This window comes from Castor canadensis, chromosome 10, assembly GCF_047511655.1.
Source record: "Castor canadensis chromosome 10, mCasCan1.hap1v2, whole genome shotgun sequence".
NCBI classification, from domain to species: domain Eukaryota; kingdom Metazoa; phylum Chordata; class Mammalia; order Rodentia; family Castoridae; genus Castor; species Castor canadensis.
The window spans coordinates 143,128,494-143,243,054 of NC_133395.1; the positions used below are offsets into that span (position 1 = coordinate 143,128,494).

Genomic DNA, 114,561 nt, shown 5'->3' on the forward strand with positions numbered 1-114,561 from the left:
AGTCTTGCTATGCAGTTCGAGGCCGGCCTCGAACTCATGATCTTCCTGGCTCCAATTCCCCAGTGCTGGGATTACAGCTTGTGCACCATCACGCCCAGCTTCGTGTTTTTTAATGTCAAAAAAATAAACTTCAAAAACGCTTTAGCACACGAGTCACATGACGTACGTTTTAAAAATAGATTTTGTATGGGAGGACTCAGGCGGGCGGAGTGATGGTGGCTTGGCTGGAACCGCGACGGCCGAAGGGGGCGGGGGACATGTGCGGGGTACCGGGGCACAGGGAGGTGGCGGGGTGACTTTTGGGGTTCCCGTCTTAGGAACTGGCAGACCAACTGCTGCGAAGTGCCAGGGAAGAACAGAGAACGAGGGCTGAACCCTGGCGGGAAGGAGCTGTGCGGAGGACGACGTCCCGAAGCGGCGGCGAGGACGGCGTAGCAGTGCCGGGAGCGCACGTCCGGTGGATGGCGGCGCTGCAGCCGCAGGCGCTCAGGGAGGTGGGGAGATGTAGCGGGAGGACGCAAGAGGTCGCCAAGGAGGAGCCTGGCAGGTCCGAGACGCCAAGCAGGCTCCGCCCAGAGGACCGGAAGCGCGGGACCTGGAGCGCCGGGATGCGGGTTCCGTCCAGCCCCACCCCCCGGTGCGGAACCAATTGTGACGGCGGCGAAGTTTCCGGCCGGCGCTACAAAGGTGCAGCACGTGAGGGGTGGTGTGACGCGGCTACGTGGGTGGGGCCGGCTCTAGCAGAGGCGACGGCGGCGGCGGCGGCGGCGGCGGCGTGGGGACGACGGCCTCCAGCCCGGCCGCCATGAGCACCAAGCAGGTCACTTGCAGGTCAGTGCGCGTCGCCGCGGGTCCGGGAGCGCGGGACCTGCGGACTGGGGGGACCTGGGGCGGGACTCGTGGAAAGTTCCTCAGCTGTTGGCCGGAGGCTTGTGGCGGCTCCGCGGGGCCCGGGGTCGGGAGGCCGGATGCCGGGGGCCGGCGGGGGCGGGGAGGCCCCGGTCGTGCGACTGATGGAGCTTGTTAGTGGGTCCCGATCCTCGCGGAAACTGGCCTCCGAGAGCCGCCGCGGTGGACGGACGGACGCGCGGACGCGGCTGCAACCCCAGCTTGCAGTTCGCAGGGAGCAGAGTGGGGAGGATGCAGGGCGGGACCGATGGGCGCTGGCCGTGGAGCGGAGCTGCTCCCCCCGCAGGCGGGACTCCCAGACCCAGGGAGGTCAAGCCATTCCTTTTTCCTCACGAGCAGAAATACAGAAAATAGGATATCAGAAAGCTGTGGTGTCACTGCTGCTTTGAAATAGAAATAGTTCGGTCGTGCAACACCCTTTCTTGGACTTGTGGCTTACTGGCATTGGAATCTAGGCTTTTGAATTGTATGCTTGGCAAGTACAGGTTGAGCATCCTTAGCTAATCTGGAAATCCAACGTTTGAAATGCTCCAGAACCTTTTGAGCGCCGACATGATGTGTACAAAGTTACTGAAAATACTGTATATAATAACTTATAGAAGCAGGCCATGATGGTGCTAGCCTGTAATCCCAGCATTTGGGAGGTTGTGGCAGGAGAATCTCCACTTGGAGATCAGCCTGGCCTGCATAGCAAGACCCTGTCATCGTAAAGACAACAAAACAAAACCATTACTTTAAGGCTATGGTATATAAGCAGGAGTGTGTGTGAGGGGGGATAGGGTTGGTGCTTACAGTGCGACTGGAAAATGAGATTTGGGGAGAGTAAAGGGACACAAAGAGGCTGTTGACAGGTGCAGACCCCATGCACCTGTAGTAGTAGTGCTTAGGGTGTACATGAAACAATTTCATGATTAGACTTGGGTTCCATCCTCCAGATGTCTCATTATATATGCACAGATATTCCAGAATCCCAAAACATCTGAAATTCAAGACACTTCTGGTCCCAGGTATTTTGAATAAAGGATACCCACCATCCTGTACAAATTTTATTTTAATTGGTTTTGGTAAAACCTGTGTGGGAAAGATTTCTAAAGTTTGGTTTTGTAATAAACACTTTGTTACTTCATTAGTGTGAATGTGTGAGAAGTGAATATATAAAGAGTTCTGTTAGCATTAGATACTAAGAGTTGAGCCAGTTTACCCAGTGCTGGTTTTTGTTAAGCACTTGTCAGAAAGTTGCATTTAGTGTCTATAAAAATACTTATATTAGGTTACTTGTACTAGGATGTCTTTTGTGAAGATGTGTGTATATATGTATAAGTTTACTTATTTTTCTTTGTATACTTTCCCCTGTTGGAGAAAGTGTTACTATATCGCTATGCACTGCAAAGTAGATTCTAGCTACCTAGAAAAACCTCTATTTCCCCACTCACTCTATGGTTTAATTCTACCATTCCCATGCTGCTAGCATGTGTCCACAAAACAGTGCACACTTATGTAGTGCTTGGTAATTGAACCTGAACACAGTGCAGTATATAATTGTACAGATAAGGAAATTTTATGCTGAGAAAGATTTGAAACTTGGCTAGAATTACACTTTTTTTTTTTTTGTGGTACTAGGGCTTGAACTCAAGGCCTATACCTCAAGCCACTCCACCAGCCCTGTTTTATGGTGGGTTTTTTCGAGATAGGGTGTCATGAACTGTTTGCCCAGGCTGGCTTTGAACCTCGATCCTCCTGATCTCTTCCTCCTGAATAGCTAGGATTACAGGTGTGAGCCACCAGCTCCTGGCGAATTTCACATCTTCATGCAGGAACAAGAAGTTAAATCAGACTCATCTTGATTTTTTCTTTTTTGCACCTGAAAATAGCCTGAACCCAAAACTTTTTTTCCCCGTTTCTCAAACGAGGAAGTCCTGCAGGATGTTGCTATGTGTAAAGTAACAGTGAGTTAGGATGTTGGGAAGGCATCACATCTGTTTAAGTACTAACTCATGTTTGATGGGCTTACTATAGGCTGGGGCTCTACTGGGTGCTCTAGCAAGTCTCATGGGTATAGTTTGTACACTGTCAACCAGCTAGCTCAGTCATCCAACTGAGCCTCAGAGTGGACCCAAGGCCATTCAGCCTCCAAGCGGCAGAGGCTGTGCATCAGAGCTCATGTTCTCATAGATTGTATGGTCTCCACATAGGTTTGGAAATGCTAAGTGAGAGTTTCTTTACTGCAGGACTTTTCAGAACTTTTAATATGCTCCTGTGAATGGACAACTCATCCAAAAATATGTAGAAAGGAAAAGAAATGTACTTGTAACCGGGTGTTAAGGAGTCAGGGCAGACAGTTGTATGCAAAAACTTGTGTATTGCAGTTACTGAGAGTGCTAAATTTACATTTATGTACTGTTGATGGTGGAAAAGCTTTTCTCGCTTTATCTTACTCAGAAAAGCTTTATCTCCAGACATTGATAACTTACAGAAAATATTCAAGGTACAGTTTATTTGTGGGTCTAGACAGGAGCTGGATGCTTGGCTGTTCTCTTGTTTTTTTTCAGGTTACCGTATCTTCACAAGGTTTGTTTTCTGGAGTGTAGGGTGTGATGTACTTGCTTGTTCTGTTTGTTTGTTTGTTTGTTTGTTTGTTTGTTTTGCGGTACTGGGGTTTGAACTTAGGGCCTACACCTTCAGCCACTCCACCAGCCCTTTCTTTGTGATGGGTTTTTTTTGAGAAAGGATCTCACAAGTTATTTGCCCAGGCTGGCTTCAAACTGCAATCCTCCTGATCACTACCTCCTGAGTAGCTAGGATTTACAGGCCCGAGCCACTGGCACCTTACCTACTTGGTTGTTCTGAAAGGCTGCAGAAGCGAGTATCATTTTGCTTTCATTCTAATATAATTAAGTATCCCCAAGGATGGCCGTCCAATACTGGATGCCAGATCTAGCGATGACGGACACTGTGACACTGTATGGACACTGCTCCAGTGGCAGGAATAGCTGGCTGTGCCTATGGGTATGCTGCCAGTCAGTTCTCCCATTCTTCCACGTGCCCTACAGCTGCCACTTTAACCAGAATCTCAGATGCCAGTTATTTTTGCTACTGTTTGTCTACTGGTCATCTCCCTGTGTCTTCTAGTCTGTTCTCGAAGCCCTGGTGCAAGTTGTTACTGTAGCTTGGCAACCAATTTCTTTTCCCCTCCTCATGTGACAGAGGTTCCCATCATCTCATAATCGCTATTTGAAGACCTAGAATTTCAGCTTCTTTTCATAGTCAAGCTAGAGCTTTTGATTCTTCGAAGTCACAAAATGGGGAGGCTCTTGTCGGGGCAAGAGCTTGAGCTCCAGAAGCCTAGCATTTGCAGATTCTGACACTTACTAGCACCTGTGCCATGATTTCCTCATCCATAAGGTGAGGATGGGAATGGCTAAACGTCAGGGTTGGTTAAAAAAGGAAATGGTAGCAAGAAACCATCTTAGAGCATTTCATTTGGGGGAGGAGGGAACGGGTCTGGGGATGGAGCTCAGGGCCCCATGCACTCCACCCCATGCCACTCCTTAGAGCATTTACTATGTGTTAGGTTAAGCACATTCATGCATTTGTGTCAGTTAAACATAGCAATAGTCTGCCCCAGCCAGTTAGAATTATTATGGATGGAGAAATTGAGGCCTGGAAATTAAAGTAGTTTGTTCAAGGTCATATAGCAAGCAGTGTAACTTTAGCGTCTTCACTTTACCTCCGCACTGTACAGTACTTTGTTCATCTCTCCCTCTGCTCAGTATGTTCACTGAAGCCTACCGTAGTAGGTCTTCTTCAGTGCATCTGAAGCCATTATCAGTACAGGCACAGCATTTTAGCCTGTGAAAGTATGTCGGAAAATGTAATGGGAGCACAGTGAGCAAACACATCACCCACATACATGGAAGTGCATTGCAAAAAGCACCATTGAAGGGCCTGCAAGAAACCATGTTGATTTTGTTTAGCTCAGCCCTCATCTGCAGCTATGGTTGCTGGCAGTTTGTGGCCTATAGCAAATCTGATATCTTTTGCAATGTATAATACCTATTTTGTCTGAAATTCTTTTTGGGGCACCCAGGGTAAAAGGTCCTTTTGAAGTGTCCCCTAGAAAGAACCTCCCTATTCTGCATTTCCAGCTGTGTACTTGACCCTTCAAGTCACTGTCTCGTCCTACCTTCACAGTGTCTGTCTCTGTCCTCTCTCTTGGGTGATAGTAGGGATGATCTGTCCCATCAGGAAGGATGAACAGTTGGAAAGTCATCACAAAGGGCAACATGAAAGAGACCTAGGTGAGGTTTAGTATCAGAAGAGGAGGAATGATTATAAGCAGAGGACAAGGATGCCCCAAAGGACGTGTGTCATGTGCTCAAGGTTTTGTTGTTACTGGGGTGTGAAAATAGTGACATACAGTACAAAAATAGGACTGGGCTGGCTTTGCCTCTTACATAAGATTCGTTTCACCCTTACCTTTCTTGAAGGCAGTGATGGTTTTGTTTTGCTTGACAGTACTGGGGTTTGAACTCAGGACCTCCTGCTTGCTGGGCAGGCACTCCTCACACTTGAGCCAGATCCTCAGCTCTTTTTGCTTTAGTTATTTTTCACATTTTTGTCTTGGCTGGTCTGTGCCTCCGACACAGCTGGGATTACGGGCTCACCTTCATATCAGCTTGTTGACTGTAATGGGGACTTGCTAACCTTTTGTCCGTGCTGCCCTCAAATCACTGTTTTCCTGATCTCTGCTTCTCAAGTAGCTGTGAGCCACCGCGCCCAGCCTGAACTTATTTTTCTGAACCCATTTAAATTCAGCTCAACCTCTTAGAAAAGTGAAATGGCTTGTATGAAGTTACCAGCTTTTAAGTGGCAAAAATAATTAGAAACTCTGGTTGGTTTTAATGGAAAAAATAACTGGTGCATTTAAAGGCTGGTTTTCTGAACAAGAGTTAGGGAAAGTAGTGGTGAAATCATAAAAGGGTCATTGTAGGGCGCTGTACCCAGAGCAGTTGTTCCTTTTGCCTGCCTAGTTAACAGGTAGAATCTGGCAGAGGACCTCTGCTAGTCTTTTGCTCTGGTTCTTTCAGGAGATCACCTGGTCTTTTTTCCAGAAGAATCTGAAGTATTTGTTAGGTCTCATTTTTGTGGAGCTGTTTATGTAGCAGTTGTTCTTTCTCAGTGTTGATGAGCTTACTGTTCCTGAAACCTCTTTGTTGTGCACACTTGGCTTTTTTTTTTTTTTTTAAACCTTCAAAGATCAGTTTACCTTTTTCAGGACGATAGAAATAATGTTAGTCTTTTGTCCAAGTTGGCTGGAGCACTCACTCTCCTGCCTCAGTGCTTGGGAGAGTGCTGGATAAGTGCCACTGCAACCACAACCTCTGTTGCAGTCTTCAGTAGCATTTCTCAGAAGAGAATTGCCAAGTCAGTGTCATGGCACAGCTGTAGTCCCAGCCACTCAGGAGACTGAGGCGAGAGGATCACTTGAGCCCAGGAGTATAAGACCATCATCCTTGGCTGCATAACAAGATCCTATCTCAAAAATCATAACAAAAATAAGTGTCAGGCTGTTTAGTTGCATAATACTGTTCTGTGCCGGGGATTCCCAAGGCTACTCCTACATCCAGAGATTGGCTAGAAAAATTCATGGAATTTAGCAATTTAGCATAGAGTCGTGCTCAAGGCCAAGGTTATTACAGTGGTTAGCAAGGAGATGCAATAGATTCTGGAAGGCTGGGGACAGGCTTCCTGTCTTCTCTCCTTCTGGAAGAGGGGCATACCATGTCCTCCTGTTCCTCCTACAGTGCAGATGCTACATGTGCCCAAGGAAGCCCATCAGAGATGCAGGGCCCAGGCTGGTCAGCAGACATCCTCTGCCAAGTTTGTAACAAAGTTCCAGACTCCCAAGAGGCCTCCTCACACCCCTGACAGCTCACAGACCACTGCTGCCACCTCCACATGCTGCAAAGCTGTCAAGTCAACATACCACACCCCAGAGAGCTAGTGCTGGCCAGTATACTGTGGGACCATTGCATCTCTAACGAAAAAAGCCTGGGGTGAAATTCCTAAAGGTACACACGTGGGTCATGAGCAAATGTGTCCTAGAAAAGAGGTGTTCAGCATGAACCACATTGCTTTATAGTTTAGGCACATGCGCCATTCTCATGATTTAGAGAAATGTTCACTTGAGTTCCTGGAAGCCAAGCTACCCTTAGGCCAGCCCAAGGAGAGCAGTCTTAGAACTGTTATGGTAACCCCTGTGCACTTTTCTTTTCTCCTCCATGTGAGGATGGAATGCAGAGCCTCAAGCATGCTAGGCAGGTGCTCTGCTACTTGAGCCACTCTACCAGCTCTTTTTTTGTGTTGGGTATTTTTGAGATAGGGTCTCTTGAACTATTTGCCCAGAGCTGGCTTCTAACTGCCATCCTCCTGATCTCTCTAGATTAGCTAGGATTACAGGTGTCTGGCCCCAGGCCCCAGGCTTTCTTCATTAGAGACCTGGTGGTCCCACGGTTATTCACCAACTGTGGGATGTGGGGCCTTGACTTGACAGCTCTGTAGCACATAGCAGAGGCTTCTTTGATCAACTGGGCCTCATGCAGGTACACAAAGGCAGGTGGGTTACAATTTGTGGCATGAAATGGGGTGCAGAACCACAGTGTGGACAGGGGAGGATGATAGGGAAAGGCAAGAGCATTAAGTCCCCTCGCCTCTCTAAGCCTCTGCTTTCTGCTTTGCATCCGGGGATGCATGTTGGCACTGGTAAGTTTAAGAGGGTAAAGGAGTGAAAGGGCTGAGCAGGACTGATAGCTGTGTTCATCTTGGATTGGTTCTCATCTCACAGTCCTCACAATGTCCTTGCTGGGGAAGACAGGGGCTTTGCTCAAAAGTCTCCCTTCACAGAGTGAGTGAGTTACCCATCCTTACCAAAATGGGACTAGGTGAACCTAGGCAAGCTGGGTGCTGGTAGTGCAGAGTCTGCTATCTGCTTCTGTAGGCATTTGAAATTTTCTGTGATGGGTTTTCTGAAATAAGTTAAAACCGGGGCGCTTAGGTAAAACTCCTCGCAGAAAGGCATTTCTTGGTCAGCTTTCCTTGGTTTTTAGTGAAGGGACTGTTTTACTGCATCTCCTAAGACTTTCCAGTGTAGACACAGTAGCAACCCGCTCCTGTTGTCCTCCCAGAAGTCCCCGCCCCTGTCTGCCACCTACAGTTTAGGAGGGTTCTGGTCACATGTGTCTGCTTGGAGCCTGCAGAACTCTCAAAACCTTCCCTCTGCTCTGCTGTGGATCTCTGAGACAGCCTGGACAGGGAGGCCCCTTGGCTTCCTGGTGCCTTGTTGGGAGGCCTGCACAGCTGTGAGGCAGGTGATGCCAACGTACCCAGGGCCAGCCCAGGTGTCTGAACCACCCCTCACCACAGTTCCCTTCCCAGTCCTTTCTGACACATACTCCTCCCAACACACTCCTCCTCTTCCTTCTAGACTCTCTCGCTGCCTCCCTCACTGTGGCCTGTCTCCCCTCTCACTCCCCAGCACTCAGCCTGCACCCATCCCTCCATCTTTACTAGATTTTAATAAGAGCTGCACGTCTTAGGGGGAGCTACTGTGGGATAAAGTGCTGTAGTTTTACATGCTTTAAAAAACTCTACCCTTACCAGTACTGGAGTCTTCTTTTTTTTGTTTTTTGGTGGTGGTGCTGGAGTTTGAACTCCAGGTTCCCAGTTGAGCCACACCCTCACCCCAGCTCTTTTGTTGTAGTTATTTTTCAGATGAAGGTCTTTAGCTTTTTGCCCAGCCAGCCTAGGACCAGTATCAAGCTGCAGTTCTCCTACCTGTGCCTCTTATGTAACTGGGATTACTGATATGAATAACTATGCTTGGCTTATTTGTTGAGATTAGGGTCTTTTTGCCCTGACTGACCTCGAACCACAATCCTCCCAATCTCTGCCTCTTGAGTAGCTGGGATTATAGGCATGCACCATCATGCTTGGCAAAAGAATTTTTTATTGTGGTCAAATATATAATAGCATAAACCTTGTAATCTTAGCCATTTTTAAATTGATAGTTCTGTGGTGTTGAGTACATTCACATTGGTATGTAGCCAAGTCTTCAGACCCCTTTACTTTCAAAACTGAAATTCTGTACCCATTAAAAAAACTACCATTATTCCCTACCCTCAGCTCTTGGCAGCCAATAGTCTCCTTTCAGTCTAGGTACTTCATATAACATATACAACATTTGTCTTTTTGTGGCTGGGTTTTTTCACATAGTATAAGATCCTTAAGTTTAGTCCACATGGTAACTGTGTCAGAATTGCCTTCCTTTTTAAGGATGAAGAATGTCCATTATGGTACATGATACTTCTTTATCCATCCAGCTGTCAGTGGATACTTGGGTTGCTTCCCTCTTCGCTGCTGCTATGGATATGTGTATGAAGTGCTCATTTGAGGCCCAGCTTTCAATTCTTTTGTTTGTACGTAGAAGTGGGTTCCCGCGTCATACAGTAAATCTGTTTTTAATTTTCCGAGGAACTACCATGCTGGTTTCCTAGTGGCTGCGTATTGTATTGCACATGCTGTTCATAACCTTCTTCCAGATAACAGCCTTCAGCTTTCCATGTGAATAAGTTTTCACCTAGTCCTTACTCAGATTTTCCCAGTTGTCTCGAGAAGGTCTTTTACATCTGGTTCATTTAAACCAGAGTATAATCCATGATTAAATATCGCATCTGGACACTATGTCTCTTTCTCCTGTGTTCTGATCACTTAGCTGTCGTAGCCACCTTTTTTCCATTGGCAAGCAGACCATGAGAGTTTTATTGAGATAGAAAATGTAAAGTGAGAGAGCAGAGTTCCCAGAATTGTGGTGGGAAGGGAATTGGGGTCATGAGAGGTTGCCCCTTTTCTTCTTTCTAACAGCTTGATTAAAGTATAATTTACATAAAAATTTGCCTATTGGAAGTGTGCATTTCAGAGATTTTTAGTACTTTCATCAAAGTTAAATTTGAGTATAGTTCTGTCACTCCCAAGAGATCCCTGGGTCCTTAGCATCACTTCCCACCTACTCCTCTCAGGGGGCCTAAGCAGCCATTCAGTCTACTTACTGACCCTGTGCCTTTTCCCAGCTTTGCATATGAATGTAGCAGTCGCTCTTTTGTGTCAGGCTCCTTTCACTTAGCAGAATGCTTTCAAGGTTCATTGGTGTTGTACTGTGTATCCGTCAGTACTCCATTGTTTTTTATGGCCAGATGATAGCCTTAGGAATGTTTTACATCTTTTTTTGTTAGTGCATTCATTACATTTTGGCTTTTATGAATAATGGTGTTGTGAACATCACATATAAGTACTTATGTGGTCATGGTTTGGTTCTGGGTAAACACCTAGGAGTGGAATTGTTAGGTCATATGGTAGATTTATGTTTTATGGTTTTTTGTTTTTGTTTCTGTTTTGCAGTACTGGGGTTTGAACTTAGGCTTGTCAGAAAAGCACTCTTTCACTTAAGCCACTCTGCCAGTCTTTTTTATGTTGGATTTTTTTTTGAGATAGGACCTCGCTTTATGCCCAGACTGGGCCTGGACTAAGATCTTCCTATTTTGTGTTTTCCCATGTCAGTGAGATGACAGGTGTGTGCCACTGTGTCCAGCCATTGGTTGAGATGGTGTCGCTTGAATTTTTTGCCCAGGCTGGCCTTGAACCAGAATCCCCCTGATTGCAGGCTCGAGCTACCACACCAGCCTTATGTTTATGGTGTTAAGAAACTGTCAAACTGTGTACTCCTGATTCACCCCTCTTGTTTATAGCTTTTAATTGTTACAGACCTGTAACAAGCCAGGCCTGGGTTTTGGCTGTCTTCTCATGATGTCTTTTAAGTTGTGTACAGGACTTCAATGTCCTGTAGACTGAGAGTTAAATCTGGAGTTTTGTTAAGTGTTTCTGGCTAACATACATCACAGGTTGGTTGTGTGCTTCATATGGAGTCAAGTTTTCAAATACACAATATTTTAGTTAAAAATTTTCAAGTAGATACTGAGTTCATCATGATGTGTCGAAGACTGTTCTTTCTCCCATTGAATTACCTTGACACCATTTATCAAGAGTCAGTTATCATGCAGGCATGGTTCTACTTACAAGAGCTGCCCTCAGCTTCTCTAAACCCTGATCTAGAATTTATTGTTTTTCCAAGCCTAGAAGACTGCTGTGCGTGACCTGGGCCCCCCTTCTGCACCAAGGCCCAGAACATGCCTGCAGGTGGAAAGTCAGGCTGGACTCACACTTACCTCCTATGTGTCCCTTCCCCCAAGGCCAGCCTTGTGTTGCCTTTGTCCGTGTCTGAAAGCAGTTGTTCCACATGTTTTGTTCTTTGTTGTGGGAGGGCAGTTCCCCACTTCTTCACAGCCAGAAGCAACAATCTGCCTCCCTGTCCTCTGCATGTCATTTGCATCCTTTGTATTGCTACATCGTCAGGTTTTCTGGTCTTCATGTAGTGTCATCTGTTGAGCTCAGCTACTGTCATTTTCACCTCAGTCATGTGTTGCTTCTAAAGTTGCATTTGGCTCTTCACATCGTGTGATTCCCTTTAATCCCTCAGCATACTGACCATGATTGTGGTGGCTTTCCACAGCCTCGAATGCTGACTCCAGCATCCCCTGCCATTCCTGTCACTAGCTCTTCTCCTGCACTCTTGCATTTGAGCATCCCTAGTAATTTCTTACTGGGTCCTAAACGTTTTATTTCTGAGTATTTGGATTTTATTGTCTTCCATTAAAGAGTGTAAAGTGTTTTGGCCATCAGTAATTTGCTTGCTGTCAGCTTGATCCTTGTAAAGCTTATTTTTAAGCTTAATTAGGATTAGTCTAAAATATTTTACTCCAAGACTAGTTTAGCCATGTCTATCTGGGGTCTCTCTACTATCTGCTCCAAGTCTTCAGCCAAGTCTCTCTACTCCAGGTGGACAGACTTAGAACATATCCCAATTATTCCTTCAAGGCCAGGATTTAACATCAAAGTGGAATATTTTCATATATATCTTTTATTTTGGAGGGGGGTTTTGAGGCAGGGTCTTACTATGTAGCTCAAGGTTGGCCTCAAAGCAAGTGCTTCCCAAGTTCTGGGATTACAGACGTGTACCACCACTCCTGGCTCATATATATATATGGTGCCACACTGTCTTACTTGATCCTCACACAACAACCTAACTAAGTAAGAGGCAGAGTCGTCTTAACCTCATAGGTGAAGGTAGCAAGGACTTGGCTTGGCCCAGGTCTGACTCCATTCCAGGCATATCCTTTAAGAACTCCATGAGAATGGAGAGAGCAGTTTTTCCTGAAGTGTTTTCTCAGTTATGAGGCTCACATTTTAAATGTGAGCTTGTCTTCACATGGAACTTTCTGCGGTCATTTCTTTTTCTTCCATGAAAGCTGTCATTGAGTCACTGTACTGCATCTAAAATCTCTTTATTTTAGGAGTATTCTTGTATTTATTTTTAAGCAGTACTGGGATTGAACTTACACTTGCTTGGCAAGTATTCTACCACTTGAGCCATGCCTCCAGTGCTCAGAATCGCTTGTTTTACAATCGAGGAGAACACACATATCCCCAGAGCCTACCAGGGCCTTGGTAGACATGTGGTGTGTGCTCGGTGAAGATTTGTATGCTAACTACAAAGCAAGGCGTGCTTCTGAAAGTTGTGTGCTGTGCTTGTTTCTTCAGGTATTTTATGCATGGTGTGTGTCGGGAAGGCAGCCAGTGCCTGTTCTCACATGACCTGGCGAACAGCAAGCCGTCCACCATCTGCAAATACTATCAGAAGGGCTACTGCGCCTATGGAGCACGGTGCAGGCAAGGAGTCTGCAGCTATAGGCTGCACTGCATGTGGAGAGTGGGTCTTGATGAGGGGCAAATTTAAGTTTAAAGTAATGTGACAGTATTACAAAAGAATGTAAACTAAGCTGGTCATCCATGGCTCTTGCATGTAATCCTAGCTACTCAGGAGGCAGAGATCAGGAGGATCAGGGTTTGAAGCCAACCTAGGCAAATAGTTCATGACACACTTTCTTGAAAATACTCAACACAAAACAGGGCTGGTGGAGTGGCTCAAGTGGTAGAGTGCCTGCCTAGCAAGCATGAGGCCCTGAGTTCAAACCCCAGTAGGGCCAAAAAAAAAAAAAGGCAACTAATTTTAAAACCTCAGTCTCAGTATCCTAAAACTACTTTAATTTTTCAAAACCATTTTTCAGGCCTTATCTCTATGAACACAGCTATAAAATTGTTCTCACAGTATAAGTAAGATTTTTACATTGTGCTTCACTCTGTTTAATATATCCTAAACTTTTCCTTTGCTGCCACTTTAGCTTCTCACTGTAAAGCCTGTGTGCCATCTTTTTAAAAGCTATCCCTTTATTACATGAGTGGCTTCTGGTTTTGTACAAGCACCCCTGCACAGAGCATGTATGAATAGTCTTCCTTTGCAAGTCTTATAACTTCTAGACAGAAAAGCATTGGAAAACCTGTATATGTTTTTGTCAAGAAGAGGCAGTCTGTGCTTCCTGGACAGCCAGGTGCCTGCCTGCTCCTTCCTGTGCCTTGCTGTTAAGTCAGCTACTTTCACAATGGCTGCCAGACCACAGTCCAGGAGACTCAAGAAGACTGACCAAGTGAGCATTGAGAGCTGTCCACTCAGCACTTAGTGGAACTTCCAGGCTCTCTGGTTGTCTGGGCATTGTGTCAGTTCTACTCAGTCCCCCAGGGACAGTCAGGTGTGGGTGATAAGGTAGCAAGTTGCTGCTCTTTCTCTAGCCAAGCAGCTCTTACTGACTGGTAAGTCTTTTCCAGTTTAAAGTGTTGCGCAAGATGTCATTGTCTACCTCAGAGAGTGGAGCAGAGGTAGCTGCAGTTGGCTGGGAGTTCAGGCAGCACGTGCAAGCGATATGGCTGTGACATCTGTGTGTGTTTTCAGATATGACCACACGAGGCCTTTGGTTGCGGCAGGTGGGGCTGTGGGCCCTGCACCCCAGGCCACGCCCTCCTCAGGCTTTCACAGTCCTCACCCTCCTCCTGACCTTGCTGCATCCATGAGGACGTTCACGCCCGAGCCAGGAAAGCGGGAGAAGAGGACACTGGTGCTTAGAGACCGCAGTGAGTGAGCAGCAGCCTTCTTGCTCCAGGCGCTCCTTTCTGATCTCTGCTTGTCAGGAGGCTACTGACTGTCATCCGCAGGTCATGCATGTGAGAGCCCAGGGCTTTTCTGAGATGGGCTCCCCAGGGCTGCATGGCAGCCACGCTCAGGTATTGGGTTTGGCCCAGAAAGAATCAAAAGTGATCTTTTTGTCACTGTGTAATTTCCATCCTCACAGGGAGTTGTCCACTTGGTGAGAAGTGTCAGGCTACTCATTTCAAACCTTTTAGAAGTTCAGATTCCACCTTTGGAAGCAGTAGTGTGTTAGGTCTGTGATGAGATGGGACTTGGGAGGAAGAAGGCTCCAAATCCTCAGACCAGTTCCCATCACGTGAGAGATATCTAGCTGTTGATGTTGCACACCATGAGATAGGCAGATTCCACCCTCAGCACACAAGCAGTCTAACCAAGGTGGTCCTCCCTTTGGAGAGTCTCATAGCACGCGTCTGGGGAGGCCTGCAGCGGGAGGGGCTACACAGGGCAACTTCCCACCGGCTTCAGGATCAGAGGATCGCCCTCCGCTTCTCTGCAGGTGTTACTGTGTAAAGGAGCCACTGTACTCTAGTGACCTCACCCAAAATCCCTTTCATTTATGTGTGGGGGTGGGTGGTTCACGTGGACATCTCCATGCTGTTTTCAAACAGTAACGTCAGTGTTCTTTTATGTAAATATTACTGTTCTTTTGCTCTTTTCCCTGTCTCACCATTTGTGGTTATTGCTTTTTTTAAATTATTATTACAAGTATTGTATTCCTTTTGTTTTCTCCTTTTGGCCAGCATTTTTGCTACTTGTTTCCAAGAGTGGACTCCTGAGGTCAGAGTCAGTGAATCTGCTAGGTTTTGGCTAGTGGCTCACCTGAAAGGTGGGGCCAGTTCTCATTGTGTGTGTACTGTGTGTTCCATGTCAAGATCTCTCTGGCCTGGCTGAAGAAAAGTCTCTCCCAAGCATGGCGAGTAATCCAGGTAGCTGCAGCAACCCCCATACTAGCCCAGAGATGAAGCCCCATTCCTACCTAGACGCCATCAGGAGTGGCCTGGATGATGTGGAGGCCAGCAGCTCCTGCAGCAGCGAGCAACAGCTGTGTCCCTATGCTGCTGCTGGGGAGTGCCGGTTTGGGGATGCCTGTGTCTACCTGCACGGGGAGGTGTGTGAGATCTGTAGGCTACGAGTCCTGCATCCCTTCGACCCAGAGCAAAGGAAAGCTCATGAGAAGGTAATGTTGCAACCCTTGGCATGATCTCATTTAAAGGAGTACAGTACACTGTGTGGCAGAACCATTGTTATTTCTGTCTATAACTCTAGTGTTAGGTGCCTGGTATATGTAACATCCTGTTTTCTAGTTCTTTTTCCTATAGTCATGTTTTCAATTTTTGATAATTTAGAATAAAGAGAGGAAGAAGTGGCATCAGAAATGCAAAGCAATGCAAAGTTCAGAGACCAGATCTCACTCAGGAGCAGTATGTATGTGGGTGTGTGTGCAGACGCTCACACACATGTGTGCACATAGTCCAACACAGTGTCCTCCTCCCTTGGTTTGCATTTCACTGTGGCTGGGGTCCAGGTGGATTGCTGTGGGAGCTTGGAGGAGATTTTATCACAGACTCTTGAAGCCAGGTATTGGAAGGGACCTTTTAGGTCATGGACAGACCTGGTATCTGGAATCTGGAAGCTCCACCTCATGCCAGGCTATGTGCCCAGTGCAGAGGGAGTGAAGATGTACTAGACAGGGGAGAGCCTATACTGTTAGGGGACCAAGTGAGGACTCAGTACTGATGAGGAAGGGACCCAGAGACACACATCAGAGAAGACCTCCATCTCTGGAAGGGTGCTGAGGGCATATGTCAGTGGACAGTGTGTTTCTGGCAGGGTAGCCGGGACTGGGGATGGGGCTGTAGTGTGAGGACATTGACTCTGGAGGGAGCATTCAGGTGAGCTCAGAGTCAGCTTGCCTGTCCATCTAAGTGTGAGAAGTCTTTATGCCATGCACCCTGAGCTCCGAGGGCAGGTCCTGGGTCATTGCTCTCTTTACAATCATTCAAACGCTAGCACAGAGGAGGAGCTTGGGGCACCTGAGTAAATGAATGAATTCCTGGCTTCATTCTCAGGGACGATGGATGCTGCTTATCTTAGACTCCAGGCTGCCAGCCTCACAGCTCAAGTTCATGGTTATTCAGCTGATACTGGTGTGGCTTGGAGTATGTGGGATCCGGAGGACTTAGGAGTCCAGGCGCTCTGTGCCCCACAGTGTTCTATCACTTGGCTCTTAGTTGGAGGCAACCATATGGTGCAGGGGCAGCAGCAAGGTGGCTTGAGGTCCACTTTGTGCTTTGAGCAGGGTCTTTGTATCATGTGTTCAAGGGCTGTGGGCACTGCTTACAGTAGCCAATGTGGTGTCCTTCCTGACCTTGCTATGGCTGGGTGGGTGTGCAACTCCCTGGGATCTCACTCCTCTCCGATGGCTCATAACCTAGGTTTGTGTCTCCTTGTCTGCTCCAGGTGTGCATGTTGACATTTGAACATGAGATGGAGAAAGCCTTCGCCTTCCAGGCAAGTCAGGACAAAGTATGTAGCATCTGCATGGAAGTGATCCTTGAGAAGGCATCCGCTTCTGAGAGAAGGTTCGGCATTCTCTCCAGCTGTAACCACACCTACTGCCTGTCCTGTATCCGCCAATGGCGGTGTGCCAAGCAGTTTGAGAACCCCATCATCAAGTGAGTGTGGGGTCTTGGGACTCAGAGCTGGGTCAGGGTTGTATCTGAAACTTCTCCCATCCTCTAAATCCTGCCCCTGGCTGTGTGAATTTGAGCAAGTCACTTACTGTTCCTGAGCCCAAGTGTCTTGTCCTATAAAAGCTAGGTAACAGTTCCACCTGAGCTTTCTGCAGAGATCATCTGTGTGAGAAGGCATCAGGTGTCACTGGCTCCTTTCCACCTGGCAGACCTTGGTTTGGATATGATGCTAACCATCACTAGTGTTTGTCCTGACACCAGTTGCCTGGTAACCTTTTTGAGCTTCATGGTTTTCGGTTTTTGGTGGTTTTTTTCACCTTAAAAAAATAAATAAATAAATAACGTATTTGAGGATTATGTGGAATATTGCATGTGAGCATTTCCCATGCTGCTTGTGGCCAGCAGGTGCTGCAGAGGGGCAGGGCAGGGTGCACTCATGCTGCGTGTACTTTCTGCAGGCTTTCGCTGGTAAAAGTACTTCCCATCCCTTGGCTCTGGTAATTTTCTCAGTGACCCCACAGCATCACCCTCATAGAGAAGGAACTGAGGGCACAGTAAGGTCAAATAACTTCCCTGAAGTTCATGTTTGTGTGGCTAAACAACAGTTCTGTTGGAGGAAAGGGTACAATTTGTTAGTGGTCAGTAGTTTTCACAGTTACACAGCAGTCATTCAACCTAACTTAAGTATATTTCATATGTCATATCCCCAGAAGACCTCCATTTGTAGTCACTGCCCATTCCCTTCACCTTCTGGTCTTAGCCAGCCACTGACCTATGTTCTGTCTCACACATTTGCTCACACTGGGCATCGCATGTAAACACTCATGACGTGTGGCCTGTTGTCACTGCTCTCTTTCACTTAGTGTAGTGTTTTCAAGGCCCAGCCCTTTTGTAGCATGAATTCGTACCTGGTTCCTTCTTACAGGTGAGTAACATTGCTTGTTAAGACTGACACTCCTGTGAGAACTTGTGGGCAGGTCTGTGGCCTGTTTCCCTTGCTCTTGGGCATTTTCCAGAGGTGGGATTTAACTGAGGAACCAGATTGTTTTCCAAAGAGTCTGCACACCCCACAATCCTACGTTACAAGAACTCTGATTTCCTCACATCCTCTCCAAGGCTTGTCTATTCTGATAGGAGCCATCCTAGTGGGAACAAGCTGATGTCTTATTGCACTCCTCATTTTCATTTCCTGTATAGCCAGTGATAATGAGCATCTTTTTGTATGCTGATTGGCTATTTTGGGAAATACTCAAATCCTTTGCTCATTTTTAAACTGGGTTATCTGTGGTCTTGTTGAGAATAACCTGCTTTTAATAGTTGAGGACGTGACTCTCAGCTGAATGTGATTACATCTTCAGGGATTTCAGGTGAAAGTGACACCTGTCGAGCTCCTGTGTTTGAGCAAGGTGTTTCATAGTGGAGTGTGCACAGGATCAGAAACCTATTTCCTCCCTTAATAACCTGATTCGTATTTCAGGTCTTGTCCAGAGTGCCGTGTGATATCAGAGTTTGTAATTCCAAGTGTGTATTGGGTAGAAGATCAGAATAAAAAGAATGAGTTGATTGAAGCTTTCAAACAGGGAATGGGGTAAGTGCTTTGAGTTCAGCCATGATCCTGGTGCCTACCTGGCTGTGGTCAGCTTCTGTTCTCATCTTCAAGCCTGATGCCACTGGTCCTGGGGCCTGATGCCACTCAGAGAGTCTGCCTTCTCTCAGGCACCACCTGGGCTCTGGGACACACTGATGATCGAGGCTGTGATGAAGCGGGTGGGTTTCTAAGCTGAGCGTTGTCCACTGGAACCTGGTTTCTGGTGCTTAGGCCACCTTGGCATTGTGATTGCTCAGTTGCTCAACAAGTCTATCACAGGCCTTTTCTAGTGCTGGGAACACAGCACCAAAGAGAGCCAACAAAAATCCCAGCATCTTCCAGCTGATACTCTAGTGGGAGAAAGTAAGAAGAGTAATAAGAAGCAGAGTAATAGAGCAAGGGTACAGTAAACAGGTCAGAGCTGAGTTGAGAGATGGGGCTGAGGAATCAGGAGTGAGAGGGAGGACTGTTTCAGGGCAGGAGACCCCAGAGTAGCCTCAGTGAGGGGCTCTGAGCAAAGAGGAGGTGAGGCAGCAAGCCTTATTGAAGTGAGAGGAACATTCTAGATGGAGGGAATGCTAAGACCTTGAGGCAGGTACATGTTGGTTTGTTTGAAAAATATCAGGAGTGGCTGGTAAGAGGGGCAGACTATGTGGGACTTTGCAGGTCACTGGGCAGATAATTTGTTGTGAGTGAGGCAGGAAGCCACCATGGCCTTTAATAGGGGTAATGTGACTGGGTAACATTGGAACAACCTCCGGCTAATGTGTCTAGAATATACTGTCAGGGACTGGAGGTGTGGCTCAAGTGGTAGAGCGCCTGCTTTGGGAGTGTGAAGCCCTGAGTTCAACCCCCCATTCCACCAAAAAAGGAAAAAAAAAAAAAAAAAAATATATATATATATATATATATATATATATATATATATATATATATAAAAATATATATATTTTTTATATATAAAAATATATATATATATATTTATATATATATATATGTACTGACAGAGGAGGCAAAGGGTTAAAGTAGAAGCGCTGAGAAGTGGCCAGTCCTGGGTCTGTTTGAAGCATCACTGATAGACTGCAGATGGTGCCATGTGTGGAGAAGAGGGCTGACTCCCATGTCACTTGGCACTATCACTTTTCTTTTATGCTGCACTTTCATCTTTATTGGCCAGTTTACTCTTGAGCTTATTGGTTTTGTAAAGCATCTTATTGGCCTTCACTGAGAAACAAGGAACCGGCGTGGCAACCAGCGTGCAGTGACTCAAGAAGAAAATGATGATGGGTCACTGGTGGACCTGCAGGTGTGTGTGGGTGAGGCTCTGGACTAGGTCGTTACTCACAGTTAGTGCATTGTGGGAACAAGAACTATCTGGAGGAGGGTGAGTTTTATTTAAATCACAGACATTGGTTTCCTTAGAGCCGCTATTAGAAATTCTCACAAGTCAGGGTCTCAAAACCTCAGAAGGCTAGAATTAGAAATCAAGGTGGTCCTTATGGAGGCTCTGAGAGAGCCTCTGTCCTGCTCCTCCCTTATGGCCCCTTCTCCTCTCCCTGTTACAAGGTCAGGTTGCCATTTGTAGGCCATAGTTTTCCAGGAGGAGCTCCTTTGGAATCTTTACTTATATCTGCCAAGGCCATTTTCTAAATGAGGTCAGTCACAGGCGCCAGAGCTTAGGCTTCGGACTTGTCTTTTGGGGGTCACTGCAGGTGAAGTTCGTGTACCTCAGAACTGTGGACAGTGAGTGCTACCCCTTCTTCTATTGATGGACACTGCACTGCTTCCAAAGTTTGGCTATTCTGAGTATGTTCTAGAATTCCATGGTAACATCCAGCTTTTTAGCTTAACTTTCTTTTTTAAGACAGGATCTCACTGTGAAGCCCAGGCTGGCCTCAGCCTCCTCCCGCAGTCTGAGTGTTTGAGTGCAAATGCAAACTACTCCTGGCATCCTTTTTTTTTTTTTTTTTTTTTTTTTTTTGTGGTGGCTCTACCACTTGAGCCACTCCAGCAACATCCTAGCATCCTGTATTTATTAATTTATTCTTTTTTTGTGGCACTGGGGTTTGAATTCAGGGCTTCATGCTTGCTAGGCAGGTGCTTTACCACTTGAGCCATTCTGCCAGCCCATGGCATCTTCTTTTTAAAAAACAGTTTTTCAGGCCAGGCACAGTGTCTCCCATCTATAATCCCAGCTACTTAGGAAGTGGAGATTGGGAGAGCAGGAGGATCATGGTTCAAGGCCAGCCTGGGCAAAAGATAGTGAGACCTCCCTCCCCCCACAATCTCAACCAATAAAACTGGAAATGGTGGCAGACTCCCATCATTCCAGCTACATGGGAGGTGTAACTGTGTGGATTGTAGTCCATGCTGGCCTGGGCAAAAACGTGAGACCCCATCTGAAAAATAACTAAAAGAGCTGAGAGTGTGGCTCAAGTAGTAGACTGCTTGCTAGAGCAAAAATAATAATAATATAATTTAATATGCTCCTAATTTTTAGTCAGAATTAGTCTCTCCTGCCTGATGTGCATCCTTGTTACTGGCCTGTCCACTGTAAATATAATGTACATTCATACTGGCTTTTTTTTTTTTTTTTTTTTGGAGGCACTGGGGTTTGAACTTGTGACCTCATGCTTGCTAGGCAGTCAATCTACCACTTGAGCCACTCCACCAGCCTCATATTGACATCTTTTATGTACCCCACAGGTACATAAAGATACCGGTACTTTTTGCTTTAAAAAAAAAATTATGTTTTTTAAAGAGGAAAAAGTTTTTTATTTACCCAGATAGCTACTATTTCTTCTGCTCTTGCATTTGATATATATATTCAGCCCTTGGTATCTGTGGGCTCTGAGCCTACAGATTGAACCAACTGGACTGAGAAATATTTGGGAAAAATTGTGTATATGGCATCTGTACTGACCACATAGCAGTGTTTTTTTTGTTTAGGTAACAGTGTGACAGCTGTTCACATGGCATGCCATTGTGTTAAGGACCATGTGGTTGCAGTGTACAGTATGTGAGGGTTTACATGAGTCCTGTGCCGCAGGTAGGACACCGTTTTAGAGAAGGGACGGGGGCATGCCACATAGGGAATCCTGGAGCCAGTTCCCCTGCAGTACCAAGACAATCCAAGCTCCTTCAGCCTCAGGAGCTACCTTTACCATTTTGTTGGTCTGTTGGCAATGAACTCTTAATTTTCTTTTCTTCTCTGCTCTTGAAAGACATGCTCATTGAACTGGCGGTTTGATTCGTCCCCGTTCCCCCTCATCTCCGTCAGGATTGAGTCCCGCTCTATCCTGCAGGTGTAATACGGCCTCTGGCTTCTCAGAAGTCAGGGCTGATGCAGCAAGCGCTAATGTGTCGATTTTCTCTTTAGCCTTTGGACATTATACCTAGGAATGGTTTTCTTCATACGGTACATAGTTATTCTCTTAAGTCTATACATTTGTGTCAGTAACTGAAATCTTGGCCAGTTTAATCCAGTTTTTTTTCTTCTTTCTACCCTATTTTTTCTTTTCCTGGGACTCTTATTATACATGTGGTGGACTTTTTGATACTGTGCCATAGGTCTCTGGGGGATTCTTCCATTTTTTTATTCAGTCTTTTTCTCCCTCTTTTCATCTCCTTGAACATGCTATTGTGGCAACTAGGGGACCCTGTTCCTCTCATTTCCACTCATTATCTCTCAGTCTCCCTCTGACAGAGCTGTCCTGGGTGCTGGGATTACAGGCATATCCCACCGTGTCTAGCGTGTCGATCATCTTCTAAGAAAGGCCACATCTTCCTGGTTCTTCCTCTGTGTCGTCATTGTAAGATTTTTACCCTCAGCATTGTAGATGCTCCATTGTATGCATGTGGGTTCTCTTCAGTTCCTCGGCAAGGTGGTTGATTTTTTCACGTGGATTGGTAAATCATGTGAGCTCACACTCCAGCCATTCCAGTCTCTGCTAGGCTTTGCACCCTTAGCTGAGTTGCTCTGAGCCTGCTGGGTTCTGTGTGGCTCAGCCTGTCAGGGCTTTGGGCCTTTCACACTCAGCCTTTGGGCTCTCCTCCTCAAGCCCTGCCCTGGGGATTTCTTCCTCACTGCCAGTGCCTGCGACTGCCTCCACCCTTTGTAGATCTTGACACCATAAAGACTGACTGCTTCGCTCAGATTTTCAACCACTGGCATGGTGTTGAGTGTGGCCTGCACCAGGCTCAAAGCCTCAGAATGCTACTGTGTTCTTGTAGGTGTCGCTCACCCAGGAGATCTTCCTGCTTTTGTTTGTCTCCAGCAACTTCAAGTCTTTTTCAAGTACTTAGATAGCTTAACCAGCGAGAGGATCCTGTCTGGTAGAAGTGTACTTGACCATCTTAGTGGAATTAGGCATTACCTTTTAAAATGGTCCCTTTAAAGCAGGGCGAAGTGATGCACACTTGTAATCTCAACACTCAGAAGGCTGAGGCAGGAGAATTGTGAGTTCAAGGCCAGTCTGGGCTATATTAGTGAGACCCTGTCTCAAAAACACAAACCAGATCAAAAGTTTCCTTTACATTGTGTACCAGTTACTGAGGTCCTCTTTTCCCATTTTTGTCCTCGTGTCACCTGATTGTCCACAAGAGGGCAGCGCAGCCAGGCAGAGCGGGCTGGGCTGCAGGAAGGCACTCTGCTGCTGTAGTGGGGGTGTTGGTGGTGTGGTTCATGGCTGTCAGGATCTTTCCTGGCCAGCTGCATTCCCCATTCACAGAGCATCTGCGCCTTCAAGTTGAGCCATGGGACATAGAGCTTAGTAAGAGAATTGCCCTGTCAAAGGGCAGTTAGGTTTTCTGGTGAGAGTCTTAACAAGTGGCCCGAGCTGGGACAGAGAAATCCCTTGGGTCTACCTGGCATGTCTGAGGAAGGAAGCCATGTTGGAGACCCTGAGCACAAACACCCTGTCCACGACAGGGTGCAGGTGAAATAGCCAGGTGTCTGACGGTGTACAGCAGTACAAATGGTCCCTGAAATTTAAGCAGGTGTGTGGAAGGATGGAGGGCCTGAGCCCAGCTTGATTGTGGTCTGAGGAGACGTGGTTTTGGGTCGCTCTTCTGTGATCCTGTGAGGAGGGAGGAAGATGTGACTGGCAGGCAGGCAGCAGAGGGGTGCCCCCGCCCCAGCAGTTGTGGGCACTGGAGACCAGATGGGTTTGGAAGCTACTTTGTGACTTGAGGTGACAAAGCTCGGTGTGTGACCGAAAACAGAGGGAGATGGGGGTGAAGTGAAGCTTTTGGCCTTGGTAATTAGGGTAGGGGAGAAAAGAGTAACATGGAAGGTAGAGCAGGTGTGACTAGAGGCAGTGGTTTTGAAGCCAGAGTTTACCAGAGCTGGTCCCCTGAGAGCCTCCAGAGCTCACTGTCCACCAGACTCTGCCTTTGAGGGCTCTCAGCAGCTCGGGTGGGGTGGGAAGAGGCCTGGCTAGCATCTGCTCTCTAGGAGCTGCTCTTGTGCTACCTGAGTCTGAGGAGGAGGCAGGGAGGCCCCTGCTGTTTCTCCACCTTCCCCTCCATACTCTGATGACACCCCACCCCCGAGTTTCTTGGGCCTCTCTTCTGCAGTTTGGGTTATTTTATGATTTGATGTGCCAAATTCCATTCTAATAAGAGGTGGGAATTATCTGTGAGCTTCCTCAGGAGCAGGGTTCTTAACATAGGGGTCTGTGCTGTGTGACCTTTGGTAATCTTTTGCAGACCTGTGTCTCGTGCACTTATAAACACTGGAGTAGGCCCCAAGCACATGCAGGGTTAAGTCCTGCTCTAGAGAGTAGAGACAAAGGGAAACTGGGATGTGACCTGTAGCTTTGGGCAGCTGCTGCAGTTCACTACTTTCCAAGTGTGACTCTCCTGTGGACACCGTGACAGAACTGGTGGCCAGGAGAGAAATCTTTGTGCTTTGGGGACTTATGCAGGGCAGGTGGCCCAGCTCCAGACAGTGGTGCCCAGTCCTTGCTTTGGGTACGGGCTGCTGTCAGGTGACCCAGAGGTGTTCAGAGTATCGCAGGCTCCACAGTGACTCCAGCACCTTTGGCTTCTGTGAGAACGCTCATCGTAGTAGGAAATCAGAACCACAGTGGATGTGACTTAAACAAGTTGCTTAACCTCAGCCCTTCCTCAGTTTCCACACTTTTAACAGGAGGCTGACTGAGCTCTGACATCTTAAGTGGAGCTGGAGGAAAGCTGTACCCCACATTGTCCCACCAGCCTCTGGATTCCATTTTTTTTTCCTGCTTTTCAGAAAAAAAGCTTGTAAATACTTTGAGCAAGGCAAGGGGACCTGCCCCTTCGGAAGCAAGTGCCTGTATCGCCACGCATACCCTGACGGGCGGCTGGCAGAGCCCGAGAAACCTCGCAAGCAGCTCAGTTCAGAAGGCACCGTGAGGGTAAGGACCTGGGTGTTTCTGGGCACTGTCCCTGGTCCCGCCCTAATGGCTTTGGCAGTGGAGTAGGGTCAGCAAAAGCTCATTAAGAGACTCACAGCCTCCGTGCTGCCTTCCCTGACCCAGGCGTGGTGTTGGTTGTTTTTTTGCAGTTCTTTAATTCAGTGCGGCTGTGGGATTTCATTGAAAACCGAGAAACCCGGCAGGTCCCCAACACTGAAGATGTCGACGTGACAGAGCTTGGGGATCTCTTCATGCACCTTTCCGGAGTGGAATCATCGGAACCCTAGAGACAATGATGGCCCCAACTTTGCCAAGCAGAGTGTCTCTTACTGAGCCCACGATGGCGTGGTGCTTCCCCTGGTCTCATCCACTCTCCACCATTCCAGCCCTGGGAAGAGTGAAGGGTACAAAGTGACCTGCTAAATTCATGGAGTCACTATTTATAGTTGATCTTAGCTGTACCTCCAGCCCCACGGGGGACCAGCTAACCGTTCCAACTATTTTGACTGATTGCTTTTAAAAGAAACCTGGCTTTTGTCCTTTGTGACTTTTTTTCCCCTCAGAAATAGTAGACTTGCAGCTGTTCATAAAGCAGCAGATACATTTTCTTACCAAAGGATTCCTCAACAGTGAATGTGCTGATGCATTTAAATAGAGTGTAGTCAGCCCTGATACCTTGATCCATGTGGTAGTCTAGTGGGCACTGCACATGGTGACCTAGAACTCTTCAGGGCACGCTGCTATAAGGAGGCCCAGGCTTCTGAGTTCCTGCTAGTGACAGAAGTAGTCCTGGACAGCCCAGTGCCAGGACCTGGAGGTGAGGCGCCCCTTGCACTGTGACTCCAGCCAGGAGACACCATGAGCTCACCCTCCCCTTTGGGCTCATGTGCTCTGGGTCATACTCAAGCCATTCATTCTTACTGTAAAGCCTGGCATCACTCCAGCTTTGTAAAACTCACAGCACCCAAGACGGTTTCTGGTCCTGAGGGGAACTGAGGCCATTTGATTTTAACTGAAGAGTATGAATAACCTTGCAAGTCAGAACTTATTCTAAACCTGAATTTATCTATTTTTGTAAAAAGCTGTAGAAACCAAATATTTTATAAAGGCATTACTTTTAGCAGATGTCTTACCTGAGTTTCGAGTGTTTTTACTTTATTGCCCCAGTTAACTCCAGTAAAGGCTCACAAGGGGCACAGACAGACTGAGCTAAACTGAGTCCAGGCCTTGTCCTCCATCAGGGAAGGGGCATCATCACACTGTGAACTCAGTATTACTTTTGAAGGAGTTAGCAGCCATTAAACCTAAATTTAATTTATTTTATTAAAATAACATAATTGAGGAAACATCAGGTAACTGTATCTTATCAGGCGCAATAAAAACAAAATTAAAACCAAATCATTTAGAAAACCTGTATTCCTGGCTTTCTTGTAGACACAAATGATGTGACTAGAGACAGGGCTGGCCCTGCCCCATAGGGGCAGCTCCTGGAAGACAAATTCAGCATGATGGGAGGCTGCTCCCAGGAGGGCAGAGCGCCTTGCCTGGAAAACAATCCCCTCCCTGCACTGGACGACTCGAGGCTGGGAAAGGAGGATGAGTCCCCAAAGTCAAGTTCCATAGTACCAAAGCGGCTCCTCCAGGCGACCGAAGTCTCGGCAGTCCTGGGCTGTCTGTCTGTCTGTCTGTCTGGGGCATCCTGTGCAAAACTGTTTGGCGCTGCACCATTGTCTGAAGAGAAGTCCTTCCTGTGATTGATAGGTATTCCTCAAAGAAGCCACCTTCCAAAATCCCACGTGCCCCCACGTCAGGGTGGGACCGCCTACTACTTTAGTTCCCCTCCGTGAACTTTTTTCTTGCCCTGAAGATATCATTTAGCTGACAGCTAGGGCCCTTTTTTGTGCCTCTGGAGAAAGCTGGACTCCTGAGCAAGGGGTGGGAACAGGGTGGGCCAGCATGGGGAATGGCTTCCTTCAGTCTCCAGAGCAGAAGGGGTAGAAAAGAAAGCAACATGAAGTTAAGGCCTGTGAGTAGTCTAGAAGGTCCTTAGCAGCAGCTTCTCTGAAAACATGCATTCTGTTCCCGAAGAAAGGGAACAGAAAAGTGGTGCCTGCTGATTCCCCTTCCTCCCCAGGTGGCCTGAGAGCAGGTGCAAAGTCAGCTAGAAGACAGGCAGCCTTGGGGATGTGGTTAGCGTGCAAGCATTAATGTCCTCAGTGTGGGCCGCCCGGTGGAGGGATGGCTCAGAAGCACTCCGGTTGATTTTCGGTAGAGAGTGTTGGAGCAGCTCAATGGAAGACAGGATCTGAAACAAAGCCACAGTAGGTACATTAGCTGGGGATCCCCCCTTCCCTCCACTGGAACCCCCTGGAAGCTTAAGTCCTACCTGGGGAAAGAGAGGCCTCTCTTCCTTTACTTTCTTCACGCAGTCCGCCACCAGCCTCTTCATCGCCTTAGGACAGTTCTTGTACAGCCTGCTGAGATCCGGTGAGGCATACCCACGGCCCACCATGAAGATGATCTGAGGGAGGAAACACGTTGAGCAAGTGATAGGCGACCCACACAAAGCCACCTTGCTGCGCTCATGGCAGGAGGCCCAGGGGCCCCACAAACACCAGCAGGTCACCTGATCCCGGTTGTTGATGTGGGAGTAGGGAAGCTCCCCCGTCATCAGCTCATACAGCACGATGCCATAGGAGTACACGTCCGACTGGAAGCTGAATGGGTTGTTGTCCTGCATTCGGATCACCTCTGGGGCCTACAGGGACAGAGTAGGTTAATCCCAAAGTCATGAGACCACAGACATCCGGGGCCAGGCTGGCCCTTTAAAGTCCAATTCTCAGCTCTACATAAGACTTCCCCAAAGGACTCAACTCTAAAGCCAGTAGAGTCCTGGTCTCTGCCCCAGAGCCTGAACTTAGTCTCCCCAGCTGGCTGACTCTCACCCCTGCTGACCTTCCACCTTTGCCCCAGGGTGTCTGACACTAAAGGGATCATCGGACGCTGGGGTAATGCACGGAAACGCTGTAGCTCTGCACGGTTTCAGGGCTGTGCTTCCACCCTTTACAGGAAGACTTCAGTGGGAGCCCAGAGTCCTCACCATCCACAGCACAGAGCCTGTGGGCTGTTCAACCTGCTGAGAACCACTCCAGCGCGACTTCACTGTCGCCAAACCAAAGTCTCCAATTTTCACCGTGAGGCCTTCGTGGAGAAAGATATCTCAATGCTTGTTAAGGACTGGTTGCAAAGGAATGGCCAAGTTAATTTGATAAGCTTCCTAAAGTTATCTTAACACAGTGACCTATCTCCTGCTGGCCCAGCCTTCTCTGTGTTGAATTTTAGGCTTCCTAAGTTTTAAAAAGTGCTTTGAAATTGCCCTTCTTGTAGGAAACAGGCTGGGATTGCTCTGTGTGCCCGATGATTTGGCCCCAGACAAAACAAGCCAAACTTTCCCACCACTTCCACATGTAGTGCTGGGTCACTGGCCTTCCCACGGAGTGCAGGCACACTAAGACCCACAGCAGAGGCTGCCTTCTGGAGCTCTTGAACTCATGATCCTCCTGCCTCTCCCAAGGGCTAGGATTACAGGTGTGTACCGCCACACCCACTGTAATTTTAGAGATCTTGCAACATTTGGCTTGTATACATGAAACAAATGTATAAGATAAGTGTGACCCCACACAGTTACATTTAGTAATATATAATGGGCCTATTTCAAGTTTCACCCAAACATGTATCCCGACTCTTTTGGAAAATCTTTCCAAATGACTTCTGAGAAAAGCTAGGATCCTTCTATTGACTCCACACCGCAGCACAGGCAAGGCAGATGCTACTGACAGCATTCAGTCCTTGGGGTGACTTTGAATTTTGTTTCTCAAAGAACCAACTTCCTGGCTTTGTTTCTGTGTTCCACCTCTCCCTAAAAAGCTGTCCCCTGGCACCAAGAGCCACTTGTGATGAAAAGGGTCCCTTCTGGCTCCTGAAACCAAAACCTGAGCAGCCCAGCGGAACCCAGCGAAGGATACTGTTGGATTTCATGTCTCTGTGGATGATATTCTTTGCATGCAAATAGCTGTGAAGAGAAACAGATTAAAACCAGTTTTAAACTACAGCTAAGCAAAGGGCCTAATTCCAGTGAGGCACTGACTGGCGGTGACCAGCCCCACGCCTGTCCATCCTGTCCACTCCCCACCTACAGGGAGACCACAGCACGAATGACACTGTCATTTTAAGCTTAAGCATCAATTTTACTCAAATAATGCTGACAACCTCAGTGTCCATCAGCTAGTGAACAAATATGGTAGCATATCCACAGAAACGAAGAAAGTGCTGGCATATAGCACAACAGATTCACCTCGGAAACATTAAGCCAAGTGAAAGAAGCCAGGCACAAAAGGCCACATCTTATATTTTGCATCATCATTGATACGGAACAGATAAAATCCAGAGACTGGAAGTGACTGCCAGTGAGCATGGCTTTCTTTCTGGGGTGGTAAAAATGGCCACCCCCAGAAAGATGGTTGCTCTGCTCTGAACACACCAGAAACTCAGGGCCTCATGGATTGGTAGGCAGGTGCTTTGGTACCTGAACCATGTCCCCCAGCCCGTAAGATGGGCTGAGGTTTGGACTCAGGGCTTTGTGCTTGCAAAGCAGGCACCCTACCACTTGAGCCACACCTCCAGTCCAGTTTGCTCTGGTTATTTTGGAGATGGGGTCTTGTAAACTGTTTTCCCAGGTTGGCCTCAAACCTCAGCCCTCCTGATCTCAGCCTCCCAAGTAGCTAGGATTACAGGCCGGCCACTGGCACCTGGTTCATAAGATACACTTTTAAAGGAGTGAATTTTATGGCATGTGAGTTTCACCTCAAATTTTTCTAAAGAGTAATTCTACTTCTTAAAATTCAGACTTCTACATGAATGCAACCTCCATGTGAATTTTGAGACGAAACACAAGAATGTGTGCAGCCCTTGCATGTGGACTGCAGACCGACCCTAGGAGTCTGAGGCATTCCCACTCCTTAGCCTGTGTACCATCCACAGCACAGAGATGCAGAGGGCAGTATTTAATGGAGGAGCTGGGGATGACCATTGAAAATAAGTAGTATCGAGTCTAACAGCCACGCTGTTAAGAGCAGAAGGCTCCCACCCCACTCTGTTCCTGGGTCTCTGGATGAAGACAGTAGCAGCTGAAGTGTGAAGCTGAGGCCCATGAGGACAGCCTGGCTTGGTGAGGACTGTGAACCCATTCCTGGTGACTGACCCCTCCAGGCTAGGGGCTTGTTTTCTGCTGTGCAAAGATATCACACAATCATACAATGCACTAAGCTAAGGCGGCTTGTTCTGATCCTGGTTCCCACTCAGGGCCTGGGCCACCAAGGAGTCACCAGGCTGACTACTCACTCCATTCCCTGAGCTGTCTGCCGGGCAATGTCAATTAACTGGAACATCTGGAATTTGGTCTCCTGGACATGCAGGTGTTTGTAGAGACTGCTCCCCTCGCACCACTGGGTCACAATTGCCAGGTTGTCCTTCGTCATGTATCCCATGAAGAGCAGGATGTTCACATGCCGTGTTTTGCTGGGGGAGGGGAAGGAGAGAATGCTCAGAAATGTCTACTGTTTTCCCACAGACCGTGGATCCTCAGTGTTCTCAACCTCTGCCCCCAGCTTTGGAAGGGGCTGGTCAAGCAAAGCCATAAGACCCTGCCAGTAAGCAGCTGGCAAACAAAGGAGTCTACCCTTCGTTCTCTGTGCTGGCCTTGTTCATGCAAGGCAGATTCCATGGTCAACACAGGCACGGCTCTCCCCGGGGTCACCTCACCAGTGGAATCCACCACTGCTCAACTGACTCCTACAAGCCTGAAGAGTGACTCAAAGACTAGAATGCTGAAGGTTGAAATACAGACTAAAGCAAAAAGATTCTTGGAAATAAAGGTAAAAAATAGAACCTATTTCTCCCTACCTCAAACCAAAACCTACAGAGAGCTGGCTACTAAGTGTTCTGTGCCCAGAAGTGGTGTCCGCTGGGCAAAGGGTGTGGGCTCAAGTGGTAAAGCGCTTGCCCACCCATGTTCAAACCCCAGTACCAAACCACAGAGAAGGGCCCTGGAGAGGTCTGGAGGTCAGACACTCTGGAGGGAATAGCCCTGCATGCCTCACCCAACTCCACAGCTCTCTGCCTCCCACCTGGGGACTGGCCATGCTGCCCAGGAGCTGGACTCACCGCAGGACAGCAACCTCATTCCTGAAGGCCTGGAACTGCTCTGGAGTTGGGTCAACAACCTTTAGGATCTTCACAGCAACGTCTCCTGAAAATTAGTTTGTAGTTAGTACATTCCATTAAGTGATTTTTATTTTTTCAAATACCCTAGTTTTTTTTTTTTTCTTCCTTCTCTTTTTGGCTGTTCCTGGGATTTGAACTCAGGGCCTCACGCTTCCCACACAGGCACTCTACCACTTGAGTACCTACCTCTGCCAGCCCTGTTTTATGTTGGTTATTTTTGAAATAGGGTCTTGAGAACTATTTGCCTGGGCTGGCTTTGAACTGCAATCTTCCTGGTCTCTAAGTCACTAGGATTACAGACGTGAGCCACCAGCACCCAGCCAAATACCCTAATTTTGAGGAAAATACAGTGGGTCACTTTTTTAAGGAACCACATATCTGCTCAGATGGAACAAATTTGCCAACGTCTGAATCAAATGACTGAAACGTTAATAAGTGGTTTCACTGCTACCCGTCTCCACTCTAGGCCTTCAAACCGTCCACACCAGGGCTCCACACCTGGGAGCCCAGAGTCAGGTCTGTGGGATTCATCATCGACCTTTGCCTGTGGAGATGGAGTTGGCACCTGGCTATGAGTAACCAGCAAGTACACATTGTGAAGAAGGCTGGGGTGAGCAAGCAGACCCGTCCGCCAACTGTGGGCCTTAAGACTGCTCTTGGAGGAAATCAAAGACATATGTTGAATTCAGCTTCTTGGCCTTCGATACCATTAGAAAGTAATCTTAATACTGAATGCTTGCTGTACCCTGGACTGTAGGTAGGTTTATCTTCTCTAGCCCTCCTGCTACTCTATTATGTAAAGGAATACTGCTATCTTCATTGTGCAGATAACAAGCAGAAGCTAGTCACTTGCCCAAGGTCATACAGACAAAAACAAACATGCTGGAAGCCAGGACAAGGAGCCCAACCAGACTCCCACTGCTGTTCTTCCACAGGTGGCCATCGAGCAGTGACTAAAGCCAGCCTCTTCACACACCTTCAGAAACACTTAAGGATCTACTTTAAATGTGCAGAGTTAGAAGTCACTTTCAGAAGTTTTTTACAAAGATACATTTTCACAATAAATTAATTTACTAAAACAAGGTTTTGTACTTGGGAAGCTGAAGCAGGAGGATCGCAAGTTCCAGGGCATCTTGGGCTACACAGTGAAACCTTAGCTCAAACAAAACCCAAGCCCTTCCAATGATCAAAGCAGGAGTTAGCTGTCTCTTTGTAGGTGACAGTCCCTCCACACAGGGTGCAGCCCCTGCAGTGGCCTCTCTGTTGGCCCACTCCTCATTCCACTTCCAGGGAGTACCAACTGGTATACACAGTTCTCATATCATGTGTGATCTCTGGCTTGATCACCTAAGGCCATCTAAAGCCACAAGTCCTTGCAACTGGCTCTCATCCAATGCCCGTGCATGTGGTCTACCAAGGTGCGGGCTTTCCATGAAGGCACTGCTGACTGGATGGGGGGAAACATATGCCATGTTCGGAGCTGCCATCTATCTAGGAAAATGAATTCAGTAAACCATGGGGGACATGTGTCCAAAAGCCCTAACCTGGCATCACTGCTTACGCTGGTGCAGTCTGAGCCAAGACAGCAGTGCTAGGTTCCGGGATTCACCAAAAGGGGGAAACAGATCGCTTTGCAGAGAGCATGCAAAGTTTTCTGAAGGCAATAGTATGTAAGCCAAAGGAAGGATTTTAGTAAGTGGAGACAGGATGTTCCTGATTGGGCATATCAGAAAGAAAGGTGACAGAGAGAGGGGCACGACCTATGTTTTGAGAAGCTCTGACATGTGACTGGGCACCTACAGGACAGAAGGGGGCAGAGAGAAGTTTGCCACAATAGCCCAGGCAAGGTCTGGCATGGGGTAAACAGTAGGAACAGAAAGAGACTCTCTGAAGGTAAACAGGTCAAGTGAGTGGCAGGGCCAACCCAGGTTTATACAAAGCGAAGGCCCTTTAAAGCTCCAGGACAAGGTTGAGTGTGCAGGAAGGAGCTGGAAGTGATGCTGGACAGGCCCTCGGAAGGACCCGTTTCTGGGGGCCTTCCCATTGTGCAGTTCTGACAGTACTCTGGCAGGCAGGCCAGTACGACATCACACACAATCCTCAAAGAAAAAAGAACCATCCCACATGTCACTCGCCAATGGGCAGCCCTGTGCCCTAAGGAACTGTAAAACGTCTCAGATGACCAGTCACAGGAGGTAAACATAAATATATTAATGACCACGAGGCCCTCAGAGAAGTGGAGAAGTCTCACTTGACGCCATGTGTTGCTCTGTTCACATGGTACTGACTTCTCATTGATCTACAAAGGTGACTAGCATCACGTCCAAAGTCGACATGCAGGCTGTATTAGATGCAGTATTAATGCAGGGTTTTGCTGTTTTATAATCTGAATTTGGGGACATGCAGCACTTTAAAGAAAATACTGCCCACATTAGCTAATGTCCTAAAGCCAAAGGCATTAAAAATCCTGACCCAGAATGATACGTGTATTGCCAAAATATGCAAACTAGCTACAGAAGTTAAAATTGTACCTTTTTTCCAAGTGACAAAGTGTTTTCATTACAGTAAGAACACTCACACTCCACACACATTCAAGAATTGAACCTATGCATTCCTATTTAAAAGGGGCACCTACAATTAACCCTTAGGCATTGCAGAGAAGCTATTCAGGAGGTTCCTGGCTTTCCTATGCCCAGCCAGGGGCAAATGAACTGCCTGCCTGGACCTCAGTTTTCTTGCATGCAAAATCTGCAAGGCTCACCACAGCTGAAGTTTCTAGAATCCACACCCTGGCCCTCACAGCAGCAGGTGCTTCAAAGCATGTCCCATGAGCATACTATGCTTAGAAGCATCCCTGACATTTGACTACAGAACTCAAACCTCATTCACTGATGTCTGATTATCCTAAGAACCTTATCCCACCAACCGAAACGCCCAAGGTCTAAAAAGAATGCTGTGAAATTTCAGAGATACCATTGAATTGGATCTTCAGATGTAATCAAGAATCCACAGAGGGTGCCACTGTGAGCCAGGGAGCACACAGTGTCCCTGGTCCCTGGTGCTGAGACCTGACCTCGCCAGTGCCATGCAGTGGAAGGAGCCCCAACTCACCATGCCACTTGCCCTTGTAAACAGTTCCAAAAGAGCCAGACCCGATCCGAGTGGAGAGCATCACCTCACTGGCTTCTATTTCCCAGTAATAGCTTGAATCTCTCTGTCCACGAGGCCTCTGGAACAAGGAGACCATTCATAAACCCCATGGGATGGCAGTAGCCTGCTGGCAACCCACCCCTACCTGTCCCCATCTTCTAAAGACAAAAATAGTAACTTATTCCAATTGTTTGTCTGAAAAAATTCCAGCTTGTACTAAATTTGACAAGTTGTCAGATATAAGCACACCAAAAATGGCACTGACATAACCTCTTTGATTTATTGTATTTTATTACAGTCCCATCCCCAAATAAACTAAATGCATTCTAATTCCCACAAGTCAGTTCTCACTGGCCCTATGCAGCAGTAGGTACTGCTAGCCATACTCACGATTTTATTTTTCTCCTGGGTCCCAGTTCCTGGTGCCCGCTCCCTTTGTGCTGGCACAGGGGTTTTGGGCTGTGACCAGCCTGTTGGACTCAGGTTGTTGGGACTGCTGGACAGGGCTGAAGGTGAGGCTTAATAGACAAGACAAACAGAATCCACACGTGGATAAGCCAACAGAAGATACACAGCATAAAGAGAAAAAGCCCATTACTGTTTGCTAAATGACAGGGTGAGTACCTGATTCGCTGTGACTTCGAATTGCGTCCTGAAATAGAAAAGGAAAGCTGGTCAAACCCTACAATGGAGAAGTGATTCTCTGGGGGAAGGGAGCAAGGAGGACTTGCAGGAACAAGTGAAATATGAAACCCTCAAACACAGAATGCTCAATTCCATACTCTAGTCAATTCCCCTTGTTAAATCACCAAGCCTCTCCAAGACTGGTTCAATCAAACATTAGATAGACTGATACTAATTTTTCATAAAAACATTCTTTTTCTCAGAAGAGAACAATGTACACAAACTGTACTCTTTCAAGAAAGGCTGCTCAAGTAGTATAGAACACCTTCCTAGAGCACTCAGGGTCCCAAGTTCAAACCCCAGGACTAACAAAAGAAAAAAGGCTAGCAAAGTCACTATTAGCTGAGTCTTTCCAAAGAGAAGGAAAGGAAGAAAAATGTTGGGATTCAGTGGTGAGCTCACTCTTACTCCAGTAGGAGTTAGGGCAAACAGACCAGAAGCTGGGTTTGACACTGCTAAACAGCTACATACTTCATCCAAGCCTAAAATCACAGAGAGCTGCAGAAGCCATTAATCAGTCCCCTGTACCAAACCTGCATTCTACATGTAAAACATGTGAGCAGGTAAAGAGACTTGGCCAGGATCACACAGCAGGAGGGAGATGCTTTTACTCAGCACAAGATGCTGCTTGCTACTTGGGGAGGTGCTGAGGTTAGTTGCATTCTACTTAGGAGACAAGTCAAAGATTATGTTCAAGTTTATTAGAAACTGGAGAATAGTTTAAATCACAGGAGCCTCCAAGAGGCCTGAATCCTAATTTACAACTATTCACTGGGATTGGAATTTCTAGGGAATAGTAATATTAAGCCACTTGGCCCCCATGTCCCCATGTTCTCAGAAGGTGTGATTTTCTGGGAAGTCCTCTGCTCTTTGTGTTTTTTTTGGTACAGCCACTATATGGACAAGATTCTTGTTCCACACAACTACTGTTAGAAGGCTCCCAATCAATGACTTTTGTTTTGGTTTGGCTTTTTAGACAGACACTCACTACGTAACTCAGGCAGTCCTGGAAATCCTCAGCCTCCCGAGTGCTGGGATTATGGGTGTGAGCCACTTGGCTTCTGGTTACATCTTTATAGGAGATAAGGATTCATAAACCAAACTGCTTCTCCATAACCCCATAACCCGAACCCAGTTTTAGCAGCCCTACCCAAGCATCTCAGAGTTTCCAGTACAGCCTAGCTTGGTTCCCAAACCTGGCCGGTCCTCACAAATCACCAGCAGAAGTGCTTTGTGAAGTAAGTCCTCCTCCCCATGCACATGGCTGTGAGGGGAAGGTGGGAACCTGGGGATCCAGGCAGGATGACTGTGAGGGAGGAAAACGCTGGCCAAAAGTAACTGGATTTCAGTAGAACAGGCAATGGCTGTAGCCTCATCATGCAACTAACCTGATTTGTGTCTGTAGTCAAAGCAAAGTTCTGTGTACTTTTTCTTAGCCAGAACTGTATTTCCACGTATACAAGTCTACCATTAGACTTAGTTGACTCTTTAAAAACTCACTTTCAGTGCCCTTGGCTTAGGAAAATCTAACTTGAGAAATTCACCTATCAGCAAGGCCACATAGAGTATTTTTTACTCACATATAATCTGTTGACAAAAAATGCAAACACAGAAACCAGTCTGGCTAGAATATAAAATTTAACTTAGCAATTGTTTCACTTTGACAGCCTACTGTCTGACAGTCTTAGCAATCCTAATTACAAGAAAGCAAAGGCATGAAGAAAATACCTACTCTTCCCCTCACACAAAATCGTCTGGACCACGCCCTGGGAGAAGCATTCAGGATGTTATTCTAGTCCAAAGCAACGAGAATAAAGAAGAATAAAGAACACAGGAAGTATTTAAGTGTATTCAGTTGTGATTAAGGATGAACTAGAAAGCAAACCCAACAAACAGATCACACCAAGCCAGGGAAAGAAACAGTGGCAGAACACTAGCCTTGGGCCCTTTTCCGTCTGCCTAGGTGTCTGCGTACTGAACTTGTGACTCCACCCTTTCATTTCTCAATACAGCCACTTAAAGTCAAGGGTCTTCTGGGCATTTGTAACTGTCCATCAAAGTGGCCTTCGTTCCCACACCAAAATGGAATTACTCCCATCTTCTGTACTGGCTTGCTGACACAGATGGGATGAGTTCAGTTTTTAGCATTTCTTCAGAAGGTTGAATGGCCTATCAATCTGATCATTCAGCTACTCTACAGATGTTACAAATAGGATAATTTTTAATTCCAGGGGCCTGAGAAAAACAATGCAACATTCCTGATCATGTATGAAACCCAAAACTCTCTGTCGTAACAACCAACCAGTCCCAATTAACTGACTGACACTTGTCACCACCCCCAAGGGGCCCTATTACCTCAATCATTCTGCTGTCCACAGGCAGGGTGGTGCTGACCATGTGGACATTAGGTGTGGACGTCGACCTCTGCCTCTGGGAGAGGGAGCCTTCAGAGGAGGGGCTGGAGGTGTTGAAAGTGAAGGCGTGGGGTGTGGAGTATCTGTGCTGGGAACTGGGCAAGGAGGAGAAGGAAAATCTTGTAACTGGCACGCAGACCTCCACACCAGTAAATCTTTCAACTACCTACTTCATTAAGACACGCAGCAGCAACGGGCATTTCTGCATGCAAAGTTTGTGCTTGTAGTTCACACAAAACTACAATACATTTTAAGCTTTCCCCTTTTTAAGAAGTTGCCTCTTACAGAAAACTTTAAATTTTTATAGCATCTTAGGGGGAAAAAAACCACATTAACATTTGCCAAACACTACCACCTACTAAGCCAGCTGGAACTTGCCCAGTTTAATTTAAAGGCTAACTTAGAGAAGTTTAAAGAGGATTTTAAACACCTGCTGAGCACACATACAAGGCCAGGATCTGACCACTGTACATTGCTCCCTACACCAGCACACAAAGGAAATGAAGGTGAATTCAGTCTTCATATTTGCAATACCTAGCTGTGGAATTAATTGCTGTCTTCTTTCAGCCAACACCATTCTCCCACCAACCACACTGGGGACATGCATTAAATATAACCTTTTGGGCTGGGGATGTAGCTCAGTGGTAGTGTCTGCCCACTTTCTGTCAGGTCAGGGGTCCAATCCCCACATGTCAAAACAAAACCAACACAAGTACTGAGGTTGGGTTATGGCTCCGAACCTATGCAAGGCCCTGGGTTCCAGCTCTAGAACCAAGGGAAAAAAGTGTAACATGTACCATTTCATGACTTGCTCTAAAGATGAGCTGGAGTTTTGCTCAGACTCAGATAACGTCAGGTGTGAAGTCAGGGGATCAAGGCTGGTTTTCACAGGGACATTTGTCTACTGCCTTAAACCCCCACCTCCCCATAGCTCTGCCTTTATTCCTTCACAAGCCCAGTTTCTTCCAACCTTCAAAGGCAAGTACTGCTTTTTGGTCAAATGTGATTTTAAAATTATCAGAAATAGTTCAAGTCATACACAAATCTGTTATCATTTCAATAGAAATTCCTTGTTCTAACATGCCACCTTTAACTACGTCCGTGGTGGTTTTCCAAGGGCCATTAAATACTGTCTGATCTCACACACATTATGGTCAGGTATTTTAGACACAGATTTTATTTTAGGATTTAATTCTTATGTTAACACTGAACAAGATATGACCTCAACTAAGCTCTTGTTTTTAAAGGTGGAAACAGTAAAGACAAACTATATGCAAACTCACAGACATTAGAAAGAATAGTTATATCATAAGGAAATTCATTCTTTTGTGCAATAAATGCTAATAAAAAAATTAAAATGAAGAAGGATATTTATACTGAAAATCTAATTAGATTCTTTTTAAGATAGCAGACTATAAATACCATGGCTTTAGCAATCCAGGCCATACAAGCATCTCAGAGTTGAGAGTTTTGTTTTTATTAAATTACCACATTCAGTTGGGGACCCTTTGAGGAAGGCAAACTTAGGCTTCTGAAAACGTCCTAAGAAAATAAGGCACGTGTACAACAACAGAGCTCTCTGCAGGAGGACCAAAGGAGACACCACCAAAAACCCGCAAGGGTCTGCACAGTGGAGGCGGTAAAAGGAACTAACTCTTGCCTTCCATATTTGGGTTTCCCACCCCACCCACCCACCCAATATAATTTTCCAAAAGAAAAACTACAGATAAAAAGTTACCTGACAGGCATCCGGGAAACAGACTCTCGCATCCGACGCATCGTCAAGGAGGGCAGTGCTGGGGCCCCACTCTCACCCATTGTGGAGTTTGGAAACAGCCTATGAGACCAGGGAAGACTGCTCTTAGACCACCCAACGTTCCCCAGGCTCATTTCCCACAGTGCTTCAGGAGCCTGGCCTAAAGGACTACAATCCACATGGCTGCGTTTGACTACATTTCTAGGACGTACTGGTCTGATGGCCAGTTGTATCAAAATAATGTTTTTAAAGACAAAAATAAATAAATAAATACATAAAGTTATAGTATGGTATTTTACAATCCATATCACTGAGCTTTTCTGGAAACACTGTCTTAGAAACACTTTCATGAAAATAGTAAAATACGAAGAATAAACCATATTTAAAATCAGTGCTGTCAGGTGTGGTAGTGGTAATCCCAGTACTCAGGCTACAGAGACAGGATTGTGACTCAAGGCCAACTCAGGCAAGAAGGTTAGTGAGACCACGTCTCAACCAGTAAGAGTAGTGCACAACTGTAATCCAGCTAGTCAGGAGATGTTAAGTGGGTGAATGGTGGTCTGAGGCTAGTCCTGGGCAAAAATGAGAGGCTTTATCTAAAAAAATAGCAAAAAAGAAAAGGGTTGGGGGCATAGCTTAAGTGGTAGAGCCTAGTAAGTGTGAGATCCTTAGTTCAAACTCTAGTACTGCAAAAATAAATAAATAAGCATGAAATTGCTAAGTACAAGTGCCCAGCTCGTGAGGTGAAGGTGCTCAATCAATGATATGATCCTCTAGAACAGCAGGTTGGACCTATTGTCTATCAAGTAGATACTGACCCTGTGATTCAATGAGGAAAAAAACAAATGCATGTGAAAGCTGAAGCCGTTTTCGGCTTTTCTCTCTTACAGTAACCTCAGCTAGGTTGCTCAGACACTGCTATATATTTTTGTTGAGTATGTTAAACAGAGGCTTTTTTTTTTTTTGGTGGTAGGGAGTAACTGGGGTTTGAACAAAGGGCTTTGCTCTTGCAAAGCAGGCCCTCTACTGCTTGAGCCACACCTTTAGTCTTTATTTGCTCTGGTTATTTTGGAGATGGGGGTCTTGCTTTCTGTCCGGTACAGTTTTGTCCAGTCCTATTTTAAGCTTTCCGCCACAGCTGGGATGACAGGCACATGCCACCACATCCAGCTTTTTCCACTGAGATAGGATCCCGCAAACTGTTTTGCCCTGGTTGGCATGGACCGCTATCCTCCCCATCTCAGCTTCCTGCACAGCTTGGAATGACAGGTGCATGCTTCTGCGTCCAACTAGTGGTTGAGATGGGGTCTCAGGAACTTTTTGCCTGAACTGGTCTTGAACTACTGTCTCAGCCTGTAAGTCCCTAGGATTATAGGTGTAAGCCATCACTCCTGCCTCTGAACAGGCCTTTGACACTGTGAAAGGAGTACTGTTTCCTTTACCTCACACTGGAGAAAAAAGGGTTTGGGCTTAAAATAGAGCATAAAGTTCTAAAGACTCTTATTTCTATCAGGAGACAAACCAGTTACCAGCTACGGTCCTGGGGTTTGAGCTTGGGGCTTCATGCTTGCCAGCCACGTGGTCTACCAGTTGAACCACTCCACCAGCTATGTGTGTGTGTGTGTGTGTGTGTGTGTGTACACGTGTTGGGTAATTTTGAGGTTAGGGTCTTGCTTTTTGTCCAGGCCGGCCTCAACAGTGATCCTCCTGACTCTGCTTCCTAAGTAGCTAGGATTACAGGCCTGAGCTACTGGTAGCCAGCCTCATAAACAAAGTAGTTTACTATTTTATTAATTTTATTAAGTAATCAAAGTTTAATTTAAAAGTACGGTTTCTACAGTGCCTTTTAAAAGCCTACTGTAAACAAGCATATGAAAAGTAAAGTTTTATATAGTTTTGTGAGTGTAGAAAAACTCAGGAAAGCATTATCATTAAACCGTAGTGGGAACAGCTTTTTAGCTTTCTCAGCAGTCATATGTTGATTTGCAGAGAGCTTGAGTAAAATAAATGGCACACATTTGTAGTCCATCACACACATGTCAAAATCAGTGCCACCAAAAGAACAATCATGTTTGTGAGACAGATGGTTTCTGGATCACAGTGACCATCATTTAACAAGTCTAGAACCCAGACTACTGGTCAAAATGTACAATAAGCACCCTCAAAAATGTCCACACATTTTGTAAATGGGGGGTGGGGGAGAGATTGTTTTAAAGAACAACAATAACAATGCCTTACAAGAGTTGTCTGATATTACTCCAGTCCACACACATAGTAGGTACTTTGGTACTACAGTGCTCGTGAAATTTGTAGCCGCAAGTCTGACATCGAAATCCATTTAGCAGGAACTTCTGGCAGATGTCACAAAATGCAAGCTTCAGGAACGTCTTCCGAGCCTATATTGAGAACACAGATGCGAAATTATGTTTAGAAATGAAAGACAATCAAAGATGAAGTAATTTCCTGCCTGGCCCTCAAAAGAGATTTTTACAAATGAAGGAATCACACTTCCAACATTTGTAAACTTCATAAACCGAAATTAAAATACACCTCTGGTTACTGAGCTCTAACTTGCCTACTGAAAAACCATGGCATAACTAGAACTTTCCACGGTCCAACAATACACACATGCTGGTGGCTCTGAGAACACAGAAGAGGTCTGCACTTACAAAGTTGTGTGTGGTAAGGGGAACATGGTCCAGGAAATCCACTTGAAGTTCTTCTCCAATCAAAGAGGCGGCATCAGTATTCCAGTCTAAACGTGCTTTTTTACTAAAGAGTGTTCAAAACAGCATGAAAGGAAAACGTTGAGACAAGGTTCAATTCTAGTAACAGTAGCCACCATAGTGCGTGCCATTGCAGCACAGCTTATTTAACCCATACAATAAACCCGTGAAGTAGGCATTACTGCTCCCACTGAAAAATGAGAAAACTGGGACTCTATGGAGATAACTTGCATAGAAGTGAATGTAAGGCCCTGTGTTAAGAATCCAGGTCTGAAGCCAGGTGTGATGGTGCACACCTGTAATCGCACCACTCAGGAGGCTGAGTCAGGAGGATCTCGCATTTTCAGCCAGCCTGGACGACAAAGTGAGGTGAGACCCTGTCTCAAAACCAACAAAGTGGCCAGGCACCAGAGACTCACACATGTTATCCTAGCTACTCAGGAGGCAGGGATCATGGTTCAAAGCTAGCCCAAACAAACAGTTCGAGAGACCCTATCTTGAAAAAAACCCATCACAAAAAAAGGGCTGTCAGAGTGGCTCAAGCGGTAGAACACCTGCCTAGTGAACGTGAGGCCCTGAGTTCAAACCCCACTATCACTAAATAAATGAAATGAAACAGAATTCAGGTCTGCTGAACTCCAAAGCTTGTGCTCTGAGAATAAAGTTTTCTTTAAATAATGAAATATAAGAATAAAGTGAACTTTGTGTCATTAAAGCCCTATAAAATGGGTTATAAACATTACTACAATGTTCAGATTTAGAATGTTCAATGGCCTATTTCAATCTAGAATATGTATAAACAGGAACTACAAATGCACTTTTGCATTAACAACAGACTCAAATCTGTACAACTGTTCACAGGGTCCATAAAAATAAGTCCATGACACTTAATTGCCTTAAAACTTACTCTGAAACCACTCTTTCCATGCCCAGAATAAACAAGACAGGAAACTGCATCGCAAAAATTAACTCTGATGCCCTGGTCCATTTCCTGAAGGATGAATGTTCTTGGGTAAGGAGGGCACATATAACCTAGCGCCACTCAACCCTCTCCATCGCCTACCGGAAGCTTAGTCAAGCCCTTCTGGTTATCCCCACCCCACCCCACCCCTGCCATATTAAGTCTAGGAAACTCCTTATCACTCTATAGTTCTGTTTTATTCTAGAAGCAGGGAGGAAGCCCCACTTTCTGATGAGCCTGCAGGAGCTACCTGTCCTAAAGAGAACCCAGATCAGGTCCAAATCAACCAAGCTCTGAAGAAGAGTAGACAGAGCCCTTCCCCATCTCAGGCTCTCTCTAGTCCTTAAGGATTGGCTTGGACCCAAACCTGGGACTAATGGTGCTAAAGCTGACATCTGCTTCAAAGATCTGCCCTTCAGCAAACTGCCTCCTTAACTGAGAAGAACAGACCCACTGATGTAGACCCATGCCCTGGGCCATTCCCTCAAACTGGGAATCTCCCTGAGTCATGAAGCTGAAACCTGAAGATCAGTAACAGAAGCGCTGCTGTCCAAAAATAGGGCAAGGTTAAAAGAACCTTCTGACAGGTTTCCCCATATTTGGCGGGAAACAGTGGGCGGTTCTGTTGCTATGGGGTATTGCTCTTATCCTTTGAGGAGATGCCTCCAGCTTGTTACCACCATTACAAATAGGATGAGCTTTCCCAAAGGCACAAACTCTTCTGCATCTTTTAGCCCCTGGCTGTTAGCCAGAATTCACTGCAGATTCAGATTCACAATTGGAACAAAGATGAATGAGAGGAGCAGAGAATGGAATTTGGGAGTAGACGGTGCTTAGCCTGACCAGGCCCCAGGTTCACTCAATCTCTAGTACCACCACAAAAAAAACCAAAACGGAAATGCATGAATGACACAACTGATCTCTTGAGGACAGCATTCTTTTTTATTGTTATTATTTAACTATAAACACATTTTTGGAGCACCTACTCTGGAAATGCAATTATAGCAAATACAAAGAAAAATCTTTGCTCTTAAAAGCATACCTTCTGGGCTGGACACGGTGGCTCACACCTATAATCCCAACTACTTAGGAGGCAGAGGCTGGGAGAACCACATTTGGAATAGCCAGTCTGGGCAAAAAGTTAGCAATACCCTATTTCAACAGGAAAAAAAGCTGAGTGTGGTGGCACACACCTATCATCGCAGCTACATGGAAAGTTTAAGTAGGAGAATCCTATCCAAGGCCAGCCCAGCAAAAACTGAGAGACCCTTTCTCAAAAATTCAAGTAGTAGAGCACCTACCTAGCAAGCTTGAGGCCAAGTTTTAGTACCATAAAAAAAAAAAAAAAATCCGTGCCTATAATATAATTGTTTCCATTCCTGGAAACAAGATGCACACCTATCATGTATTTTATTTTTCAAGAGAATATCCAGGCAATAGTTTCAAGTTCTTAGTACCACATTTTTCTAACTTCTCTCTTTAAAAACAAAGACATAAAACACACTACTCCACAGGAAGCAGGATAACTACTCTGGATGGAGGCAGGCTACAAGAGCCTCGCTATTCCTAAGGAGGAGCAAACTGACTGTGGCGCTCTTACCCCTTGTGTTCCTGGAGAAGTCTGAACACCGCGCAGCACTCCGGCTGGAGCCCCCTCACCTTCAGAGCTTTCATAAGGCAATCATGCAAGCTCATTCCATTCCGCACATTGACCTGCAAACAAAAAACCACCTTTAGGACCAACACGGGCGGGAGCACCCCTTGCAAAGATAGGCATAGAAATAAACATGCCAAGTTATAGGGACTTGTAGAAGATTTATGACAGCCCTGTTTGCAATGGCAAGCACTACACACACACACACACACACACACACACACACACCCCAACCTGCATGTCCAGCAGTAACAGTGCTTGAACTACAGCGCGTCCACACTCACATGATGCATTTGCTGTATATTACTTATAATTACCTAAAGGGAGAGGAGTCTAGGAAATGTTAATTAGTAACAGTATTTAAAATATGCTTATGCATGCTGTATGAATGTGGAAAGATAAACCTAACTGGGTGGGAAGGGTACAACAACACTTCCCTGTATAGTCTCCCATTCTCTTAACTCACAGTGTATACAGAAGCATGAACACCCACCAGAAAGGAAAATATGTCAATACGATCTATACATAAACGTAAGATGAGTTTTTATGATAATAATTTCTCTAGTTCCAAAACGGCTGGCTGGTCTTCCTACCAAAAATTCTACCTCACACCATGTACTTACTTTGCACTAGTACGGCCAAATATGAACTGGCCAAAACAGAGCTTCTGCCCTTCTCTAGGTAGGGACAAACACCAGTGTTAGTTTAATTGCATGTACACTTGTACCAAACAGCCTTCACAGCACACACCCTGCACATTCCCTTGAATCCAATCCTCAAAGGCTAGGTGGGAGCTCGAAGGCGTAGTGGGAAGTGTGTGTGCCTACAGTACTATCAATGGCAGCTGTATGAAAATCTCAGCCAGGCTGGCGAGTGGCTCAGGTGGTAGCACAACTGCCTAGCCGAGTCCAACACCCAGTAACGCCAAAAAAAAAATTTAACTGAAATCTTAAGAGTTTGGAGAAAAGCCCTCCACATTTTGCTTTCAAAGCTGAGAAAGTTAATAACAATAAGACAAACGTAGTCAGTCAAGTCAGCAAGGGTGGTAGAAGGCAGGTGGCAGGGCCTGTGAAAGGCCTCTGGTGGAGCTCCTCCTTGGCTAGAAGCCAGCTCTGCCAGAGGCCATCCTAGCCAAGCTGTCTCTGGATGGCTTACGAAGAGACAGAAATCTTAAACAGATCAGAGATATGAGGGACTACCCAATCACTAGGGTGGGAACAGGCCACAGGATCTGGGTCAAAGGAAAGGAAAAGAAACCACCTGGTGGGAAAGGGGGAAGCATAAGGAATCTGAAAACATCAAGGAGGGGCATACAAAAACTTTCTTCACAAAGTGTGTCATTTTGCTATTACTGGCCACTGACGGGGATGCATTTGTCCACTCATCAATCTTTGAAGCGTAAACATGGCTTCATGTTGGGAGGAAAAAAAAAAAGCACAGTACAAAAAAATCTGAATCTATAGAACAAATAAGTACAGGAGGTGATAGGAATGGAGGAGGAAAGTCTCCTGAAGGATCAGTTATCTGGGAGGAAAGAAAAGGGCTTTTCCAAATTATAAAAGCTCATGAGGAGACTGTGACAGACTCCTGGGTATTGAGAGTGTGTCCATCTGATTCTTCCAAATAGATTCCAGTCTGCTTAGCACAGGAATCCTGAAGGAAGAGCTGGGCAACTGGGCAGGAGCAAGGGTCGCCTAATATCTTTCACCCATGTGAATACATTACCTACACAAAAATAAATAAATAAAATTGACATTCTTTCAAAGTCTCTTGTACATACCAAACTAGTTCAGACAAATGGTATCTGGGATTTGTGTCAAAATAATTAGTAAGGAATGGGTGGGAACACAGATTAAACAGAGTAAGTGTAAAATAGGTGGTGCATATATTAGAATAATTATTCTAATCTGTCTACTTTCGAAGGTATTTTTAAATGCTGCATGAGTCTATCTTAAAGGTTTCTTCGAACAGTGATAGCCTTAGAACACCCCCTTAACTTCCCGAAAAACAAGCCAAGTCAGATGTATTTCCACTGATCTGCACTACAAAGATAAGACACATGCAGAATCACGGCCTGCGTCACACAGGGCAGCAGTGCCTGAAAAGCTGTACAATGGTGTCCGGATTTATCACTAATCTTCACTCAGAGTCAGACTCTGAGAGCTGGAGAGTTCTTCAAACACCCCCTACACCACTGAGGTCCCAATGTAGGTGGCATTAGAATCAGCCACAGAGCTTGTGAAAACAGATACTGAGCCTCCCTGCCTCAGTAGTCAGGATTTGGATTAAGTTAATTTGGAGTGAAGTCCAGGAACCTGCATTTTAACTTGCTTATCAGGTGGTTCTGAAGGTAGTGGTTCTCAGCGGCAATCACTCTCACTCATCCAGTAACAATGAGTGTGTGCTGAGGGAACAAAAACAAGCTGTGAACGGTTGATACGTCTGGAACCCCAGCTACTCTGGAGGTGGAAGCAGAGCAGGCTTAGCAAGACCCTATCCCAAAAACAAAATAAAAACGCAAAAGGGCTAGGGTGTGGCTCAAATAGTAGAGCACTTTCAAGGTCCTGGGTTCAATTCCCAGTACCAAAAAAGAAAAAACAAAACGACAAAAAATATGTTCAAAAAATAATTTTTAGGTCCTCTTTTTTGGTTCCTAAGAATGATGACTGGGTGTTCACACCATTTCTTGACATGTGCCTCCCTCAAACCTTGTTTTGACGTCGGGCACATTACCTGTCTCATGGGGAAAACAAGAAAATGATTTTATCAGCTACACATCCTTCCAACTCTCCTCTTGCCTACCCCCCACGCATATAGCTGGATAGTCTCTGCAGACAAGTGAGTGATTAGGAGAGTCATTCTGGGTTCCCAAAGCAAAGCCTCCTGGGAATTGCAGAAAATGCTGTTGGCTGAGGGTGCTACCTGACAAGTGACTCCTCCTCCACCACTGCTCCTCCAAAAAGACACTGATTTTCCCAGACAGATGGCCCATCTCTGGCCAAATAAATAGGAGAAACTAACCTTCTCTGCGAAAACCTTCTCAGAAGCTACAGGAGGTGTCAAGTTTCTAACTTACTGGTCCCCATTACCTGCTGGGCTTGAAGGAAGGCTATCAAGGACTACATTAAAAAGTTCAGAAATAACTGTAGTTGCCACTGCACTAATGAATCAGCCACCATACTAAGTAAGCATGAGCCCCCATGACAAAGGTCAGGAAAAAGAGGCCCAAGCTATCACATAACTTGTCTAGATGACACTGCTAATAAAATAAACAGGAAATTTAAGTTTGGGCCTGGCTGTCATAGATCCATACAACGAGCCACGAAGTCAAATGAAGTCTCCTAGCCATCTAGGCAAACTGGCAGAGATGGCAATGGAGAAGAGAGTGTTTAGTAAGATCAGAAGAAGGGCCAATGGTCTTCAGACTCCCTAACATTCACAATTACCACTGTGAGGTCAGTAAGAAACTTAATGAAAAACAGGAAAAAAAAAATCACCTTACAAATCAAAGACCACTGTTCAAATATAGAAGACTGCTACTAATCTCCTATATTGACATAAATTGACAGCCTTTATTTTTAAAAAGGGGAACAAAACCAGATTTACTCACACTTTATCTAGTAGGCCTTGTGAGTTTTGTCCTCAGCTCACAATGCACCTAAGAATCCAACACTACAATTCAGAGGCTCCGTAGGTTCACAAAAGGAGTATAAAGGAATTTATTAGCACACTAGGGAGAAGGGAGGTGTCAGAAGTAAAGTGAGAAAACTCTGGACTGACTTCCCAGCCTTCTTGCATTGCTTCCACCTGCATATGTGCAAAATGAACACAAGGCATTGAGTTTACACAAAGAGTGGAAGACTGGAAAAGAAAAAGTGTGGAAGTTTTAAATGAAGGTTTTCTCCAATGTCTCAGCAGGGCCTGAGGCACAATTCAAGTGATAAGAGCACCTGTCTGATAAGCATGGGGGCCTGAGGTCAAGTCCCAATAACATTAATAAAAAAAAAAAAAAAAAAAAAAAAAAAGGCCTCACCAAACAAAACCAATGCCATTTCACTTTTGTTTCAACCAAGTGTGTTTTTTGTTTATCATTTTTGTTTTTAATCCAGAACAGTAGAAAACTTTATTGAGCAGTAAGTTCTTAGAAAAACTGAGGTTTGGTATCAGAAATCCAGTGACAGTATTGCCATGGTGCCAACATGAACCTGTCACTGGTACTAGAAAACTACTGTACAGAAAGAACTGGTGCCCAGGGGAAGACCAAGCCACTGTGAATTCTTAAGCTACCTCTAGATTTGTTTGTCCTGAGCCTATGAAATATACCAAAATAATTTTTAAGTTATTTTCCTTTCTTCATATTTAACTGTAATATCCAAAAAATTTGAGGTGAATATTATGCTCTAAGAGAAAAAATAAGTGTCTTTGTAGGAGGTGTGGCTCAAATGGTAGAATGCCTTCTTTGCAAGAGTGAGGCCCTGAATTCAGACCCTAATCCTACCCAAAAAAATAAAAAATGTCTTTGCAGTTGGAAAGAAGCAAAGAAAATTTCAAACAAAAGTCATAGGAATAGCTCCCATAAAAACATACTAGTCTGGATGAAAAGGCAGAACGGAAACCATTCGGGGCAACTAACAACCAGAAAGTACGAGGCGAGTCACAGCAGGGAGTGTGGAGGGACAGTGGTAAGAGGAAATAGAACCTGCACTTGGGAGTCTGCCTCAGCAACAGTATGATTTGCTGGTCTATAAGCTGGGCAACGCAATTCATAATCACTAAATTTCCCGAACGGAATGTTCACATACCACTGTTCTTTGCTTATTCGGCAAGAAAACGCGGATAGTGTTGCTTGTCTTAGAAGAATCTGTAAGTTTGCCATCATCTGAGGCCCGGCGCTGATAGCCAAACTGCTGGACTATTGTAGGGGAGATGCAGCTGGAGCCATCAAACACCGCATCTTTGAGCCCAAAACCATTGCTGATCGTCTTCCAGGCTCCCTGGATGTGCTCCATTGATGCGGCTTAAACAAGCCTTAAACCTGGGAAGAAAGACCAAGAGTTCTAATAGTGAAACAAATGCACGTAACTCAGGAACACAGCATGAAGAGTAGCTGTGAACAGAGTGGTGCTTTGGGTTTTTATAATTCATAAACAAATTAATCAGGAAAGAAAAGCCTCTATAATAGTATATTTGCATAAAATATTCTGTAGGTACATCAAAAACAAGGAAATGGAGACAGAAGTTGAAAGAGCTATGGATGGCTACATTGCCAGTTAAGTGAAACTAGAACAAGAGCTCAGGCCTCCTGAGTTCTCATCTGACACTTTCTTAGTTACATAGTTTTCTTCCTTGGGTACTGCACATTAAATGTGAGTGACTACCCCAGCTGTGAGGAACATATATTGGTGCCATGAGAATTACCGGGGGAAGGGGAGGGTTGTTGGTTCTGCCTGCAAGGAAGAAAAAGGAAACTTATTCCTAGGATGTATGTTAGACGCTATATACATACTCAAATGCATATATATGTCAGTTGATGCATACATAAACTACCTCACAATCTGCATTAAAAACGGAAGATTTAAAAGCCTTTCCTACATCCACTCTTTCTCTTTTAAACCACAGAAATGCACCCCCTTGCCCAAGAGCCTCAGGGACTAGGGATAGTAACTAGATCTGTTAAGAGCCCATGAATTTTCCAATGTGACTTTCAGAATTCAGTTTTGGTGCAGGGACAAAGGTTATAAGCAGAAGCGAGGAGAGAGTCTCATAACCCAACATAAACAAATGCTTTAGACAACAAAACCACACAGTAAGTCGCTCAGATACGCCCTCAGATGTGAGGCACCGGCACTGGCTTACAAGTTAACAACCACACAGAAGCCAATGGCTGGCTTCCTTCTTTAGAAAACTGAAAGGGTGAGAGGGAATTCCGTCCTTTTCAAGCTTTCTTTCAGAAATTTGTTTTGTCTTACTAACAATAGCTATGACTTACTAGAAGCCTACTATCATGAGGCAGTGTATACCATATGCATCCGTCCCACTTCTAGGACCCACCTAATCCTTACAGGGGTACTTTAGGTAGGAAATGCACCCCCACGGGAAGCTGAGAGAACTCTCACACACAGCTTTTAAGTGTTAGAGCTGGGCTTCAGAACTTAGCTACTCTGACTCTGTATCCCTTACCCTCCCATCCACAACTCTGACACACAAAGCCATCCAGTTAAAGCAGAAACAGCCTAGAATTAAAGACCATATAATCCAAACCTGCTGTTTTCAACCAAAACTTTCTATCTGAACCCCCATTATTTGCTAAACTCTCTGAAATCAAGAAAGGTGGCTAGATATTAACTATAGTTGGCCATATCCCATGTCAGTGGAATCAACCAATCACCAATCAAGAATATTTGAAAAAAAAAAGTGCCATTAAAAAATAATTCTTGTCATTACTGCCTGAACAAAACAGTGTACAACTATTTCAGTGGCGTTTATAGTATATTATGGGTTGGGAGTGAGGCTCAAGTGGTAGAGCACCTGCCTAGCACCAAGTGTTAAGGCTTTGAGTTCAAAACTAACACTGTCAATAGGAAAAAAAAAAAAACACAAGCCTCAGACCACAAGAAATGCAATACATATATCTGGAAAATGACTCGTGTCCAGAACACGTGGTATTATTACATATCATAAGTAATCTAGAGGACAAAGCACACTGGCATGTGTAGGTTCTACACAAGAACTGTACCATTCCACAGAGGGACGTAAGCAAACAGCTTTGGAATTGGGGAGGGGAGAGGTCCTGAAACAAATCCCTGGCAGATACTGTGGGACAACTATACCTTTAACTGACAGAGAAAGCAGAAAAAATTTTTAAAAATTTTCCACTGCCATCACAAGATCACTTACAGTGAGGCATGCTACATCAGTGCTTCTAACATTCACTGTAGTCAAAGGAGATATGAATCAGATTTGCAAGACATGCTGATGTAAGCAGACAGTGCTACTCCAGCTTTGGGGTGACAAGCCCAGGATTCAGGGCCAAGAGTTCTTTCAGTTGCCCCAGGGCAGACAGACACACTTCCAGCCTCAACAAAGATAACTCTGTAAGTATTCCGTAATCAATTTACTAAAGGACAAACGTGGGAAAACAAGAAAGACGCATCTTCTTAAAAAACAATCAGCAGGCTAGAGGGCGTAGTTCTACAGGGAGGCAGAGCGCTTGTAAGAGCAAGGCCCAGGGTTTAGTGGGGAAGGAGAGGGGCGGGGAGGGGAAGGGGAGGGCCAGAGACCAGGCTGAGACTAGGTAGAGCTAGCCCTCTGTTCCATGCAGTTAATGTTCTGTTAAAACGTGTACTTACACTCATACACATAAACACACCTAGACATATACTAAAACTAGATAAGTCAAAGTAAAAACCAGCCCTTCACATAGGAGAGGTCATTCACAGATTCACATTAAAGTTCTGAAAACAAATGCATCCTCCTAGGGATGGAAAAGTTATCATGATCAATCATTTAAAGAAACATATAGACCTTGCTATGAAGAATTATTATTACCAATATACAAAGAACTCTTGAAAATTGATAAGAATACACAGAATTTTTTGGATGCAGTACTGGGGTTTGATCCCTGGGACTTCGCCTTAAGCCACTCTACCGGCTTTTTTTTTTTTTTTTTTTTTTTGTGATGGATGTTTTTGAGATAGGGTCTCTCAAACTATTTGCGAGGGCTGACTTCAAACCTTGATCCTCCTGATCTTTGCTTCCTGAGTAGTTAGGATTACAGGTGTGAGCTGCTGGAGCCAGGATGAAAACATGGAATTAAATTAACAGAAAAACAAACAACAGCCAATGAACACATATGTTTATATATAAAGAAGGAAACTACAAATAAAGAAAAACTGAAATAAAATACTGAAAACATCCATCACAGGCATGAGGAAATCTACCTTCTCATTATACTGCTGGTAAAAGTGTAAACCACAACAAGGGAAAGCAAGAAAGACTTCCCAGGAAAGAATGCTGCCGACATGCTGGCTAACAGTCTGATTTATAGAATATTTACCCAAGGGCTGGGGCTGCAGCTAGTTCTTGCTTATCATACAGGAAGCCCTGTATTCCATCACCAACACCACCAAAAAGAAAAAAAAGAAAAACATCTTTAGTTTTATCCATGAAAAAAATATCATTTGATGCTATGAAAAATCCTACTTTGTTTTTCCTGAGCAATTTTTTAAAACAGAAAACTTTTAGGTTCTAAAAAGAGCATATTTTATACATTTATTTCAGCTAGAAAACCATTAACTGTGTGGCTTAACTTCTACCGTGCACTTCTCATGTGCAAGAACAAGGCCAATGGTATCTGTCCCCAATACGGATTAAAACACTTCAAAGGACTAAACCTGTAGTAGTATCAAAAAGAAACCATTAGCCAGGCACCAGTGGCTGGCTCACGCCTATAATTCTAGCTACTCAGGAGGCAGAGGTCAGGAGGATTGTGGTTCAAAGCCAACCTGGGCAAATAGTTCAGGAGACCTATCTAAAAAAAAAATCCTCACGAAAAAGGGCTGGTGGAGTGGCTCAAGGTATAGACCCTGAGTTCAAAGCCCAGTGCTGCACAAAAAAAAAAAAAAAACCTTTCTTTCTTTTTCTTGGTGGGACGGAGTTTGGTAGCAGGCACTCTACCACTTAAACCACTCCTCTGATCTATTCTGCTCTGGTTACTTTGGAGACAGTCTCTTGAACTATTTAATGGACTTGCCTCAAACTGCGATTCTCCTGATCTCAGCCTCCCAAGTAGCTAGGATCACAGGCAGGAGCCCCCACCACCCAGCTCCAATAGTTTTTTAAAAGATAAATTTTAAATGCTAATAGTATTTATCCAACTTTTCAAAACACTTACCACATAAAAGTCTATTTAAAAGTACATTTGTACCATTTGAAGATAACTTTGGTAACAAAGTTTATATAGAAACTAACTATAAAATTTCATTTCTAGCCAATGATAAAAATACTTTCAGACTGGTGGAGTGGCTCAAGTAGTAGAGTGCCTGTCTAGCAAGCATAAGGCCCTGAGTTCAAATCCCAGTATAACCAAAAAAAGGCTTTTTTAGATAGGTCTCTCCACATATACAAAATAGTAGCTTTTTATTATCACAAAAGTTACCAGACCATAAACACTTACTGGTGAGGTAGTCTGAGAGCTTGTATTTTACAGAATAAACATTTACCTTTTTTTTGCCTGCCAAAAAAGACAAGACATATTTGGAATTTCATTTACTGTGACAGCTAAGTTCTATAAGTACTTCAGAAGCCTACAGTTTACTTAATTATGAATTCTTCTCATCTATCCTAGAATTCAGATTTGTCAGGTTCTAAGCTGCTTCCTTCTGCATTTCAGAGCCCCTTACTCTCCCTGGTAGGCACAGATAGGCTCTGAAAGACATCAGGGTGTTTGACAGAAAAAGGGAGCAAGTTGGGTGCCAATGGCTCACTCATTATCCTACCTACTCGGGAGGCTGAGATCAAGAGGATCTTGGCTCAAGGCCAGCCTGGGCAAATAATTTGCAAGACCCCCATCTCTAAAAAAAAACAGAGCAAAATGGACTGGGGATGTGGCTAAAATGGTAAAGCGCCTGCATTGCAAGCACAAAGCCCTGAGTTCAATCCCCAGAAAGAATGAGCCAGGTGCCAATGGCTCACACCTGTAATCCTAGCTACTCAGGAGGACCAGGGTTCAAAGCCAGCCCTAGGCAAACAGTTCAAGAGATCTTGTCTTGAAAAAAAACATCACAAAAAAGGGGGGAGGGCTGGAGGAGTGACTCAAAGGATAAGAGCACCTGCCTATCAAGTGTGAGGCCGAGTTCAAACCCTAGGTGCTAGGGGCGAATAGCTTTCCATAGACACCCACTTGGCAGCTGTCAATCATGAGCTTGTATACATTTCTCTGAATCCATGTTTTCTCAAGTCTCAAGGTGGTATGTCCCACAGATCCACCAAAACAAAAAGTTTTGCCTTTAATAAAAGGCTTCATGCTTCATTCTGCCATGGAGTTTTGAGGACATGTTTGCTTTAATCATGTAATTCATGGTTTTTATAGTATAAACTCTTTCAAAACTATATCTTTTTACTTGGGAGGTGGAGGTAGGAGAATCGAGAGTTCAAGGCCAAACTGGGCAAAGTTATCGAGAACCATTTAACTCAAAAAAAGAGGGTAGGGGTGGGCTGGCGTAAGGGCTGAAGTAGTGGAGCGCCTGCCTAGAAATGCCAAGGTCCTAGGCTCAATGCTCAGTACTGGAGGAAAAAGAAGAAGAAAAAACCTGTATCTTTTTAAACCAAAATGTACATTTTTATTAACATAGTTTACTTGTCACAATCTCTCAACCTCATTGATTCCTCTTTAGACGGTGAAATCTTTCCTATATTCAACTTAAAAATAAAAATAAAAAAACCAAGTTCAAAGATGTAGTAAACACTGCTGAGTTTAAGTGCTGAGTTATGCAGCCAGGGAACTCACAAGTGAGCCAAAGCCAAGTCCCTCAACAACCTGACAGCTGGCTATCTTGCAATTCGTTTCTACTTTGCATTCTTCACACTGTGCTGCAGTGTAAGCTAGCACCCACTGTGATGCCTTCTCCTATACCTAGCTTCTTCTGGGAAAGTCTTCAAAAACTCAAGTCTCTTCCCAAAAATGTAACTCACTATTTTTTTTAAGCTGAGACATGACTCATTAGTATTCAGGAAATCATTTTGCCAAATCATGACCTGACCTTTTTTTTTTTTTGAGACAGGGTCCCATTATGTTCCTAGCTGGACTTGACCTCAAGATCCTCCTGCCTCAGCCTCCCATTCAGGATTACAGGTGTGCCCAATCAAATCATGTTGAGCAATGACTAGCTTTCTTAAAAAACAGAACAGAATGTATCATACATATTAGACCTTCTTAATCATTCTAATTTCTACTTTAAAACAGAAAATACTTACCAATCATGATAATTATAATTCCTACAGGTCATTTTTATCAACTGACCCTTGGGGTCAACCAAAATTCCAAAACCAATGGAACAGTGGTGGCTACTGAGCCAAAATTTATTAAATATTAAAATGTATGTAAATTAAGAAACAATGGCTATTTTATAAGTTATAATATAAAATCATAATCACAAGCAAAGTCTACTAGACTGTATTCTTTGCTTTGTACTGACACCTGCTAAAACTCAACTGACAACAAACTATATCCAACAAAAAATTTCTTAAAATTCTCTACCAACTAAGGTTCAGAACAACATCATCAGCTAATAGCTACTGTGTTTATAATGTCAGCCTTACATACAATCTCACTTAATCCTCCCAACAGCCCCATACAAGAGGAACTATCATCCCGATTCTGGGAATGAAGACTGGAGGACGGCCATGTGTAAATCAAATTACTCACGATTACACTATAAGACAGGATGACAGGCAGAAAGGCCAGACACATTGAGAAGTTTTACCAGGGCTTTAGCACACCATCTCTCTCTACTCTTAAGGCGATAAGATCAGTGAATTTGCGAGACAGGCTGTTCCTCAGATGAGGTGCCACATTTCAACCTTGTGGCTGCCTATACTAGCTTCCTGATATCTGGTTCTTTTCTTCTACTCTGGTAATTTGCTTTTAATTAGACTTTTATTTGTAATAAAATAAGAATTAAATTTGGAAGGATAAAGAAGAAAGTTACCCATGCCATTTGTGGTGGCTTATGCCTGTAATCCTAGCTACCCAGGAGGCAAAGATCTGGAGGAACAAAGTTTGAGGCCAACCAAAAGGGGAAAAAGTTATCAAGATCCCCATCTCAACAAAATAAGCCAGGCACAATGGTGCGCGCTGTAATACCAGCTACAAGGAAAGCATAGGTGGGAGGATCGAGGTTCAAGGTTGGCCCCCAAGCTAAAAAACAGCTAAAACAAAAAAGGGCTAAGGGGTGTGGCTCACAAAGTAGAGCATCTGCCCAGCAAGTACAAGGCCCTGAGTTCAAATTCCAGACCACAAAAAAGTTACCCAAAACTTACTCATCCTAACACAAGGTTTTGGATATGGCGCAAAATTAGATCTGAATACATGGAGAGCAGTTCACTCTTTTACTAACTGCATGGCCTTTCACCAGCTTTCTCAACTTCTCCACACACCAGTTTTCTCACTTACTCAGGCAGGTAACAAACATTAATTAATTACTGAGTGCCTACTGTGTGCCAGGAACTGTTCTAGATGCTTGGGTGCCCTCAGTGAACAAGAGGCGGCAGAAGAGCTCTGGTCTTACCAGGTCAAGAGCCCAGCAGAGTCAAGTAAATGAGAAGCCAGGAGGGAGGGTGGTGCCCACTGCGGTTCATGTAAGGAGATGAGAGCAGGACTCCATGGAGAGGCTACAGTTGAACCAAGGCTGGAAGCCAGTGCTTTGTCAGACTTGCAGACAGCTGGGGGAAGAGCGTTCCGTGAAGAGCCTATCCACAGGCCTAAGGAGAGGTCAGAGGTAATGCCGTAAGAGTGCATTTGGGAACGAGGGCACTGCAGATAACATACGGCCTTGGAGATTACGTAAGGACTCTGCCCTTTACTAGAGTGACTGAAATGGGAAGCCACTGAAGTTGTGAGCAGAGACATAGTTTGGCTTAGATTTTAAAAGAGATTATTCTAGCTTCTGTATTGAAAATAAACTAAGTAGACAATTAGTCAATTATGGTGTCCAGAAAATGTCTGGTCTGAAAAGTTAACAGTAAAATAAAGAGTAACAATATTTGTCCACTGAGTTGTCATGAAAATCGTTCGGAAGTGTACGTAAAGCGCTTAGCAGTGCCATACCTATCCAAAGGGGACCTTCATCACAAAACATTCTCCTTCTGAGATGATTTTAAATTTGTGATAATTTGTCTAATAATTTCTACTGTGCTAGGGGTTTTTGTTGTTGTTGTTGTTATTGTAGGGTTTTTGTTTGTTTGGTTTGTTTTTTCTTGCAGGGGGAGGGAAGCGATTTTTTGTAGTACTAGAGTTTGAACTGCTATGCAGGCACTCTACCACTTGAGCCACACCACCAGCCCCTTTTGCTCTGGTTATTTTGGAGACAGGGTCTCACTTTTTGCTCAGGCCCACCCTGGACTGCAATCCCATTTTATGCTTCCACTGTCACCAGGATGTCAGGCATACACCACCACACCCAGGTTCTTTTTACTGTTGAGATGGGGTTCTGCAAAATTTTCTCCTAGGGAATGGCTAGGAACCATGGTCCTCCCATGATCTCAGCTTCCCAAGTAGGTATGATTACAGGCATGCATCACCAGCGCCCAGCATTTTTGTAGTACTGGAACCTGAACTCAGGGTCTGATGCTTACTAGGCAAGCGCTGAACCAACTGAGCCATGGCCCCAGTCTTTTTGCTTTTAGTCTATTCAGATAGGTTTTGCCTGAGCAGGGTTCAGACCACAACCCTTCCTTCACCTCTCAAGTAACTGGGATTACAGACATGAACCACCACGCCCAGCCCTATTTAAATATTTTAAGACTGGGCTTGAGTGACCTTTTAATTTTAAGATAAACTTATTTCCTCAAATAACTGGTCACTAGATATCTATTTTTTGTGATGGGGGGATTGCCCGGATATGGTGGGTTGTGATACTTCATCTTTCTTAGAAGTGACAAAGGCTTGTACAAGTTTAGAGTGGGCAGATACAGATTGATAAAGGTAACCAACAGCAGTGCAAGTAAGTTTTTTTTTTTTTTTTTGGTGATGCTGGGAACTCAGGGCCCCATGTATGCTAGACAAGCGCTCTACTACTGAGCCACACCCCAGCCCTATAACCTTTCTAAGAATTTCATATCAGGTCAGCTTTCCATCAGCAAGTTAAGTTTGCTGAAGACCACTTTGTGTTTACATATGCCTTTGAAAAAAGTTAGAACTCAATAGTCCAATTCCCAGAGGTCCTGAAACTCATAATAAGAAGACCCACGCTTTAGCTGGAGGCAGAGCTGCAAGGTTCAAGACCAGCCTAGACTACACTGTGAGACTCTTTCTGTAATAAACCAAAAGGGTCCAGGCACAGTCAAAAGCATTGGTGAAATTCTGAAAACTACACTAATGGCAGAAACCAGCAGCCTCTTCCCTAGCTGACGCAAGATTCAAAAAAGCTAACTTCCTGAACTCCCCACTACCTTATAAAGAAGCCCAATAGAACTCACACATGTACTCAATGACCCCGACCAGTTTTTAATCTTATCCTTTTAAAAAGAAACAGACTGCCAAGGATTATCAGACATTTTAGGAGAATCTCTAATATAAATGATAAAGACCAAAACACATGGGGTGGAGGATCCCCAACCAAGGACCCCAAATATCAGATTAGGACTTTAACTATCAGATTAAAAAAGCCTATCAAACCAGGTTTGGCCTTGCTCACTTCTAATCCCAGCACAAGGGAGTCAAAGGCCAGACACAGTGTGATTCACACCTATAATCCCAGCTACTCAGAAAACCATAAATAGAAGGATTGCTGATCCAGGCTGGCCCCAAGTCAAAACACACCTTATTCAAAAAATAACTAAAGCAAAAAAGGGTTGGAGGCGTGGCTCAAGCAGGGGAGTACCTACCTAGCAAGCACAAGGCCCTGTGTTCAAGCCCCTAGTACCACCCAAAAGGGGAAGGGGTGGGCATCAAACACCTAGCACATTAAATTTTACAATAATGAGGGAACCACTCTAGAGTAAAACCCATACAAAGAATCAAGAATCAGAATGGCCTCACATTTTTCAACAACTCTGGAGGCTACAAGACATAATAGAGCAAATTCATATAAATTTTGAAAGAAAATTACCTCCAATTTAGAATAACTGGCAAAAGTATCGATGAGGGTAAGAGGTTTTCCACTTCATCCTTCATGGCCCCTTTCTCAAGGGCCATATTATGTGAATAAGTCAGGGGAGAAGGTGACTTGGGACCAGGAAACAGGATAACCGATATAGGAGAGAAGCAAAAGAAACCCCCAGAAAGCCAGTGTGTAGGGTCTGGAGGGACCCCTGGAAGACAAGCCTGTAGGAGACACAGGGATCTGTAACTTTATGAGACTTCCTATCAACAGGACACTAGTGCCAACCATGCTCAAATACACTATGTTTTTTTCTTCTCTTCTGAAGAGACAGGTAGAGAAGCAAACAACCCATCTTTAGAAAGTTTTTTGGTTTTTTGGCGGTACTAGGGTTTGAACTCAGGCCTTCATGCTTGCTAGGCAGGTACTTACTCTACAACTTGAGCCATACCCTCCAAGCCAAGCTTTGATTATTTTCCTCAAAGTGCACTTTCAATTATCCATCAAATCCTGTGAGTCCTTAAAAATCCAAGTACTCTAAACTATTTCCAACCAATCTAACCTAAACCACCATCATCGCCTCCCTAGATTATTCTGAGTTTGCAAACCTACTACCTCTAAATCTACTCTCTACAGAACAGTATGACCATAAAACACAAATCCAGTCATATTATTCCTCTGCTAAAAGCCTTATCTGTTCCCTCAAAATAAAGCTCAAGTTGTTTATAACCTATAAAACCTTACAGGTTGGCTGATCTCTGTCTTCTCCTGCCTTCCCTCCTGCCCCTCTTTCTTGCCTTATTTCTATTGTTCTGGCCTTCTTGCACTAGCTTCCTTCTTGTCAATCATGTCTACTCAGTGTTGCTTCTCCTGACCCCCTGTTCCAGAGTATCTTGCCAAGCAGTTTTCTCTCTTGACTCAACTTTATGGTTTTCACAATTTATGATCATTTGAAATTAGCTATTTGCCTGCTTCATTATTATCACTTGCCTAACCGTACTCTCCAGCACATAGCAGGTCCTTAAGATAAATTTTCTGAATAAAGGCAATCTGGGAAATTCTAACAAAACCCAAAAGGGCACTCGGCTTCTTCACTATGCTAAGAAACCACACTCTGACCTAGACCAGCAGCATTTGTAGAAAATTGTTCACTGATAATCAGCTACAGTTGTAACAGTTCATCAAATAAGTTCCAAACAGAAACCAGCTGATAACACCACTCAAAGACAAAATTAAAACAAATTTAGTTTAAGAATCTTTTTTGGCTTTTTATTGTTACTTTTCTGTTAGCACATATTAATTGTACAAAATAATGGCTTTCATTGGGACATTTTTTTTTACTTTTTTGCTTATTTATTTATTGGCCATACTGAGGTTTGAACTCACAGCCTCACACTTGCTAGGTAGGCAGCACTACAGCACTTGAGCCACACCTCCAAAACCTGTGACATTTTCAAATGTACATACAAAGGATTTTGATGGGGGTGACGAGGATTAATTGGCTTCTAACTACAGTTCTAGAATCTGACAGCACCTCATTTTATAAAGCAGAATGAGTTGGTTTTTTATACATTAAAGCACAGAAAATCAGAAACAGAACAAAAAATGGACTGGAGGCTGGCATGGTGGTATACGCCTGTAATCCTACCTACTCAGGTGGCAAACAGGATCATAGTTCCAGGCCAGACTAGGGAAAAAGTTAAAAATGCCATCCCCAAAACAAGTCAGACATAGAGTTTCACGCCTGTGGTTCCAGTTACTCTGAAGTTGGAGGTAAGAGGATCAAAGTTTGCATGGGCCCTATCTGAAAAACAAACTAAAAGCAAAAGGACTGGGGGTAGTGGCTCAAGTGGTGGAGTGCTGCCTAACAAGCATAAGGCCCTGAGTTCAAACCCCCTACCATAAAAAAACGAGAAAGAAGTGGGCTGGATATTTGAAGTCTATTTCCCTTGGAGGATTATCGCAGAGGAGACTTCCTCCTGCTTGCTAAAGTAAGTTGGGCCCCTTGTGACTGGCTGAATCCCCTGGTTTGTTTTATTTTGTTTCATTTTGCTTTAACTGGTCCACTTAACAGTTCAGTTTGATTAAGTTGAGTGGGATCTAGCCAGAGTGACTCCATTTTGCCTTCATCTGGCCTCCTGTGTCCTCATCTAAGAGACTAGTCCAAAGCAACAGCCTTGTAAATTTTATTCTACAATACCCAACTGAAGTCATTAGGAAATCCCACTATGTTAAAGGCATTCCGAAGTTTGATTTACTACTATTGTTTGGCATTTTCCAGCATAGTTTTTCACGTTACAAATAAAACCAAGCACCATGCTTGTTCTTCACTGCTGCATCACACTAAACTAAATGTTTTCTATCTGTAAAGATACCCAATGTGTCTTCAACGTACACTGCTGGAAGTAAAAAGTTTTAAACCAGAACCCTTGCAAAAGAAATGTGTTTGAAACATCCATGAAGATCATATAGCATGCAAAAGAATGTGTGGGAACAGGAGGATTTCAGATATGGAGGAAAAATAGTTTAACTTCAGGGAAATACAAAACTTCCAAAGATTTGAGGGACATGTCCCAAAACAACAATGCTTTCTTAAGCATGAAGATAACAATTTTAGATGTAGTTTACTCTTTGGTTTTTGTTGTTTTTTTTTTTTTTTGGGGGGGGGTAGTCTTGTTTTTGTTGGCTTGTCTTGCTATGTAGCCCAGGCTAGCCATCAATGTACAATCCTCCTGTGATCCACCTGCCTCTACTTCCACAGCGCTAGGCTTACAGGCATGGACTACCACGCCCAGCAAGTTTAGACTTTTACATTCATCCCTCCCTTCCTCCCTCCCTTCTTGTGGGACTGGGGTTTAAATTCAGGGCTTCACACATGCAAAGCAGGAGCTCTAATGCTTGAGTCAAGCCTCCAGTTCATTTTGCTCTAGTTATTTTGGAGACAGGGTCTTACAAACTTTTCCCCCAGGCTGGCCTCAAATTGCCATCCTCCCAATCTCAGCCTCCCAAGTAGCTAGGATTACAAGCATCTGGCTAGACTCTTACACACAAATTTAAAATACTCTCCATATACATAAATTGTCAACCATGAAACCAATTAAGAAAACCAAATTTGTTTCCCATGGTTCCAAAACACATAAATCTAAAACATGGGAAAACTGCTATATTCACATGGTGTTTGGGAAGGATTCTATAATATAGTATTACTACTGTCTCTAGATTTACTAGGGGACAAGTACCATAGGTCACTGTAGCCCGAAGAATACTTCCCCAATTCAGTAAAAGGATGAAGCAATTTCTCAAAAAAAACAAAAACTATGGACTGCTGAATGTCAGCAAGCTATTTCTCTCTTTTTGGTGGTGCTGGGGATAGAACCTAGGGCCTGCCCATGCTAAGCACAAGCTCTTAACTGCTGAGCCCCATGCCCAGTCCAAATGTTAACAAGTTTTATAGGCCGCACCTAATTAACTGACTTTTATGGGTCAAAAAAATGTTTCAACTTTCCCATAATTTGAAACTATATGGATTTTAAGAATAGACTTACAACTTTTACAGTAAATTCCTATTTTTAAAAATCAGGAATGCATTCTGAATGTTTCTATGAACAAAATGCACCAGACAGCCAATTAGTTTTCTGCTATACACTAAGTATACTCAGCATATCTTTACTAGTATACCTTTTACTAAGTGTATTTAAGTTTATAACAGAAAAAAGCTGTGAGACAAGAAAAAGCTATGAGAAGGAGGGGAACAGAAGCAGAAGGTCATTGATTTTTCACCTCTTACACTTCCAAGAATCGGATTATCTTTTTAAAAGATAAGAACATTGGTAAGGCAAGACACAAGTCCTACCCTGTACACTGTACTTCTGCCCTCAGGAAATAACTCAAATAGCTCCTCAAAGCATACTACCTACCACTCAACCCCAGGCATCTGCAGAGACATCACTAACATTCTGCTGGCTATGGAAAAAAGATGAACTCTATTTCCAGAGAGGCTGAAATGTTTTGAACAGTTTCGACATCCCTCCTGCCTCAATCTACACAAAGCATCATATGCCTGACAAACAGATTATAACAGGTAGAACAGTTATGGGTGCAAGCATGTCAGGAATCAAATCAAGTTAAGAGGAAGTCAGGCACTGGTGGTTCACTCCTGTAGTCCTAGCTATTCAGGAGGATCGTGGTCTGTGAGACCCTATCTCGAAAAAAACCCAACACAAAACAGGAGTGACTCAAGTGGTAAAGCACCTGCCTAGCAAGCATGAGGCCCTGAGTGCAAGCCCCAGTACCATAAATACATACATAAAGTAGTAAATAAGGGGCTATACTATAAAAAGAAATCAAACTGATTAGTTTAAAAATTAAAAAGAAAACAAGTTTATTTCCTGGTACATCCCTAATGAACTGCTGAGAAGGAATCTGCAAGGGACATTTGGAGAACATTAGGTGTGATGCTTAATCCTATTATCAACTTGAATGAGTTGAGAAGCCTAGGAGATGAGTAAACCACTCACTGGGGTGTCTGAGAGGGCTTCCAAGGGGGAAGACCTGCCCTGAATGTAGGTAGCAGCATCCCACAGGTTGGGTGTCCAACGGAGTAAAAGAGGGAGGGGAATCCTGTCCCAATCTCTCTCTGCTTCCTGGCCGCCATTATGTGAGCTGCTGGGCAGTGCCACTCCTTCCCCACAATGATGGACTGAAACCACAAGCCAAAATAAACAATTCCTCCCTTATGTTGTTTATATCAGGTGTTTTGTCACACTGACACAAAGGCTGACCAACACAGAGACCAGGAGATAATATTTGGAACTCAACACATTCATTTCAGCTTTCTCACACTGTGGCTGAGCTGTAAAAATGATGTTAGTGAATTGCTGTATTTAGAGGCATTTATAAAAGGAATGAATAGGGGCTGGAGTATAGCTTGGTAGCAGAACATTCTTAGCATGTAGGAGAAGCCCTGGGTCCCAGCCTCAGCATCAAAAAAAAAAAAAAAGTAAGAAGGAAAAAACAGATTAATAAAGTATAAAGTAGAAACAAAATGAATTTTTTAAGCCCCTGGAATGGTTTTATATCTGGTTTTGCTTTTTTGAGCTTACCCAGTGCTGTTACAAATAAGAAAGCAAGGCTATGTTCAGGTACCAGACTGGGGAGCAGCACACACACAAATTTACTATATTGAATGACTTCAGAGCCATCATTCTGGGGAAGATTACAATTACTTCAGTCAAGCCCAAGCACTAACTCACACCTGTAATCCTACCTATTTGGGAGGCAGAGATGGGAAAGATGGAGGGTCCAGGCCAGCTCAGGCAAAATGCTGAGCTCCTACCTGAAAAGCAACAAAGCAAAAAGGAGCAGGTATATCTCAAGTGGTAGAGAACCTGCCTAGCAATCACCAAGATCTTGAGTTCAAATCCCCTAGTACTACCAAAAAAAAAAAAAAAGTAACCAGAAGCCTGAATGTTTGGCTAGAAGGACTACTCTGACCTTCCACAGATAGAGCCCAGGAGAGCACCCTCCCAACTCAGCTTCTCCTACCCGGTCTCTTCTAGCTCCTCTCCTGAAACACGGGATTTCTGTGACTGTGGAAAGAAAATTCAAACAATCCTGATTAATTCAAGAGGCTTTTCAGGAATGAAGTGTACAAGCCCCAAACAGAATTCAGAAGCAACTGGTAAAACTTGGGGCTAAATTCACCTTCTCTTTGCCCTATCTCTTGGCCTCCTTAAACCAACCCGCCAAATAAATCTTATTAACTGTCTTTTCCCAAAGGGCTACATCTACAAGCAGTAAACAATGTAAATACTTCCTACAAGGTCATTTTAACATTTTTGTTGAAAAAGGTCTCAGCAAATCAATAATTATAATTGCTCTGAAAAATCTCATTTTTTTTTTTTAGTTTTTCTTCAAATATTATTTCAGATTTCATCTAAAAATATTAACCTGAGCCAGGCATAACAATTCAAGCCTGTAATCCCAGCACTAAGGAGGCTGAGGTAGGACAATCTAGAATTCAGGGCCAGCCTGGGCTCTAAGGTAGCCTGGGCTTTATTGTTAAATAAGGCTTACTTAATTACATCTATCTAAAGCCCTAGTTTCTGAGAAGATAGCAATACATTCTGTGTGGTTGGGTCTGATTCCAGAAAGCTTAATTCCAGAGAGAATTTAGAATTTTATAAAACTTTACTCAGCTCTCCTCTCCATTACCTCATAGGATGGTTAGAACTGAACAGGCTCAGCCAGGGTGGGCAACGCCTGGAATACCTGCTACCTGGGAGGCACAGACAGAAGGACGGAGGTTTGAGGCCAGCCTGGGCAAAAAGTCAGTGAGACTCCATCTCAAAAAAACAGGCTACCTGTGATCCCAGGTACCCGGAAAATGTAGACAGGATTGTGGTAAAGCCAGCCCTGGGCAAAAATGCATGACCCTATCTAAAAAAGTGACTAAAAGCAAAAAAGGGCTGGAGGTATGGCTCAAATGGCAGATGTATAATACAAATGGTATTAATCAAATGGTAGTTCCCATCCTTGAGTTCAACGCCATGGAAGGGAGGGAGGGAGGGAGGGGCAGCCTAAGGCAGGTATTAGTCCTATCTCTTTTTTTAGATGAATAAAAAGTGAAGTTCAAAAGGATTCACACAATTGAAGAGAGGTAAAATCAACCAAAATTTAGATATTCAGACTTTAAATTGTAATACAATGATTTAAAGAATATAAGTTTGTACTCTAAATTATCATTTAAGATGTTATTATTTCGCTACTTTGAAATTAATGCATGAAACCTGTATGTACAGAGAAGGAAAATATATAGTGTCTTACATATCCCAAGCAACCTAAATGTAATCTTTTATTCACAGCTAACATAATCTGCAGTAAATGGATATGGTCTTAAGTAGGACTACAAAGAGTCTACAAATTTATTTATTCACTTATTTACTTATGCAGTACTGGAGTCTGAACTCAGGGTCTTGAATTTGCTAGCCAAGTGCTCTACCACATTAGCCAGGCTCCCAGCCCTATAAATCTCTTAAGTCATGTGTGTGTGTGTGTGTGTGTGTGTGTGTGGTGTGGTGTGGTGTGGTGTGGTGTGGTGTGGTGTGGTGTGGTGTGGTGTGTGTATGTGTATGTGCATGCACTCGGGCACAGGACTGAACCTGAAACCTGAAACCTCATGCACTGTCATTCTTTATCTTCATTCTCAAAATTTTCTCCCCACAGGTGGTAATAACTCTCATGTAACTAGAAGACTGCTAAACCACAAACCATGACTCATTAATTCTGAATGTTAGTCAATAGAAAAGAATTATTATACATCAATAACTGGGTACTGCCCTAGAGTTAAATTTCTGTTGTAATACCTCCTGGCTACCCTGAGTTTCTCCTTGGTTTATAAAGCAGAAGAAGAAAGAACCGGTAATAAGAGCTTAAAGTCTACATCTGGCATGAAGACTTAAATACAATAAAGCAGCCAGGTATGGTGATACATACCTGTATCCCCAGCAGTAGGAAGGATAAGAAAGAAGGATCCTAAGATGGAGGGCAGCCTAGGCTACAGATAGGGAGGCCCTGTTTTAAAAACCCAAACAAATCACACAAACACACACACACTATTGTGTGCCTATTTCCTTACTGACATCTAAATTTGATTTACAATTTCTCTTCTACTGGCATGTTTTGTCTCCTTTCCTCCCTCCTTTTCAATAATGGTTCTACTGGCTAGAAATTATATTCTAGCCTGCCATCCCAAGATATGGGAGAGCCTGACTTCACAAGGATTGCAGGCAAAAATGTTTGAGACCCCCATCTCAATGAAGCTGGGCTTGGTGGCATGTCCCTGTTATCCCAGTAACTGTGGGAGTCTAAACTAGGAGGACGAGGTTTAGGCCAGCCTGGGCAAAAAAAAAAAGTGAGAGCCCCATCTCCAAAATAACCAGAGCAAAAAGAACTAGAGGTCTGTCTCAAGCAGTAGAGAGTTGCCTAGCAAGTGTGGAGCTGAGTTCAAACCCCAGTACTGCCAAAAAGAAAAAAGAAAAGAAATTACATTATATTGATAGATTATTATTCTATTACAATAATTAGGAACTCTTCTGGATCACCCTTAAACTTCCAGCTTGGAGTTTTCTCGGTTCATTGCATAAAAGTATTAAACCACTATGTTACTCTATTCCAAAAATTACATCCCAGGTTCCAAAGTACAATCCAACTAAGAGACCTTACTTAACTCTCAGATTACTTACAGAAATCTATTATTTTCTTGTATCAAGTATACACTGTATTTGTGTGTGGTGATGTGTGTGCATGTGGGTGGATGGGTGGGTGGGAGGTTGTTTGACAGGATCTTGCTATGTAACCCAGGCTGGCCTTGGACTAAAATTCTCCTGCCTCAGTTTCCTGCATGCTGGCATTACAAGCATGCTCAACCACGTCCAGCTGATCATACACTATTTTAGTCATTTGCTTTGTGCAAATTATTTTCAGATTCTTTTATTTATTTACATATTTATTTTTGGCACTGAGGTTTGAACTGAGGGCCTCATGCTTGCTAAGCAGGCACTCTACTGCTTGAGCTATTTTCAGATTCTTAAGGGATCCTCTGGGACAATTCTAGTTGCTTTTCCCATTGGCCTGAGCACGTGAACATCAACATACTCCTAAATTACCTGTGATTGACCAAAGCAACTTTTAGAAATGTCTCTGCCTGGATTTACCATTTTCTCAAAAAGCTTATTTCCCAGGAAAGGAGAAAGAGACAAGATTTGAAAATAAACCAAATACCATGTACAACTTATAATTACTAAATACGTTAGAAAAATAAAATATCCTATCTAACTATTCTTTAGGTAAAATCAAAATAACTGTTAACTATAAACAGCATACAAGTCTCAAGTATATAGCAGTTTATAGTTTAATCAGTTAACTAAATGAAAAATTCTAGCAAAGGAAGGAAGGAAGGGAGGGGGGGAGGAAGGAAGGGAAGAAAAGGGAAGGGGGAAGGGAAAGGCACCAGTGGCCCACACCTGCAATCCTAGCTACTCAGAAGGCAGAGATCAGGAGGATCAGGGTTCAAAGCCAACCCAGGCAAACAGTTCGAGAGACCCTACCTCAAAAAAAAAAAAAAAAAAAACTATCACAAAAAAGTGCTGGTGGAGTGCCTGCCTAGCAAGCGTGAGGCTCTGAGTTCAAACCCCAGGGAAAGAAAAGTTGGGGCGGGGAAGCCAGATGCCTGTGGCTCATGCCCGCAATCCTAGTTACTCTGGAGGCAGACAAACCCCAGTGCTACAAATAAATAATACTATAAATATCTTTCTGACAAATCAGAAGATTAGAAAATTGACAACTGGAGGCCTGGGTCAAGTGGTAGAACCAGAGCCTAGCAAGTGCAAACCCGAGTTCAAACCACAGTACTACCAAAAAATATATAATAAAACTCAAACCTTGGGACAACAGAGAAGTGGTAGCAAATGATTTTATACATATATATATTTTTTTTTTTTTGGTGGTACTGGGTATGAACTCAGGGCCTATACCTTGAGCTACTCTACCATCCCATTTTTGTGAAGGATTTTTTTGAGATAGGGTCTGTCAAACTATTTGCCCAGGCTGACTTCAAACCTTGATCCTCCTGATCTTTGCCTCCAGAGTAGCTAGGATTACAGGTGTGAGCCACTGGTACCAGGCCACATTATTCCAAAGAATTGTGTTTACTGAGTTTTGATTACTTAATTGTAAAATAAACTTTTAGGATTCAAAACTAGTATCATCATTTTTAGGAATCTTTCCAGTAAACTCATTATCCATTACAAAATTCCAGGCATCTTAAATATTCTCATAAGAATTAGCAGTATTAGCACACATAAAAAAGAAAACTTGTAAAGAGTCTGAGGGTGCAGTAATCCTAGCTACTTGGGAGGATCTAGTTTGAGACTAAGATCTTGGTTTAAGGCCAGTCCTGGCAAAAGTTCTTGGGGCTCCATCTCAACAAATAAAAAAGCAGGCATGGTCGCCCATAGCTGTCATCCCAGCTATGAAGGAAGCTACAGGAGGATCGAAGGTCTGGTGGCCCTTGGCATAAACTCAAGACCCTATCTCAAAACTAACCAAAGCAAAAAAGGGCTGGGGGCATGGCTCAAATGGTAGAGTACCTGCCTAGCAAGCCCAAGGCCCTAAGTTCAAACCCCAGTACCACCAAAAAATAAAAATAAATTGGGAGATCCCTCCACTAAATGGTAAATACTCCCAAGTACGCAAAGCTTTAGATTAAAAGGCTTTAATCTGAGCCCCCAATGTCACCAAAAATGCTTCCACAAATTGTGTATGTTTAATATATGCTTTCTTCAGTAACAGGAAGTTTCTTACAAACTTAGGAAATATTGATCAGTGGTGAAGGAAAATATATTTTGGAAAGAGTATTTCCAAAAGTGTTTTTGCTATTGTTATTGTTTTGGACAGGGTCTCCCTATGTAGCCCCAGCTGGACTGGAATTCACAGTATATAGCCCAGGCTGGCCTTAATCTTCCTGCCTTAGACTCCTGAATGCTAGGATTAGACACACACTACCACACCGGGACACCAAGTGCTACTTTAACAAGTGTTATTTAAATTAAGTCCCTAAATTAAGATATTTAAGATTTGAAGAAAAGTTTTCACATAAAGTAAATGATTCATTATCATCTTACATGAGGCAGACAGAGAGAGAGAGAGAGTAATGGAAATAAGTATTTCTACTTGGGTAAGTATTTAGAAAAGACAACTCCTTAAAAGATATCACTAAGGGCTCCATGTAAGGGCTTGAAGGAGCAAATTAGCATAAGGCTTGATCTGTCAAGTTTACATATGATTTTGTAGTTGAAGCATAATACAGGGACTAGGTGGGTTTAGCCCTGTAAGAAGGCAGCAGAACTACTATAGATCATAATGAAAATTATAAAGCAGGGGACACTCTCAGAAACCTAAATAAATACCCACACAGTAAACATATATCACACAAAGGGGTTAATATCCAAGGTGAAACTAGAGGCATGGTTCAAGTGGTAGGGCACCTGCTTGCAATCATAAAACTTAAATTCAAACTGTGTGGAGAAAAAAATTCTAAGGTGAAGATAGGATGGAGCCGAAGTTACCCTAGAAAATCCCTTAATCTCTAATTAAATAGATGACTTGTATTACAGAATTATTCCTTATCTCTCTTCTATTTCTTCCTCTTTAAAATAAGGTCCATCATGAAGTTGCTGGGAAGACTAAATGAATTCAGGTAAACTCTTAAAATAACCTAGCCAGCTATTTTATCAGTAGGGATCATTTTTAAATGTATCTTTAAAATAATCACCCTCAACTGTGAAATAGTCAAGCTATAAGGCTTGTGAGAACTGAGAATGAAGATATAGATATGCCTTCTTCAAATGTACTCAAAACCTATCATGAGTCCTTCCTGTGGGAATGAACATCTTAAAGTAATTCACCAACTGAGAGGAAAGGCAACCCAAACACCTCCTCTAGGCCTTTTAGAAAACATGAAGTTGTTCCATGAAAAAGGTGCTATTGCAGCCATCAAGTGAAAGCTATGGTACAGAAAGAAATGGCCCACAAAAGGTAGTTTGGCAAAACTGAAGTCTACAATGTTGCAGAACTAGAAGTCTATCTACAGTGTTGCCCAGCATTGGTTGGTCTTGTGAACAAACCAGTTACCAGCAAGACAATTAATGTGTGGCTTGAACATATTAAGCACTCTAAGAGCTGAAATAACTTCCTGAAACTCAAGAAGAAAATGATCAGAAAAAGAAGGAAGTCCAGGGCTGGGGATGTACTCAGCTGTAGAGGCTTTGCCTAGCACACACAATGCCTTGGGTTCCATACCCACACAACAAAAAGAAAAAGAGGAAGAAGTCAAAGAGAAAGGTACCTGGGTTCTACAGAAGTGCCAACCTGCTCCACCCACCCAGAGAGGCACACTTTGTAAGAACCAGTGGGGAACCTGAGCTGCTGGAACCTATTCCTTATGGATTCACAGCATAATAGGTGTTGAAAAAAATACTTCTGGACTTGTCTTTTAAAAAAGCCTGTCTTCAGGACATATGCTCATGTTAGGAAATGGTGATTAAAATTGCCTATACTGCTATCAATAGTAGTGGGACACAACAAACTTAACTGAATAACCGTATTTTACATTGTAACTTCACTTGAATTCATTACTTCTTTAGTCCAACCTTGGTCACCTGACAGACTGGGTCAGGTGTTTTTTTAAAGGGGTGTTTTTTTGTTTGTTTGTTTATTTGTTTGTTTGGGGGGGGCACAGAGTCTTGCCATGTTGTCCAGGCGGACCTTGAACTTCCTATGTAGCCCAGCCCAGACTGGCCTTGAATTCGAATTTCTCCTGCCTCAACTGAGTGCTGGAGTTACAAGCATGTGCCAACATACCCAGCTCTTTTTCTTCTTTAATTGAATTAGCCAAACAACATGACTGGGGAAAAAAAATCACTTTCACAAATAGAAAGCTTGTGCTGAACAAACATGAGTATACTAGTTTCCCAACAGTCCAAAAGAGCACTCTCATGTACTGCAAGCTGGTTGTGGGGGGGAGGTATCAGTATTTGAGTTTCCTCAATGCTTTCTCAATTTCTGACCACAAACTGGTAACTTCACCGGGGACTGGTTAGCACACACTCCCATGAAGAGATGTGCCACTCTGCCCCTCCCAAAGTCAGCAAGCGGGGGCCGCCCAAGTTTAGAAAACAGATTCCAGAGTTTCAAACGTGTCATTGATTTTTAAGTACAAGCTTAAAATGAGCTAGTTCTGAAACAATTATGCTAAAACAATCATTTCCCACAGTGGAAGATGTCTGAACAAATTTAATTTTTAACTCTCACCACAAAATGAGATTTTCTCATTTTAAATCTCTGAAATGTTTTTAACTTAAGTATTCCTTTCCATCTCCAAATTGGTCATTGTTCCTTCATTTAAGCAGTAACTGCTAATTTTAAAATGAACAATCCATTTACTAAGTACAGTATCAACACTAGTAACAAAATATAACACCTGCAAATAAAATATGGTTTATAGATGATTACTCTGATAGCCAGGTAACTATGGGATAAAAAGGGCTGCCAGAGTGACTCGAGTGGTAAAGTACCTGCCTAGCAAACATGAGGCCCTGAGTTCAAGCCCCTATACTGCAAAAAAAAAAAAAGACAGGGGCTTACCCCTGTAATCCTTGCTACACTACTCAGGAAACTAAGATCAGGAGGATAGTAGTTTGAAGCCAGCCCCGGGCAAACAGTTTAAGACTCTATCTTGAAAAAAAACATTATGAAAAATGGGCTGGTAGAGTGACTCAAGCAGTAAGAGTGCCTGCCTGGCAAGGGGCAAGACCCTGAGTTCAAACCCTAGTCCCTCAAAGAAGAAGAAGAAAAAAATTAGCCTTTCTCAGCCAAGTACGGTGGGTGGTGCATGTCTATAATCCCAGCACAGGATGAGAAAGGAGGCTGAAGCAGGAAGACCTTGAGTTTGAGGCCAACCTGGGCTACATAACAAGACACTGTTTCAAAGAAAAGGAAATAAAGAAAAAAAAATATTAGCTGGGATACAGTGGCTCATGCCTGTAATTCTAGCTACTCAGAAGGCAGAGATCAGGAGAATTGCAGTTCAAAGCCAGCCTCAGCAAATAGTCTGCAAGACCCCATCTCAAAAAAAACCCATCACTAAAAGGGGCTGTCGGAGTGGCTCAAGGTGTAGGCCCTAAGTTCAAATTCTATTACCACAAAATAAATAAAAATTAGTTAGGAACCTATGAAATTACAGGTTCATTTGTTTGTCAGAAATTATTTTTAATCAACTTTTCCAGAGTAATTTTCTTAAAATAAGGACATGTTGGGGGGAAGGACAGGGAGACAAAAGCCTGTAGTGCTGGCTACTTGAGAGGTAAAGGTAGGGAGGATCAAGGTTTGAGGCCAGCCCAGGCAAGAAGTTCACAAGACCTCATCTCAATCAATAGCTGCGGATGGTGGCACTCCCTTGTCATCCCAGCTATGCAGGGAAGCACAAATAGGAGGATCACTGTCTAGGCCCACTTGGGCACAAAACAAGGCCGTATCTCAAGCCAATGCAAAAAAGGGCTGGTGGAGTGGCTCAAGTGGGGGTGTGCACATGCCTTGCAAGCTCAAGGCCCTGATTTCAAACCCCAGTACCACCAAAAGGAAAAAAAAAAAAAAAAAGACATAAAAGTTTTTCCTCTTAATTTGACCATTTACTAAAGCCCTAAACTATACCCAACTACTTTGGCTACAGGATTAAAAAAGAAAAAAAAAAAAAAAAAAAAATATATATATATATATATATATGTAAGATTGTAACCTATGTAATTATATGCTAAAGTATATATGCCTTCAGGAAAAGAACTCTTGTGTATTTCCTAAATCTTGTTATACTCCACCATCCAGTATAGAACCTTGCATAAAATTAGGTGCTCATATATCTGCAGAATGAAATACTAATGGGACAAAGATATAATTAAAATATTTGTCATAACCATTCTCTCACAAAAATTGCACCTTTATGTAACACATAAAGATATTAACATATACCATAAGGAAACAGAATACCTCTCTATATGCTTCAATCTGGCATAGAATTGAAAGGAAAAGAATAAGGGGTGCCATCATTCAACAATTTCTAAGAAACCACTTTCAACTGATAGCTGCTTGGAAGAATCAAGTTTAGAAAGACATGGCCCTTGCCTTCCAGCAGCTTTTAAAATTGAAATTAAAACCACCACCAATTATTAAAAATGGAATGTGTGCTAGGCACTGTGCTAAGAGCTTTTAGAAAGACAAGTAAGCCTACAACAAAATATGGTAACCTTTTCTTAGGGAGTGAGTCTTAAAGAAAACCCGAGAGTTCAGTTAGAAAAAGGTCAATTTTAGCTTGAGTGAAGGAAGAGGTAGACAATGAAGGATGATTTCAAGTTAGGGATGTACCTCAGTGGAAGAGTGCTTGCCCTGAGTTCAATCCCCAGTACTACAAAAAAAAATAAATGATGATTTCATTATGCTATTTGAGTTTGAAAGGGCAGCATTTTAACAGACAAATGCAGAGGTAAAACAAAAGCCAGTGTGTCCAAGGAATGCAAGAAGAAAAGGAAGAGCACAGCTTTTTAAATTTATTACATACACACCATAGGAAGGAAGGGAAGGAGGGAGGGAGGAGGCAAATCATTACACACTTTGCTTTCATTTTAAATCTTCATGTTTGATGTCTTTACAAACATACTCATAAATTTTTGCTTTGTTTTTTCTATTGCACTTATCAATATGTAAGTTAGTAGTTTTTTTTTAACCTTCTTTGCTCTGGCCCTTCTTTTCCTCTCCCAAAGAAACCTATCATTCTTCTTCAGTGTTTTCCTCCAGGTTTATAATCCCACACATGGTCATAGGCACATACATACACATCAATATTGTTTTGCAGTATTTCCAAACCTACTAATTTTTAAAATGTTGACTGATTGCAGAATACATGTTCACAAAGGAAAAAGAAAACTAAATATGTAAAAATAAGGAAACACTAAAATAACCTATAGGTGTGCTTGCCAATGTTTGGGATTTTTTTTTTTTTTTTTTTAGGTGGCACAGGGGTTTGAACTCAGGGCTTCACGCTTGCTAGGCAGGCGCTCTACCACTTGAGCCACTCTGCAAACCCTCTACTTACTTTAGTACCTTGCTTTTTTTCAGCTAATATGTATTATCACCCAGTATCAACTGATCTTGGTTTTGTTTTTGTTTTTCTGTGGCCATACTAGGGTCAACTGAAATAGTTTCTCACTGGTTGATTTAATACATTTTAGACTTAAAAGAGTATGAGGGCATAACTACATGTACCAACTTACAGAAAAGCTTTATTCTTTACAAAAAAAAGATAAGTAGTAAGTTATATACCTAATTTATTTCTTTAAAGAACATCATACACAAATAGATTTGTATGGGACAGGAAAAAAATTCATCAGATTGAAAAATAGCCAACTTCTAAAGTTCTGGTTTGCCCATGAACTCTAATTAGCAACAAGAAAACAAGCCTAGGGCCAGTTCACACTCATTAGGATGTCTACTATTAAAAGTAAATAAATGGAAAATAAGTTTGGCAAAGATGTGGAGAAAGTGAAACCTGTGTGCTTTGCTTAGTATGTAAAATGGTGCCACCACAGTGCAAAACAGGTTGGCAGTTCCTCAAAAAGCTAAACACAATGGTAGGGTAGCTCAAGGAGTAGAGTGCCTCTTTTGCAAGCATGAAGCCTTGAGTCCAAACCCCAGTACCATCCAAAACAAAAACAAAAGAAAAAGCTAAACACAGACTAACTGTAAGATCTAGCAATTCCACTCCTACGTACATACCTAAAAGAATTGAAAAGAACTCAAACATATCTATTACTCAACATGGCCAAAAGGTGGAAACAACCCAAGTGTCCATCAACAAATGGATGAATAATCAAAATGTGATATACCCATACAATGAAATATTATTCAGCTATGAAAGGAAGTAAAGTACTGATACACCAACAGACCTAACTTGGAAACATGCTTAAGACACAGAAAGAAAAATACTGTAATAATATAATAATACTCTTACTTAAAGTGTGAAGAACAGGCAGAACTCAAAGCCAAGGGCTGGGGTAGGGAGGAACAGGTGCAGAGCTGTGTTGGGGTGACGGAAACCTCTGGGAATGGAGAGTCTTGATGATTACACTGCGAGTGCACTTCATGCCTCTCCTGCACAGTGAAGTTGCTAAAGTGACACTCTCCATGTGATACATGTTCAACAGCCACATACACACACAGCCTAAGGACCCACTGTGCACTGATGAAGTCAGTTAATACTCTCACAATTATATTCTCATTCCAGTCTAGACTAAGGTCAAGGAAGGGAGAAGAGTACAACCTCTCGGGTTAAAATTTCCTTGCATGTCTAAACCTATGGATGCCGGAAACAGCCAACATGTCGCTAGATGCTTGAGCCAATAAGGGAGCTGCTGAAGCAGGCCAATGTCCTCTCGGGGCTAGCAATGAGAGTCCAGAGTACTAAGCAGGTACCACCCAAGAAAGGGGGAAGTGCAAGTGAGGTAACTCCTACCACATGGCCTAAGTCACAAAATTCTGAGTGTATCCTCTTTACTGTAAACACTGTGTGTATGTGAGAGAGTGGAAGAGAAGAGAATGCTGGAGGAGTGACTCAAGTGGTAGAGCGCCTGCCTAGCGTGAGGCACTGAGTTCAAACCCCACTGCCACCAAAAAAAAAAAAAAAAAAAAAAAAAAGAGCAAGAGAGATGAACTATGTCGTCAGGTGGATAAGAATCTCTACTTATTCACATTTGTTGTATAAGAAAGGCAAGGTTTAAGAAGTGGCGATATATAAGCAAGAATAAAGCATGCTCCACCTTTAAGGAGCTTAACACCTGTAATCCTAGCTACTCAGGAGGCAGCGATAAGATCAAGGTTCAAAACCAGCCTGAGCAAACAGTTCCAGGGACCCTATCACAAAAATAGCCATCATAAAAAAAAAAAAAAAAAAAAAGGACTGGCAGAGTGGCTCAAGTGGTAGAATGCAGCCTAGGAAGCATGAAGCCCTGAGTTCACACCATCAAAAAAAAAAAAAAAAATGGCTATACAACAGTCAACAAAATCATTTAACACTTTGCATTTAACAAATTGAGCTGTAATCAGCCAGTTACTTCAAAAGTAATTACGACATAGTCCTTTAAGAGGAGAAAGGTAAAAAAATTTTAATAAAATGTCACAATATATACTTAAAATGTCTGCACTGCAAAGTATCAAAAATAATTTTGCATGAAATATCTAAAATTAAATAAAAAGCCTTATAAAACCTAATATTAAGTGTTAGAATTTAGATTCAGCACTTTCACTAAAGCACACAGGCCTGATTCCTAGCCTCTCAAAACAGAAATTTTTTGCACAAGTATCAGTTAAGCATTGAACAGAAAACGTTAGTTATAGTTTGCACTCTATACACTAAAGGCCACAACAGCAAATGCAAAGGGCTTAAGGAGGGCTCCAGGACGGAGAATAGTAGGAATAAGGGGGAAGGAGCACAAAAGATCAGGAAATGAGTTTTTAAAAGACTTTGAAAATGGTTTAAAAGGCTTTGAAAATGGTTCTTGAAAGAGGAACAGATGAAAGTGAGGAAATCTGTCTTTCCATAAGATAAGGTTTTTGACGGCAGGAACCTGCCTTATTCACCTTGCACCAAGCACACTAGCTTATACCTACAAAGTGCCTTAAAAAAAAGCTTTTGAGCTGGGTGCCAGTGGCTCACGCCTGTAATCCTAGCTACTCAGAAGGCAGAGATCAGGAAGATCACAGTTCAAAGCCAGCCAGGATAAATAGTGCGAAAGACCATATCTCAAAAAAACCATCACAAAAAAGGGCTGGTAGAGTGGATCAAGGTGTAGACCCTGAGTTCAAGCCCTAGTTTGGCAAAAATATACAAATAAATAAAAGAACAACAACAAAAAAAATAGAATCTGAATTCTACTGAACATAGTATGAGGCTATGTAAGCAATACACAGAGGCAAGAAATCGTATTCTTGTAGGCAATGGGGACTCCTGAAAGACTTTAGGAGAAAGTATGACAAGCACACCTACACCAGAACATTTCTGGATTATCACAATAGGATATGCAAGAGCCCCATAACATTATCTCTCTCCATGAAAGAAAGGTGGGTAGCTGGGGAACAGAGAACGAAGAATAACTTTGCATAGCGTGATTTCTTTTGCATCCTCTCACTTTTGTGGCATTGCTGATTGTATCACCTATTCAAAAAATGTTTAATTTGTAAGAATCTGCACACTAAGAAAATGAATTTCATAGTAATGTGAAAAATAGAAGGTCTTACAATCTAGGCAAATGGTAATACAGCCTGAACTAATTTGGAGGCAGCAGAAAGGAACTGGAAGCAACTCAGACATAACTGTCAAGGCAGTCTGACCAGTGACTGCCTGTAGGGGATGATGTAAGGGTCCATGCAATGCACAGAATTAATTTAACTTTATTCTTTTTCTTCTTTTTTTGGCAGTACTGGCATTTGAACTCAAGGCCTAAAACACTAAGCCAGGCAGGCGCTCTACACTTGAGCCACTCTGCCAGCCCATAATTTAACTTTACTAAATATATTTTTCTATTATAAAACAAATGTATTTGCTGGGCGCCAGTGGCTCACACCTGGCTAATCCTGGCTACTGAGGAGGCAGGAATCAGGAGGACTGAGGTTGGAAGCCAGCCTGGGCAAATAGTTCATGAGACCCCAAATAACCCAAAATAACCAGACCAAAATGAACTGGAGGTGTGGTTCAAGCACTAGAGTGCCTGCCTAGCAAGCATGATGCTCTGAGTTTAACCCAGTACTGCTTAAAAAAAAAAAAAAAAAAAAAAAGCAATGTATTCAGAAAATTTGAAAAATAGGCAAGTATAGAGGAAAATTATCCTTATTTCTACTGTTTAAAAAACATTGGGAACATTAATAGTGTCTTCCTACACAGAAGTTTTGGTTTGTTTTAACAGCTTGAGATATAATTCACAATCTATAAAATTCACCCATTTGGGCTGATAGGCTGGCTCAAGTGGTAGAGTGAATGCTTAGCAAGTGTGAGGCCTGAGTTCAAACCCCAGTGCCGAAAAATAAATAAGTAAATAAAATTCACCCATTTAATGTGCACAATGCAGTGGCTTTTATTATATTCACAGAGTTGGGCATCCATCTCCACCATCTATTCTACACTTTCATCACCCCAAGAAGCCCCTATCATAGTCACTGTCCAGTCCCCACTTCCTCCAGCTCCCAATCAGCTTTTTACCTCTGCAGATTTTATACTGACATTTCAACTAAATGGAATACGTGGTCTTTTGAGCCTGGCTTCTTTCATTTAGCATAATGCTTTCAGGGTCCATCCATGCTGAATCCATCTATCAGCACACCGTTTCTCTTTTATTACTGAGTAATATCCCATTATATTAAGTTTAGGTGCTTTTATAGTGTAGCTGTAATCATTCCAGCTCCACAATTGTGTGTTCAGCATTTTCCATGTCATAAATGCATCATGGGAGCCATATGAAATGAAAAGCACCTTCTCCCATGTCAAGTGGCCACAGCATAGTCATTTTATTACTGCTGGATATTTGAATTATTTCCAGTTTTTTCTGCTGTAAGTAAAAAAAAAAAAATTTTTAGACAAGGTTTCTAAGTTGCCCAGGCTGGCCTAGAATTCACAATTTTCCTGCCTCAGCCTATATATAAAATGCCAGGATTTCAGGCATGCGCCAAGGCTGTGAGGGGAGCTCCCTCTATCCCAGGCAAGCCAAGCCAAGCGTCCTAATCAGATTTGCCCGAGGTGAAGAGTTGTGCTCTTCCAGGGAAAATTAGGATTCCATCTGTCTCAAGCTTAGGTAAAAGGATGGATGTCAAGAGCTTCTTCAAATTAAGAATGTCTCCAAACTACCAAGTTTAAGAAGGAAAACTCACACTTCTAATGTAATATTAACTATTAACTACCCTGACTCTTCCATCATGGATCTACTAAGAAATTCAAATGTGACCCCTTAGCTATGTAGCTTCCAAAACAGTCAAGGAACGTTTACTTCCCACAGCAGGCTAGAGGAAAATGAAGAGGAGGGAATACCTTGATTAAAACAGTAAAGATGGACTTGCTCTCATTTCTGGATGACAGTAAATTAAATCCTGCAGGCAGATAGAAAGAAGAGGAAGGTGACATTGGACAGACCACAGGGTCCTGAGAAGCAATGAGCCACATTGGGTCTCTGAAAACGACAATTGTCATTGCCTGCTGATCCCATGCCTTAACCAAAAATGTAAATAATCTCCAAATCACAAAGATTTCAAGACTCTAAAATAGCTTTGAGGTTGTTAATCCCTATCCAGTAAAATTCTTTAGAATCTAGGTCTAAAAATATGTGTCAAGTGTTCTTCAAAAAGTACTATGTACACTGGAATGTGATGCCAATTTACACACTTTGTGAGCCAAAACCAGTAACAAAGAACCAGCACCCACTTGACACGTTCCTAGGTTAAACAGAGACTCTAGCAGTAATATCAGAAGGCAAACACATCTGAAGTAAGCCACTAAAATTGCAGAGTAGCTGGGTGGGTGGTATGCACCTGTAATCCCAGCTACTTGGGAGGTAGAAATAAGAGGATCACAGAGCCTTAGCACCAAACCCTCGCTCAGGAAATGAGATCTCGAGGTTCAAAGAGGGAGGGGGCAGTTATCAAGACCCCATTTCAATAAATAAGTCAGGCATTTTGGCACTGGTGGCACTCACTGTGGTCCCAAGTAAATGGGAGGGTGGATGGGGTCCAGTCTGCCCCAGCTAAAACTAGAGATCCTATCTAAAAATAAGTAAATAAAGCAAAATGGGCAAAAAGGGCTAGAGTGTGCCTCAAGTAGCCAAACACTTACTTAGCAAGCACACAACCCTGAGTTCAAACCCCAATACCACACATACACACACAAAAGTTAGTGCTGGGCGCCAGTAGCTCATGCCTGTAACTAGCTACTCACGAGGCAAAAGTTAGGAGGATCATGGTTTGAAGCCCACCAGGGCAAATAGTTTACAAGACCCTATCTTGAAAAAACCCATCACAAAAAAAGGCTTGGTGGAATGGCTCAAGATGTAAGCCATGAGTTCAAGCTGTGCATTATAGGTGCCCATGGTGGTGCAGACTACTCAGTAGACAGAGGCAGAAGAATCAAGGAGCAAGGCCAACCTGACAAAATCGAAGCCCTATCTGAAAAACAAACTAAAAAGGTCTGGAGGTGTGGCACAAGTGGTAGAGGCCCTAAGTTCAAACTCCAGTATAGACAAAAAAAAAAAAAAAAAAAAAATCATTTTAAATAAAACCACTGAAAACTATACAAGTAATTCTGGGAGAAAAGAAGTTAACAGACTGACTCAAACACTGTAAAAATTAAAGGTGAAAACCTTAACACGTAATTAGGGAGTTTTTACTCACAACTTTTAAGGCCAGAATAAAATATCCAGCCGTTATTATCACAAGGATTACAGACAAAATGTTTTAGCCCTGTACCAGAAGTATCAACTGGATCATGACACAAATATCTAGAATTACACTTTGAGCCCAGTTATATGAGTGATTAGAATTTCACCTGTAAGTACAAACAATATACCAAAAACGAGACCTAAACAAGCATCCTCTAAGAGTGCAATGTTGATTTCTCAGTTAAGCTAGTCGAGGTGAGCAATTTTCTAACTAATACCTTATACCTTGAGGAAAAAAATGACTCCATGATCTGCACACCTTTAAAAAAAAAACAACTTTTCAAGTCAAAGCTTGAGTTTGTGGTTTCCTAAACCTCCTCACTGTCCATTAACTCACTGCCTTTCAAAGGCAATATTTAAAATTCTCTTCTGCAAGTCAACATGTAGGCATGCTGTGTGGCCCACAGGCTCCTCCCAAGAGCAGGATTATTATGTGTGGCCTATTATGTTCCTAACATGCAAACAAAAGCACTCCCTCTGCTACGTTTTTCTATTTTTAGGCAGTAGGTTACTAACAGAGTTCCATCTGAAATTTAAATGTATAATCATACATTTACTAACAGACTTCTTGAAATAGTAGTTTGAAGTTATAAATTATATTTTCCATTTGAAAAATAAATCTAGTGCTTTTGCAAAAGTCAAACTGAACTTCCAGAAAGTATGAAGCTGTTTAACCTTCACAGCAAATAGTATATTTTAAGCTAAAAGCAACTAGGTTCAGAGCAGTTGGAAAACAATACCATTGTTCACTTTAGGTTTTAGACACTTTGTGTCAGGAAAATCAGCTTAATATGCTTCTCCCTGTTTTTTGTCTGCTAAACATTGTCCCTTAAAGATGTTCAAATTTCAGTCAAGTCTTCCACTTCAAAGGCACACCCGTTTTTTTCAACTGTTGACAAGATTTAAACAAAACTAAGCAATGCTACTACAATTTATTATAGCAAACACCACAAACCTAAAAGATAAGCTTTTAGAACAGAAACAGTAACAGGTTTATTTTTCCAAGAATCCAGTGTTCCACAGGGTCAAATGCTGCTGTCGGATTTAAGCAGCTTAGCTCTTGAAGAGACAAGGGTAATTAAAAACAAGTCAAAAGAATCCTCATGTTCTTCAGAGGTATACAATCACAAGCCAAAAAAAGATTTAGAACTGGCAGCCGAGGTCTTTTAACATCATAATCATTTAGCATAAGCATTAATCACAACAGCCATTTTAGGAAAATAATATCCACAGAACTTCATACTTTAAGAGACTTGGAACCTGGGGAATCTATCCAAGAAACAGTGTACCATATAAAATATGTCCATTAAAACCACTCACCTGCATTCAGGTGTTTGCTTTATATACTACGCCTCGGCAACACGACTTATATTGTCAACAGCCACTTCAAATGCAGAACTAGCCATTTGAAATTTGTAAATAGAGGGTACATATATTTATAAGTTAACATATTTTGAGACTGGTGTAACTTGGGACTTTTTGCAAGAATCTCTAGGGGCGTTAGGTTCAGTTCATCTACTATTGAGTGAGTACAAAGCAGTTTATATAAAACACATACCAAAATCGTTAACTGGGTTGAACAAAATAATTTTTTTTCTTTTTTTGGTATGGGGTTTGCACTGTGGGCCTCGCTTCCGAGGCAGGCGCGCTACCACTTGAGCCACGCCCCCAGCCCGTAACAAAGTAAACCTTTTCCACTCCATCACTCCAACATCAGCAAGGGGGGAGTCGTCAGCAAGAGCAAGGAATTAGCAACCCAGATTTGGAATAAACCCAAACTCAACCCACTGGTTCACCACCACCTACAACAAAGAGAGAGACCCTCCGCAATCCTGCTATCTCACCACTTGCTCCTTGCTTCCCAATCTCATCCCACAGCTGCCCGCCCGCCCCTGACCACTGTCCCCAGCTGGGCCCGCGTCCCCCGGGGCTCACCGGCGAGCACGGGCCGAAGCTTCCACACCGCAAGGACCTGCAAGTCCCCCAGGCCAAGCCGGCGGCTCGGAGCTCCCCGGGGCCGGGTGAGCGGCCAGCCCAGCCTTATCGCGCCGCATTGTTTACAAGCCCCGCGAGCGAGCGAGCGAGCGGAGCCGTCCCCAAAACAATCGCGCCCTGCTTGGAAGAAGGGACTCCGAGAGCCTGGTCCCACCTTGAGGAGACAGACAGACCGGGGAAACCCGAGGCACAGTCAGCGCCCCGGGAAAGAACAATGAATGGACCCGGCCGCCTCGCCCCTCACGAGGTCCAAACCCCTCGCAGCGGGCGCGGACCGGCTCTGCAGAGCCTCGCGGCTGCACAAAGGCGGCCCAGCTCCGGTCCTCGGTCCGGGCATCCCAGTCCCATTAGGAACCCACAGGTCCTGAAACCCAAGGCGAGGCCGCCCGCTCTCCTTTGTGGCGGGGCGCCGACCCGCTTCTTCCTCGCCACCCCAATAACTCCGTCTTCCCTAAAGGGGTGTCACGAGCGAGAAGAGCCCGGGGACGAGGTGCAAGCCCGGGTCCCCCACTGCGGGGCTGGAGAGGGGAGGAGGGAGCCCATCCGAGTGACAACCCAGACATGGGGCGGATTTCCCCAGTGCCCAAATACGAGGAATGCGCGCTGGGCACCAGAGTGGCGCTGGCCGGTCTCCGCGAAACACAAGGAAATTTGAGTAGGGACGTGGGAACCGGGCTCGCCGGCCATGACACCGGGGACCCCGCCCGCCCAGCGCCGCTGGGGGGTGACAGGGGCCGCCCGGTCCCCCATACACACCCCCCCGGCCCTGCCGCTTACCTGAGGGAACCAGGCCGCCCCCGTGTCCTGTCGTCCCGCGCCGGCGTCTGGCCCGCTCCTCCTCCCCGCGGCGGGCGAGGGAACGGGAGGCGGTCACAATCGGCGTGTCCCCAGCCCAGGGGACGGGGCCCCGGGAAGGCCCCGCATCGTCGCACTAGCGCTCCGCGCCCCAGGGCACAAGCCCCAAAGCCCGGCCAGCTGGCCCTTTCGGGGTGAGGGGCAGGGCGCAGGGACAGCGGCAGAGAAGCCTTCCCGCCTCACGCTCGCTCGCCTCTGACTCCCGCCATCTAAGATGGCGGCCCCAGCGCCCGCGAAGAAGACACTCTCGGGCGGCCCCGGCAAGCGAGCCCTGCTGCGCTCGGCGCTCCTCCTCCCGACCTGCGGCGCCCCCGGCTCCCCGCTCGGCGCCCGCTCTCGCGCCTGGCGGTCGACGGCAGGTTCGGCTCGCTCGGCGATCCACTGCTCTGGCCTGAGCTCAAGCCCCGCCCCCCGGTGGGCGTGGCCTCGCGATCCCGGCGGCCGCCATTTCGGAGCCCAGGAGGCGGTGCTGAGTGACTGGCTGTCAGTGATCGCCCAGAACCCGAGTCCCGCCACCCTCGAGGGGCCTGGGGTCTGGAGGGGAAGAGGACAGCCTGTTCCACCGGCGATCATCGCACGGATGACCATATGCGCCCGGGGACACTCGGCACCCGACCCAGCCTCGGCGCGTGGTCTGCGGAGTCGGACAGCGAACGGGACTCGCGGCTCCGCGGCGGCTTAGCGGTCATATGGGAAGTCCCCAACCCTCGTTAGGCCTCAGTTTCCTCGTCTGTAAATCGGGGGCCCGTGCTCCCTCGTCACACTAACGTTAGCAGGACTGATAATCCAGAGCGCCCTTGCAGCGCGGGCGGGAAGGTCACCTGGGGACAGGTTGACACACGGTCTCTCCTGCCTGGTGGCATTTAGGTGCATTGACAGTGTTGTGCAGCCACCACGTCTAGTCCCCAAGCGTCCATCACTCCAAAGCCCCGCAGCTCAGGAAGCAGTTTGTCCCCAGCCCCCGGTGTCTCCAATGCGCTTCCTGCCTCTGGGGACTCACCTGCTGCAGGTGCCGCCTGCCGACGCCAGGGCTCGGTCCGGGACCGTCTGTGGCTTTCCGTCACTTGGCCTGTCCGCAAGGCTATCTCCGCAGGACTGGACACCGTGCACCGACGTCTACTTCACGGGTTCTGTGTCTCGAGCTCCAGGGACGCGGAGGCTGTTTTCCATGTTTGGGCCACTGGGAATGGTGGGCTAGGAACAAGTGGGCTGCGTGTACTTGTTTCGGTTCCTGTTTTCAGTTCTTTCGGGAGTAGGTCGTCTTGCACCCCCGCTGGTTGCATGCACCCCACTTGTTGCATGCTCCCCCCTTTGGAGAACTGGTTTGGTGGTAGGAGGGGTTCAAAGGGTAGAGCTGCTAGCAATGTCTCTCGCAAGAGGACGGGGGAGGGGGAGGAGTCAAAAATAGTTTGAGGAATGGACAGGTGATGTCAGATCAGGAGGGAAAGTGTGGGTGGTGTCACAGGTGGGGACAGGGTTAGAAGCAAGGCTGACACAGGAACTTGGCTGTCTGTGTTAGAATGTTCTACTTAATTTGGGAGATGTAAAAACTGATGTTTGTTCTTTCCCACGTATTTAACTTCTCAATAAAAATTCTTTTGGGCTGGCTGAGTGACTCAAGTGGTAGAGCACCTGCCAGGCAAACATGAGGCCCTGAGTTCAAACCCTAAGACTGCAAAAAAACATTGTTTTTCTTTTGCAAGATAAACAGTAAGACCTTTAACCCTGACCAAAAACGTGCATTTTTTAGATAAAAGGAAAAAATAAATAGTAGCTGTCATGTGTGGAGTTTCTTCCTGTGTCATGCCTTTTTACAAGAGGAAAGGCCTCATTCTCAGAGAGTGTAAGTAATTAACCCAAGGACACAGAGGTGGGAAGAGGTGGAGTGGGGATTTGTATCCATTTGTTCAAGCTCCTTTCAATTCATAAAGATGTGTAGTCCTGGATATGCTAGGCCCTGGGCCCATAGTAGTGAGCAAGCCCTAGAGGACTTTAAAGAGTCTAGCAGTGGGGACTAGCAGCAAACAAATCAAATTGGCTGCTCATTTGCTTGTGATGAATGGAGAAAACGTGTGGACAGCGATGGCATGGGAGGGGTGACTTTAGCTTCAGGACATAGGAAGGCCTCCCTTAGGACCTGGCTGAACTGGGTCCCAAGGATGAGAAAGCCAGGGGAAACACACTCCAGGCAGCTGGATCAGCTCCCACAGCCCGGTGTGGTGGCAGCGCAGAGCCAGGAGGAGATGAGGCTGGGGAGGTGGGAAGAGGACAAGGCTGGAGTCATAAGCAGTCTCTGACACCCACACCCTGGCCTTTCCATGCCTTCCTGCCTCTCCAGGGAGTTTAATTTTAGTCACAGATGAGTTTGGAGTGTGGGCCTGGCCTGGGCTGGGTGCTGGGAAAGACAGCCATGTAAATAAACAGTTACCCCACCAGGTGATACGGAGGGCACCCAGAGCAGGTAGGGAGTGCCAAGCTCTGCCATGGCAGGTCAGGAAAGCCTCCGCAGGGACTGAAGCTTACCAAAGGAAGAGTGGGAATTTTCCAGCCTAGAAGGGAAGGAGTGCGGGGCACATTTTGGGAGAGTATGGGCAAAGGCCTAAGAGGTGTGAGTAGCATGGTATGTTTGGAAAACTGCACACAGTTCTTTGGGGTGAGACTGCCTCCCTGGAAGGGGAGGTTTGTAGGGCAGATGTCCTGTCCCTCCAACCATAATGCAGCCCAAGATGGGACCTGAGGGGCTCACCACTGGTTCTAAGTCAGCTCAGGCAAATAGTTTATGAGGCCCTATCTCAAAAAATACCCCGCCAAGAAAAAGGGGAGGGGCTGGCTGAAGTAGTAGAGTACCTACCTAGCAAGTGTGAGGCCCTGAGTTCAAACCCCAGTACTGTCAGAAAAAAAATTAATGCATGGTACTGGGGATGTGCCTGGAGTGGTAAAGTGCTTGCCTGGCATGTACAAAGCCCTGAGTTCAATCCCCAGTACTGCAAAAAAAAAAAAAAAAAAAAAGTACCATCATAAACTACTTGGGGGACTATAAATTGGAGCAGTCTTTGTAGAAGTCAATTTGACAATATCAACGTTACAAATGCTTATATCTTTTGTCCCAGAAATTCTTCCTCTGGAAATCGATCCTACAGATGCCCTTGTACAGCAGGTTGTTTATTGCTACATTGCTTATGATCTAAATAAATATCACACAGTTATAAGAACAATAGAGCTGGGCAAAGTAGCTCACACCTGTAATCACAGCTATTAAGGGGGCACAGAGCAGCAGAATGGCGGTTTGAGGCCAACAGAAAAATGCTAACAAGACCCCACCTCAATCACTAAACTGGGCATGGTGATGCCTGTGATCCTAGCTATGTAAAAGTAGAGACCATATCTAAAAAATAATTAAATGCAAAAAGGGACAGGGGACATGGCTCAAGTGGTACAGTACCTGCCTGGCAAGCAAGAGGCCCTGTGTTCAAACCCTTGTATTCTCCATTAAAAAAAAAAAAGAATAATGAGCCAGGCACCAGTGGCTCATGCCTGTAATCCTAGCTACTCAGGAGGCAGAGATCAGAAGGATCATGGTTCAAAGCCAGACCAGGGAAATAGTTCATGAGGCCCTATCTCAGAAAAAAACACATCACAGAAAAGGGCTGGTGGAGTGGCTCAAGGTGTAGGCCTTGATCAAGTTCAAGCCCCGGTACTGCAAAAAAAAAAAAAAACGAACAATGAACTATATACTGATATGGGAAGGTGTCCAAGAAATACTGATGAATGAGGGGGGAAAAGGAACCAAGAGACAAAACAGTGGGAACAGTATGTTCCTGTCTGTGATAAGGGAGGGCATTTGCTTCTGCAGCTTTTAAGTACATCTGGGGACACACAAAATGTTACAAACAATGGTCCCAGGCCAGGGCAAGAAAACTATGAAAATGAGACACAAGAAGGAAAAATTAGTTTTCACTGTCCACTTCTTTATAATGTTTAGCTTTTAAACCGTGTGAGTGAATAACCCACTCAAAACTTTAAAACAAGCTAGAGGAGTGGCTCAAATAGTAGAGCTCTTGCCTCAAAAGCACAAGACCCTGAATTCAAACCCCAGTGTGGAGGCCTCAATGTCTGGCCTCCTGGGATCAGCTGGACCCCAAATTGACTGGTGGACCCCATTCTGCTACCTAAGACCACCTCCCTTCCACTCCAGCTCTTCAGATGTGGAGCCCTGGGAGAAAAGGTGCCCTGGCTAGGCAGCTGCTAGCTCACAGCCACCCTGGATCCCCTGGACCCCAGAGCCTTTGCCTCTAGGAAGACTGTCCCCAACTCCCTCTGAAGGCCAACTTCCTACCCGCCCTGGCCACACCTCTGGGCTGAAGACCCACGTTCAACAAGAGCCCAGGCCCTGTTCACTGCCCCTGTCCCATCATAGTCCTTCTTCAGCAGGTCCTGAGAACATATTTTCTCCCTCACAGATCCAATCCCTCCTCTGCCCAGAGGCACCAGTATGGGCTGAGGGGTCAGATAGGGCCAAGACTCACCCCTGCAATTCTTGACCTCTCCCTCAAGGAAAGGAGGAGGAGGAACACTTGCCTCCAGCCTCTGTTGAGGGAAAAGGAACAGAAAAGGTACACAGTTGGCTCAGAGAGCACATCTCCTCCCCTTGGCCCTCCAACACCTCTCCCTGACTTGTTGCTTCCTCCCTTACATGGACAAGTCACCAGTTGCTGTGGTTAGGAGATAGTTTGAGTGTCCCCCAAAGGCTCAAGTGCTGGAAACTTGGTCCCCAGTGTGGCAGTGTTGGGAAGTGGCAAAGCCTTTAGGAAGTAGGGGCTAGTGGGAGGCAATTAGGTCACTCGAGGAACCTGCCACCCTCAGAGGGATTAGTGTAGTTCTCATGGGACCCTAGTTACTTCCCTCAAGAACACGTTGCTATAAAAACAGCAAAACTGGCCCCTAAATGTCTCTAGCTTCCTGTCTGGCCATGTGATTGCTGTCATATGTGCTCCTGTCATTGTGACCCCATCTATTATGAGGCCCTCACCAGAGTGAAGCAGACCCTGACAACATAACTCATGAAACTCTAGAACTATAAGTTAAATAAACCTCTTTCTCTAAAAGATAAAATAAGACAGGAAAAAAAAAAAAGAAAACTCTCTTTGCCTTACAAAGTATCAGCCTCAGATATTCTGTTACAGTCAGAAAATTGACTAATCCATCAGGTCTAAAAGAACACCAATATTAGCATTTTCAAATGCCACTTTGACCTCTCCATTTACTACCCTGATTCTTCCATATTTGGGTCAAATTTATCCCCAAATGGTGTAGACTCAGGCTTAATTTTCTCCCCCACCCCTCCACTGAGCTCTAATAGTCTGCCTTCCACAGTCATTCCCAAATGCTTCTTCTTCCAGCTGTCAACCCCCCAAGAGGGTTTCCCCAAGCCCAGGCCTCAAAGCCTTTTGCAGCATTTGGTCAAAGACACACCCTCCCTGTTGAAATTCTGCCTCAGTCCCTCTTACTTCACCATCCCTACCTGATGCTTCTTGTCCCCAAAAGTGCTCCTCTCCTCTCCTCTCCTTGCAGGGCAGTGCGACCCAGTACAGCTTGGTGACTTAGCTCATGCTTTTCCCCCTGCAGAAAATGCTTTTCCCTGCTTTAAGCCTCAGGTGGTAGAACAGCTCTCCCTGGAGCCCCTCAGGCAGCAGCATCTGGCTCCCTTCTCCCCCCAACTCTACTGTGTTCATTGCCTTTTTCCAGCCTCTGCTTCAACTAGCAGAAAAGGCACAAGCCTTGGAATCAGACTTTGAACTTCCATGTCTTACCCAATTCACTTTTGTGCCTCCAGGCCAGGAAAACTGGCCATGCATCTGCCAGGCAGACCAGGACCCTCCCACAATTGGAGCTTAAGGATCTGTGGTCTCAGACTTGAAATTCTCACTTATTTTGCCCTTGAACGTGGGCTTTGTAATTGAGGTCCCATGGGACAATGGAGCACCTAACCTCTGGGCTTAGAAGCTCGTCCTCCTCCCTTCCCTGGGGTCCTGGCTACTTGCTCCTCCTCTTTCAGACACTTCACTGCACCTTAACCCCACATCCTACTAGGCCAGCACCCCCCCTCACTCCCACTAGGTACAGTGGCAGCCCTGCACTGAGGCAGGGAAGGTCATTAACTGGGTGGCAGTGGTGTGAAGGTTCTCTGCCACCTCTGACCCCTGTACTGAGCACCACCTGGCACAAAGGTCATAACCCTTTGAGGATCACTCCACCATGAGTTAGGATGGGGAGGAGAGAATGACTTCCCTGTCCCTAACCCAGCACATAAAACTGCTGTTGGTGGGAGGGGGCCTTTGGGTGTGCTCGAGCCCCTCTCAGGGTCTGCACCCACCCTGTGCATACCCCTCCCCAGAAGCAGCACACCATGAAACAGCAAACACAAAACACCAAGAGAGGTCCAAGAGAGACCACAGAAAAAAGGAGAAAGTTCTACATTTTAGTATTTTCAGTAGCATTCCCCCTGCTTTTTTAACACAGCCCTGAATTTTCATTTTGCACTGGGCCTCTCAAATTATGTAGATGGCCTTGGACAGGTGCCAGGATGGTCACATGGCCTTGGAAGAGTCTTCACACTTGCCACTCTCCCAAAACAAGGTTGCAGAGAATACACTAAGCAGAATAAGAGGAGAAACCAATCACCACACAATTTTAAACTAGAGCCTGTCACCACGCCACACTGGTAGCCTAATATTCCAGGTGCCCACTGCTATGCGACAAGCCAGCCTGAACTCAGGCACAGCTGGTAGTGTCCGCAGAGCCCCACCTCCTGGCCTTTCCAGCATGGTGGTCTCAGGGTATGCAGCCCTACATGGGGGCTCAGAGCTCCAGAAACATGGTAGGAGAAGCATGGTCTTTCAAGACTAGTCAGCTAGTGTCACTGACACTGGGTGGGTCACAAGCTCACCCAGAGTAAGTGGAGGAAACACAGATGCCACCTCTGCACAGGGGACCTAAACTCCTGTGAGACAAAAACCATGAAGTACACTCAGCCACACCCATGAACTGCATTTTAAAATAAATCCTTTAATTATTTTGAAAAGAACATCACAGATTCACATTATGTTTATAAGACAGGGATTATTAATTTAAAGGTATTAGTTTGCCAAATACAGCATTTAAAATATGTCATCGGTTAGATGCTGGTAACTCAAGCCTGTAATCCTGGCTACTCAGGAGGCAGAGATCAGGAGAGTTGCTGTTCAAAGCCAGCTCTAGCAAATAGTTCTGAAGACCCTATCTCAAACCCCCCCACACACACACATACACATACAAAGAATAAATAAATGGGGTTTCAAACCATGGAAGTGGCCTGGGCCCCTCTCACTGTCTGAGAGGAGGACCTCATTTATTTTCATCATATTCCACCACCCTGATCTCCCAGCATGTACCACTGAGCATCAATTGGTACTTATTTCTACTAAGACAGGAGGACAACTGTGGCTCCTGCCCAGAGACAAATGCCAACGGAGCAAGGCTTATTGGATGACTAAAACTTTAATTCTGGGTTATTTCATTGTCACCGCTAACCAGAGTCTAAAATTGGTAGTTCCATTCTATTGGCTCACATTGGCTGATCCCATGGGAAGAATGGAAGCCTGATAACCAGGGCCAAAATCACATGGACTGTCATCCTGGTCTCTTGTTCATCCTCCATGATCTACAACTCAGTTTATTTCAACATTCTCTGAGCAGGTACGACCTGGTGGAAGCCTCAGACTGGGCTGGCCACTGGACATGTAGAGACACCCAGCATGGTCCCTGCCCATGGGGACTCACTGGGTAGTATGGAGAACACATGTATTGCAGGTTCATGAAAGGAACTGAGCCACAGGAGTCTATCCCAGGCTGTGTCACACAAACAGGGCATAATTGGAGAAGTAGTCAGGGAAGACTTCCTAGAGGTGTCTGAAGCACATCTGAAGCTCTCCTGGGGAAGAAGATGACAGAGGCAAAAGGCCCAGGGCAAGGGAAGACAGACATGGAGGCAGGAAATGGCGCTCTGTGCCTGGTACGCACTTGCATGTGACTCCCAGTGATCCCAGCTTCCTGACATCCACCCCTGTGAAATTCCCTGCCACATTTTGTCGGTGTTGGTCTGTGTGACCACTGTAACATGAGAGCAGTGAGAAGGAGGGGAAGAGGCGTTTTCCTCAATGCAAGCCTTGCCTGGAGCAGGTGCAGCCCTCTGAAGGGCCCTCACGATGAGGAATTGAGACCTGGGCCACAGCCACAGGAGTGAGCTGGAAGCAGAGTTTGCTGCCCAGTCGTGCTTGCTTCAGCTGCTGAGCTTTGGGGTGGTTAGTTAGGACACCATGTCTGCACAAGGAAGCATTAGTCTGGTCTGCTGAGGGCCATGCCTGGCCCATTGGCAGGTCTGGGGAGCATCTGAGCTGTCCTCACCTCAGGCCCTACACCAATTTGAAGTACTCAGTTACATAGGACTCCACTGTTTGCTTCCCTTTTCAGAAAATTTGGGGGCCTGGCCTCCCCTACTCTCAGCCTGCCTGCTTGCCTGAACACTCTCAGGTACCAGGAATGAAACCTATGGCTTGGAACATGCCCCTGGCTGCTGATTGGTTCAGAGAAGAACACATGACACAACAGATCCAATCAGAGTTGAGGATTTTTGGGGGAGCCTTCCATTTGAACTCAGGGTCTCAGGCTTGCTAGGCAGGTACTCCAACCACTTGAACCACTCTGCCAGCCCTGTTTTGTGTTGGGTATTTTCTTTCTTCCTCTCTTCCTTCCTTCCTTCCTTTTTTTTTTCCCCTTTTTTTTTGTGGTCCTGGGGTTTGAACTCAGGACCTAGACCTTGAGCCACTCTGCCAGCCCTTTTTTCTGTGATGGGTTTTTTTCAAGATAGGGTCTCGGGAACTCTACCCTGGCTGGCTTCAAACCTCAATCCTCCTGATCTCTGCCTCCTAAATTGTTAGGATTACAGGCGTGAGCCACAGGCGCCTGGCTATTCTGGTTTTTTGTTTGTTTTGTTTGTTTAAAGGGTCTCTGTTTCTTTTTTTATTAAAGCAGTGTTAGATTGTGTTGTGAAGATTAGCAGTCAGTTCTTAATACTAAGAAAACATAGTGGAAGTAAAGATACCATTTATATAGCATCCTAATTTTTAAATCAAGCTCAAGATTTCCCAAATGAGCTCAGGTGGATGAAATGTCCTAAATGGGCTTTTTAAATATTGGTCACTGATTTGCCCCAAATCACTCTAGTTCTCCATTCCTCTGGGTTCCCCCTGAACACTTGGGGCAGGAACTTCTGAGCAGTTAAACAAGTCAAACACTAGCTATCCAAAATGTGAGCAGTAGGATGGTTTCCCACTTATCTTGATTAGGGTGCTTTTAATGCTGCTTGCTTCTGAAGGACCATCCTTTGGTCAGCCTTGCTTTTCCTCCTGTGTGCTGGCAGCAGCGGACAGTGGAGCAGCCAACACACAAAACCACCCTTTTGCATAGCTAAGAACAGTGGTGATTTTATAGCATTCTGAGCACTTCACACCCATGAAGTAAGAATTGAGGTTCTGTGCCAGGTGCTCTTTCTTGTTTCCTCTTCTCCTCCTTTGGCAAGAGGTAAAGCAGATTCTTTGTGAGAGGCATGTTCTCGTGAGGAGATTGCCACCATCGGAAAAGGTACTCTGATTGTTTTGGAGATGGGGTCTTACAAACTAACTGCTAAAACTGGCCTTAACCACTGTCTTCCTGACCTTAGACTCCTAAGTGGCTAGGATTACAGGCATGAGCCACAGGCACCAATGAGGATCAGGAGCTTTGAGAAAGCTCCCCAATTAAGGCTTCTGGACTCTCATAGGGACTTGAACCTTGAGGGGGAGGGAAGGCTGGAGCTCCCCAATGAAGGCAGTACCCAAATTCATTCATGAGAATGAGCCCCACCCGGTCCTTCTGACTACTGTTATACGCTGAACCTAGCTGGACCTGCAACCTGCCAGACCTGGACTTAGTTCCACCAGCATTGCACTCCTTTTTGGAGGGACTTAAACTACTGAATTAGTAGCATTGTGTTGAGTATTGCAAGTAATCTAGAGATGACCGGATGTGTGTGGGAAGGTGGACTTCTTGCATCAGGGACTTGAGCATTTGCGGGTTTTGGCATGAGGCAGCAACATGGATCCAATCTGACCCCCACACTATACTGAGGGATGACCACAGCTGCCCCAGCTGTTAGCTGTTGGTTTGCTCTCTGGAAACTAAATATTGACATTCAGCAGGAATCTTTTTCCTCTGAAAAGAGCTCTGAAGACACACGTGGAAGTCATGGGGCAGGGGCCTGCACGCACTTCCAGAGGGAGCAGGTCTTGAGCTGAAGTAGTATTCCAGGCCAAAGACCAATGGCAGTGGAGTGACCCAGTGTCTTGCAGCCATCCAGCTGCTCTGCACTCTCCGATGACTTGCCTCACCCCTCCAGCTTCTGAGGCTCTTTCAGATACACAGGGTTATATACCTCAAAAAAAAAAAGTGGGGGGAGGCAATGGTGGTAAATGCTTATAATCCCAGCTACTTGGGAGGCAGAGGTAGGAAGATCATGGTCTGAGGCTGGCCTAGGTGAAAGCAGCAGACCCTATCTGAAAAATACAAACCAAATGCAACAGCCTGGGGGAATGACTCAACTGGTAGAGCATTTGCCTAGCAATCACAGGCCCTGAGCTCAACCCCCAGTACTGCCAAAGAAAAAGAAATTAAGAAGCTGGGTTTAGAATTCAGTGGTAGAGTTTGTGCCTAGCAAACACAAGGCTCTAGGTTTGATCCCAAGTATTGGGGGGTGGGGGGAGCAGGTAGTGAAGGAATCAAGCAAGCAGTTGCAATTGTGCCGATCTGTGCAGCCTTTTTCTCAGCCTTGAATATGGTTGGCACATTTGCAGTTCCGTAAGTTGTTTTCTCTTAGTCCATTTTCTCATTCTGTAGTTTTAGCTCCCTCCTCAGATTTCTTCTAGCAATGTTTAGTGTGCCATAGACATTTGTTCTATCAGGAAAAAAACAACACTCTTTTACAAACAATTCCAGAAGCCAAATGACTCCAAAGCAAGTTGGCTGGTCTTATAGACACACAGAAAGAAAATGATCAACACCAGTGCTGACAGTGATAGAGCACCAGCTATATGTCAGGCATAATGCCATAAGGCATCTGGTTGAATTAAATTATAAATATCATAAGCTGTGAGAGCTATTCCAGCATCAACCCATGGCACAGATGAAGGAACTGAGGCAAGAACAGTGGGATTCACTGCAGATCCAATTCAAGCTGTCCAAACTCTGTGTCCCCATTTAAAAAAATTACTTATTTGGATATAACTTCAAACAAGGAGAAAATCTGCAAGGAACTTATGTGTACAGAACCTGTACTTTCATGTTTCTTTCTTTTTTTGGGGGATGGTACTAAGGGCTGAACTCAGGGCCTTGTGCTTGCTAGGCAGTCGTGCTACCGCTTGAGCCACTCTACTGTTTTTTTTGTGTTGGTTATTTTTCAGATAGGATCTTGCTTTATACCAAGGCCAGCCTGGTCCATGGAATTTCCTATTTTTGCTTCCCCCCATAGCTGAGATGACAGGTACACAAGACCAGGCCCAGCCATTGGTTGAGATGGGGGTTTTGTGCAATTTTTGCCTGGTCTAGCCTTGAACCTTAATCCTTCTGATCTCTACCTCCCAAGTAGCTAGGATTAAAGGCTTGAACCACTACACCTGGCTAGAACCTGTACTTTTAATCATTACAATATATTTGTTCAATAAATAGTGACTCAAGTGGTAGAGCGACTGCTCAGCAAACATGAGGCCCTGAGTTCAACCCCAGTACCACAAATAAATAAATAGGTTCTCAAATACAGTAAGTAGTGGATCTTAATTAAGATCAGTGACATCAATATACTCAAAATGTAGATGAATCTTAACTGAAAGTCCTAGAACTGAAGGGGGGAATGAAATGTGATATTTTCTGCACATTCTTACTCATTTCTGTATACAGAAATAAGTCCTTCCAGACGTATTCTGACAGCGGTAGAGAGTCACAAAACTCAGAGCTTAGGAAATCTTACGGGTCCTTCAGTGCAAACCTTTCTAGCGCCACAGTTGGCAGGGGAGTGAGCAGGCATGAAGGCAGATCAGGGTGCTCTGTCTGGCAGTCAGCCGTGGGAGACTACATGAAAGCCCAGGGCTATAGGACTGGATTCTCTGGGATCAAAGCCCAGCTCTGTCATTTACAAGCTGTGTGACCTTGAGAGGGGCCTAACCTCTCAGAGCGCTGGCATTCTTATCTGTAAACAGCAAAGAGTGGTACTTTATCAGTTATTAGGGGATTAGCTGAGATAAGATAGGCAAGGAGGTTAGCATATACCAAGGATCCCTCGCTTCTGAAACAGCTTTTCCATACATCTTATTATTTCTGTGGTGTAGACTCCTACAAGCCATATAACTGGGTCAACTGGTGTGAGCATTTTTATGACCATGAATCTACAGTGCCAACTTGCTTTCCTTAAGGTACCAATCTGTCACAGCAGCATGTGACAGTCCCAGCTTTGAGTCGCTTTTTTCCTGTTGGTCATTGGAAATTAGAAAGCACTTTGTCACTGGTGTAAGTTGAGCCTCTTTGGTGCACCATGGGAACAACTACTTCCCCACGAGCAGGCTTCCTGTTTCCTGACTTATCTGCTCATGACCTTTGCCATCGGGTGGTGGAGTTTGTATGTGGGGATTATTTTTCATGATAAGTTACTTTCTTATGATCTATATTTACAGCAAATGTGTATTGCTAATCTTTTGTTTGCCTTTTTATGGTTTAGGTTTAGTGATTTGGTTGTGATAGCTGTGATGGTGACTTTGAAGATTTTTATGTAATTGTTTTTTTTTGTTTGTTTCTTTGTTTTTGATGCTAGGAATTAAACAATTTACATATGCTAAGCACATCCTGTACCACTAAGTTAAACTCCCAGCCCTGGAAATCTTCAACGGAAGTCTTCACCTGTGTTTTGATTTTGATGTTTTCTTTTTCTCTTATTTTTTTCTTTTTGTAGTGCTGGCAGACAAACCCTGGGCCTCTGAACTACACCACAGCCATATTTCAATGGCTCTTAAGTCATCTCCTCAGAAGTCAGCGAATTTTAAGAAACACATGTTATGGGTTGATTTGTGTTTCTCAAAAAGATACATTGAGAACCTATGACTGGGACCTGATTTGGAAATAAGGTCTTTGCAGGTGTACCGAAGCTAAGTGGAGTAGGGCAAGCACCGATGTCCTTATAAAAGAAGTCAGAGACACGCAGGGAGAAGAAGGCCAGGTGACAACTGAGGCAGAGACAGGCCAAGAAGCACAGGTTTTCCGGCACCACAGAAGCTAAGAGGCAGGCAAGGAATGAGTCTGCATTGGTGCGAGCGTAGCTGCCTGTCAGAGAAGCTAGCCTGAGGATCCCTCCACGTCAGTCAGCCTTCTGGCTCCAGAACTGTGACAGAACCCAATTCTGTTGTCTTGAGCCATCAAATTTGTGGCAGCCCTGGATATGAGTACACCAAATTAAGGCCAGGTTTCCCTATTAAAAAGGGAACCAAGGAGAACTGGACAAAAATGATGTCGTGTTGGCTGCAGAAGCACCAGGTATAGCAGAGTGAGGCCCATCTGTTGTTTTCCCAGCTTCTAGAAAGAAAAGGGGGAAGTTTAATCTCTCCCTTGAAAGTCATACAAAGCATTACCCAAATGAGGGGAAGATATGAATGTAAAAATGAAACTCCTGGGCCAGGGTGGGGCTCTGTGGTAGAGCACCCATTTAGCATGCACAGGCCCTGGGTTCCTTCCATCCCCAGTGCCAAAATAACCAAAACACAAAACAAAAGCCACAGAGGGAAAATTAAAAAAAAAAAAATCTTTTTCATCAGTGGGGAATCTGTATTCACAAATGCCAGAGCCATAAGAGAAAAGATTGGTCATTTTACCTACACAAAGCCAGGTTCTTGGATGGTAGGGACATAGGGACTCCTTTCAGGTTCAAAGGTCAAACAGCCAACTGGGAAAAGAGTTGTATTTTAACTGCAGGTGAAGGATTGGTTTCTCAGATAGAAAAGGAGCCCAAAACTCAACAAGAAGCTAAAAACCCACTAGAAAAATAATTAAGAGGATTGGGGTGTGGATCAGTGGTAGAGGGCTTACCTAAACAGGTTTAGGCCCTGGGTTTAATCCCAGCACCACTAAAAGAAGACGACATGCACAGAGGAGTTGCAGACAGGAACATATAACTATCAAATAAAAAGATGGCTATTAACATAATAGAAGGAAGACCACTGAGAGACCACTCACCACTCCTCCCCTACCAGGTTGGACAAAGTCAGGAGGCAAAATGTTTGTTCAGTGCCAAGGACTCAGGGCCTCACAGCAACCAAGATGCCCTTCCCTGTACTCTCTCTCTCTCTCTCTCTTTTTTTTTTTTTTTTTTTTGTGTGTTACTGGGGTTTTAATTCAGGCCTTGCACTTACAAGGCAGGCACTCTACCACTTGAACCACACTTCCAGCCCTTTTTGATTTTGGTTATTTTTTGAATAGGATCTCACTTTTTTTTTGTAGGAGGGAGGGGCCAGGAGTGGCTTAAGACCCCAATCTTCCTACCTATGCCTCCCTCGTTGCTGGGATCACAGTGGTGAACCACCACAGCCAGCTTGTTTGCTAAGATGGGATCTCTTTAACTTTTTGCTCAGTCTGGCCTCAAACCTGATCCTCCTGATATCTACCTCCCCAGTATCTGGGATTGCAGGCCCAAGCCCCTGCCCCCAGCCCTTTTGTGGATTCTTGACTGATAAAGGCAGAGGGTTAAAACTGCAGACACCAGCTGCCCTCCTGATTGCCTGCAATGCTGGGACTGTCAGGCCATCCTAACTGTCCTTCTCTAGCTCCTCCATGAACATCTGAATGATTAGAAAAAGGCAGAGCAGCACAGTTAGCCCTCACGTACTAACTTAGCTGCCTGGGTTTCATTCGTGGTTCTGCCACTTGCTGGCCTTGGGTAAAGCATTTAACCTCTCAGGCTCAGTTTCTCCACCTGTAAGATGGGATAATAGGGTGCCTTCCTTGCTACAGTGCCTGGCTATGAAGAACTGTGGGTTTATGCGTGGACAGCCTTACAACAGTGTCTGGCATATGGTGAGCACCCTGCGAGGCTAGCAAAGGTCATTACCACAAAGCCACCCTAAAGTCTGAAAGTAAAGAGGACGTCTTCAGTACTCAGCATCGCTGAACTATTTCTTCTGAGTTTCCTTACATAAAACATGGCTACAAGGCATCTTTCATAATTTCCAGTGTCCTTACCTTTACACTGAGAATTTAAATGATTCAGATTGAGAATCTGAGTGGAGGATTGAAAGTCAGTTGAAAAGCATCTGAGGAAAGAATCTTCTATGGCTTTTGCAGTTTTATAGTTATAAACCTCCTAATTCTTCACCAACTTGTTTTAATGACTTGCCTCTTTTGAATCTGTTTGAAATAATAAATTCTCTTTATGTTAGTAAAAAATAAATAAATGAAAACTCCTGTGTTTGGGAACATGGGTCCCACCCTATATATACTAGGTACTTTTTTTTGGTGGTTCTGGGGTTTCAACTCAGGACTGTGCTCTACCTCTTGAGCCACTCTGCCAGGACTTTTTGTGTGTTAGGTATTTTTAAGATAGGGCTTCACCAACTATTTGCCCAGGACTGGCCTCCATCCGCAATCCTTCTGATCTCTGCCTCCTGAGTAGCTAGAATTAGCAGATGTGAGCCCCCCCCCGCCCCCCCCGCACGTGGCTCTGTACTAGGTATTTTAAAATGCATCATCTTGGGCTGGTGGCGTGGCTCAAGCGGTAGAGCGCCTGCCTAGCAAGTGTGAACCCCTGAGTTCAAACCCCAGTACCACCAAAAAAATACGTAAGTAAAATACTCCTTTAATCCTCCTCTCTATCACCTCCGTTCTTTTTAAGACGAAAACAAAGGATCAGAGAGGTGAAATTTCCCGCCGAGGTGGCAAAGCAGTTAAGGGATTGAGCCAAGACTCAAATTTAGGTATGGGCGGGTCCTACCAAATCAGGCCATGGAGCTGTCTTTCTCGGTCCTCAAAGGCACCTGCAGTCCACTGAGGATGGAAAAAGCCAGCCCAGTTCCCAGTATCGGATGCCAGGCGCTGGCTGGGACTGATTTATAGAGAAGTCGGGGAGCATTCCCGCGGCCAGGCCCCACCCAGGCAGGATTCCTAAGGTGGGGAGCGGCGGCGGCTCCACCCGGGGACCCGGGCGGCGGGGCGCGCGTCACCACCCCCTGCCCGTCCCCATCCCCCTCCTCCCGTACCCCCCACGGTGCGGGGCGCGCGTCACCTCGCCTTTCCCCTCCCCTCCCCCCAATCTCCCCTCCCCCCACAGTGCGGGGCGCGTGTCACCTTCCCCCTCCCCCCCAGGGTGCGGGGCGTGCGTCACCTCCCCCTGCCCTCCTCCTCTTCCCCTCCCCCAGGGTGCGGGTCACCTCCCCCCTCCCCTCCCCCCCACAGTGCGAGGCGCGGGTCACCTCCTCTCCTCCCCCTCCCCCCCACGGTGCGGTGCACACGCGGCCCCAGCCAAGCGCAGTGACGGCTCCCAAATGGAGCGCTCAGCCGTGACTTTGAATGTGCGCCAGGGCCTCAGCCTAAAATAGTCAGCCTACTGCCCTGTTATTTTCATGGCTTAAAAAGAATCCTCCCAAGCAAAGCAAGTATTTTTATCCCCGCCCGGCTTAGAATAGCAGCACCTATTTACTGGGAGGGCGGAGGCCCAGGGCATCTCTGCAGGATCCCATCTCCCCAGCCCAGGCCCTATGACCTATGGTCCGGGGCCCACCCCCAGACACCTCACCTCCTGAATTGCCACTGCTCCCCTGGCTCCGACTATGGCCTTGACTTCCATGCTTGGTGCCTGGAACCATCTGCCTTTTCTTTTGGGAAGTGCTGGGACTCAAACCCAGGGCCTCTTGCGTGTTAGGTGAACACTCCACCTCTGAGCTGCACCCCAGTCCCCTTCCCTATTCTCCATCCTTTGCTTTCCTCCTCCATCCACATTTGGATCTTTCTTGAGCCTGTGGGTGTTTCACAGATTTTTAAAGAGCTGACAGCATAATCCATGGTGGCTAAGTCTTTGCAGTAGAATCCCTAGACTCCCGAACCCAGCTGAGTGCTCTTCTCCTGAATCATCTCAATGAGTTTTTAGGCCTGCTCTCACAGTTTGGACTCTTTTCAGACCCACTTTACAGAAGGAAAGACTGAAACATGGATTAAGTCACTTGTCTAGGGTCAAACCCTTGGCCACAAGCAGAGCTAAGCAATTTGAACAGCTGACCAGCAGGATGGCTGTCAGCACCACAGGATTTCATTACCTACAAATGATCTTACCTCACTGAGTATAATATCTATCTGCAGAGATGCTCCCGAAATGTTACTTCTGGAGAGGAATAAGAATGAAAATTTGAGACACTTTTGAAAGGTCTTTTTCTTTTTTTGGCAGTACTGGGGTTTGAACTCAGAACCTCATGCTTGCTAGGTAAGTCATCTTACTACTTGAGCCACTCCACCAGGCCTTTTGTGTGATGGGTTTTTTTGAGATAGGGTCTCACCAACTATTTGTCCCAGGCTGGCTTTGTACCCCAACTCTCCTGAGTAGCTAGGATTAGAAGTGTGTGCCACTGGTGCCCAGCTAAAGTTTATTTTAAAATTACCATATATCAATAATATAATCCCATTCATGCAGACAGTGAACCTTGAGCAAGTTCACCCCCTCCATTATACTTTCACTGAAAGAAGAGTAAGTAGGTGAAAGCTCTTTCTCTGGCACACACAGGGTGGTGCAGGGTAGCAGGGGGTGTGGGTAAAAACCCCACAGGCTCTGGGGCCAGGCTGCCTGAGCTGAAATCCCAGTACTGCTGCTGTAATTTGTGATTTGTTGAGTGTCTCTGTGCCTCATCTTCCTCCCCCATGGGATAGAGCTAACAATAGCATCAACCTCACAGGACAGGCATGAGGATGGATGTGTGAGGAGCGCTGGAGGCAGTCTCCAGCACACACAGGCTATGTGACCAGGAAAGGCAAGGAGCTGCACAGAGTATGGGCCAGCAGGTGTGGCCCAGCTGTCAGTCTGGGGAGGGAGGCTGGTGCTGTAGAAGAAAGTCAGCCTCTGGAGATCCCACACTGTTTCCTAAGAGCCACAGCCCCAGGATTTTATTGGGAGTCTCTTAAGGTTTCATGATGGCTCAAATCGTGCAAGAAGACTGGGGGAGGGGGTATAGGCAGAGCCTTCAGATCCCAGTCTGCCCACCTGCAGTCCTCACCAGAGCTCTGACAGTCACCAACTGACTAGTTGGAGGTGTGTTAGATGAGGACATTGAGGTTCAGAAGGGGTAGTGATTTGCCTGAGGTCACACAGCATACTGGCTAGGGGAGCCAGGATTCAAACCCCAAAATTTCTGATTCCAAAGCCTGTGTTTCTCCAAGGCTACTTATGTCTAAGAGCCTGGGGGTGTAGTTTAGTCATAATTTATAGTGCATGCTTGAGGGCCAACAACCCCCCAAAAAATAAGAGGCTAGTCCTTTCCCTTTCCAACCTCAACATTCTGAGATCCATTATTAAGAAAAAAAAAAAAAAATCCTAGACATGGTGGTATATGCCAGTAGTCTCAGCTGCTCTGTAGGCTGAGGCAGGAGAATGATGGAGAGTTCAAGGCCAGCCTGGGAAGCCTAGTGAGGCCCTGTCTCAAAATAAGGTAAAAAAAGAGCTGGGGAAGCCAGGCAAGTTAGCTTATGCCTATAATCCTAGCGACAGGGGAAGGATGAACAGGAGGGTTGCAGACCAGGCCAGCCTGGGCATAAACCCAAGAACCTATCTGAAAACAACTAAAGTTGAAAGGGCTGGGCGCATGGCTCTGGTGATAGAGCACCTGCCTAGTAAGTGCAAGGCCCCAAGTTCAAACCCCAGTGCTGCCGGAGAGAGGAGAGGAAAGGAGAGGAAAGGAAAGGAAGAAGGAAGGGAAAAAAGGAAATAAAGATTTCTCTAAGTGCTTCTGTCTTGAAATAAAAGGTGTTGACTACTAACATCGTCTATAAATCCAATGGTTGCCCTCTGCTGGGCACACAAGTGGTTAAATTAAAGGTGCAGAACTCATCTGGACAGCAGGCAGAAGTTCATACCAAGTCTATGTTAACTGCTAAAAGCCATTAGAGCCCTTGCGGCAGAAGGGTGAAAGTGGAGTGGAGATGAGGATGGAGTGAGAACTAGCTTGTGCTAAGTGGCTACTGTATGCACATTGAATCTTCACACCATCACTTCTTTTTTTCTTGATTGTGGGTCTGGGAATGGAATTCAGCACAGTCTTAGGCCACCCCAAACCTGGGGTCAGAACTGCCTTCATAGGACGCTGTGAAGCGTGCACAACTAGCCTCTTTCCTCCAACCTCTCCCCACTCTGACCTCTCCCCCTCCACCCCTGCACCAGAGCAGCGAGCTTACAGGGTCCCCATACAGTCCACACCCTGGCCTCATGTGCTCCTGTCAGCTGGGGTGCACTAGCAGCTTTTTGGTCTTTATTCCCTAAGTTCAAAAGTACTTTGACTTCAAACCTGAAACCTGAATGGAAAGGAAACTCACATATTTGCTTGCAGTTTTACATTTGCTTATCATTTGCATACCATCTTCCTGATAGGTTCAGCCATCCCAGTGTGCCAGAGACTGAGGGGTTTTTTGGGATGCACAAGTTCCATTGCTGGCAGTGGGACAGTCCTAAGCACACTGGGGTTATTTGTCACTGTAGCCCTCTTTTTCAGCCCCTCAAGTGGATGCACATGTAATTTCATACTTAGCTCATTGGTTCTCACCTTAGAAATACCTGGGCAGCTCAGATGAAAGACAGACACCTGCTTCTGCTCACTAATCCTCAGGAATTAAATCAGAATAGGGCTGGGCACTGGAATGTTGAACTTCCCACGTGATTTTGGTGCACAGCAAAGGGTGAGAGCCAATGTCCTGCCCAGTCATAATTATTATTATTTTTTAACTAAGTAGCACATTTTTTCAGGAACATGAAGAATTGACTGAAGAAGGGAAAAGGGAATGGACTCGCTCTTACTGGGTCCATGCCTCTAGGGGAAGGAAAACTTTCCTTGGACCCTGTGAGGGTTTCACTGAGTCCATGAAATAAACTGACAATGGACAGATTCATAAGAGAAGAGGTATAACAACTTGCAGTGTGCCTGGTGCCAGCGGTTCATGCCCATAATCCTAGCTGAGATAGGAAGGATTGTAAGACCCCATCTCAACAGAAAAAAGCTGGGCATGGTGGTGCATGCTTGCCATTCCCACAACAGCAGGAAGTATAAAATAGGATTGTGGTCCAGGTGGGCTTGAACAAAAAAGTGAGACAAAAGAGGGCTGGAGGCATGGCTTAAGCAGTACAGCGCCTGCCTAGCAAGCACGACGCTCTGAGTTCAAACCCCAGTACCACCAAACACAAAACCAAACCAAAAACAAGAGTGTCACATGGACGAAAAATGATTACCGAAATACCCAGTAAGATCTAGAAGATTCTTCATAGGAGAGTGGGGAGGGTGTAGACACATTAGAGAAGAACAACGAATTCTGGGAAGGACGAGCCACAGAAGTGCAGGTGCCTGTGGCAAAGTCTGTCTGGACTTAGGGTCAGCCTCCAGTCTCGTTTTCTGTGTTATGGTTAATCTTCACTGGTTGGTGGGACTCAGGGAGGGGATTCGTGACAATTGTACTGCTTTGGGAGATCTGTCCTTAGTCAGGTAAGAGAAGTTCCCTCTTACTTGCTTTTTTCCTCAAATGCTCTTGAAGTCTAAAATGGCAATATCCTTCATTATTGCACTATTAGCATCAAAGTGCCAGAAGCTATCTGCGAAGTGAGCCCATGATTACAGATGAAGACACTGAGTGAGGCTCAGAGAAGTTAAGTAATTTGACCAAGTTCACACAGCGAGTACCTGATGATTTCTATTGTGAGAGTCTTCACACCACTTCCAGGACAAGAATATTGGAAACAAATTGTAGATGCTAGGAGTCAGCGGGGTGTAGACTGGGAGGGGCCTGTGGCTGTTTGTTTAGGGCGCAGGAGTGTATTGTATCTTGATCCGGGTAGTCGTTGCACGGGTGTGAACAGCCGAAAAGTCACTGAGCTGTACATGAGAGATCAGTGTGTGTGTTTCCCTAAGAATCCACAAGTGCTTTGGCTGACAGTGACCTTGTGCTGGGATTCATTAATTGACCCTGGAGTTCTGGACTGAACAAGGCAAAGACTGTGGAGTCAGATGGACTTGTATTCCAGGCCAGCTCTGCCTTTATGTAACCCCATGACCTTGGGCAAGTCAGTGAGTGTTTGTCAGCTCCAGCTCTCACTTATAAAAGGAGAAAGCAAAACCAAGCTATCTGGCTTGCTTTGAGTTTTAAGGGAGAATGCATGTCACATCCCCAGGACAGAGCTCAGCCCAGGACAGAACACACGATCCCAAGCAATCAGAAAACGATGGCCTAAACAAGACATCGCCCTGACAGAAGGATGTGGAGGGGCAGCTTCCTTTGGGGGAGCAGCAGAAGAATGGGCCCACTGAGGGGCAGAGCATTTATGGAACACCAGGACAGATCACATGAAAAAGCCCAGGAGAGAGGAGAAGAGAGGCCCAGGGTCCTAAGTGCCCAGCTTGGATCAGCCTTTGAACTGTCCTACAAAGGTGCCAACCATGTGTGTGAGCGCCATCTGGGCTCTGCAGGCCAGCTGAGTCTCCAGGTGACTGCTGTCCCAGCCAGCACCATGGGGAGCTGAGCCCACTCAATTCCCAGAACCTTCAGAGGTTCCACACAGATGTTAATTAAACCACTAGTCTTTGGGAGTGGTTGCTTTTTGGCAATAGATGACCAAAACAAGAACTGTTACTTGCCCTGGAGGTAACCAATGCCAAGAATGGGTAACATTGGCTCAAGAACACTGGGCAGCAGGATAGAGGCTGTAATATTGTTATTGTACCCTGTAAGAACTGTGAAGAAATTGTCATTGGAAACTGAGTCAAGGGGACCCAACTGTCCCCTGTGATAGTGTGGAAAATATAAAATATACCTCATCAACTTGTTGGTTGGGCTAAGGCAGAATGTCAAAAGAGCCGACTGGTTCATTTTAGTAGCACATCAGATGTGGACAGGCAGATGAAGCTATTCAGTACTCAAGTAGAATCTACAAGACAACTATCTAACCCTAAATTTGATTAGGAAACAGAAGTTCCTCATCAAGAAAAAAGGGAGGAATCTGGTTGCCAAGATTGAATCCAGGGTGCTGCCAGTAAAATGTGGCCTCTGAGTCCAGATCAGGTCAAGGGTGCAGGTATGAGACAGCAAGACAGAGAGACTTCTATTTAGTTAGGTAGTTAGTTAGTTAGTTAGTTAGTTAGTTCTGCTGCACTGGAATTTGAACTCAGGGCCTCACGCTTGCTAGGCAGGAGCTCTACCATGCCATCAATTCCAGAAATGCTTCTAGAGTCTTTAGGGCTTTGTCCCTTAAAAGCCTGCCTGTGATCCAAAGCAAAACGGGCCTGGTGGCTTTTGTCCAGTGGAGTTGATTATAAGTTGATACATAGGAAACTCACAGTTTTTTCTTATTGTGCTGACTTGGGCTGCAAAGACCAGACATTTTAAGCAGAAAGTAGCATTTGTGGTCTTAATTTCCTAGGTACAGGAAGCAAGCAAACATGGGTCACTTCTTATCACAAGAAAGGACAACTCAGAGGGTACAGCCAAGAGCCAAGAAGAACCATTTCCAGGAAGTGGACTCAGGCTTTATTCACGTATATTTTCTATGCCTGGAGCCACAACCAATGGAATCTCAGAATGGCTGTGGATCTGTGAAAACTCTCTGACCCTCTGTCCCCCATTGATACTGATTGATTGGTTGATTGCAGTGCTGGTGATGGAACCCAGGGCCCCACACATGCCAGCAAGTGCTCCATTACTGAGCCACCCCACCCCCCAAGCTGTGTTCACTTTGTGAATGTTTGCAGATACTATGGCACGCCAGCTCCTGTTTTGTCATTGCATGTTGGGTACTTGAGGCAGAGAACTCATCTCTTAGGCTCACTGGTCTTTAGATGAAGAGCGACCACACCCAGGGCTTCTTCAACAGCCAGAGGGGATATAGTTGATGAGAACTTGGACTTCGAGCATCAGCCTGAGGCTGAAAGGGGACAAGACTTTGGAGGTTATGGGAGGTGGGAGTAAAATTCATTTTGCATGGGAGGGGGACTTGGGGACCAGTTGGTAGACTATGGTGACTCTTCTCCAGTGGCCCCCAGTGAGTCATACCTCCCAATGTCCATGCCTTCCACATGGTATCTGGGCTGGTCCTGTGATCTACTTTAGCCAACAGAAGGCAGCAGAAGTGATGGCGTGCCAGCACTGGGCTAAGAATGAAGAGGGCCTGGCAGGGTTGGATTTGACCACTTAGGGAACACTGAGTATCTACTGTAACGAACATGGTCACATTGTTCTGCAAAGATCATGTAGAAAGGCTTTGGGGAGGGAGAGGGTAAGACTGAAAGTACTTGGAAGAAGGAAGCTTCAGCCGTTCCAGTCCAGCTGAGTCCAGATGTCTAACCATCCCCAAGCTGCCAGACACAATGGCACCATCTTGGATGTCCCCATACACAGTACTGCCATCCCAGATGACATCATGCAGAGAGAGTTGACTCCAGGTGACCTCAGTTAACCTACAGAGTCCTGAGAGAGATCAAAATGCTAGTACTTTAAGCCAATGAGTTGCGGGGGTGGGGGGGGTGGGGGGGGTATTTTATTATGTGGGGAACAGGCGCTGGGGCCAGCTATGCATGGGAAAAGCCAAGGCATTCAGCCTCATTAGTCACCAGGGAAATGTAAATTAAAGCTGAGGACTGGGGGTGTGGCTCAGTGACAGAGGATGCACTTAGCATGCACCAGGTCCTGGGTTCCACCCTCAGCACCAAATGAAAACAAAACAAAACCACAAGAGCACACACACACACACAAAAGAAAACTGCCATTAGGTTTCTTTGCACACCCAGCACACTGGCTAAGAATAAAAACCCTAACAGTAGCAGGATTTGGTAAGGAAGGTTGAGCAACTGGAACTCTGGGGCATCGTTGGCAGAAATGTAAGTTGGTAGGACCTATCTTGGGAACAGTTTTACATTAACTAGCACAGCTGAGGATGAGCATGGCTGGGCTAGCTGGGGTCCCTGGGAAGCAAACTCTGAGGAGGAGATTGGGGGGTGGGAGATGTATTGGGAGCACCTGCGAGAGGTTGAGGATGCAGAATTTCACCTAAGCAGATGATGCACTGTGGTGCAGTTGTGAGAGGGATGGGGCAGAGAACTCAGAATCTGCAACAGCCAGTCACTGGCTGGGGCGCCCCCCTCTCCATCCCTGCCCCGAGAAAGACACTGTAACCTCTTCCATTTGAGGGCACAACTCTCAGCACCTAGGGACTGAGGACATTGGTCCTGGCCAGCAGATGTAAGCATCCATAACAGTCCTGCAGCAGGCCAAGTAAGCTTCCTTCAGCCTGGTAACCACTCCCCTCCAGGATTCTGATGAAACCTTCGTGTATGTGGCGCTGGGAATTGAACACAGGGCCTCATGGATGCTAGGCAAGTGCCCCTCCACCGCTGAGCTAACTAGGCCCCAGCCCTTGACTCATCTCTTTTTCTGGGGAAACTTTTTTGAGAGGGTTAGGGGAATGCATTGAGGCTCTCAGGTTACAGCTCATTCCCTCCTCTACCAGGACCTCTACTACCCATTCTCGGTCCCCATGCCCTCTGAATAGGTCCAACACTCTGGTCACCGTGCTTGTCTTGAGCCATGGCTGCTACGTCTGCTTATTTACCAAGAAGCATGCCAAAGGGTCAGTTGGGGAGAGTCAAAAATATTCTTCCCTGTCCTCAGGATGAAAGCAGCCCCACTTCCTCCTGTTAACCATGGGCAGTTAACCTGCCAGGATGGTAGCTCCTTTGTTTGCTTGTTTCGTTAGTTGGTTTTTCAGAAAGGGTCTTGACATGTAGTCTGACCTGGAACTCTCAATCCTTCTGCCATAGTCTCCTAAGTGCTGGGATTACAGATCTGCACTGCCTTGCCCCGCAGTGACTCCTTTTTTTTTTTTTTTTGCCTGTCCCTTGGCACAAGGAGGTTGAATTGAGCAGGAAGTAGGTCTTGCTTAAAGTTCAGCAAGACTCTTGTGTGTTCCTCTTGTGTGTTCCCTCGTTCCCCTGTCGGGAATGAGGGCCTCTAGACCTACAGAGTCTAGAGCGGTTTGATGAAAAGCCCAAATTCTCCCAGTGGCTTATGGGGATGATGGCCAGAGGAGTCATGGGTGCTTCCACCCCTCAATGTCTGGCTTTACATTAGTGGATGGCTGCTGATTTGGCGGGATACCACACCCCAGAAGTTAGTATTCCAACACTGCAAGCCCATTTCCAAGCTGGTGGCTCTGCTTCACCTTTTTTCTAGGCTAATGTAAATTTTTATTCTCAGACTTACCAAACACTTAATATAAAATTCCTTCAATGTACAAACAAGGTTCACTCCCAACAGCATCCATAGCAGAGAAGGGATGGTTGCCAGGCTCTTGATGCCTGTGAGGACAGGTTCTTAGCCAGAGCACAAGTCCAGGCAGTCAGAGGCATGGGGCCCTGTGACCACGTAAAGTGGCCCTCTAACATGACATCTCACAACTCCAGGGAGAGCCACATGCCGTGAGGAGACAGCAGGAAAGTGGCACTGAGCTAGCACTCAGCGTTCTGCTGAGCATGCCTTTTAGACACAGGATAGGGTGGTCTTGGGATTTCTGGGGGAAACAGAAGAAAATACTGGGAGGAAAACAGACATGGAATCTGAGTCCACCTCCTAACAGGGTCCTGGCCTGTGAAAGCTAAGTGGTTCTGCTCAGATGTAGGAAAGGGGGAGGAACAACAGAGCTTTGGTTTAGCAGGGCTGGAGCTGTGCCAGGCATTGACCAAGAAAGCCACAAGGCAGGCCAGGGACACCTGTGGGAAACAGTCTGGAGTCAGGTACCACCAGCTGTCAGGCAGAATTTACTTCATGTGTGGAAGTCAGAAAGGACACAAGTTGGGGAGAATTAAAAGAACTATGGGCCAGGCACCAGTGGTTCATGCCTGTAATCCCAGCTACTCAGGAAGCAGAGATCAGGAGGTGGTTCAAAGCCAGCCAGGGCAAATAGTTCGTGAGACCCTATCTCAAAAAACCCTTCACGGAAATAGGGCTGGTGGAGTGGCTTAAGTGGTATAGCACCTGCATAGCAAGCATGAGGCCCTGAGTTCAAACCCCAGTACCACCAAAAAAGCAAAAGAACTACAGAATCTGCTACTTTACAGGTCTATGGGGTAGAAATGAGATGATACTTTGGGAGAGGCCTCAAACTTGTTTTTCCCTGGGGCCCTAGTTGATGGGCTTTGGGTATAGGTCACCCCCATCAAAGTCCTCCAGGCCAGCAGGCTGTGGGCACTGTGCAAATGACAGTCATTTGCAAGCTGCTGTACCCCCTCTGCTGTCTGGTGGTCCCATGTTACGTTACCTGAGACCAAATATCAGTAGCTGAAACCTGAGATTGGCTGAATTTCTGTAGATAGGAAACAAATGCCCAAAACATATGTCAAGATGAATTGCTTCCCTACAGGTAAAAAAGGTCCCATGTTAATAACTTGCCACCAAATTGCTATGGACTCCTCAAAGGAAGCCTGTCATATTGGGGGCTCCCCATGGGTCTTTGTGGCTGGAAAATTGGACAGTCAGCAGTGGCAGTAGCTAGGTCACGCCAAGTGAGCCCAGAGTCTCTGAATGTGCCCCAGAGCTTCTCCATTCCTGAGCCCATTGTGCAAACTGAGGTGGCGAACTGGGGTGGCGGGTGCCAGAGGCCGACGGCTGAACGGCCTGAGTCACTAAGTCTTCTCAGTTGTGCAGTACCTCTCCCAGGACCTGTGCTCTCTGGTGGACACCAACATGTGATGCCAGAATGTTCCTCCTTTATCCTAAATCTTTTATATTGCTGTAACAGAATACCACAGCCTCGGTAACTTATAAAGAAAAGGAGTTCATTTCAGTCCAGTCCTGGAGGCTGGGAAGCCAGGCATGGTGCTGGTAGCTGGTATGCTGCATCATAACATGGCAGAAGGCAGAAGGGTGAAAGCCAGCCAGGAAGAGAGGGTGGGGCAAGGGCAGGCCACTTTATAACAACTGACTCTTGAGATAACAAACCCACTCCAGACAGCAACATTAATCCATTTTTGAGGCTCTGATCCAATCCCATCCTGCCAGGCCCCCACCTCCTGGGACTGCCAAACTGGAGGTCAAGGCTCCAACACATGAATTTGGGGGACACACCTAAACTAAGGTAGTGCCCAGGGTTCTGTACACATTCTTCTTCACAGACCTCCTTGTCCCTGATCTTTCTGTATTTATTCTTTCTTTTTTCAGGTTTTGTTTTTTTTTTTTGCTAGGCAGATGTTCTACTGCGTGAGCCATTCACCCAGTCCTTATGGGGATTTTTTTTGGTGGTACTGGGGTTTGAACTCAGGGCCGACACCTTGAGCCACTCTACCAGCCCTTTCTTGTGCTAAGTTTTTTCAAGATAGGGTCTCACGAACTATTTGCCCAGGCTGACTTTAAATCATGATACTCCTACCCTCTGCCTCCTGAGTAGCTAGGATCACAGGCAATGAGCCACCAAGTGCCCAGCTCCTATTTGTTTTTTTAAGACAGAATCTCACTGTGTAGCCCTGCTGACCTCAAACTCCTGATCCTTTTGCCTCTGGCTTCTGTGTGCTGGGGTTACAGCTGTGTGTCATCAATCCCAGCTTTTGTTTTTGTTTTTGAGAAAGGGCCTCCTTATGTAGCTCAGGCTGGCCTCAAACTTCCAATCCTCCTGCCTCAGCCTCCCAAGTACTATGATATGAAACTCACTAGTACGAGATGGCTTTGAACTTGTGCTCCTCCTTCTCCACCTCCCGAGTGCTGGATTGGCGTGGCACCCAATCCTTCCTATTTTTACCACTGCTGTGTGTCTGTATTCTGAACTCAGGCCATCATCTCTCCTGTCTGAAGTGGATAGCCAGGTGCACTGCCCCTCCTCAATTTTGTTGTGAAAGGTCACTTTGGAGCAAGTCTTCAGTGCATCTGTTCTCTGTTTTCAGCTCTCAGCCACACACTGACGCATCGGTGCATTGAGCATGCCTGCTTCCCTCCTTTGCCAGTCAGTCTGAGGGCGCTCCACTGCAGATGCAGGGCAGAGCTGAAGGAGGCAATGCTGACTTGGGGACTGGGCGAGGCATTCGGGGTGTTGGGGGTGAGTGTCTTGTACAGCTTACTTATACTTAACCCAGGTGCACCATCTTAGGCAGAGTGCTGTTGATCCCCCGACCTACTGCTTGGCAGGTCTGACAGATCCCAGCTTGTGATGGCTGCAGGGCCACTTAAGGTGCCATGGTCTTATTCTTTAACTTATTCCTGAGAGGGCCCACCCTAGAGGAGTTTTCCAAAGGGCAATGATTCTGCACTGCAGCCTGAATGGGATCCAGCCCTCCAGGGCTCCAGGCGGGTGAAGATCTCACTGGGTTTACCACAGATGCTGCATCTTCCCCACCCTGATCCCTCCAACTCAGTTGGATGGCCCAAAGGCAGGGCGGCCTGCATGGTAGCCTGGAACTGCTGCAGGGCTCTTTTGGAAGCATTGGGGTTTGAACTCAGGGCTTCATGCTTGCTATGCAGGAGCTCTTACCACTTGAGCTACTCCACCAGCCCTTATTTATTTAATTTTTGAGACAGGCTGGTCTCACACTCACAATCATCCTGTCTCCTCCTCTTCCCCCCAGTGCTGGGATTACAGACATGTGCCACATTCATCTGGTGATGTGAAAACATTCTCCAAATGTTTTTGATCCATAGTTCATGGAATCTGTGGATGCTGAGGCCCGCCGTATTCCCAGGAAGAAAATTGGCTGGCTCAAAGCTGCTGAGACTGCCCAGGCAGCGTCCTGCCTTCTGAAGGAGGCACAGGATGGAACTGCTCGTCCTTTACTTTAGAGAGGATGTCTCAGCATGCACCTGACCACGGAACCCCTACAAACCTCACTGATGTGGTGAGCTCCTGAACTGGGTCCTTTAATTCTGGGGTCCTTCAATTCTTGTGGTTTCTCTCCATCACCCTGGAGCCATGGCTTATTCTAGTCCTATAATACTATTACATGGGTAGAGCAGGCAATTGGGTGTTCTGCAGAATGTCCAGCCAGCCAAGGCCCCTGGGACTGTATTATGACAGTGGGCAGGAGAGTTAACATAGCTTTCTAAGAGGTGGGAAGTGTATACAGTCTGCCCCGCAAAAAAGCAAACTGGTTCTGGTCCCTTTTGTTGTTAAGGAGAGAAAAGAATGTCGAAGCCAGGCCAGTGTTTGGATACCACAGACTGAAAGCTATGTTAAACTGGTCTAGGAGAGGTACTGTCCCCAACACAGCCATTACCATTGGGACACCATTTGCTTAAGTTTGCAGAAGTCCATGTGGCGAGGGTCAGATTAATGAATTAAAGTGGGGTAGAGGCTGGGGTGTATGCCTGTAATCTCAGCTACAACTCTATTTCAAAAGACAAGCTGGGTGTGGTGGGGTGCACACCTGTAATTCTAGCTACACGGGAGGCAGAGGTAGGAGGATCACAGTCCAAGGTGGTCCCAGGCAAAGGTGTGAGACCCTAATAAAAAAAGCACACTAAATTCAAAAAGGGCTGGGAGTGTGGCTCAAGAGGAAGAGCATTTATGCAAGGCCCTGAGTTCAAACCCCAGTACCACCAAGGGGGGTGATGGGTAGGTAGTAACTACTACCTCTGAACTCTTTGGGACTTACATGGACATCCATGAAGGAAGGACTTTTTGTCCCATTTTGTACTGAAGAAGCTTAGAGAGTTACAAAACCATTCATCATAAAAGTTTCTGCTTGTCAAATCTGGTGAACTTTTGCACTTAACCACTAAGCTACCCAGCCAATAATTATAATTAGAAATAATTTAGGAAAGTGAGAATCAAGACTTGCCCAGACTGCAACATGTCCACACACATCTGCCATGTCTAAATTTTGGTCTAATCAAAAAGACCTTTCTTTTTTTTGGATGGCACCAGGACCTGCTCGGCAAGCACTCTATGAGTGACTCTATGGGATGAGTGACACCCCGGCTCTGCTTACTTTCTTAAAAGCAGGAATTCAAGCTCAGTGGTAAAATCATTGTAACTTTCATTCCTGGCAGCTCTGGACAAGCTTTATTTCCTCAGCTATAT

The 114,561-nt window shown here is 45.1% G+C and overlaps 2 protein-coding genes, 1 non-coding gene and 1 pseudogene across 10 annotated transcripts; 2 read left to right on the top strand and 2 right to left on the bottom strand.

Annotated features, from left to right (window-relative positions):
- Positions 1 to 678: 678 nt before the first annotated feature.
- Positions 679 to 26,208, top strand: Mkrn2 (makorin ring finger protein 2). Of its 3 annotated transcripts, XM_020177161.2 has the most exons (8): positions 679 to 831; positions 12,619 to 12,747; positions 13,865 to 14,043; positions 14,992 to 15,296; positions 16,580 to 16,794; positions 18,290 to 18,400; positions 24,654 to 24,798; positions 24,948 to 26,208. In XM_020177161.2, exons 1-8 carry the CDS (start codon positions 806 to 808, stop codon positions 25,083 to 25,085), a joined length of 1,248 nt encoding a protein of 415 aa, XP_020032750.1. In that variant the 5' UTR covers positions 679 to 805; the 3' UTR covers positions 25,086 to 26,208. The 3 variants fall into 3 exon arrangements, with proteins under 3 accessions (XP_020032750.1, XP_020032751.1, XP_020032753.1); XM_020177162.2 differs by lacking the exon at positions 18,290 to 18,400; XM_020177164.2 differs by lacking the exon at positions 12,619 to 12,747 and having other exon boundaries at positions 755 to 831.
- On the bottom strand, positions 26,104 to 85,551 carry Raf1 (Raf-1 proto-oncogene, serine/threonine kinase). Of its 6 annotated transcripts, XM_020177157.2 has the most exons (19): positions 84,096 to 84,457; positions 56,713 to 56,905; positions 49,228 to 49,460; positions 44,372 to 44,484; positions 41,754 to 41,856; positions 41,323 to 41,480; positions 39,067 to 39,165; positions 37,270 to 37,423; positions 36,647 to 36,706; positions 34,855 to 34,882; positions 34,621 to 34,748; positions 34,192 to 34,309; positions 31,021 to 31,105; positions 30,199 to 30,375; positions 28,824 to 28,870; positions 27,899 to 28,017; positions 27,425 to 27,556; positions 27,185 to 27,319; positions 26,104 to 27,103 (listed from the first exon to the last, which is right to left on the bottom strand). In XM_020177157.2, the coding sequence occupies exons 3-19, from the start codon at positions 49,432 to 49,434 to the stop codon at positions 26,960 to 26,962; spliced, it is 2,007 nt and encodes a 668-aa protein (XP_020032746.1). In that variant the 5' UTR covers positions 49,435 to 49,460; positions 56,713 to 56,905; positions 84,096 to 84,457; the 3' UTR covers positions 26,104 to 26,959. The 6 variants fall into 6 exon arrangements, with proteins under 6 accessions (XP_020032746.1, XP_020032748.1, XP_020032744.1 ...); XM_020177159.2 differs by lacking the exons at positions 56,713 to 56,905; positions 84,096 to 84,457 and adding an exon at positions 85,174 to 85,551; XM_020177155.2 differs by lacking the exon at positions 56,713 to 56,905.
- Positions 47,064 to 47,168, top strand: LOC141413258 (small nucleolar RNA U13). The gene has a single exon (XR_012438053.1). It is a non-coding gene; the product is annotated as a small nucleolar RNA U13 (small nucleolar RNA).
- Positions 85,552 to 91,266: 5,715 nt separating the features above from the next.
- LOC141411355 (small ribosomal subunit protein eS27-like) lies at positions 91,267 to 93,818 on the bottom strand (annotated as a pseudogene).
- Positions 93,819 to 114,561: the final 20,743 nt, after the last annotated feature.

Excerpts from the sequence above, each read along its gene's own strand:
- Raf1 (XM_020177159.2), bottom strand. The coding sequence starts at position 49,434 with ATGGAGCACATCCAGGGAGCCTGGAAGACGATCAGCAATGGTTTTGGG. Across the intron at positions 39,166-41,322 it reads AGTAATATCAGACAACTCTT|GCTGTTTCCAAACTCCACAA; the intron begins GTAAGGCATTGT and ends CTGGTCTCATAG. Across the intron at positions 34,883-36,646 it reads GATTTTGTGTGAGGGGAAGA|GACGCAATTCGAAGTCACAG; the intron begins GTAGGTATTTTC and ends TTTCTATTTCAG.
- Mkrn2 (XM_020177161.2), top strand. The coding sequence starts at position 806 with ATGAGCACCAAGCAGGTCACTTGCAG. Across the intron at positions 12,748-13,864 it reads GCCTATGGAGCACGGTGCAG|ATATGACCACACGAGGCCTT; the intron begins GCAAGGAGTCTG and ends GTGTGTTTTCAG. Across the intron at positions 18,401-24,653 it reads GCTTTCAAACAGGGAATGGG|AAAAAAAGCTTGTAAATACT; the intron begins GTAAGTGCTTTG and ends CCTGCTTTTCAG.